At 39.5% G+C, this 144,179-nt stretch overlaps 3 protein-coding genes and 1 pseudogene across 4 annotated transcripts; 2 read left to right on the top strand and 2 right to left on the bottom strand.

Annotated features, from left to right (window-relative positions):
- Positions 1-41,468, top strand: part of LOC124877575 — a 43,894-nt pseudogene extending 2,426 nt beyond the window's left edge.
- A 20,541-nt stretch (positions 41,469-62,009) lies between these two features.
- On the bottom strand, positions 62,010-83,989 carry lrrc75ba (leucine rich repeat containing 75Ba). The gene is made up of 4 exons (XM_047380885.1): positions 83,369-83,989; positions 74,937-75,065; positions 72,847-72,959; positions 62,010-65,160 (listed from the first exon to the last, which is right to left on the bottom strand). The coding sequence occupies exons 1-4, from the start codon at positions 83,648-83,650 to the stop codon at positions 64,566-64,568; spliced, it is 1,119 nt and encodes a 372-aa protein (XP_047236841.1). The 5' UTR covers positions 83,651-83,989; the 3' UTR covers positions 62,010-64,565.
- ggt1a (gamma-glutamyltransferase 1a) lies at positions 62,015-113,476 on the top strand. 2 transcript variants are annotated; one of them, XM_047380884.1, is made up of 13 exons: positions 62,015-64,331; positions 101,731-101,907; positions 101,981-102,111; positions 102,204-102,293; positions 102,570-102,762; positions 105,999-106,159; positions 106,972-107,121; positions 108,838-108,974; positions 109,149-109,336; positions 109,434-109,561; positions 110,870-110,982; positions 111,108-111,182; positions 112,541-113,476. In XM_047380884.1, the coding sequence occupies exons 2-13, from the start codon at positions 101,735-101,737 to the stop codon at positions 112,685-112,687; spliced, it is 1,686 nt and encodes a 561-aa protein (XP_047236840.1). In that variant the 5' UTR covers positions 62,015-64,331; positions 101,731-101,734; the 3' UTR covers positions 112,688-113,476. The 2 variants fall into 2 exon arrangements, with proteins under 2 accessions (XP_047236840.1, XP_047236839.1); XM_047380883.1 differs by having other exon boundaries at positions 111,069-111,182.
- A 928-nt stretch (positions 113,477-114,404) lies between these two features.
- Positions 114,405-127,949, bottom strand: anapc5 (anaphase promoting complex subunit 5). Its single transcript, XM_047380882.1, has 17 exons — positions 127,471-127,949; positions 127,302-127,381; positions 123,425-123,534; positions 123,109-123,352; positions 122,865-122,931; positions 122,653-122,754; positions 121,581-121,771; positions 121,415-121,496; positions 121,249-121,341; positions 119,653-119,834; positions 118,840-118,975; positions 118,591-118,665; positions 118,358-118,479; positions 118,162-118,269; positions 117,840-117,987; positions 115,725-115,887; positions 114,405-115,627 (listed from the first exon to the last, which is right to left on the bottom strand). Exons 1-17 carry the CDS (start codon positions 127,666-127,668, stop codon positions 115,407-115,409), a joined length of 2,322 nt encoding a protein of 773 aa, XP_047236838.1. The 5' UTR covers positions 127,669-127,949; the 3' UTR covers positions 114,405-115,406.
- Positions 127,950-144,179: the final 16,230 nt, after the last annotated feature.

The raw sequence follows: 144,179 nt of genomic DNA, 5'->3' as shown, positions 1-144,179 counted from the left end.
CACTCAGACCCACAAGTGTTTAGCTTCAGGTGCTAACAGATTCACAATATTCTACATTGAGCTGGATTCTCTTGGCACAAGAATGAGTGTTCTGTTGGTGGCAGCGTCGTTGGTGTGAGCCTTTATTTCTGGGTGACAAGGAGTTGGATGGTGAGTTAAATGGCTGGGGTGGAGGTGAAGAGCGGGGTTGAACCGGGTTGGAGGTTTTCGATGGGGCGTGACGTTGCGGGCCGGTGCCAGGTAGAGGGATTGCCAACCTTGAGCCCCAGAATGGCTATCCTCCATTGTTTGTCCTTATCACAGCAGACTACAGTTATCCATCTTATCAGTTGTGGACTATCCTGTTGTCTGCTGTCCATGGCACAGGCCTCTGTTGTCTGAGTTGCAGAATAGAAGATATTAAATGCTCAACACGATGATGCATGCAAAATGTGGTGTGTATCCGATGATGTATAAGGGAAATAAAGCAATTAAAGTTTCCTAGGGGGCGCCGTTGATCCAAATTCCAATGTAATCCAATTGAGCTGTTTGGGAGTGGACAAATATCATCCATATTCAGTTTGGAGTAAATTGGACTATGCGTGTATAATTTAGAGGCAAACATAAGGCCACGGCATGGGCATCAGAAGCATGGGGGATGTGGTTGTTAAAACACCCACACATTTCCTTGTGAGATGGTTGAACACCCTCAGTTTTCCCACAGCACTTTGTTTTTTTCCTTCGTATTGCGCTCGCTGTACTTGCCCCCCTCCATCCCATTCCTCTCCCCTCCCTCTCCTGTTGAAAACTGACACCAGCTGCTAATTGGCTGCTGATTAGCTCTCCTGCACTAAGTTCCGCCTTGTGTTTTTCTTACGTTCAGTTCTTGCTGAGAATACTACTGAGCCCGGGAGGGGACATGGGGGAATTCTTTTTCAATACTTTTGCGTTCGCTCACAAAAGTTGTTAATCACCTTGAGAAAGCTGTGCATTTTGGAACAGCAGCCCATATGACAAACTGCTCACAAAACAAACAGCACTGATATGGCATTGGTATGGTTTATTTGTCATATGCAGGTTAACATCCAGTCAAAAATGCGATTAAATGCTTAGGATAAGAAGAACCGCTCCAATCAATATAAAAAAAAAGCACTAAAGGCGTGTGAAAAAAAGTACACATCATGCAGCAGCAATAAGCAAATAAAGTGTCACAAATGTGGTTTTGTGCAATATTATTGTCCAGAGTTCAGCAGTTTGACAGCTTGTGGATAATGACTGTCTTTAAGTCTGATTGAAGATCCTTTTATTACATTTTTTAAATAAAATTTCAAAATAAAATTCAATAAATCTCAAAAACTGGTGTAGTGTTTGTTCCATTTTTGCAGTTATCTGTTTTGGAAACTATCCCACAAAGTATTGCGAGATAACCCAAAGACTATTGTGTGAGAACGCAAAAAGTATTACGTGGGAACGCAAAAGTATTGCGAGCGAATGCAAAAGTATTGCGTGGGGACACAAAAGAAAAAAAAACATCCCCCATGTCGCGGGCTCCGTAGAATACACCGGTATGTAACAACACAGAAGTAGCTAATTGTAGCTATTATTCATCTGGAAGTGTTAGCATATGTTTGCCAGAAAAAGCAGTTCTGTCTATCATGTCTGTCAGATTCATGACACTGTCAAGCTTTTAACTGTCTTTTTGTCACTTAGTATTATTAAGATGCAGAAAAGAAAAAGGCAAGAGAAGATTGAAAACTTTCTTAAGATAATTCCATTAAGTGACATTACTGTAAAAAGCTAAAAGCCTATTTAAATGAAAACAATAAATATATTGTTTTGGATTAAGCTTTGTTTGTGCAAACTGAGCCATAAAGTATTTAAACCATTTTGAGCCAAATCTTTACCACTACACCCTTGTGGTTTAGGACAGGCAGTTGCAGGAGACAACAGTTTCAGACAGAGCACATGAAGGTTCAGAGGTCAGTAATTCAATAAATGTAGAATTAAACTATACCCAGTTTTAGTTACAGTTTGTGAAATAGGTCAGTTAAAGCAGTGTGTGCAATGCTTATTTTGATTCTAGATCTAATGTAACGTTAATAAGCATTTTGGATTATTTTTATACACCACTGGGCCACGGTGTCAGACATTGCCACGCCCCCACGCCCACACCCCCCCAGCAAACCTCTCAGTATTGGAGACCAAATAAAATAGTTAAAATATTAGTACTTTTCCAGTCATACCGGCCACTTAAATCGATGTACACTAGATACGCATTCATACACCAATATGTAGGCCAGTGCACATTAACACATGGCAGGACGAAACTGAAACTGAACCCTGAAACTTTTGAATAGCAAGAGGATTACTTCCCCAACCGTGCCAAAGTCACCTCCTTTACTCCGTCTTGTAGTTCCTGAACTCTCAAATGTCCTCCAGGTTAGAATAAACTATTGAGTGTTAGAGTTTGCCCATTTTAGAATGGCCTATGTGTAGGGGTACTTTTATGGGATACCCTCACCAAACAGGAAATCCCAATTTGCATCTTAGGCTAAACCATGGCAACCATGGCCAAACCATGGGATACTTGGTTGTAGTAGTGCACAGTGCACACATGTGAAGGCTGGGACTGTGGACCTGGAATTCTTTCTCTCTAGTTATTAAAACATTTTTTCCATAAGATGGTAGTCTTTTTACCAGTAGTTGCTTTAGCATGGGTCATGTACAATTTTATATTGGAAATTGACCAGCTGCTCCACCCACCTTGTAATATTTAAAATTGTTCACTTACTTAACAATTTTACTTAACAACTTTATTGTTTTGTTAGGGCTCTGCTCGGATATGCTACAACATTTTTAAGCAACATAATTAGAATGAACTTTGTTGGTCAAGTTTGTGTGCAAAAACAAGACATTTGACTTCAGTCTCCTTCGGTCACATCAAATATCAACATCAATCCAAACACAACCATAATGTGTAAATGATATAAATGCGACCAAGGAGCAGTGGTAGACGACTGAAAAAGTGGAAGATGATGCTTTAACCGGAATCAGGTCGCGGGGGCAGCAGACTCATTAGAGACTGTGATGGAAATTCTTTTATTAAGTGTTCCAAAGTGTGTGACCTTTGGTTTACCTCACTCCAGTGAACATCTGTGTTAGGGAGTAAGCTGTAAAAGCCATTATCAGAAGTTTAATGGTTAAGGACATTTGTTATGGTGATGCCTCGGGGAGAGTAGATGGTTGTTCCTAGGTAACCTTCTCACCTCTGAACCCGAGAAGGATCTGGGGTCATAAAACACAGACTCTTTTAAGTTGAGATAACACTGTCATGTTCTGGTATAAATACTGTGTGTAAATGTTGATCGGGGCTCTGTTTCATTGACTAACCTCAGTGTCAGGGTCTTCAAACACTGAATGCCTTTGAATAAAACTTATAAAGACAAAGTCCGGATTTTCTCTTGTTATGAGTCAACTTCTACCCACTTTGATAAGAAAATTCCACAACAATTTTGGTGTCACGAACAGGATCTAACGTGAGAGTTGTTCTTAGTCCACTTACATTTTACGGAGGGGAGTTCTGGTGCCCGCCTGCGGCTTCTGGCCGATTGGATCCGAACTATTTGTCTTCAAATATATCTGGGTGAGAAGTTGCTCTGTATGATATAATGTACAGGTCCTTCTCAAAATATTAGCATATTGTGATAAAGTTCATTATTTTCCATAATGTAATGATGTAAATTTAACATTCATATATTTTAGATTCATTGCACACTAACTGAAATATTTCAGGTCTTTTATTGTCTTAATACGGATGATTTTGGCATACAGCTCATGAAAACCCAAAATTCCTATCTCACAAAATTAGCATATTTCATCCGACCAATAAAAGAAAAGTGTTTTTAATACAAAAAACGTCAACCTTCACATAATCATGTACAGTTATGCACTCAATACTTGGTTGGGAATCCTTTTGCAGAAATGACTGCTTCAATGCGGCGTGGCATGGAGGCAATCAGCCTGTGGCACTGCTGATGTCTTATGGAGGCCCAGGATGCTTCGATAGCGGCCTTTAGCTCATCCAGAGTGTTGGGTCTTGAGTCTCTCAATGTTCTCTTCACAATATCCCACAGATTCTCTATGGGGTTCAGGTGAGGAGAGTTGGCAGGCCAATTGAGCACAGTGATACCATGGTCAGTAAACCATTTACCAGTGGTATTGGCACTGTGAGCAGGTGCCAGGTCGTGCTGAAAAATGAAATCTTCATCTCCATAAAGCTTTTCAGCAGATGGAAGCATGAAGTGCTCCAAAATCTCCTGATAGCTAGCTGCATTGACCCTGCCCTTGATAAAACACAGTGGACCAACACCAGCAGCTGACAAGGCACCCCAGACCATCACTGACTGTGGGTACTTGACACTGGACGTCTGGCATTTTGGCATTTCCTTCTCCCCAGTCTTCCTCCAGACTCTGGCACCTTGATTTCCGAATGACATGCAGAATTTGCTTTCATCCGAAAAAGTACTTTAGACCACTGAGCAACAGTCCAGTGCTGCTTCTCTGTAGCCCAGGTCAGGCGCTTCTGCCGCTGTTTCTGGTTCAAAAGTGGCTTGACCTGGGGAATGCGGCACCTGTAGCCCATTTCCTGCACACGCCTGTGCACGGTGGCTCTGGATGTTTCTACTCCAGACTCAGTCCACTGCTGCCACAGGTCCCCCAAGGTCTGGAATTGGCCCTTCTCCACAATCTTCCTCAGGGTCCGGTCACCTCTTCTCGTTGTGCAGCGTTTTCTGCCACACTTTTTCCTTCCCACAGACTTCCCACTGAGGTGCCTTGATACAGCACTCTGGGAACAGCCTATTCGGTCAGAAATTTCTTTCTGTGTCTTACCCTCTTGCTTGAGGGTGTCAATAGTGGCCTTCTGGACAGCAGTCAGGTCGGCAGTCTTACCCATGATTGGGGTTTTGAGTGATGAACCAGGCTGGGAGTTTTAAAGGCCTCAGGAATCTTTTGCAGGTGTTTAGAGTTAACTCTTTGATTCAGATGATTAGGTTCATAGCTCGTTTAGAGACCCTTTTAATGATATGCTAATTTTGTGAGATAGGAATTTTGGGTTTTCATGAGCTGTATGCCAAAATCATCCGTATTAAGACAATAAAAGACCTGAAATATTTCAGTTAGTGTGCAATGAATCTAAAATATATGAATGTTAAATTTTCATCATGACATTATGGAAAATAATGAACTTTATCACAATATGCTAATATTTTGAGAAGGACCTGTATATTATTATTTTTATTACACATTAACCATCATCTCCTAACTAATTAATTAGGTTCCAGAGTTGCGAGAGGGAGGACATCAGCTGAGGGCCCGGTCACCCTGCAAAAGGAATCGCAGGGAGGTTCTCATTGGTAACAATGGGATAAAGCAAAACACAGGGTTTTGCGGGTGGTTTTTAGCAATTTTCTACACCTCATAAAGGAGAAATGCCAGAGGGCAGACGTGCCGCTGAACAGGTAAAAAAAATTGGTTCCAGAACCTTGAGGCATCAGGGGTGTCTCCTTCTTCATACTCTGATTTATAAAATAATGAAAGGAAAAAGTGTTGATGATTGTGTTAAATGTGCTTTAATTTGGAAGATAAGTTTGGTTTTTCACAGCGTGGAAGTTTGAGTGTAAATAAGTTAAATAGTTTAAATAGTTTCAAGTAAAACGGTTGATGGAAAAATAAAAAAATAAAACATAAGAAAAAGATTAAAAAGCACAGTGTGCATCAATTAAGGGGTTAAAGAGTTAAAACTTTCCTGAAGGAAGTTTCGTTTGTCTTAAATATTGCGATCAGTCGGAAAAGAAGGTAAAAGTGAAAAGGGACATTATAGATGCGAAAAGAAAGTTGTTTTAGAAAGGAGTATAATGCATGTTGTGGAAGGAAGTGACAGGCAGGGGGACAACTGACTGACTGACTGATAATATTTCTTTGTGCAAAATCTGAACCTATACTAAACTTTTCTTCTGCCTCTCTCACACACATATATGGGATTTGAGTTCAACATCTGCGTTTTTGAGTCTGGATTTTAGAAACCTGCCCTTCTCCATGGCTACTCCGCCAGAGACGCTTCTCCAGCATGGCCTGAAAGAGAGAGATCTGCCTTCCTGCATGTTGAAAATCGCAGTATGACTTTCTACAAGAAAAAAAAACGAAACTCAGAAGAAGTCTGGACCCACTGAGATGGACAACGATCCATGCTGTTTGCAAGAGCCAGAAGAGTGATACACTGAATTTATATTGAAAGCATCTTATGCGGGCAGAAGAGAAACCGGAGCAAAGTTTCTTCTTTCTCCCTCCTGGAGCAGTTAAAGTGGACAAAGAATGATTCAATGTCTCACCAACAGACCGGGGAAGGGCCTGGTTGTTTTTTGGACTGATAGAGGACTGTGTGCCATGACAGTCTGACTCTGGAGCGATTAAGAAACCGATGGGGGTAACGTACAAACACACACACATTTGCATAAATCTTTTCCTATTTTCTGCAATGAAGAACGCTTATTAACCGCTGCTCATGTGACACGCTTGCTTGACGTTGACAGATATAGCGGATTAAAATATTATTTTAGGGTTAGAAAAGTATCTTTAAAAGGGTGATAACTTAGCTCATTTGATACTTTCCGGTTAATTCTTTTAGAGAAACAAGTTCTCTTTTGTCGTGGAATATTCAGGGTCAATTATTCTAGTTATTAAAAGTTATGAAAATGCAGAGGAAGTTACAACATCTCCAAAACTCAGCAGTAAGCATGTGTTTCTATGTTATTCTCAGGACAGATCTCATGAAGGAGTATTTTTAAAACCCAGCACCTGCGTAAAACCTGATGGGTTTCTCCTTCAGGTATTATTTTCTGTTGTCAGAGTTTGTATCCCATAAATCTAATGGGTAGAGATGTCATTAAAACAGGCTTAGTTCTACTGCAGATGGTCTTCATACAGTTTCTGACACAGTACTTACAGTTTGGTGCAGTTTTTGTCCGCAAGTGCTAACTGACGCTTATGGAAGGTACAAATTCATTGTTTTTCACAGCAGCTGCTGGGAAGAGGTTATATTAGGTTTTTTCTTCCCTCTTCTGATTCATGCAGCGTGTTGATTTACACTGTACCTTATATCAGGTCCTGACCAAAATTATGACAGGCTTGGTTCTGCAGTTTCCTTTTTTCTCCCTTTGGAGAAGGAAAGGACACCTAATCAGTTCTGTGCTGCACAGAAATATTAAAACACTTGTTGTTTTCTAAGATATCACCAGCTAAAAACTTTTAAAACGTTTGAGAGTAATTGGTTTTGTTAAACACATTTCCCTTGGTAAAACAAACCTTTAAAATGAGAATGAAAAATGGGGTTATTTAGAAAGAATCTCATTGGACAGTGGTACCACACACAAAAATTAAACTAATCTCATGTTTCCTAAAAGACTCTGCATGAAAAGGCCTTCATAACCGTGGAGTTATTTTCCACCACAGTACCAAGTTTTTTAAGCATGCTTTTCCTTTTTAAAACAGATCTGTGGTTTTGTTTTGTTTTTGGCTTTTTAACATAATGTTTGTCTGAAGCTTATTAGGGTTAGGAGCAAATATGATCTGAGGTAAATTAGGAGCTGTGAACTAATAATTTTAAATCTGATTATTGTCCAAGCAGAAATAATATATTTAGCCAATCCTTCAATCTCTGCAGAAAGTTAACACCATTGTTCAATGCAGTAGTACTCAACTTGTGGTTCCTGGACTCCTGAAGCCCGTAAGCCATAGATTTTGGGTCCATAAAATTATAATATTTAATTAAAGGTAGACCGATTACCTATTAAAACAGATCTAAGCCAATGATGAGTTCCAGTCATTTGGTGGCTTTGAAATGCAATAATACTCAAAATGTCTACTCTGGGGAACACAGATTGGGGTTGAAGAGTTTAGTTTTGGAACCAAGGTTAGGATTTTTATAACAGAATCAAGACAAGTAAAATCCTTCATTTTAGGAAAAGAAAAGAAATAAAGGCTCTCTTAACAGTAAGAGGATGGTCGGCTCAAACTCCAGTCTCTTTGTTTGATTTCTTAGGGTTTAAAGATTAAAGGAATACATATGAGTACAAAGGTACACAAGGTGATTTCAGATTACTAAGAGATAAAATATTGGAATATTTATCAGCATTTGAATTGTAAAAGAGGGGTTCTAGTAATACGTTTTCCCCAACTCTCAAAATTTAAATAGCCCAAATTAAAGAAAATTATGTTTGTTCTCATTTTCTTTAATTTGGACTGGTCGGTCTACGTTCCTACCCTCACCTATGGCCATGAACTTTGGGTCATGACCGAAAGAACGAGATCACGGATACAAGCGGCTGAAATGAGCTTCCTCCGTAGGGTGGCCGGGCACTCCCTTAGAGATAGGGTGAGGAGCTCGGCCATCCGGGAGGGGCTCGGAGTAGAGCCGCTGGTCCTCCACATCAAGAGGAGCCAGTTGAGGTGGCTCAGGCATCTATACCGGATGCCCCCTGGACGCCTTCCTCGGGAGGCGTTCCAGGCACGTCCCACCGGGAGGAGGCCCAGGGGACGGCCCAGGACACGCTGGAGGGACTATGTCTCTCGGCTGGCCTGGGAATGCCTTGGGCTCCCCCTGGAGGAACTGGAGGAGGTGTCTGGAGAGAGGGACGTCTGGGTGTCTCTGCTGAGTCTGCTGCCCCCGCGACCCGGTCCTGGATAAGCGGAAGACGACGAACGAACGAACGATGTTTGTTCTTTTTGAAACACTATGTGGGAAAAAGTCCAGTTTGGAGACAAGCTTCTTATCTTAATTTTTGATTAAGTCAAACACTGCAGTTTTTGTTTAGTTTGGGTATAACATGAGAATGTCAACGCCGACTTTTCTAATTTCCCCTCGGGGATCAATAAAGTATCTTTGAATTTGAATTGAATTGAATTAAAATACTTCTAATTTCCCCTCGGGGATCAATAAAGTATCTTTGAATTTGAATTGAATTAAAATACTTCTTTGCATTTAACCTGAAATTCTGCAATACAGCTGTGATCAAATTGAGCCAAACAAAGAGAACTATAACAATAACTCTCAGGATTGTAGTTATTATTATAGAGTTACAGTACAAAGAATTAGCAAAAGGTTTCAGCATCAGTAAATTTGGATTCATTTAAGAGAAAACTGTTGCTGTGCTTCTAAATACTTTGAGATTTTTTGGACTATGTGCACTCATTTTTAAAAAAAAGGATCCTGAAGATTGTCATAACAACATTGATCAATTATAGCATTAAAAGATATGGTTGAGAAAACATATTCTGAAAAGAGATTGTTAAAAATTTCTTTGAATTCTTGAAGCTTCAAATTTGGCAATTTGTCTGTCTTTGATGTTTTGTCTATGTTTTGTTGGACTGAATGTTTGATTATATGTTGCATGAAACAATAATCCATGTTTAGAATAATGTTTCTAAATCCCAGATTGATTAAAACTTTGAGTTTTCAGGAGAGTTAAGAAGCAGCTTGTTTCTGAGGTAGGTGCATGTTAATAGCTTTGCAGTTTAAGGTTCACTAATATGGGATGGGATGAAGAAACTGTGGGTCCGCCCATAGGCTGCCAATCAAAGGTTAGTTCTGCCTGACTCCGCCCACCTACCAGGTTGGTTCATGCTTTTGTTGTCATGGTGACGCTCAGCACCTCCCTTCCTGAGTTTTAACACTGTTTAAGAGACAATAGAATCAAAATGCTTGTAGTGATTGTTGCCTTAAAAACATATTTTTTTTTTGTATAATAATTAAGGATGTAGCATGACTTTTAGATTTATGTGTTTTATTATTAAAAGGTTAATGAAATAGTTTAAACTAGTTTGAAGAATTAGTTTTGCATGCAGAATCATTGGTGATTTATTAGATTGAAAGTTTTCCCTGGTGCCATTAAGCTAGCTGACAATTCAAGATATGCCAAAAGTAAGGAATATATTTTTGATAAAGAATTTGAGTCATGACTTTATACTTGGTGGGAATTATTTATTAGATTAAATTTGTAGGGTTTATGCATCTGAATTACATTAGATGTCCATTAATCTAATACTCATCTTTGTACAAGACAAATCAGGATGATATGTGACTAATTTCTAAGTGAGACATTGATGAACTGAATAACTAAAGTTTGTGTTTTGTTGTTAATGGAACTGAATTGCAGTTAAAAACATCTAGATTTTTTTTTTATGTTGCTTTCGTTAAATTCATAGTGACACATAGTTATGTCAGAATTCATTTCTTTGGTTCTATGTAATGTGATCTTGGTTACTAGAACATTTTTGTACAAACTTTTTGCTGAATTGTCGCATGGGTTGGACCCTGCGCCAGAAGAGGGGAATGTCAGAATAAAGCAACATGGGGTTCCAAAAGTTTTTGCACTCATGGGAAAAAGGGTAGCTCATACCTCCAGTGAGGACTTAGTGACAATGCGAGAGAAACGTTGTACTTTGTTTATATAAATGGTGCATAGCTCCCTAAGACCACATTCTGAAAACCTCTCTGAAATTATGGTGTTGATTCTTTTGTGAAATTTTACATCTCCACAGATTAGACCATTTTTGAAATTCTTTTTGGGTATTCTGAAACTATGAAATATTGACCTGTAATCAGACCTTCCACAAACATCATGTCAGCCTTTTGATATTCAGAATATTTAGCTGATGGTCACTGCTAGTATATCAGGTGAAGTCAGAACATTAATTCTTTTGATTTTGTTGGATGTTTTGATGAAGTTCATGTAGTTAAGCACTTAGGTTTGAGAATGGGACTTTGAATTGAAAATTATCCAAGTATTGTGAAGGCTCTACCTATTGTTCTCACTTATATGAGATTGAGACAAAGGACACAGGCAAATCTCAGTCCTTTTGAAGTGCTGTGTGGCAGGTCTCCTAATTTGGACATGGGGATATTGCCAAGATAATTTTGTTCCAAATCTTAGTGTGAAGATAGGATGTTGTTTTACAGTCAAAACCTGTCCACTGTGTTTTCTCAAGTTTCACAGATGGTGAAGGCTGCATTGCCAGAAACAGCCACTTCCACCCTCCAGTCCTTTATTCCTGGCAACTGGATTCTGCTCAGAGAACTTTGGAGAAAACACAAGAAGTCCAGGGCTGGAATGGCCCATATCAGATCCTACTAGACACCCAGGAAAGCTGCAGGAAAGCTCTAGCTCCTCCAGCTTCATCTGGCTTCCAGGACAAGTCATCTTCCAACTGGATCATCCACGGCTTACGGTGTGAGGACAGCGGACCACCACAAGACAAAGAACTGTAAGCTGATCACTGGCGAGTGATTGAAGAGGTGGTTGAAGAACACTGTTCTTACAAGGGCACAATAATCCCTGGGGCAGTGCAACGTTATTTCAGAATCTACTTAAGGCCATCGCATTGCCTGAAAGTTAGAAATCATAAGGTCATTTGCCTCACTGCACACACACCACAGTGAGATATTCTTTCTTCCCACTTTGACAGCGAGACTGACTCTGAAGAGGATATCTCGGATGCTTTTATCTAACTTTTATGTTTATTGCTTGATATTTATCATTATGGTATTATTACAAATTTGAATGTGTTCGTTTCCACTGTTGTTTAGTTGGACTATGGAAGCCTAACTTCCAGCAGGTTAGAGTTCCTGTTTCTAAATATATTTCTAGAGGAGCTTCCTACGACCGCCCACCTGTACCAGACTGGTAACAGGGCAGCTTGAAGCCACTCAGGAGAGGCAGCAGAACTTTAGTTTTTTTTGTTTTTTAAGTTGTGTTTATAATTTGTTTTCTTTGGAAAAAACTGTTTGCTTTCAGTACCAGAAGAAAGGACATTCCACTTCAAGGTCACGATGCAGCTATATGGAAGATGGTCTGTTCTGATGCTAATGATTGGTATTGCAAGTATTGTTATAACTCTTGTGTTCATTTTGGGAAAGGTACAGCAAAGACAATGTGTGGTTAATCTGACTAATAATACTCATCAGCGGATTCGAAGAGAGATTCATCACTTTTCTGACTACTATGATCATACTGATAATGTTTGGTGGCAACTGATGCATCAAAACTGTGAGGAATTATAGTGTAAGGGAAAGCAGAAATGTTAGTAGATTTTCTAGTGAGACTAATTTAACGTGTGCGTCTACAGGAACTCTAGAATTCAGGGTAATAGAAATCCGATTAAAGATCCAGATATTTGTATTACACAGGAGGTAAGTAGACCTTATTTCCTTGGGAAGACAGTAGGTTGCGAAGCTATTATATCTGTTTTATGTGCTTTAATCAACAGACATAAATTTGTGTCATGTCCTATCAGAACTGATCCTTATACTATTTCAGGATCTTTGGCTCCTGATCCCTTTGTGTTAACTTTTAATCTTACTGCTTTATCTGAGGAAGGTTTCACTGTTCTAACTACGGAGCAGCAGGCTATAAGAACTATGAGTTTGCAAAATAGAATGGCTTTGGATTATCTGTTAGCTGAGAGGGGTGATGGTTTTGAAGAATTGTCCTTTAGTTGTGATTATCTTGTAATCAGAAGAAGGGAGTGTGATGGAAATTCTTTTATTAAGTGTTCCAAAGTGTGTGACCTTTGGTTTACCTCACTCCAGTGAACATCTGTGTTAGGGAGTAAGCTGTAAAAGCCACTATCAGAAGTTTAATAGTTAAGGACATTTGTTACGGTGATGCCTCGGGGAGAGTAGATGGTTGTTCCTAGGTAACCTTCTCACCTCTGAACCCGAGAAGGGTCTGGGGTCGTAAAACACAGACTCTTTTAAGTTGAGATAACACTGTCATGTTCTGGTATAAATACTGTGTGTAAATGTTGATCGGGGCTTGTTTTCACTGACTAACCTCAGTGTCAGGGTCTTCAAACGCTGAATGCCTTTGAATAAAACTTATAAAGACAAAGTCCGGATTTTCTCTTGTTATGAATCAACTTCTACCCACTTTGATAAGAAAATTCCACAACAAGACACCTAGGCTTCCCTCTCCCCAGACACGTCCTCCAGAGAGGCGGGCCCAAGGCGTTCACAGGCCAGCCAAGAGACAGTCCCACCAGCATGTCCTGGGTCGTCCGCTGGGTCCCTGTACTCCTGGAGCACCCCCACAGGGCATCATGAGGGACACAGTTGAATGCCCTTTCCAGGTCGACCAATGTTGACCGGTTGGGCAAACTCCCATGAACCCTCGAGTACCCTGTAGATGGTGTTGAAGAGGCATGTCAACCATGACAGTCCGACAACATCCAGAGACTTAAGGTACTCAGAGCAGATGTCATTCACCCCCAAGGCCCTGTCACCGTGGAGCTTTTTAACCACCTCGGTGACTTTAGCCTGGGTGATGAAAGAGTCCAACCCAGAGTCCCCAGTCTCTGCTTCCACCATGGAATGCATGACAGCAGGACTGAGGAGATCCTCAATGTACTCCATTCACCGGCGGATAATGTCACCAGTCAAGGTCAGCAGCTACCCACCCCCACTGTAAACAGTGGGCACACCTGTGAAGCGAAAACCATTTCAGGTGACTACCTCTTGAAGCTCACCAACAGAATGCCAAGAGTGTGCATAGCAGTAATCAAAGCAAAAGGTGGCTACTTTGAAGAACCTAGAATATAAGACATATTTTCAGTTGTTTCACACTTTTTTTGTTCAGTATATAATTCCACATGTGTTAATTCATAGTTTTGATGCCTTCAGGGTGAAGCTACAATATTCATAGTCATGAAAATAAAGACAACTCTTTGAATGAGAAGGTGTGTCCAAACTTTTGGTCTGTACTGTATATATATCATATTTATATGGGTGTGGGTTCGACAGAGATGCTAGCTGTCCTTGCCCTGACCTTAGACCTGTACAAGGTATGGATGGAGGTAAGGTCAGGCCTGATGATCCTCTCTGTAGATCTAATTGTTTGTTACAATTTGGACCTTTCCTGTTTTGTTGATGAGCCAAACCATACAGAGATGGATGAGCATAAAACAGACTAAATGATGGCAGTGTAGAAGATGATCAGCAGGTCATGTGGAAGGTTATACTTCCTGAGTTGCCGCAGGAGGTACAGTCTATGTTGGGCGGTTTTCCAAACATTGTCTGTGTGTGAGGACCACCTCAGGTCACATTAAAGAGTGGTTTCTAGGTATCTGCAGCATCCAACATGCATGACACCTTCACACTCTTGTGATAAAACTGCGCCAATTTGTGCATCAATGGCTTTAATATCTACAATAAATGTCCTAGGTCAAGATAAGCTAAGACAGGAGCAGAGAAAGGCTTAACCTTGGCACATCAAACTCTTATGTATGTGACACACTGCTCCGAGCAGCCGGTCACGAGTACGGGCAGCGTCACTGCCATTCTAGCCTCACACTGAGAGGTGTATTCCTCTTCTTCGTCCCTAGTCTGGGTTAATGGCCATTACCACGATCTTCTTTTCTTTGACAATTATGCTGAGGGCTCCAGCATACATTCTACATGTTGGGTAAATGAGCTTGTGACATTGCCAGAGAGTATAATTTACTGCGGGTTGGAACCACTGTATCATAATGTTTAATATCTGTTTTCGGGGCTTCACTGGATCATTGTAAAACAACAGAGACAATTTTTTCCCATTAACTGTAATACCCTGGCCTAATAATCAAGGACTGCCACAAACTTTGACAAAAAGTCAAAGCCATGGAGAATATCACCAGAGGGATATCAGCAACAAAAACAATCTGTCACCAAATCAAGGGAGTCAAATTGGATTATGTTTTATTACCAACAGCATCTCATTATAGTAAAAGTTAGACCACAAAAAATGTTTGTTCACAAATATACAAACACAGCAAAAAAAAGTGAGTTTCCTGAAAATTATGGGCCTATATTTCTTTAAATTTTGATGATCATGGCTTACAAATGAAAATCACAAGATTCAGGTCCTGGTTGCATTAATTGCGTGTGCAAATAAAACATTGCATGTGCAGTAAGTGGGTGTGTCACGTGCGATTTTCAAAGATTGCACGCGCAATAACAGGTCTGGATAACAGGTGCAAAGGAGGTGCAGACTGTCCTATTTAAATGAGGAAACTGCGTGTACTGCTGGCTGACTGCTACTGTCCCCAGTGGAACAAGAGCAAAATTGCACAGGCTCAGTTTGAATAGTTCTGCAGGCAGATGCTTTTGTTTGGGGTTCGGACGGACCCAGTGAGACTACATTCTGCTTCCCGCAAAATATTTTGCATACATATACATATTAGTATATGTAAAAATACATTTTTTTTTCCAATGTTCTTACTGAATTATTTTGGTTTATTTTGCATATATTCTAATGATATAAAACGTGTTTGATTGTTTCAATTGTTATTTGGTGACGCAAAATAATTTTTTACCTTATTAACCCTCCACTGGCATATTTTCACATTCAAACAATGTAATCAAACTGATCCAGCTCCGATTGCTATTCAATGACACTGTCAGTAATGCAATGTGTTTTGTTTAGTGACAAGGTTAAAGCATACACTTTCTTTTACGCCACATTAAATAGTCTGCCTTAAAATTATGATTTTTCACCTGCTAAGAAGTGATTTTTGCATCCAGTTTGCAAATGGATAGAATCTGCCTTATAATGACGTTATTTATTTCCTATTAGTTATATTATCACCGCACAGTGGGTCCTTTGCATGATGTGCATTTACAGTTAACAGGCTATGCGCACTTGATCAGTTATGTGTACACTTTGCCATGATTAGGTTTGTGCGCGATCAGCACAAACCTAATCACTAACTTACAAACAGCGATGGTGTTCTGGAATAATCCAGACAGAAGAAAAAAGTGTTGCAAGGAGTTTTATCATTGGAGATATGTCATTGCTTTTGTTTGTGATTGGCTCCAAATCAGACCTACGCAATCCTAAATAGAATTCTCTATTCTCATCTATTTTTACAATTTTTATTTTTGACAACTCAAATCTGTTGACACATGTACAGAGGATTCTCTCTCCATCATCTGTCATTCTATCTACACCTTCTTCTGGCCAAAGTGACAGCAGACTTTTTTGCATCCCAGTTAGTACCTGCATTTCCTATGTGCTAATTCTAGACGCAAAAACAGCATCGCAATCCGTTTTAGGTTTCATAAATAGCATTGTGCGTGGTAAGGGATTGCATTTGCATAATCTCCTCCCATAAATTTGCACGTTTGGGTTATCATCATATGTTTTGCATATTCATGAAGGCAGACACGCTAAAACGTTTGCACCTGCTGTTCCACTGATTCTACACACACAATCCGATTAGCACCTCATTTGTAGATCAGGTTTGCGTGTGGTTTTGTACACGCTGTTGTGGATTTTCTAATCAAAGTGGGAGAGCAGGTAACTCATTAACAAGAGAAAGACCGGACTTTGTCTTTATAAGTTTATTCAAGGCATACAGCGTTTGAAGACCCTGTTACTGAGCGAGTCAGAGAAGCAGAGCCCCGAACAGAATTTACAAACAGTATTTATACCAGTATGTGGGTGTTATCTCAACTTAAAAGAGTCTTGAAATATGGCCCCCAGACCCTCCCCAGGTCAGATGTAACAAAGTTATTTATGAGGGCACCCATCTACCATCCCTTGAGATATAACACTTCAGGGTGTGTTAACCATAAAACTCTCCTGATAATGAATTTAGAGCCCATCTCCTCTAAATAACAAAACACAGAGGTCATAGGTGACAGAGGTAAAAAGAAGGTGAGAGCATTAAAATAATTTTTCACAACAACGCACACTTTTTTAAGATCAGGCCCTTAGTGTCTCAGAAAATTTGAATAATTCATAAGATAAATGAAAAAGGGTATTTGAAACAGAAACGCCAGGCTAGTGAGAAGTACGTTCATTTCTATGAACTCAGTATGTTCATTTTGATGCCTTTTTGTGCATGAATGTCTGCATCAAGATGGCAATTGTACTTTGTGACTTTTGATGCGCTGACTCCAGCCTCAGTCCACTCCTTGTGAAGCTCCCAGAAATTCTTGAATGGATTTTGCTTCACATTCCACTCAAGGCTGCAGTTTTCCCTGTTGCTGGTTCATCTTTTTCTATCACACTTTTTCCCTCCACTCAACTTTCTATGAAATGTTTCACAATATTCAAATTTTTTGGTTGATTTTTGTGTTTTCATTACAAGAAATAAAGGCTTGAAATATTACACTCTATGTTTTATATATTATCTGTTTAATATGTGAGTCTCACTTTCTGAAATTTGTACAAAAAATATATTTTTCATAATATTTACTTTTTCTCATTAAACCAAAACCTTACCCAGGAGCCAAATTGGCTTACATGCCTCTATGCTCTTGAGGAATTCAATGTTATGCAGTAAATGTTGCTCAAAAGTAGAGCTTATCTGCCTTTTTTTTGTCTGCACTTACTGGCAGTGACGCATTGAAACCTGCAATGATACATGTTCAATGACTGCAAAGGTATTCACACCCCTCGAACTATTCCACGTTTTTCATGTGACAACCAGAAACCTGTAATGTATTTTGTTGTGATTTTATGCGATAGACATACACAAAGCAGTGCAAAATTGGGAAGTGAAAGGAAAACAATTCAACATTTTCACAATGTTTTTGCAAAATATCACCCAGTGTAAACAATTACCTGATGTAATCAGCTAATTATAGTGTATGAAGTATAATCTAATCTGGGCATAATTATACCTGTTTTGTAAAGGTCTTATAAGTTTGTTATAAAACGTTAGTGAACTAACAGTACCATGAGGCTCAAGGAACACAGCAAACACCACACCGAGCCGGTCTGCCAGTCCCTCCACCAAAGCGAAGCCACACTCCCAATTGCTGCACACGTTTGTGCCAAACAGACTGAACTTTAGCTATTTTTCAAAGACCAAATGGCAAGCTTTTAAGACCAAAAAAAAAAAAATGATTCAACAAAGAATTTACCTAGGAGGGCTGAATACAAAATTTTCAGATTCAGATTTCAGTTTATTAGAAAAAATGTAGCATGTAATGTAATTTAAAAAAAAACATTATCATTTTCTAACCACTGTCCACTTATGACCTACTCTATTTGCTCTTATATATAATATAAGAATATAATGAAATACAATGATGTTTGTGATTTTATCATGTCAAAAATGATTAGTTTTCTCCTAATAACACCAAACTACAGTAGAAAAATTCAAACACTGTCTTCATTCATCTGTGCAGGTAGCAAATGGATTGGTGTTCCAGGGGAAATTCGAGGCTATGAAACGGCACATAAAATGTATGGAAAACTGCCATGGGCTGCTCTCTTCCAGCCGACTATTAAGTTCTCAGAAATAGTCAAAAAGCAGTAGCATTGTGTTATGGAAGACAATATGACTCCCAATATAGCTGAAAGATATGAAGAACAACGTTTTACACATCTTTTCTTTTCTTCTCAGGAAAGCATTTTCAGATAAGAATGGAAATATTCTTAAGATGGGAGACATTATCAAATTTGAGAAACTGGCCGACACTTTGGAGCTGATTGCAAACAACGGAGCAGGCGCCTTTTACACTGGAAATAAATCAATTGGAGATCAGAATCAGACAATTTTTTGGTTGACCAATCCCTGACTGATAACCGGAATATATACTCTTTTCAGACTATGAAAAAAAATATATATATGTATACTGTTGGAATAATTGAATATAGATTTATCTTATATTTTCTCCTATTCTTTAACTTGACTATTTTATCTTATAATCATTCAAGATGTGTGTGAGTAAAGGATGTGTGAGTTTTGTCTGCAGGCAAAGATCATAAATAGGACCTGAACTAGCAGAGAAGGAAGCAGTCCAGTTGAGAAGGTCATAAAGATGAAGGCTGATTACACTCAACAAAAGACACAACTGACCCTACAAGTTGGAGGAGACTGTGGGAAATGTGTTGTAAATGTATAAAACTGTTTATGACCTGTTTACAATGCAGTTGTTGTTTTCCACCATCCTTTAGAGAACAATGTTTTTGTAAACTAGGAACCCTCGAAAGACAATAAAAAGAGGAGGCGGACAGATGCTGTTCAGAGCGGTGCGAGATCTGTAACTGAGCATATCTTGACTGTTTCTCCTCGCAAATCGAGTAAAAGGAACTAATACTTTGTCTCTCTTTTCTTTTCGTGTTGTTATAAGTATTGTTAGGTTGGTTAAACCTGACATTAATTTGGTCCTTCGAGAGCCGGATTCCAACTATGCCTGATGGTTCCAGCGGGTCGGTAGACTCCAGGAAAAGACTGTGCGCACGGCTGTTTTCATCAGGAAGACACACAGACCCTTTCCGGGACTGGATTTTGGCCCGCCCGCTGGAGTCTGACGGCTGACGGAACTCTGAGAGAGAGAGAAGAGGCCAAAGTGGTGAGTTGAATCTGGATTTAAAACAAAAGTGTGACGAATGACTGGGGGTCATTGCGTAAAGGAAACAAACCCTGTAAACCTAGGCACTAACAGGTAACAGCAGTGCGCCGGAGTCCTGCTTAAAGTATTAGTAAAAAATACTGAAAATTCCGAGGTTATAGGGGACGACAGAGTCCTCTTAAGTATTAAGAAAGTAATACTAAAATTCCGTGTTTCCAGAACGGCCGAATCTGCGTTTAATTATTTTAAACAACAACAAAAAAATACTAAGTAAAATCTGCGTTTAAGTATTTTAAACAACAAAAAAATACTAATTAAAATCCGCGTTTAAATGTGTGTATGTGAGAAATAAATGGAGGATTTAAACCACTAGGTTTTACCTCATACCAAAAACAGTGGGATTGTAAGTGACTAACTTTTGTGGAAGCAAAGGCAAGAATTCTCCACTCGAAAGAGTTGAAGTGAGAATTACCACAAACGGAAATGTTTCTGTCACCCTACTGAGGAGAATAATCCAGCATTTAGAATACCCTAGGTATTGAGATACTGGACTAACATTAAAATAAAAAAAACATGGGAAAAGGGGCTAGTAAAAATAAATTGAAAAACGAACTACAATGCAAAGATTGGAAGTTCATAGAAGCACAAGATCCGAGTAAATTAAAATATTTAGATAAATGGATAACCACATATCATTATGATGGTCATTTAAACTCTAAAAAATTAGTCAATCTACAGGATGCAATAATTTAAAAAACAAAGCATGACCCAAGAAAAATGGAAAAAGAAGGTTATGAGGATGTAGATTATTGGTTAAAAGTAGCTAAAAGGAGAGAGGAAGGAGTAAAGAAGCGTAAGGAGGAAGAGAAAAAAAAGGGAGAAGAAAATTGTAGGAAACAATTATTGTTTCATAGAGCAGAAAAAGTAATGAAGGATAAAAAACAAAAAAAGATAGTCAACACCTTTTTCTAGCAAGAAGAGCAGATTTATTATCAAAGCAACAGAGGAAGAGAAAAATTTAGAGGCAGATGACAAAACCGCAGGTGTCAGAGAGGAGGAGTGAGCAGAGGAAATTACAGACAATGCACCACAGGGTGTTGGTGTTGTGGGAAAGGAGGACATCTGGCAAGAGACTGTCCTGATAAGAGAAAATAATGATTTAGCATGACTAGGACAGAAAACAAGTGAAATTGTTCCTAGTACCTCAGATACCAATGAAAACAAAAAATCAAAAACACAGGGGCAGGATATTCTCTTAAGTTTCCAGGACCTTCTCTCCCTAGATAGTATTAAATAAAGTAACCCCTATAAAAGTCATGATAACTTATGTTTATACAGATAGGAAGAGTACCTCAGTTGCTGAAGTAGTGTTAGAGGAAGACACTAGGAAGCTCTGCAACATGTGGTCACCTCCACACATATCTTTATTCAAGGATAAAGAACTCAAGTGGCATGATATGGGAAGAATAGTGCAGAGGGAAAAAGATGCCACAGACTGGTTTGTAACAATAATGAATACAGAACCTAGTGCATCCACAGGATTAATTAGAAAATTATTATTCTGGACAGTGACAGTGCAGGAAGGGATACATTTGCATACAAAACAACAATGAGAACTATTCCTTACTGAACAGGAGGAACAGTTTTTGAATGAAGTCCCTGATAAATTATGGTCAACAGACCCTACTGATGTGGGTTTAGTAAAGGAGCATTACCTGTTCAAATTAGAGCAAAAACAGAATACAGGCCCAGTGTAAAACAATACCCTTTGAAATAGGATGCTCGTGAAGGAATAAAACCAGTAATAAAGGGTTTAATAACTGCAAGGGACACAAAGTTAGTAAAAAAAAGAAACTTCAATTGTGTAAAAATGAGGTTAAATACTTAGGTCATAATTTTAGCGCAGGGGGACGCACAATTGTAGAAGAAAGAAAGACTGCAATATTACAAGTTCTAAACCAGTAACAAAAAAGCAAATAATGTCCTTCCTTAGACTAACTAATTATTGTAGAAACTAGGTTCCAAATTATGCAGAAATAGTAGCTCCATTAAACAAATTAATGTATGAGGAAGAGCTGAAAATGACGTCTAAATTGAAATGGAGTGTAGAAGCTGAAGAAGCATTTACCAACATAAAACAAGTTCTAGTTTCCAGTACTGCTTTAGCATTACCAGATTATAGTAAACCGTTTGTTCAGATGGTACATTGCAAGGGACATTTTATGACTTCAGTTCTGGTTCAACAACATGGAGATAAAATGAAAATAATAGCCTATTTCTTTTCAAAACTAGATAGTGTTACGTGTGCGCAACTATATTGTGTGAGAGCTGTAATTGCAGCCTAAAATGACAGTTGCAGTGCTGCAATAGTGTTGTTTCCATGCAGTTTCAGCATTAATACTGCAGAATTAGGAAAAAAAAGAAGAAAAGAAAATTAGAAGTGATTTGCAGGATCACGAAATAGTTTATGTGAATGATTTCTCTAAAAAGATGAGAGGAAGAAGACACAAACAGGATATGCATTGGTGACAATGGATATAGTGTTAGAAAAGATGCAACAACAAAGCTCACTACAGGAGATAGAAATGTGGAAAAAACATGGAGCTGAATTAAAAGATGAAAACTATATTTGACCAGATAATAAACCTGTCCTACCAAAGAACCTATAAATGGAAGCAATATTTGAGCCATCGTGTTTCATAATGTCTCAACAGGGGGGAATAGTAGGACAGATATATTAATATTATATAACATATTGATTAAATTCTAAAAATTCTTATTAAAAAAATTTTGTAAAACATGTTGGCATGTGTAAAACATTATCTACAAGGGAATTTAAGACAACGAAGGGGACAATTTGCAAAACTAAGATACCCTTTTCAAACAATTCATATGGATTTTATTGAGTTAAACCACAGTGAAGGAAAAAAGTTCTGTTTAGTCATTATAGATGCATTTTTTAAATGGATAGAACTATTTCCAACTAAACATTACAAGCACCTCAGGGTTAACATCCTATGAAATGTTATTTGGAAGACCATACAGATTACCACAGTTCAAAAATTAGTGGGAGTTAGATAAATAAGCTAACCTAGTTGATTATATAAGGAGTATCAGGAACAAATAATAACTGGTTATTGATGGTAGAGAAAGAGATTGTGTTGTGTGTTTGGGTTCAAGGCTTTTATTATAAATAATTCCAGCTGTGATACCACAACTATGTGTGATGGAAGTAATGAATCAAACTAATCCTAATGAAATGTGTTAGCACAAGGATTCTGTTTTTTTCCTGTAATTAGAGCAGATAAGGATAAATCAGTTTTCCATAAGCGAGTCACCACTGGACACTATACATGTATAAATATGACAGAGAGAGGTAATAAATTGGGAAATCTCATTGCAGTATGGTGTATTACAATTGTAAAATTAAATACGTGTTTTAAACTAGTCTCTAGAGGAGACATTTGGTGGTGGTTGTTTGATTGATCACCTTCAAAAGTAACAGGACTCTGTGCTTGATTACTTTATGGTTATATCCTATGTTAGTAGATGAAGTAACAGATGGACTATTTAGTGTTAAATCCACATGATTGGTGTGATAGGAAGTAGGTGAGAAGCAGCTTGGCAGACTGAGGGAGACTCTACATACATAGATGCTATAGATGAAGATAAATTAACTGATCAAGTAGCTGCAAGATTTGAATCAAGTATCTGTTGGTGATGTACGTTGAACAAAAACGTAGACAGGATCAACTATATTCATTACAATGTACAAAAACGAGGAAATTGGACAAAGCGGGTTTGAACTGTCCATGACCAATTGGCTTCAACTTCCCTGATAGCATTCCAGAATAGAATTGCTTTGGACATGTTGTTAGCTGAAAAAGGAGACGTTTGTGCTATTTTTGGAGAAAAATGTTGCACATTCACACCTAACAACACTGCTGCTGGCTGATGGCAGCCTAACAAAAGCCATAGAAGGTTTGAGATCTCTAAATGGCAAAATGAAAGAGCATTATGGAGTAGACGCCTCGATGTGGGACTCCTGGCTGGATATGTTTGGGAAGTATAAAATTTTAGTATCATGAGTAATAATTTCCTTTGCAGTGTTTGCTGAAATTTTGACATTGTGTGGATATTGTTGAATGCCCTGCTTTTGTACTCTGTTAACCGTCTCATCACCACAGCTATTTCTCCTATGGAAAACAGAGTTACACAACTCTATCCGTTATTTAAACATCAGGATGATGAAGATGATGAGGATGGGACTGACCACTTTTCTGGCCTGTATCCAGATCCATTTCTATATGATTCTGTGATTTAAATGTCAGTAAGTACCTCTGAGTATAATTGTCTTTGTACTCGTGAAAATAATCTTACAGTAAAAAAAAAAAAAAAAGAAATCTGACAGAAGTGGCTGTTAAGTGATATGAGAATATGAGCACATATAAGATATACAGGGGGGAAATGTTGGAATAATTGAATATAGATTTATCTTATATTTTCTCCTATTCTTTAACTTGACTATTTTATCTTATAATCATTCAAGATGTGTGTGAGTAAAGGATGTATGAGTTTTGTCTGCAGGCAAAGATCATAAATAGGAGCTGAACTAGCAGAGAAGGAAGCAGTCCAGTTGAGGAGGTCATAAAAATGAAGGCTGATTACACTCAACAAAAGGCACAACTGACCCTACAAGTTGGAGGAGACTGTGGGAAATGTGTTGTAAATGTATAACGCTGTTTATGACTTGTTTACGATGCAGTTGTTGTTTTCCCCCATCCTTTAGAGAACAATGTTTTTGTAAACTAGGGACCCCCGAAAGACAATAAAAAGAGGAGGCGGACAGATGCTGTTCAGAGCGGTGCGAGATCTGTAACTGAGCATATCTTGACCGTTTCTCCTCGCAAAGCAAGTAAAAGGAACTAATACTTTGTCTCTCTTTTCTTTTTGTGTAGTTATAAGTATTGTTAGGTTGGTTAAACCTGACATATACCCTCTCAGGGGTGTTGTTAAGGTCGGACCAGAGTGCAGAGAGACGCTAAGCAACCAGACTTTAGTAGGGATTATGGTTTAATTAAGAATGACGATAACTTACAAAAGACGGGAACTAGCATGTAACACAGGAATAAGATGGAGTAAAATTGACTGGAAAGCAGATACTTTGCAGGCCGTGGCGACAGGGAACAAAGGGAGTAGGTGAGTATAAATACAGGGCAAGTGAATGATGAAACAATGGGCAAGAGAGAGGCAGGTAATCAGAGTGAATGATTGCAGGAGCGCTGGCCAGATGAAGGGAACTGAGGGAATTAGGTTACTATGGATACTGACGGGGCTGGAAGCTGGGAACACAGACATGGGAAAAAACTAAACTAGACACGAACCTATAACTGAAATAATTCTGCAAGTAATAAATCAAGAACAAGGAAGCTAGGAAGGATAACAAATCGAACCAAAAATAGAAACAAACTCAAGGGGGAACTAATTCTAGAGGCCATGGGGAAAACTAGGCTCAGGGGGAAAAACAGACCTAAGGAAAACTATAAATACCATAAACATAAAACAGATAAGAAATACTAACTGGGCGAAACCGGGACACAAGAAACTAGCCGAAACCTAAACAAAATAACATACCCAACACTGGAGGATAACAATAAACAAAATATAACTGACTGCAGACATTAGTGAGATCAGAGGAACTAACCAAAAACTATACTAAAATAACTAACCTGGGAAAATGACTAAACGAGGGAGATTGAGCTACTAACTAAGGGAAACAAAGATAACTACTAAACAGAAGCACAAGAAAAAAGATCTACCTAGAAAAAGTAAATAAATACAAAACAAAGTCCAAAATGGCAGATCCTGACAATACCCTTGTCAATAATCAATGAAAATACCTTTATCAGAATTACAACAAAAATAATGTTCTTATAACTGCTGACCAGCTTTTTGCAGGTTTCCATTGAATTTTAAGAATTTATCAAAAATATTAGCTTCATCTAAACCTTCAACTTGTATGTTAGACCCAATCCCAAACCAATTATATAAGGAAGAGTTCCCTTTGATTACCAGCCCCATTTTAGAGATGCTTAATCCATCCTTAGTAATATGTACAACAGGCTTTTAAGGTAGCTGTAATTAAACCTTCCCTTGATCAAGATAACTTAATAAATTATAAACCTATATCCAATCTTCCATTTTTATCTAAACTTCTTGAGAAAATACTTGCTAATCAAGTGTGTGAGCATTTACGCAGCAAAGATCTGTTTGAAGAAATTCAGTCAGGTTTCAGTGCTCATCATAGGTTATTCTTATGGTCTCTGATAATGGACTTGTGTCTGTACTGGTTCTGTTAGATCTCAGTGCTGTATTTGATAGTCAATCGCAATATTCTCTAGGAAAGGCTGGAACCTGCTGTACTATATATATATGCTTCTAATAGGTAAAATTACCAGGCAGCATGGGAAACATTTTCACTGTTATGCTGAAGATACTCAGCTTTATTTGTCCATTAATCCTGATTAGCCCAACCAGTTAGATAGACTACAAGCATGACTTGAACACATAAAAACCTGGATGGCTTTAAATTTTCTGCTTCTAAATTCAGACAAGACAGAAGTTGTTGTCTTTGGACCAGAATCTTTGAAAAAGAAACTGGTTAGTCAATCACTTAACCTGGATGGCATTAAATTGACCTCCGGTAATAAAGTAAAAAACCTTGGTGTTATTTTTGACCAGGACATGTCATAAAAATCCCATATTAAACAAGTTTCTAGGATTTCCTTCTTTCACCTCCAGAATATTGCCAAAATTAGAAATATCCTGTCCAGGAGTGACGCTGAAAAACTAGTCCATACATTTGTTACTTCAAGGCTGAAGTATTGTAATTCTTTACTATCAGGATGTCCACAAAATACAGTTAAAAGCCTTCAGCTGATCCAAAATGCTGCACCAAGAGTTCTGATGAAAATTAAAATGAGATATCCTATTTCTCCTGTTTTAGCTTCCCTTCAACAGAGCAATACAATATAAACAGCAGAGCCTTGTGGTACATTAAAACAAAGGGACTGGATAAGGGGGGAGATCTGTACTTACAAGTAGCTACCAAAAACAACACTATCAACAAAAAAAGAAAGAAAATGATTATAGTTCTCATTTGAGGCTATGGGAGCAGCAGGTGTAGCAGAACTGACTTTAATATGTTATTGTTACTTTTGCTCTGAAACAATGTTAGAAAAATATGTTTCCTTCACTGAGTTACTGAAGGAGACTAAAAACATCCTTTTAAGTAGGATCGCAGGAACATTTTAAACAGCTCATATCATCTCAGTTATGAGTTACATTGTCCTCTAACAAACCATTATCTTTATAAACGTTAGATGTCAAATGCTTGCACTTTCTTATTTAGAGGTGATGTTAAATGCTGTTCATTCACGTTTGAATATTCTTTCTGTTTTATTTTGGCTTTTTTATTCTATAAATAATGAATGCATTATATCTAAATCAAGTTTATGAAAACTGGGTATAAATCCCTTTAGAATTGACTCCATACTTACAAATTTTCATATGCATGATTTTTTTATTTATTTGTGTGTTTCCCTTTGTTTTTCACAGAATGCAAAGCGCATAATAGAAGATAGCTTTGCTAGCAACATTCGGACTCTGATCAGAAGCAACAGGACGCACAATTCCCAGTATTACAACCTCACATCGTATATGGACAGCTTGGGTACCACACACGTGTCTGTGCTGGGCAAAGATGGATCAGCCATCGACGTTACCAGCACCATCAACCACATGTTAGTATCTGATGAGATATGATTTAACAGGGTTACATATAGGTAGTTTTCACAGTGGGGGCCACTGATAATCTTGGTGTGGGGGGTGAAGAGTGTAATGGAAATTGTTTTAATTAAGTGTTCCAAAGTGTATGACCTTTAGGTTACCTCACTCCTCAGAACATCTGTGTTAGAGGAGGAAGCTGTAAAGCCATTATCAGAAGTTTAATGGTTAAAACCCATGCTTTAGGGTAATGCCTCAGGAAGAGCAGGAGGGTCTAGGGCCATAAAACACTGACACTTTGAAGTTGAGATAACACTGTCATGTTTGGTATAAATACTGTGTGTAAATATTGATCGGGGCTCTGCTTCACTGACTAACCTCAGTGACAGGGTCTTCAAACGCTGAATGCCTTTGAATAAAACTTATAAAGACAAAGTCCGGATTTTCTCTTGTTGTGAGTCAACGTCTCTCACACTTTGATAAGAAAATTCCACTACAATTTTAGCGTCACGAACAGGATCTAACGTGCCAGAGGAAACCACAGGATGGGCCAGCCTGGAGACTAAGTTGTCCTCAGTCCACCTCCATTTTACGGAGGGAGTCCTCATGCCCGCCTGTGGCTTCTGGCCGATTGGATCCAAACTATTTGTCTACAAATATATCTGGGTGAGAAGTTGCTCTGTATGATATAATGTCTATTATTTTTTATTACACATTAACCATCATCTCCTAACTAATTAATTAGGTTCCGGAGTTGCGAGTAGGAGGACATCAGCTGAGGGCCAGGTCACCCTGTTAGGAAAACAGGGAGGTTCTTATTGGTAACAATAAGATAAAGCAAAACAAAGGGTTTTGCTGGTGTTTTTTTGCAATTTTCTACACCTCATAAAGTAGAAAAGCCAGATGGCAGACGTGCCGCTGAACGGGTAAAAAGGAAAGAAAAAAATGGTTCTGGAACCTTGAGGCATCAGGGGTGCCTCCTTCTCCAGACTGTGATTTATAAAATAATGAAAGGAAAAAGTGGGGATGATTGTGTTAAATGTGCTTTAATTTGGAAGATAAGTTTGGTTTTTCACAGCGTGGAAGTTTGAATGTAAATAAGTTAAATAGCTAAAAATAGTTTAAATAGTTTAAAGTAAAACAGTTGATGGATGGAGATGAGAAAAATTAAAAAGAAAATATAAGAAAAAGATTAAAAAGCACAGTGTGCATCAATTAAGGGGTTAAAGAGTTAAAACTTTCCTGAAGGAAGTTTCATTTGTCTTAAATATTGCGATCAGTCGGAAAAGAAGGTAAAAGTGAAAAGGGACATTAGAGATGCAAAAAGAAAGTTGTTTTAGAAAGGAGTATAGTGCATGTTTTGGAATGAAGTGACAGGCAGGTGGATAACTGACTGACTGACTGATAATATTTCTTTGTGCAAAATCTGAACCTATACTAAACTTTTTCTTCTGCCTCTCTCACACACACATACACACATATATGGGATTTGAGTGCAACATTTGCGTTTTTGAGTCTGGACTTTAGAAACCTGCCCTTCCCTACTCCATCAGAGACGCTTCTTCAGCATGGCCTGAAATAGAGAGGGTCTGCCTGCCTGCTGCAAATGACAGTGTGAGTTTCCAACAGAATGAAACTCAGAAGAAGTCTGGCCCCAAACCCACTGAGATGGACAACGATCCATGCTGTTTGCCAGAGCCAGAAGAGTGATGCACTGGATTTATATTGAAAGCACATCTTATGCGGGCAGAAGAGAGCAAAGTTCTTTCTCCCTCCTGGAGAAGTTAAAGTGGACAATGAAGGATTGAATGTCTCACCAACACACCTGGGAAGGGCCTGGGTTGTTTTTTTGGACTGATAGAGGACTGAGTGCCTGACAGTCTGACTCTGGAGCGATTTAGAAACTGATGGGGGTAACGTACAAACACACACATTTGCATAAATGTTTTCCTATTTTCTGCAACGAAGAACGCTTATTAACCGCTGCTCATGTGACGCTTGCTTGACGTTGACAGATATAGCGGGTTAAAATATTATTTTAGGGTTAGAAAAGTATCTTTAAAAGGGTGATAACTTAGCTTATTTGATACTTTACAGTTAATTCTTTTAGAGAAACAAGTTCTCTTTTCTCGTGGAATATTCAGGGTCAATTATTCTAGTTATTAAAAGTTATTAAAAAGCAGAGGAAGTTACAACATCTCCAAAACTCAGCAGTAACCATGTGTTTTCTATGTCATTCTCAGGACAGATCTCATGAAGGAGCATTTTCAAAACCCAGCGCATGCGTAACACTCGATGGGCTTCTCCTTCAGGTATTATTTTCTGTTGTCAGAGTTTGTATCCCATAAATCTAATGGGTAGAGACCTCATTAAAACAGGCTTAGTTTTACTGCAGATGGTCTTCATACAGTCTCTGACACAGTACTTACAGTGGGGTGCAGTTTTTGTCCGCAACTGCTAACTGACGCTTATGGAAGGTACAAATTCATTGTTTTTCACAGCAGCTGCTGGGAAGAGGTTATATTAGTTTTTTTTTTTCCTCTTCTGATTCATGCAGCGTGTTGATTTACACTGTACCTTATATCAGGTCCTGACAAAAACTATGAAAGGCTTGGTTCTGCAGTTTCTTTTTTCTCCCTTTAGAGAAGGAAAGAGAAACCTAATCAGTTCTGTGCTGCACAGAAATATTAAAACACTTGTTTTCTAAGATATCACCAGCTAAAACGTTTAAAACTTTTGAGAGTAATTAGCTTTGCTAAACACATTTTCCTTGGTAAAACAAACCTTTAAAATGAGAATGAAAAACAAATTGGGTTATTTTTGAAGGTAAGAACGAATCTGATTGGACAGTGGTACCACACAAAAAATGTAACTGTTTCCTAAAAGACTCTGCATAGAAAGGCCTACAGAACCGTGGAGTTATTTTCCACCACAGTACCAAATTTTTTAAGCATGCTTTTTCTTTATTTTAAAACAGATCTGTGTTTTTGTTTTGTTTTTGGCTTTTTAGCATAATGTTTGTCTGAAGCTTCTTATGAAATGGGTTAGGAGCAAATATGTTCTGAGGTAAATTGGGGCCTGTGAACTAGTAATTTTTAAATCTGATTATTGTCCAAGCAGAAATAATACACTAATAGGTCTGGGGATATTTAGCCAATCCTTCAATCTCTGCAGAAAGCTAGAATCATTGTTCAATGCAGTAGTATTCAACCTGTGGTTCCTGGACTCCTGGAGCCCGTGAGCCATAGATTTTGGGTCCATAAAATTATAATACTTAATTAAAGGTAAACCGATTACCTATTAAAACAGATCTAAGCCAATGATAGGTTCCAGTCATGTGGTGGCTTTGAAATGCAATAATACTCAAAATTTCTACTCTGGGGAACACAGATTGGGGTTGAAGAGTTTTGTTTTGGAACCAAGGTTAGGATTTTTTTTTAATGGAATACAGATAAGTAAAATCCTTTATTTTAGGGGAAAAAAAAAGACAAAAGAAATAAAGGTCCTCTCAACACTAAAGAGGATGGTCAGCTCAAACTCCAGTCTCCTTGTTTGATTTCTTAGGGTTTAAAGATTAAAAGAATACATGGGTGTACAAAGGTACACAAGGTAATTTCAGATTACTTAGAGATAAAATATTGGAACATTTATCAGCATTTGGATTGTAAAAGAAGGAGTTCTAGTAATACGTTTCTCCCCAACTCTCTAAATTTAAATAGCCAAATTAAGGAAAATTATGTGTGTCTTCCTTTTGAAACACTATGTGGGAAAAAGTCCAGTTTGGAGTCAAGCTTCTTATCTTAATTTCTGATTAAGTCAAACTCTGCAGTTTTTGTTTTGTTTGGGTATACCATAAAAATGTCAACGCCGGCTTAAAATACTTCTTTGCATTTAACCTGAGCAGAGAAATTCTGGAATACAGCTGCGATCAAATTGAGCCAAACAAAAAGAGAATTATAACAATAACTCTCAGGATTGTAGTTATTATTATTACAGAGTTACAGTACAAAGAATTGGCAAAAGGTTTCAGCATCAGTAAATTTGGATTCATGTTAATGAAAACTGTTGCTGTGCTTCTAAATAGTTTGAGATCTCATCGGACTATGTGCACTCATCTTAAAAAGGATCCTGACGATTGTCATAACAAAATTGATCAATTATAGCATTAAAAGATATGGCTGAGAAAACATATTTTGAAAAGAGATTGTTAAAAATGTCTTTTAATTCTTGAAGCTTCAAATTTGGTAATTTGTCTGTCTTTGATGTTTTGTCTTTATTTTGTTGGAATGAATGTTTGTTTATATGTTGCATGACACAATAATCCATGTTTAGAATAATGTTTCCAAATCCCAGATTGATTAAAACTTTGAGTTTTCAGGAGAGTTAAGAAGCAGCTTGTTTCTGAGGTAGGTGCATGTTAACAGTTTTGCAGTTTAAGGTACAGTAAGATGGGTTGGAATGAAGAAACTGTGGGTCCGCCCATAGGCTGCCCATCAGAGGTTAGTTCTGCCTGACTCCGCCCACCTACTAGGTTGGTTCATGTCTTTGCTTTCATGGTACCGCTCAGCACCTCCCTTCCTGAGTTTTAACACTGTTTAAGAGACAATAGAATCAAAATGCTTGTAGTGATTGTTGCCTTAATAACATGTTTTTTTTGGATGTAGCATGACTTTTAGATTTATGTGTTTTACTATTAAAAGGTTAATGAAATAGTTTAAACTAGTTTGAAGAATTTGTTTTGCATGCAGAATCATTGGTGATTTAATAGATTGAAAGTTTTCCCTGGTGCCATTAAGCTAGCTGACAGTTCAAGATATGCCAAAAGTAAGGAATATATTTTTGATACAGAATCTGAGTCATGACTTTATACTTGGTGGGAATTATTTATTAGATTAAATTTGTAGGGTTTATGCATCTGAATTACATTAGATGTCCATTAATCTAATACTCATCTTCATACAAAACAAATCAGGATGATATGTGACTAATTTCTTTTTTAAAGATATTTTTTCGGCACTAGTGGCCTTTATTTTTCCATTTTTGACAGTAGGTAGACAGGAAAGAGGGGTAGAGAAATGGGGAGACATTTGGTAAATGTCGCCGGGTCCGGGACTCGAACCTGGGACAGCCGCCATTCAAGGACTGTAGCCTCGGTATATGGTCGCGTGCTTACTAGACCATTTTTGTACAAACGTTTTGCTGGATTGTCGCATGGGTTGGACCCTGCGCCAGAAGAGGGGAATGTCAGAATAAAGTAACATGGGGTTCCAAACGTTTTAGCACTCATGGGAAAAAGGGTAGCTCATACCTCCAGTGAGAACTTAGTGACAATGCGAGAGAGACGTTGTACTTTGTTTATATAAATGGTGTATAGCTCCCTGAGACCACATTCTGAAAACTTGTCTGACAGTATGGTGTTGATTCTTTTGTGAAACTTTACATCTCCACAGATTAGACCATTTTTGAAATTCTCTTTGGGTATTCTGAAACTATGGAAATATTGACCTGTAATCAGACCTTCCACAAACATCATGTCAGCCTTTTGATATTCAGAATATTTAGCTGATGGTCACTGCTAGTATACCAGGTGAAGTCAGAAGATCAATACTTTTGATTTTGTTGGATGTTTTGATGAAGTTCATGTAGTTAAGCACTTAGGCTTGAGAATGGGACTTTGAATTGAAAATTAGCCAAGCGTTGTGAAGGCTCTGTTCTCACTTATATGAGATTGAGACAAAGGACACAGGCAAATCTCAGTCCTTTTGAAGTGCTGTGTGGCAGGTCTCCTAATTTGGACACGGGGATATTGCCAAGATAATGTTTTCCACATCTTTGTGTGAAGATAGGATGTTGTTTTACTTTCAAAACCTGTCCACTGTGTTTTCTCAAGTTTCACAGACGGTGACGGCTGCATTACCAGAAACAACCACTTCCACCCTCCAGTCCTTTTTTCCTGGCGACTGGATTCTGGTCAGAGAATCTAGGAGAAAACACTGGAAGTCCAGGCGCTGGAATGGCCCATATCAGATCCTACTAGTCACCCAGGACAGCTGCAGGAAAGTTCCAGCTCCTCCAGCTTCATCTGGCTTCCAGGACACAAGTCATCTTCCAACTGGATCATCCACGGCCTGAAAGGTGTGAGGACAGCGGACCACCACAAGACAAGGAACTGTAAGCTGATCACTGGCGAGTGATTGAAGAGGTGGTTGAAGAACACTGTTCTTACAAGGGCACAATAATCTCTTGAGCAGTGAAACGTTATTTCAGAATCTACTTAGGGCCATTGCATTGCCTGAAAGTTAGAAATCATAAGGTCATTTGCCTCACTGCACACACACCACATTGAGAGACACATAGAAAACATACAGGGAAGACCTCTACACATTTGCACATAACCTTCCTCTGGATGATGGACTGGCGACGTCTGCAACAGAGAGACAGTCAAACATGCGCCATGATGCTTATTCTCCTTAATTTCTTAACATTTGGTGGCTACTAGGCGCTCCTTTGCCTGGACAGCGAGAGTCAGCCAAATTTTTTCTCCCACTTTGAGAGCGAAACTGACTCTGAGGAGAAAATCTTGGATGCTTTTATCTAACTTTCATGTTTATTGCTTGATATCTATCATTATGGTATTATTACAAATTTGAATGTGTTCATTTCCACTGTTGTTTAGTTGGACAATGGAAGCCTAACTTCCAGCAGGTTAGAGTTCCAGTTTCTAAACATATTTGTAGAGGAGCTTCCTACGACCGCCCACCTGTACCAGACTGGTAACAGGGCAGCTTGAAGCGCAGAAGCCACTCAGGAGAGGCAGCAGGATTTTTTAGTTTTGTTTATGATTTGTTTTCTTTTAAAAAAAACTGTTTTCTTGCAGTACCAGAAGAAAGGACATTCCACTTCAAGGTCACGATGCAGCTATATGGAAGATGTTCTGATGATAATGGTTGATATTGCAAGTATTTTATTACTCTTGTGTTCATTTGGGGAAAGGTACAGCAAAGATAATTTGTGGCTAATCTGAGTAATTATGCCAATAATACTCCTCAGCTGATTTGAAGAGAGATTCATCACTTTTCTGACTACCGTGATCATGCTGATAATGTCTGGTGGCAACTGATGCATCAAACAGTGAGGAAGATAAGAAAAGACAGTTGCTATGTTTGTTGTTTGATTCCACGTGCTATTAATGATCAACCATTTTTATTACCTGTTCCTAATGATACTACTTTCTTTCCAGATAGTCGACATAACCAGCTGGTGGAGGTTGTTTTTCCTTGGGTGAGGAATTATATTGTAAGGCAAAGCAGAAATGTTAGTAGATTTTCTAGTGAGACTAATTTAATATATGCTACTACAGGAATTCTTTATAGATTTTGGGGTAAGAGGAATCAATTGGATATCCAGATATAGGTTCAGATATTTGTATTGCACAGGAGGAAAACACACCTATCAGAACTACTGCTTATACTATTTCAGGATCTTTGGTCCCAGATCCCTTTGTGTTAACTCTTAATCTTAAAGCCTTACTGAATGTAAGTCAATTTTATGGCCAGGCAGGTAAATTAACCAGGGTTCTTGTTACTTTTCCTAGTACAGATGGGTACTCGTGTCCTAAGAACATGGTTTAGATGTGTGGAAATAGATTATATCTGTATCTGCCTGCTAATTGGTCTGGAGTATGTTATCTAGCTCACTTACTACCTACAGTCACAACTTATAATTCAATCAGCCCATTATTAGAGAGGAAGGTTTCACTGTTCTGACCAAGGAGCAGCAAGCTCTTAGAACGATGAGTTTGCAAAATAGAATGGCTTTGGATTATCTGTTAGCTGAGAGGGGTGATGGTTTTGAAGAATTTTCCTTTAGTTGTGATTATCTTGTAATCAGAAGAAAGGAGTTGTAATGGAAATTCTTTTAATTAAGTGTTCCAAAGTGTATGACCTTGAGGTTACCTCACTCCTCAGAACATCTGTGTTAGAGGAGGAAGCTGTAAAAGCCATTATCAGAAGTTTAATGGTTAAAACCCATGTTTTAGGGTGATGCCTCAGGAAGAGCAGGAGGGTCTAGGGCCATAAAACAGACTCTTTGAAGTTGAGATAACACTGTCATGTTTGGTATAAATACTGTGTGTAAATGTTGATCGGGGCTCTGCTTCACTGACTAACCTCAGTGACAGGGTCTTCAAACGCTGAATGCCTTTGACTAAAACTTATAAAGACAAAGTCCGGATTTTCTCTTGTTGTGAGTCAACTTCTCTCACATTTGATAAGAAAATTCCACTACAAGAGTTAGAGAAACACCTTCTGATGTAGGCCTGCAGTTGATTTTACTCATTGATAATAAAATAGGCTTCCTTATCACATCAGCTACATAAGGGAGTGCAAGTGTGCTGCTTAAAAGTAATAATTATTCCAGCCAGTAAAGCTTTTTAAAATTAGCCACAATTTATTTGTTGAGTAAAAATTATTTAAATAACAAATGTAACCATATGATTAGTTTTGAGGTTACCATAATATGACTAGCTTATCACAATTTCTTTGCACTGTATGTGGCATATGGTTTATGTTATATATGTGCCGCACAGTAAAAAAAAAACATAAAAATGTAAACATAGTGATGCACCAGGAAATAGGCTGATTGGCTGATTTTTAGTATGGTATTAATCAGTTAAACTCAATTAAAATTCTATCTTTATCGGCACTATACTAAGCACTACTAGTTATGCTGACAGCAATATTCAACAAGTTGTCAATTAAAGAAGATTTAAACAGCTGTTTCCAGTATCAGTAAAATGTTTAAACTGAAGTCGGAGAAATTACAGTGATGTAAGAAGCTATCAATTAATACTTTATTACAAGCGAGATCTTTAGCAGATAACAGGAAGGCTCAATGCAGCACAGCAAAGTTACTCTGTATTGAGCTCCCAACCTCTGTCTGTCGTGGAATATGCTGGATTTGGAAATGTTAGCAGGCTTGAAAAAATCTCAAAAGTTTTGGTTTAGGTTTTTTTAAAGTAAGGTTCTGTGAAGTTATGATCAGCAATAATTCCCTTACCTGTGGTAATAAATAAATCCTCAGAGTTGTGGAAGATAACAGCTAGTTGGAGTTACACCACCTGTTTTAGCTAACTTAAGCTATTTGAAACAACTGAAACTGAAAAGGTTCATAACAGCGAGATAGAACTCTGTTAGTTGATATTAACATTCTGCAATTTAATAACAGACCATTAGGTTTGGAGTTGTTCTGTCCAGCCGAACAATGTCCACGTTTCTATGTGGAGTTACGTTGGTTGAGCCTGCTGACTGCATGGATCCGCCAGATCAGCTACAACTCGTCGGTATGGTCAGCTTCTCCTAACACAGAGCAAACTTTTGGATTTTGTGTCACGTGTAGCAGCAAAGTAGTTGGTATGTTCTGCTGCTTTGCAGATCTCATACTTGTTTAAAATGCTATCCGGGTGGAGTCAGGATCAGCAGATCCACCCAGTCAGATGAGGACAGCTGATACATTGTATGCCTGACTAGCTTATTAGTCCTCCACCACTTCAATGATGCATTTACTTTTTCAACAAGCTGATGGTCATATGAAATCCTTCTATTGCAGGTAAGTGAATTATTATGGATTATAACTTCACAGAACCTCATTGCAAAAATCCAAACTAACTCTTTAAGGCAAAAATCTACGTTCTATGGGCAAAACAGGGAGACTGCCGTTTTTGTAAAGCTACCCACAGTAATGGCAAATATAAGATGCTAAAGAGATTCAAACATCTTCTGGACAGGTTTGGTTCCATGGTCTACTCTTCAAGCACTGGAATCATCCTCAACAACCAGCTGTCGGGCTTTTGTGGAAGGGCCGATAACATCTTTTCCGGTAATCAACAGAACGCCTTTTCATTTTTACTATATTTAAATTCTTTGGCAACAATTGTTAGTCCTGAAATTAAAGGTTTTCAACATTTTGTTAAATTCTGTCCATGATTACCTATTTGTCCTTATTACTGCAATGATATGAATGGACCTGAAAGAATTGTGAAAAAGAGTCATTTTAACTTATTTAATGGTAAATGGCCCGCACTTGTATCGCCTTTATCAAGCCCAAGGACTCCAAAGAGCTTTACACTATATTCTGCCATCCACCCATTCATTCAGACATTAACACACTGACAATGGTAGCCTACAATGTAGCCACAGCTGTCCTGGGGGAGACTGACAGAAGCGAGGCTGCCATATAATCGGTGCCACCAGGCCCTCAGACCAGCATCAGCAGGCATGGCGGGTGAAGTGTCTTGCCTGAGGACGACTGAGACAGACGGATTCCTTCAGCATCAGATGACAAACTCACAGAGCTTCTGTAGCTTAGCTTTTCTTCTGTTTGTTCCTAATTAAACATAAAAACTCAGCCAAAAGAAAAGAACCAAACTTAAATTTACATACATGCTTAAAGGCAGTTGAAGCCCCACACAAAGAGATGCCATATATGGAAAGTGTGTGCCTGTAGAAAAAGACTGCACTTAAAATTAAAGCCATTTGTGGGGGAATGCCAAATATGGTACTGCTTATGTGCTGTCCGGAAGTCTACAAAAGAGGCTGTTTAAAGATCAACAGGGATTCTTCAACATTAGGCTTAATATTCCTCTAAATTGATGCACAGATCTGTAAGTTTTAATATTGGCCTGGTTGGCATTCTCACATTGGCAGTTTGAAGGCAACCAACCCATCATACCCACAAGCCTACATATGCTTTCAGAACTGTTATGCTGAAGTGAACCTTTGTGTTTGTAACCTGAAATACAGTTTTCACAATGAGTATATTCAGTATTCTCAGTTTCGAAAAGTTTCATACAGTTTTTTAATATACCATGTTTCTTGAGTAATCAAGATACCCATGTAAAAAGAACAGATTAATCCAATTTTTTTAACAAAACATGAGTTTAACATCTGCACGACAGCTGAGAATGCAGTGCCTTGAAAAATCCTTCAAACATCTTGAAATGTTCCACATTTTGTCAAAGTACAACCACAATGTATTTTATAAAAATTTAATGAGAGAAACTAACACAAAGTTGGTAATAATTGTGAAATGGAATAAAAAGGATACACGTGCCATGTTGGTTTAAATGAGATGAAGCAGATAAAACTACTCACCCATCAAGTAGTTTGAAATGATTTATTGTGATAAGTTAATAATGAGCTTTCTTCATGGTCTGCAGGTGGATATCCCTGGAGGACTTGAGTGGAGAAGAGGGGGTTGTTCAAATGTTTGAGAAATGATAAAAAGGCAAAGATGTAATCAGATGATCTTTGTGTTACTAAGTTCTTTAGATCTTAACTCTAAGAGTGGGTGTCGAATTTCTGACTGAGTCTGAGGTTGTCACTTGTGAGCAGGGTTAAGCTGTGTGTCCTTTGTGGTATCCGAATTGCAGAGGGTGAACAGGCAGGTGAATGTTTCTCAGAAGGAAGGCAGTCTCTTGCTGACTTTATGCAAGGATGCGAGCTGCAGAGCAGTGAGGACTTTGAGAGACTCCAGGGAGAGGAGGACATAATAGGTAGCTGACATGGAAGACTTGATGGGGACCGGAGGAGGAACAACTTTGCTCGGGCGCTCAGGAATCCTGGGATCAAGGAGGAGAGAGATGAATTAATTGCCACTTTTATAAGCCACTTCCTGATGAGTGTCAACAGCTGTGGTTAGTTAGGCTTATCAGCCTTCCCTGCAGCAGAGACAACATACCAACTGTAGCCAGCCCAGCAGAAATGAACCCCCCCTCATCAACAGGAAGCCGCAAGATCTAGAGGAGAGAGATGGCACAGAGCTGCACGCAGACACATACACACGCACAGGATCTTCTACACTCAGCTCAGCAGACATAACAATATGGCTTTTTAACAGTTTTCAATTGCAAATTAAAGAAATAAAGCATGCATATGTATTTGTAATTAAGGGTTTCAAAGCCATTGCTTTGAACCCCTTAATTACAGCACATCAATCTGTAAAACATGGTGGTAGCAGCATGCTTCCCTTTTCTTTAACAGGTAGAGAGAAGGAAGATGGGTGGAACTAAATGCAGGAAATTTCCAGAAGAAAAACCATTTGAAGGCTGCAAAATATTTAAGACTGTCCCAGAGGTTCACTTTCCATTTAGATGACAGGCAGCCAGAGCTACAGTGGGATTGTTTATGTCAAAACGATAAGGTCCAGAAAACTGATATTGTCATGCTCTCCCATTTGGAGTGTATCTTTTGTTTACCTATTTCGTTTATAGGTGTTTTTGTTGTTTACTTCTGTTCGTTTTTACCTTGTAGTTTCTTGTGTTCTTTTATTTATCTGTGTTCCCCGAGTTTTTGTCATTTTCTAATGTTTCTTAAGTTTCTGTCCTCATGTTTGTTATTCTCCCTCAGCAGCCCAGTCTCGTTAGTGTAATCAGTCACCTTCCCTCAGTTCCCCTGCAACCCGGTTCCACACCCGTTTCATGTTCCATCTGATTACCTGTCACCCATTTTCAATGGTTCACACTCCTCTTCCCTCAGTATATATATTTGGTTATTTTCATTGTTCCTCTCTTGGTCCTCCTGTTTACTTCCATGCCGATCCCTGTTCCATGTCATTGTTTTGCACCTATGGAAACTCGTGCAAGTTGATCTACCATGTTATTAAAGCCTAAAGATTCTTATATCAGCAATGCTGCTGCCAAGTGTTTTTCTACACTCCGGTTCCGTTCAACCACACATTATGACAGATACATAAAGATGCTCTCCATCCAACCTTGTGGCGCTTAAGCTATGTGCACAGCCAGTATAGACAAACCCAACAGACCTGCAACTGTAATTGTAGTTTAAGGTATTGACTCAGGGTGGCTGAAAACAAATGCTCCTACCAATTTTCAGATTTTTGTTTGCAAGAAATGTGAAAACCGTGCATTTCACAACTATGTGCTATTACATATCACATAAAATTCTAAAGGGGTACAGTTAACTTTGTGGCAAAATGTGAAAGCTTGGTATGAATAACTTTTGCAATGAATGTATACTGCAAAGTTTTGCTTTCAATGGCCCAGTGTCAGAGATCTGAAAAAGGAAAGAAAACAGAAAAAGGTCTGGAAACACATTTAGGAAATAAAACTTTGTTCAAAAACAGTCAAAATTTTAATTTGCATAAATATGCCCCTTCTTAAAAAGAAAGTTGATGAAACAAAAGATGAGACACATCAAGATTAACTCCATGTCTTTCTTAGTCTGACTCACATTTATTGACAGGTGCTCCATTGAAAGTTTTCTCATCATTTCTCTCTTATTCTCCTGACAGTGATCAGTGTGAATTGTGGTTGTCTGTGCTGTCAGTCATGGCCTTTGTTGTGTTTGCAGGGGAGCAGCCCCCCTCCTCCATGGCCCACGCTGTGCTGAAGTCTCAGTCAAATATGCTGGTGATTGGAACGAGTGGTGGGAGCATGATCACGACAGGGCTGGCCTCTGTACGTGGCCATGGCAATCGCACTAAGTGCACTTAGGATTAACTGCTTCACTCTGATGCTCCTCACTGTTGTCATAGCTAGCTCTGTCTTCATGATCACCATGACTATAATCAGGACAATCCCGTCAGTATGTTCTCTTTCTCTTGCAGACCCTCATCAACCACCTTTGGTTTGGAAAGAGCCTTAAAGAGGCAATCAAGACTCCCGTTCTCTTTGTTGACTCCGAAAACGCAGTGAAGTTTGAACCCAAGTTTGACAATGTAATGAATTTGACACTGTTTTCAGTGATCAGTTAACACACTACACACTTTAACCTCATCCCATTTTTTCTTCTTTCTCCTCAGGGTGTAATTAAGGCTCTTGAAGCGATGGGTCACAATCAGAAACCTGCAGACAGATTCTACAATGTGGTTAACGCTGTGGAGAAAAAGGAGGGCCGCATCTGGGCTGCGTCTGATCACAGGAAACTGGGAGAGGCAGCTGGTTATTGACACCACAAGTCAGTAATGCTAAGTTGCAGATGATGTCCTAAAAATGGTCAAGATCTTCCTGCAGCAGAAGGTGTTTGTTGTTCTTGAACATCACAGAACAAGACAGAAAAACAGGTTTAATTTGCAAAGCCTTTGCAGTGACATGTCTTCCTATGACTGGAAGGAGCTGACAAAGACTGGTGTTACCACTTTCTGGTCAGTTTGCACATGTTTTTATAGGAGCAAGTTTTGAATATTTTTGCCCTTTTTGTTTAGATCTGGATAATGCAGTGATTATGCACATAGGAACTTCTTAAGAGAATTCATGTTTTTACATGTGTTGGAAAAATGTATATAAATGATCATTGTTTAGTTTAAACTAGGTTTATGTTTTAAGTTCTACTCTAGTTAAAGATGATTCCTGTGATTGTTTTTTAGTGTGTAAAAGGGAGTGGAGAGTTAAGGAATACGGTCTGGAGTGGATCACCCTCTGGACATGACATGCTCATACCATATATAGGAATGACTACTTTTTATGTTGAAATCTCTGTAAGAATTGTCTCAACCAATTTGCGCTTTTTACTTGTAAGAATGTGAGTTGTAAATAAAAGGCTGGTGCAAGGACTTCTTCCTTTGTGAGAAGGAAGTCGCTGTTTGGTAGAGGACTGTCTCTCCCTTGCAAGTCAAACTTACTTGGTTCACCTTGTGTCTTATTTTGCACTGATCTGTAATTATCAGCTTTTTAACTCTAACATTTATTTGGTCCTTCGAGCCGGAGCGCTAGAAATCTGCCACCCGGGGCCCAGCAGTGCGTGTGGGGTTCCAGTCTGTGCAGCCTCCAGAACATCTGGAGAACAAAAATCCTGCACAGTGAATTCTGTGTTGGTAACCGCGGAATCGACCAAGGAGCCCCGGGAGGGTGGATCAACGCGTTTCGACAGACAGTATGAATGAACGCACCGGTAAGACGGAACCAACTAAGTATATTAAAAATTTAAATAAATAGGAGTTTTGAGTTTAGAGGTACTCGTAATTTCCCTTAAGGAAATTCAAAGGCAACCAACTCCATAGAAAAAGAAAAAGAAGTAGGAGGTTTTGAGTTTAGAGTACTCGTAATTTCCCCTAAGGAGATTCAAAAGCAACCAACTCCATGGAAAAATTCTGAGTTTAAGAAGAAAAGCGCGTAAAAGACAGAAAACCTAGTCTAGGTGATTTAGGCCTATAAGTGATTGTGTGTTGGTGCATGTGTGTGTGTGTCTGCAGAATCTTACGGCACTCTCAGTGAGACAACCCAAAACCTTGCTGGTGTTAACATAAAGTTGTTGACAGCTGAGAGGTGTCGTAAGGAATTCTGATTTGGATATTAAGTGCTATCAAATCTCAGTGTAAAACCCCTGCACTCTCCAAGAGAAGAACTCAAAGCGGAAAACCGGATCAAACCTAGCTGTTTGATCTAGAAGCTTGTTTTTCAGGAGATGTTGGGGGCCCGTCTGAGGAATTCTGTTGATCTGATGGTACAAGATATGTATAATAAATGCACCTCAGTTATACATATATATATATATATATATATATATATATATATATATATATATATATATATATATAAATGAATATATATATATATAAATGAATAAATAAATAGAAATGAGCAGAGTCTGAATAATAATAAACTAGAGTAAATAGGATAAAAGCATATATAATAAAGAAAAGACAATCAAATAAATAGTGCTAATATAAATTAATAGAAGTAGAACTCAGTTCTTAAAAATAGTTTTTAATAGATAAAATTTTTTTTTAATAAAATAAAAAAAACAACTCTTAAAATGGGGAACTGCGTCCAGAAGCAGCCTCCGCAGAAGGAGTTTATACACTCAAAAGATCCAGATCCAGTAAAAAAAAAAATATTGCTAAATGGTAGGATGATTATGATTTTAAAGGACATCTTACAGTTCCTGCTTGTACCCATTTGGTACAGAGATTACAACAGAAAGACAAACTTAGGAACAGGAAAAAATCCAGTCAAACTTAAAAAAAAAAAAAAAAAAAATTTTGGCTTGCTGAAGCTCATAAAAGAAAGGCAGGGAACAATAAAAAGTGCAAGGAGATTTATTTAGCAGTTGCCAGAGAAGAAGATAATGACACTGGTGTAGTAAGGGGGAGGGGCAGGCAGCCACAGCCTGCTGCTGCAGCTGCGATAGTGCCTGAACCCTCAGTGCCAGTGGGACAAATAACTGAAGAGGCACCACCATATTCACCATCAGTTTTTCCGACTTCACAAACTATGAGAGAGGGATCCCCAAATTTAATAACCAGCTCCCCGGTAGCAAAAATACTAGGCGGAGAAAACAGGCACTTAAACTGGATGGCCTCAATGTCACTGCTGATGACACTCCCTATAAACAGCAGTTAAAAAATGCCCTCCAAGCAAATGCTTTATCTGAGATTCGAAACTGGGTCACAGAACATAATATTGATCTACCCACCTGCTCGGTTACTAGTTGGCAGAACTGGGCAATGCATGCTGAAAAGGTGGTCAGTGGAAAGAAAAAAACAACCCTCTACTGATACCTTCTATGCTGAAGATGACATTGTATGCAGGACCAGTAAGTAGGGGGAGGGGTAGAATGAGAGGAGTTTTCAGAGGAAATGGAGTCCTTAGGGGGCGTGGACAGAGGCAAGTGAGAGGGAGAGATGATGGAAGAGATTATAGACATTGCAGCAGTATACATGGATAATCTGAGATCCTCTCTATATGCAACAGTATATATCAGTCTACATGAAATATTAATAACTTCACCTACTGCAATGTTTAATGATCCGATTGAATATGTGACACAACTGACTAATTTAATAATGAGGTTTTTCAACATGTGATGATCATCCAGGAGGAATGCAGTGTTCTAGGAAAGGCAGTTAATTTATTAACAATACATTTTTCTTCAACAGGTGGAAGCTGGAGAAATAACATCACACTGTGTGGAAGTTTTGTTGACTAATCATTGGTTGGATCCATGAGACATTATGTGCATAGACTAAATAACCAAAAATGACCCAAGACCAAATGACCAAGGTTCTGACTGACTTATGAACCTCACTGACCTGACAATGATAACATGACACTTCTCCAGACTGGACGGACCCAAAAGACAACACCTTCAAGGTGGACCCCACAAACACCACCTTATTGATCCTTGGTGGATAAAAAAGAATTGAAGCATTCAAAACAGACCTAGTTGAAACAAAAGGGGTTATGAGAAAACAATGTGCATTTTAAAAAGTATAAAAAGAAAATTATATGGGAATTTTTGTAAATGAAATTGCTCTGATAGAGAAGTAACTAAGTACATTTATTTGTACAGCACATTGCACACAGGGCAATTCAAAGTGCTTTACATTATAAAAATACAAAATCCTAAAAACCATCAAGTGGATGTTCATGACAGCCATGGGGGGAAAAGTTGTCAGTGTGTGAATGTGTGTGAATGTGAAAGATTGATTTCATTAAAGAGCATCTTTGAGGGACTTTTAAAAGTGCTAATAAAAGTCTGATGTTCTTATGATCATTTGCCAAACTTTTATCTCAATAAGGTTTCCAGAATTTTTTTTTCCAAAATCATATAAAGATAGTAAAGGTTCTACCTGAATTAAAATACTGATAAACATAAGAAAGTTCATAGACATGTCGAAATTCTTTTACAAACAGAATAATTAAACTTTTATGTGGCCAACATCTGTCCATTTTGTCTGTCTGTTTTTGTGAAATGTTTGTTTTATATCATGTAAAAATTAGGGTTTTCAATTCAATTCAATTCAAAGATACTTTATTGATCCCCGAGGGGAAATTAGAATTCCAGTACAACCCATCCAAACATACATCATGACACAAGACAAGGGGGGAATGGCTCACCGAGGCTTTGCTGCCCACTCACAGGCGCTGCCCTTGCTAGATGAGAAAAGAGGCCACATTAGGTAAGTAGAGGGAAAAAAATCATATTTCACACTTTATCCTTAGCAGGATACAGTTTGAGATTGCAAAAAACCTCAGCACAAAGAAGCAACAAGTTTACAAAACAACATCATGCCGGGAACGTTGAAGGTGGTGTGAGATATGTTTATCTTGAGCATGTGTGTGTGTGCAAGTGAGTGTGTGCAAGTAAGTCCATGAAGCACTGTCCCAGAGGCCATTGTCCTTGATGGTACGTTGGAATGTTCATCAATGTTCTGAGCAAGTCCACAGATGTCCTCAGGGAAGGGAGGGGGCAGAGGGAGCAGAGCGTCATGTTTACATAATTTCCAGGAGAAGTTGAAGATAGCCAGACATCAAGGTCATGCAGGGGAGCCAGATTCAGAAAAACACTAATTATTTGGGTTAGGCTGACTCTTAATTTTCCGTCAGCCTTGAGAGTCTCGCTGGTGCTTCTCAAAGGCGAATCCAAACAGCCAAATTCCTGGTCTTTCGCCAGATCCGAGCAAACAACTTTCTCCAAGATTTATCCCATTTTACCCCTGAGTCCAGGAACTGCAACCTGCCTGCGATCCTGTGTAAGGATCACATCCAGTCTGCGATTCAGCTCACGTAACATCTCAGTCTGAGTTCTGTAACACCCTGAAGATCCCATCATACATGCCAGGCAGCCTCACAATTGCCAGAACAGCTGCTGACATTCTCCGAATTTCTCGATATGCCAGGTAACCGCTGACTCCAAAAAAGCAGAAATCCTGATATCAAAAATCCAATTATATACACATCTTCCACATCCTCGACTGACATTATCGACAAACACACAATCCTCCACTTCTGCCAGGAGTCCATTGTGTATCCAGAGAAAAACGTCCCGTCCGGACAAGTTGGGCTCTCCTTCACCCTGTCTTCTCATCGAGAAAAATTGATCAATTGCATTGAGAGACCAGCTGACCAAATCCATAACTAAGAATTTGGAAGATATGGGTATGTGTGCATGAAAGCCTATAACTGCAAGTATTATCCTCAATAGTACCATAATATTAAGTCAATTTTTATGGTGAAACAAAAGGATTTCAACAGGTGTTTGGACTTTTTCCAGTCAGGTTCAGAATTATCAAATTAGATTTAAAATTTAACACAAGATTAAATGCTCCTTAACAAAATTACTGGATAGAATTACTTTTCCCGAAATTGAGAAAACTTGACACTGTACAGCTGTGTTTATAAAACTGAGTAAGACAAACTAAGATTATAAGACTGTTGGTATTATGAATCTGAGAATATTATTGAATATTGAATATTCATATTTTAATATTTGATCAAATAATATTTCGGTCTGTTAAGGGTTGTCCTGTGAATACGAGCATAAACTCTGCACATATATGGAAAGAATTCACACAATTTCTTAAAATACAAGAATTTATTAACAAAAGTAAGTTAACTCAAAGTCAAACATATTTCAATCTACAAACTCTTCACTATGCTAAAATAATCCAATTAAACTAATTTTACACAAGATTAAATGCTCCTTAACAAAATTACTGGATAGAATTACTATTCCCGAAATTGAGAAAACTTGACACTGTACAGCTGTGTTTATAAAACTGAGTAAGACAAACTAAGATTATAAGACTGTTGGTATTATGAATCTGAGAATATGATCTAATATTTAATATTCATATTTTAATATTTGATCAAATAATATTTCGGTCTGTTAAGGGTTGTCCTGTGAATACGAGCATAAACTCTGCACATATATGGAAAGAATTCACACAATTTCTTAAAATACAAGAATTTATTAACAAAAGTAAGTTAACTCAAAGTCAAACATATTTCAATCTACAAACTCTTCACTATGCTAAAATAATCCAATTAAACTACCAGGCAGAAATAAAGAATAAGGAAGACTAATGGGCTATGTACAATATAAACAAGTTGATCAAAGATGATTCTTCCCTCACTCGTGAACAAGACCCCGAGATACTTAATCTACTCCACTTGAGGCAGGATCTCCCCTCCAACCTGAAGAGGACAATCCACCCTTTTCTGGTCGAGAACCATGGCCTCGGACTTGGAGGAGCTGATCTTCATCCCAGCCGCTTCACACTTGGCTGCAAACCGCCCCAGTGCATGCTGTAGGTCTTGGCTAGAGGGGGCCAGCAGGACCACGTCATCTGCAAAAAGAAGAGACGAAATAATAATACCATGATAATAATACTGCTTGTAAACCTTAATAATTTCTCAAGTTCAGAACCATAAGAAAGAAAAAGATTAAAACAGAATATAGGGTGTTGGACATTATTTATCATCTTCATACCTTAGTTGATAGATTTTACAGCGTTGATTCTGGACTGCAACGGCTTGCCATGTCTTTTAGGAACACCGTGACCTCAGTTAAAACGCCCCTGCATATCATCTCAAACTCCTCCTTTGTGATGACATTTTTGGAGTGGCTCCACTCTTTACCACCAACCTTACAGTTCGATGTTGCACTGTGAAAAGGTGTTTGTCTTTTAACTGGCGGCTTGTCTTTTGGCTGACGCCAGATACCACCCCCCTGGTTCTGTTGCATCACTTGGGGAGTTACTTTGCGCTTCTTCTGTTCTCTGTTTGAATGTTTAACACTAACTTGCCTTTTCCTGCTCTTTCTGAATGGACACGTGTTTTCCACACAAGCTGAGCATATCTACAACTCTCCTGCATGGAGAGATTCTCCATTATGCAATGCATGGTCACTTCATACTGCACGCTAACGTGGAGGTTGTGAAGAAACAAAGACTTAAAAGTGTGGTCTTCTTCAAGACCTGGAGCATAACATCCCTGAAAATAAGCTGTCTTTAAATGGTGGAAATATTCTCTGGGAGGTTTATACTGTTTTGGCAAAACTGTCAAAGCATTAATAGTAGCATCTGCTTAATCTCTGTAAACATAGTACTCTTCTCTAAGAGCCTGGCAGAGAGCTGGATAGCTGTCACTAATTTCTGGAGGAAGAGTTTTTATGAACACATGAACACTCTTGGCTGTTGTTTTCCAAATAAGTCTCAGCTTCTCATGATCCGAAGGAAAACGTAAGTCAAGAAGACAATGTTCAACCTCAGGCAGGTAAGCCTCAATATTTGACTCCTGGCAACTTGGATCAAAAACGTCTATGTCCTTAGCAAGGGATTCAAGCTGTTTGAAACGGACACCATGCTCCCAACGTGGACCACGCCCATCTGAGAAGTCACGCTGGTTAGGTTCATGAAATGGTGGAAGAAAACAAGTTTTCTCATGATTTAAATGAGAGCTTTCTAATGAATGGACTCGTGCAAGTGGTGGTGGGTCAGGTTGGATTGAGTCACCTGAGAACCATGTGCGTCTCTCCTGGCCCCTAGGAGTTGACACATAGTCAGAAAGGAGAGGGGTGGCGATCAGGCTGGAAGGCTGCTCCTTCCACCCAATTGGACCACTTGTGCACGCCGAGTCCGGCACTTGGTCATCTTGGTGGTTGTTTACTACAATGGGATTTGGCAGGACACCACTGGAGACCATCTGACTTCCAACACTTTGTTAAGGTCTGTGGAAGTAAGTTGAACACTTTGACTAAACTTAGGAAGGGGAGATACTGACCTAGGTGCTGAGTGCCTGCTGTCTGAGTCTGCCACCTGCTGTGGCTCCTGTGAGTGAAAATGCAAATCCGGTACCTGAAAGGTAGGGGTCTGTTCCTGCTTTTGGGATGAAGCTTTCTTGAGCTCATCTGCCTTCAGATCCACTAACTTTGCTTCAGCTGTCTTGGTCCTCTCCTCAGCTTTTGAGAGCTCAAGCTTTGCAGCATTCTCTCTTTGAAGAGTCATCTGAAGGTCAGTCTGTAACTTTCATTAGATAGAAAAACTTTTTATCCAATTTGAATAAATAACTGAATCTGACTGCACTGTTCAATTGTTAGGATTATTTGGAATGTATGTACCTGACTTTGTGAAGCGCCTTGAGACGACATGTGTTGTGAATTGGCACTATATAAATAAACTGAATTGAATTGAATTGAATTGAAGTATCGTTTAGCTTCCAGTTGTGATTTCTGCTGATACAACAAGGTAAGCTGACAAAGAACATCTGAAATCATAACACCTCTAGCCGGACACTTAATGAAGTTTACCAACTCTTGAATCTTCTCATTACATGTGGCCAGGTCAAACTGATTTAAAGTATCTCGCTCATCTGGAGACAAATGGATGAGATCAGCAACAACAACTTTCTGCATCTCCACGTCTGCTGAATTCATAATGGAGGTTGATTCCATCATTCTGGCAGACACAAAACAACAACAAAGTTATGAGAAATTGCTAAAAGCAACAACATCTAACAAATGTATGTCCAGCTATATAAGTATATTTGACTATACATATATTGGAAACATTTGTATGATTGTAAAATGGGCACAGACGTTGATCATTCAACCTGTGACTTATGACAACACTATGCTCTCAGTGTTACAATGCTACTCCTTTCTTTAGGGATATTTGTGATTTTAGCATTAATTTTGTTTTACTTTCTTTTGGAGAACTAGTGATTAGACACTATTCTTAACCCTTAAGGGAATTTTGTTTAAAAATGCAAAGGAAAAAGAAAATTGTTACATCTCCTAAGGGTAATAATTGCAATTTGGCTTTTGGTTCACCCGCCTTTATGGCAGGGTGGATTAGATTAAATTTGGGATTTAATCTGGCAATAAATCCCTTTCTTTCAAAATATAAAACATACTATAAAGTTCCTGAATGGATACATGCATCAAAATTAGGTCAGATACTAAAATTAATTGCAAAGTTAATTCAGTTTCAGATTGTGGTTTTACACAAAACACAGCCTCTGGATACAGATGTACAGCAACTGTCTGGACAGTGAGGTTAACTGAAGTTAAACCAAGTCTCAAGTTATTGCTTACACAGAAGAAACCAGACGTGAGTCTGAACATCTAAAATTTTGCCTATGTAGCAGAGTTGATTGTTACTAGCACGGAGATATTGGAGTTATAAATTTTGACAAAAGTCTAAAATTGTGAACTCCGTAATGTCACGAGTTATAATGTCCTTTTAAATATAATCAGTGACATCTGATGTTGGAACTCTGATGTTTTGAGTCCTATTGTGACCAGTGACAGCTGGTTTTAAGCTCTTCACTTGGTACATCAATAATGTGCAGTTGTGGTTTATTCATTCGCATTTATGTACAGTGCAAGGTGTTCATGATAATGCCCACCCAGGGATGCCAATGTTGGGGTTATGAATCTGAGAATATTAATATTTTAATATTTTATCAAATAATATTTCGGTCTGTTAAGGGTTGTCCTGTGAATACCAGCCCAGTAAGGCGATGATATTAGGACAAATAGAAAGGTGTGAGACAAGCTCTGACATCATTGAACAGCATAAACTCTGCACAGACATGGAATGAATTCACACAATTTCTTAAACTACAAGAATTTATTAACAAAAATAAGTCAACTCAAGGTCAAACATATTTCAATCAACAAACGCTTTACTATGTTAAAACAATCCAACTAAACTACTGTAGAGGCGTGTTTGAATAGATTAAAAGTGTTATTATTGTGTTTACCATTAAAAGATGAATTCTGTGAATTCTTTCTTCTGTGCATAAGGAAACAGGCCTGTCTGGAAACAGATTACATTAGGGAAAAGTTATTGGCGAGAGGTAAAGACTAATGAGTTTGTTATTGCAGGAGTTCTTGTGATATTCTGACTCTGCCAGGACAGTGTGACATGGAATAATAAGAGCTTGCATTATGTTTCAGTTGGGAATGTTTTGATATCCCTAAAGTCCTGCCAGGTCAATTTGACCTGAGAGTTTGCATCCTGATAAAGTCATGAGAGTGTTGTTATAAAATGTCACGTACGCCAATCTGATGTTTTCCAGATGTTTGGCTAAATGTGTATTCCCGGAAAAATAGAGAAAGCAATGTTGTGGATGCCAGATGTATTACGTAAATGAATATGATGTATTTCAATCGGTCAAGAGAATCCAAATACACACCAATGCTTTGTATCTGTATAAAAACTGCCCTGTAAAGACTAAAGGCAGGGTGACTTCTGGAATTTTTGATGAAGATGATTCTGTGTGCTTTTTGAAGAGTAAAGTACCCTCTCGTGAAGGTGTTTTAAGGGAGAATATTTCTGAGTACTGTTTTAATTATTTTGGTTCAGAGATCCGACCGCTCGCTCTCAAACTACCACGCAGAATTAAATAATAGGGAAGACTAATGGACTATGTACAATATAAACAAGTTGATTAAAGATGTTTGAAAATCATGACCAAGAGAGTGATGCAACATTACCATGCAATGTTATTTATGTTCGAGAACCAAGGATTATCTTGAAGAATCTGGAAATGAAGTTAAGTTAGTCTTGGAACCAACTTAGGCAATAATCAGCAAACGTTTAGACAACCCTTCACAATGCAAGATCAGATAAAAAATTATTTAATAAAATAATGTTTTAAAGAATGATCTGCTGAAGAAAACCAATCTTCTGGATGACAATTTCTCAACGGTATCTAATTAGCTGCCTTTATTTATTAAAATAATATTTAAAGAAATATTATTAAGGCAATGGTAAAACATTTAAGGACGTATTTTGGAAAAGAGCCAAATCTTTCTGGCGAAATGGGGCTTAATGGTGTTTACTTAGTTATCAAATTTAGTAAAATGATGTTAGGACACATTATTTACTAGATTGAAAACTAAACTTTTCTGGGTAAATATTTGGCAGCAAGCACTGTCCTTACCTGTTAGCAGTTGAAGCTAACAAAGAAGCTGATAGCTTAGCACCAGAATCAAACACACCTTTAAAATACCAGGGTTAATAAAAGGGTTAAAATGCATAAATGCGGACGGTGCGTTATGATCAATATTCTGTTTAAATCACCATTCAAGTAAAGTTTGTCTTGACTTTAAAAACACACAAAGAACACAAAACTGAACATGTGTGCTGCAGATATTCTGCTAGCACCAAGATGGCTGAGTTCAACACAAACAAAACCAAACTTCATAAAATGAAAAACGTTTAGATCATATTCTAGAATTGCATATTCTAGAATTGCATATTCTAGAATTGCGCCGCTCAAGGTGGCAGCAGGTTGGAGTAGCTCTGTTACTTTTGATTCTGATTTATTCTTTTTTGGGAACTATTCCTCTTGTGGTTGATACAGTTGATTTTTTTTGGACGACTGTCCTCACCGGTGTCGGATGCTGTGCAGCTTGGAGGATATTTCTTAATACTTTCTATTTTTGGACATTTGTTATGATGCATTGCCATGGCAACGGGGTTGTTTCTTACAACCGGGAGCAGCTGATTAATATCTCAAAAGCTCAAATAATACTTCAACTACAACCCCAAATCCCTGATGAGTTGAAAAGGAGACGCCGTGGATGCAGAGCAGGAGCTAAGAGAAGAGAGAGAAGGAGAAAGTTCAAACCATTTCTTCTGTCGATTATGATGGGCAATGTGAGATCGTTGGGAAACAAGTTGGATGAACTCCAAGCCCTACAAAGGACCCAGCCAGAGTACCGGGCATGCAATATTATGTGTTTTACTGAGACATGGCTGCAGGATCATATCCCCGACTCCAGCGTCTCTCTGCCGGGCTTTTTAACCATACGAGCAGACAGAGATTTAAAGAGGAACGGCAAATGTAAAGGAGATGGACTGGCAGCACTTGTGAACAACAGATGGTGTAATCCAGGACATGTAACTGTGAAGTGTCATCTCTGCAGTCCAGATATTGAACTGTTGGCAGTAAGTTTTCGTCCATATTATTTACCCAGAGAGTTCACCAGTGTTATTTTGGCAACAGATTACGTTCCACCTTCCACTGTTGCCGACACTGCATGTGATGCCATGACAAAACCCAGACACAAAACCCCAATGCTTTTGTGGCAATTTCTGGTGATTTTAACCATGCTTCACTCTCTGCTACACTTCCAACATTTCAACAGTTTGTCAGCTGCTCTACCAGAGAAAAGAAAACATTGGATTTGTTTTATGCAAATGTCAAGGACTCATACATCTCTACAGCAAGACCTCCTCTAGGCAAATCAGATCACAATCTTGTTTTTCTCTGCTCGAAATATAAGCCCCTTGTTCAGAGGCAACATGTAATAAAGAGGACTGTGAGAAAATGGTCACAGGAAGCTGAAGAAGCTCTGCAAGGTTGCTTTGAGGCTACAGACTGGGACGCACTGTGCCAGCCACATGGAGAGGACATCAATGCCATGACTGAGTGTATAACCGACTATATAAACTTCTGTGTGGATAACATCATCCCCACCAGAACCGTGAGATGCTTCCCCAGTAACAAACCTTGGATCACCAGTGACCTGAAGGACCTGCTTAGCAAGAAAAAAAGAGCCTTCAGAGAGGGAGACAGAATTATTGAGGAGTATTCAGAAGCAACTTAAAGTCAAGATAAGAGACAGCAAGGATGTGTACAAGAAGAAGCTGGAGAGCAAGCTCCAGCAAAACAATATCAGAGATGTGTGGACAGGGATGAAGAAGATCACAGGCTTCAAGCAGAAGGATGATCAGACCGATGGAGGTCTGGACAGAGCCAATGAACTGAACACATTCTTCAATAGGTTCAGTTCAGAAACAAGCTTCACATCCTCCTCTCCTGCTCACAGCCAAACAGACATTCCACCTTCCTTTGAACCACAGGATCCACAGCTGTCCAGTAACACCTCACATTTTTTATCTTCCACCTCAGCCCTAGACCCTTCTGCTTCTACATGTTTGCCTTCAACCATATCAGAAGATGCTGATGCTACCTTTGCTTCCCCCTTCCACCTGTGTGTCTCAAGAAGTCAAGTGAAGATGCAACTGGAGACACTGAATCGGAATAAGGCTGCAGGTCCTGATCATGTCAGCCCTAGAGTCCTGAAGGCCTGAGCAGCTCTGTGGGATTCTGCAGCACCTCTTCAACCTTTGCCTGGCCCAGAAGAAGGTTCCGGTGTTGTGGAAGACCTCCTGTCTTGTTCCGGTACTGGAACTGATGGGTGAGAAAACTCACCCATCAGTCCTCAATGACTATAGACCTGTTGCCCTGACATCTCACATCATGAAGGTCGTAGAGAGACTCCTGTTGGCCCACCTGAGCAAGCAAACAGTAAACCATCAGGACCCCCTTCAGTTTGCTTATCGCTGTGGAGTTGGAGTTGAAGATGCCATCATACACCTGCTTCAACAAACCCACTGTCATCTGGACAAAGCCAGCAGCACTGTGAGGGTCATGTTCTCTGATTTCTCCAGTGCATTTAATACAATTCAACCTGATTTGTTTTGTCAGAAACTCCAGAAAACTCAGGTGGAGGCCTCAACAATCTCCTGGATCAAAGACTACCTGACAAACAGACCACAGTTTGTGAGACTGAAGGGTTGTGAGTCTAACCAGGTAGTCAGCAGCACAGGAGCACCACAGGGGACTGTACTCTCACCATTCCTTTTCACTCTATACACCTCAGACTTCTAGTACCAGACAGACTCCTGTCATTTGCAGAAATACTCTGATGATTCTCAGTCATGGGGTGGATCACAGATGGACAAGAAGCTGAGTACAGGAAGGTGGTGGACCGCTATGTGGCATGGTGTGGAAACAATCATCTCATTTTGAGCGTGACTAAAACAAAGGAGATGATTGTAGATTTTAAGAGAAACAGGAATAAGTCAAACACTATTCCCATCATGGGAGAAGAAGTGGAGGTGGTGGAGGAGTATAAATACCTCGGTGTTCACCTGGACAACAGACTAGAGTGGAGATGCAACTGTGAAGCCATCTACAAGAAGGTACAAAGCAGACTGTACTTCTTGAGGAAGCTTAGGTCCTTTGGTGTTTGCAGCAAGATGCTGCATATCTTCTATAAGTCTGTTGTGGAGAGTGTGATCTCTTCTGCCATCATCTGCTGGGGAAGCAGCATCAGAGCCAGGGACTTAAAAAAGCTCAACAAGCTGATAAAAAAGGCTGGCTCTATTCTGGGGACTCCTCTGGAACCTCTGGAGATCATTGTGGAAAGACGGATTCTTCATAAAAGGAAGAACATTATGGAGAACCCTGAGCATCCTCTTCATGAGACTGTCCTACAACAACAGAGTGTCTTCAGTCACAGGCTTCTTCAGATCTGCTGTAAGACAGAGCGCTACAGGAGATCCTTCCTGCCCACAGCCATCAGCATCTACAACGGTTCTTTGAGGAAACCCTCATAATGAGCTACAACAACATTTAATTTCCCTTTGGGATTAATAAAGTATTTCTGAACTGAATTGAATTGAATTGAATCATTTCAATCTAAATCCTTCTATATCTCAGCTCTGCCCAAACCTAACCTCGTATGAACTGTGCTGAGTAAAAGCTGTCCGGGTGACAATAAAATTTGAAGAGAGCTCTGTGAACATAGGGTTATCTTCCAGCTAGCCACTGGAGCAGTGGCTGGAAGACGGCTCATTCTGTCCACTGACCACTCTGCACGTTAACTGCCATAATGCGGCTACTCGTTTGTCCTCCTCTCAGGCAAGGAAAACCGCTTCACTCGGCTTGTAGAGACAGCGTCTCGGCAGGGACTTCTCTGGGACACCGTTTGCTTCTGCAGGCCTCAGAGATAAAGTCAAGCCAGGCGTGTACCTTAATTCCCGTTTTTATGAATGAATACAGGGTACACAAACAGTTATTCACTCATACTTAACTTGTACATATGATCACGTGATCTTATGACACTCTTGGATCCAGTTGAAGAGTGTATGTCTTTTTGCCAGCAAAGAGACATCAGCGCGCTTTGTCTCCCCTATCCGGTCCCTCTGGAAGGCCGTGTGGAAGAGGGCGGATGTAACAACAGCTGTGCTTTTATTTGGGCAGTGGCGTCACAGGAATCCGCAGTTATCCTGTTTCCTCGCTGTGCCGGAAGAAGGTTAATGCACTTTATTTTGAAAATTGCAGAAGAGTCCGTATCGGAGTTTAAGAAATCCATGGCTGTGGTCCCAACAAAGACATAACATGCTCTTCATTTTTCAATTTTAGTAAGCCTTCTAAACTGATGGGGAGTGAGTTTTCAGAACTAATGAAACCTAAAGTAAACCAAGCATTATTAAAATAATAGCAACTAATAGAAATAGTGACCTCACTTTTAAATATAATGAGGACTTACTGCATTTAAAAAAAAAATAGATTAGAATAGATGCATCTAAATAAAGCTAAATTAGAATAGATTACTCAGAGCTGTTATAATCTTGCTGATGAATAAGAAATTTGTTATTGGAACCAGATGATTAAAAAGAGAGCAACGTTATCATGGCCAAAGAGAAACATTTGCAGGAAAGATCAAATTAAATATTACTTAACCTTGTCTATTGTGACACCATACAGGTTTTATTAATATCTTGGACAGCACATATTATGTATGGAAAGAAATATAAATAAAGGTATAATTGGTAGCACAATGGAAAAATGCAGAGTTATTACTGAAATTATTAGATGCTGTGCTGTTACCAGCTAAATTAGTTGAGTGTATATGTGAAGGGATTACTAGATGCCCTGAAGGAAAGCTTATATTACTTAAATTAATGTTTCAATGAATTGTGAGCCATGTGCAGAGCCATGTCTCAACAGGAGGGTGGCAGTTTACTACATATGGATTTAATAATTAATATTTACTAAAATAAAAATAAAAAATTTGCATCTTGTTTGATATGTCTGAAACATTACCCCCAAGAAAATCATTCCTTGCAAAGGACCAGATGCTATAACAATGGCAAAAAGGACTACCTACATTTGGAATTCCAAGAAGGATTTATAGTGATAATGGAATATACAAATTTTTGTTAACAAAGTCATACAAGAACTTGGTAAATGTTTCAAGATTGACCTGAAAATATAATGTAGCTATCATCCACAAAGTGCAGGGCTGGTAGAAAGAACAAATGGGACAGTCAAAAGGAATTGGGTTGAATATCCACATATATATAGTAAAACTTAATATGAGGATAACCCCAACAGCTCAGGGTGGATTAACACCTTTTGAAATAATACATGGCAGACCTTATTATATCCCTGATCTACAAAAAAGACCTAAAAAATCCACAACAAGAGGCAACGTTAGCAGATTACATGATGATGGCATTACAGTTTAGAGACATACAAAATATTAATAATCTGCCAAATGATGTTTCTGAAGCCCTACGGGTTCCTGGTGACGTGAAAGAAGGTGACTGAGTGCTGATTAAGACCATTAAGAAGAAAGCGTGGTCTGATCCAAAGTGGGAGGGTCCATTCCAAGTGTTATTGACAACTCCTACTGCTGTGAAAATCCAAGAAGGGGCTACTTATAAACACACACTATAAAGAGGTGAGCCTTTCAGTCTTTCCACTCAAGCTGTAAATGATAAAGCCTGACTACAAAAGGGTTGTCGCGATCTAGTGGAGGCTTCGTTTCAATGTCAGTGAAGAAACCAACGATCTTTCCTAGCCTTTAGGGGTGAGAGAGAGACTGACAGGTAAATCTAAAGGAAAGATGTTGTTGAAACATTTAATTTAGTTTTTCATTGTGTTAATAATATGCCAAACATTTCCACAATTTCATAATCTCCGGAAATTAAAGAGGTGGATAAATGAAGATTTTCATGGAATGTTTATACAAGATATAAATTACTTGTTTGAGACTAACAGCTGGTACCAATATGAAAAATTGTAACCAAGTCCAGAAACATTTCTGGTTGTTATGTATGCACTGAACTTCCTATCTCTTCCAACCAGCCCAGGTTGACATCCAGACCAGTAATAGCGCCAAGAGATGAGTGTTTATATGAAATAGTGTTTCTGGTACCAGTACCGGTTTCCGCGTGGTAATGGGTAATGTAACATTTTAAACTGTGATGTTACAAAGTTTAAACAGTTTAATGTTACAACCACTGTGTCCAATTATGTGGAGCTTCTTGCAGGTTCCTATTTTTCTCATTGTGTTGTGGGCACCGGTTCCATCCCAGTGGGGACTATTCCAATGCGCATGTGTAACACGACTTACTATTATTCTTTACACCAAGCTGGACCAGGGGGAAAGGTCCATGATCTAAAGGGCATTTATGCAATAGAGGGATTTCACTGGATGTGTGGAACTGCCATTTATTTGCAGTTGCCTCTAAGTTGGAGTGATATATGTGCACCTGTTTATGTCACTGATCACACTTATGTCATTTCAGTTCAACCTTCCCTAAAGAGGGAACTCATCTGTGTGAAGCCACATGAGGAATTCGAGCATAGATCAACAGGAAATAAGATTTTGCTAAGTTTAGGAAAGAACATGCTTAGATTATCAACTGGGACTGTTTTTTAATGCAACCACAAAAGCTCTTACAGAACTGTTCACAGAAGTCACAGGTCTTCGAACCGTGGTGTTGCAGAACAGGATGGTTTTGGACCTGCTGACAGCCTCGGTTGGGGGGGGGGTTGCGCTCTCCTGAACGAGACCTGCTGCACCTACATCTCTGATAAAACCAACAGCGAAGATGGACACACAGTGAGCGATGCTATATGCCAATTAAATTCAATTAAAAGGGGTATGCAGCAGGCCTGGCGGGGGAAGCTTTTTTTTGTGACTTACTTCTGGACCGTGGTAGCAACTGCTTATGAAAGTCATGACCCTTGTCATCGCTGTGTTATTGTTGTTTGCCTTTTTTACTCTGTGTGTTATTCCCTGTATCAGAGCAATGATATTAAGGATGGTTGGAGGAAATGTTGATACAATGTTGTCCCAGGATTACCAACTTCTGGACGAGGACCAGGACTATGATAACATCTTGGAGGAGAAATCACTAAACTTAACAATAGTTCATTGTTTAATGAGGTGTATACATAAAGCTTCTGGAAGTGTATACATGAATGTGTTATTAAACTAATCAATAATAAACAGAATCAGAATCAGAATCAGCTTTATTGCCAAGTTTGTGCATTCAACAAGGAATTTGACTCCGGTACACTTTGCTCTTTTGTTCTGTTTTTGCATTACAGAATATACAAATTTACAATTTACAATGTACAATATACACATATCTAACAAAAAAGGTGAATTTGAAACATCTGTATGCTGTTGTTTTGTACTATATTGAATGTTCATCAGAGAAACAGCCTGGGGGAAGAAACTGTCTCTGTGGCGGCTGGTTTTAGCGAACAGTGCTCTGTAACGGCGGCCTGAAAGTAAAGCTCTGAACAGTTTATGTGCAGGGTGTGTGGGGTCTGCAGAGATTTTAGCAGCTCTTTTCCTGACCCTAGACCTGTACAAGTCCTGGATGGAGGGAAGGTCAGCCCTGATTATTCTCTCTGCAGTCCTGATTATTCGTTGCAGTCTGGACCTGTACTGTTTTGTGGATGAGCCAAACCACACTGAGATGGATGAAGACAGGACAGACTGAATGATGGCAATGTAGAAGATGACCAACAGTTCCTGTGGAAGGTTGAACTTCTTTAGTTGCCTCAGAAAGTACAGTCTCTGCTGGGCCTTCTTTCGAACAGTGTCTATGTGTGAAGACCATCTCAGGTCCTCAGAGATGGTGGTTACTAAGAACCTGAAGTGGTCCACGGCCGATACAGTGTTGTTGAGGATGGTGAGGGGGTGTATGGGGGTGGTGTTCTCCGAAAGTCCACCGCCATTTCCACAGTCTTGAGTGGGTTCAGTTCAAGGTAGTTCTGACCGCACCCGTGTACCAGCCGATCCACCTGCTGTCTGTATGCAGACTCATCACCGTCCTGGATCAGTCCAATGACAGTGGTGTCGTCTGCAAACTTAAGGAGTTTCACGGACGAGTCTGATGAGGTGCAGTCATTTGTGTACAGAGAGAAGAGGAGTGGGGATAGAACACACCCCTGGGGGGCACCAGTACTTATTGATCTGGATCGGGAGAAGATATTCCCCAGTCTCACCTGCTGCTGTCAGTCCGTCAGGAAGCTGTTGATCCACTGACAGGTGGAAGCTGGGACATTGAGCTGGGTGAGCTACTGGTGGAGGATGTCTGGTATGATGGTGTTGAAGGCCGAGCTGAAGTCTACAAACAGGATCCTGGCGTAAGTCCCTGGGTGGTCGAGGTGTTGCAGGATGAAGTGTAGACCTAAGTTAACAGCATCATCTGCCGACCTGTTTGCTCGGTAAGCAAACTGCAGGGGGTCCAGCAGGGGGCCTGTGATGTCTTTCAGGTGCTTCAACACCAGCCGCTCAAAGGACTTCATGATCACAGACGTCAGGGCTACAGGCCTGTAGTCATTTAATCCTACGATGGTGGGTTTCTTGGGCACCGGGTTGATGGTGGATCGTTTGAGGCAGGAGGGGACCTTACTTACTTGGTTCACCTTGTGTCTTATTTTGCACTGATCTGTAATTATCAGCTTTTTAACTCTAACAACATGTAAACAGGGTTCATGAATACATGACAGGTCAATTATGTTGAAATACCTTATTTTAAATGTTGTTTGCAATTCCTTCTTTTAGTTGTACTCTACATTTTATTGAATTTCCTATATTTGTTGCAATAAAAGATTGTTTTTGTAATTTTATTATGAAATATTGCTTTCTTGCAAGTATTATGTACATGTAATTGACTGAAAAGAATGTGCCAAGGCTAAAAACTATCTGCAGCAGATGAAGTGTAAGTCATGTTTCTATGAAACAGGCAAACCAATCCTCGAAAAAAAGTCAGGTTTTCAGCTAATAGCTGTAGAGAAGTGAAAATGTGGATAACTGTATTATTCCCAAAGCTTACACACGATGCATGGGTATCATCGGTGTGTATTGAAAATCATATTAGTACACCAAATCACACACACAGACACACGCTGAGCTTCACACATTGCCAGAGGCCTATTGGCAAGGAGTTTGCATGTTTTCCCTGTGCATGCCTGGGTTCTCTCTGGGTACTATAGTTTCATCCAACAGTCCAAAAAAATGCATATTGGTTGGATTGGTCTCCCTACACTGGCCATAGGTGTGTTTGTGAGTACATGGTTGTTGATCCTGTTTGTTTCTGCATAGGGTTTGTCCCTCAAACATTGAGTATGCAAGTTTAGAAAAACAATGGATAAACACTGTATGTTTTGTTAAAAAAGAAGCTTTAGACTGTAACCTCTGCTAGAGAGCATTAAGTATAGTCAAAGCTTTGTTGTAAAACAAGACTTGCAGTACATGATGGAAGCTGGTCATTATGACATTTAAACACTATGTAAGACAAGGGGTCTTAGATTATAATCTGAATTTGAGCAACATGAGAACGTTCAATGCAGTTTGGACATCCATTGATAAACAGACACGTTTCCTGTGTGAATCTGTGACACTATCTGTGTCAGCTTAAAGGTCTACTCCACACTCTGGTAACAGTAGCATTAAGGAAATTGATATTTTATTGGGAACACAGAAACAAACCAATCATGCAAAGGTCAAATAATACAAACCTGGTGATTTCTTGGGATGGCCCGCATTCCCTTGTCACACTATATATGGATTTCAGGGAGGTTGTGACAGTCACACTGTGCCCTGACCTTATAGGAGCTACCTGTTGCAAATGCCACATTACCATGTCTGGCAACATGAACAAAAGGTTGCCGTGAGAGGATCACGGACAGGGCCTCATGGAGCGATCACTGTGCACTTCCCCAGCAAACGGCTGCAGCTCAGGCGTTTCCCTGATAGCATGCAAACTTGCGCTACTGGATCACAAATATGCACAGCTTTCAAGCTACTAGTCCCAAACAGCATGGCCCACATCTAGCTCCTTTTACTGCCCTAAATACAGTCTAAATTGCATAAATTAATCAGCTGCTTGCTTCTATGACCAGCTGCATGTTCTCACTGTGACCCAGCTGGTAAAACAGCTCTGTAAATTGTTTTTACAAAACCAGGAAAAACAACAAGACACTAGTCGCTTCTCAGTTTGGACAGGTTTTTTTATTGGCAGTCATTTAGCGGCATAAGACATTTAAACACGGACCACAACAAGGAAAACATTGAGACACTGACACATGAATATAAGCTGCAGTGCCTAGCGAAAATATTCATATACCTTGAACCTTTTTGCATAATGTTACAGCCACAAATTCTATTGCATCTTTTTGGGATTTTAGATGACAGACCATAGTAAAGCAGCCCATAACTTGTAAGTGTAAGGAAAATTATCTATGGTTTTCAGTTTTTATGACAACTGAAAATCTGAAAAGTGTGATATGCATTTGTAGTTAGCTGCCAGTTCTCTACAAGCCATGTGGGGAACACAGCAAACACGTTGAAGGTGATCCATACAGGTGAGACAAAAAGTGGCCTAACCCATGTAACACAGAGTTTATGGTGGAAATCTAACACTAAACATCACCCTGAACACATCGTTCTCACGTAACATGGTAGTGGCAGTATCATGATGTGGGATTGGTTTTCTTCAGAAGGGAAAGGAAGGCTGGTCATATTTGAAGGGAGAGTGTATTTAGCTACAGGGCAATCATGCAAGAAAAGCTGTTAGAGGCTGAAAAACAGACTTCAGAGTGGTGCAGAGATTCTACTTCCAGCAGCCACCCTAAATACATAGCCAGAGCAACAATGGAATGGTTCATATCTAAGCATTTTCATGTAGTAAAATGGCTTGGTAGAAGTCCAGACTTAAATCCATGTCAGAATCTGTGAGGAAAGTTGAAAATTTATGTTCACAGACACTCTCCTTCCAATGGACAAATGTCCCAGTCTTTAGATAAACAAAGCTGGTAGAGACACATACATAAACTCGAGCACATCCCACCTTTCACATTTTATTTGTAGAATCATTGAGAATCATGTTCTTGCCAAGTTTCTGATGGTCTGACACACAAGTAAGCAAAATAAAATAACGTTTGTGGGTGTAAAGGGACAAAAAGGTCAAGGGATATTCACACTTTTACAAGGCGCTGTATAAACCAAGAGGAAACAAGTTTAGTCTGGGAGGATTTAAATATCCTCTGCTTTGGAAAAAAGTTACTGAGCAACTTTCTGTTTTATTGCGTAATCCCATAACACATGTTCCTTTCTGTCATCTGTTCAGTCCAACAGCAGTACTTCTTTGGGCTCAGTTTAATTGTTCCTAGTCATTAAATACAATTGCTAAATCAGACAAGAGACAAAACAACATAAAACAACGGCATTTAGACAGTTTACTGACACAAATACACAAACAACCTTTATTGAACATTTATTATATATCTGGTGAGCTTGTGTTTTTTAACGATCTCTCTAACAACTGTGATGGAAATTCTTGCATTAAGTGTTCCAAAGTGTATGACCTTTAGGTTATCTCTCTTCTTTGAACATCTGTGTTGTAAGCTAACAACCATCAGCATGTAGCTGAATATGGGATACTTTCAGCTTCTGCTTTGCAAATATCCCGGTATGAACAATGTGCACAGAGTATGTGCTATGGAGAAAGTGTAACTATAAAATAATAGAGCCTTAAAGTGCGTTGCAGCGCTCTGGTCAGCTTAAGGGATCATGTTATGCTACTGCAGAAAGACTGGAATTGATAGATAACAGTCAAGAAGGTGCCTCACAACACAGGGCCACTGATATACAGCAACAGTAAGTGGTAAGGACGTGACTTGTGGAGACACACGGCAGTAGGAAGAGCCGTTTGGCCCCTGCTCTGACGCCATTAGGCTTTAAGAGTCATAAATGTTTTGAAATACTGTGGCTATGACCCTAAAGAGCTCAGTGATATCAGCTTTTTGGTAATTACAAAAACTACCAGACACCCCTTCAACATCTGTTTTGGTGTGTGTTCCCATTTCCATCTGAACATGGGCTTTCACAAGTGGACGCTGGGGGGGGGGGATGCAAAAAGTTGACCGAGCAGTTTTGCCAGTGTCACGTGACGGCTCACTGGTTGTATAGGTTGTTGAACTTGTGTCATAGCTTTTGTTAAGAGATTAACAGAGAACACAGAATGTGGAGTTAGGCCCTGCCTGACAGAGAGAGTCTCGGTCGTGGTAGAGAACCCACCCACGGGGGCCGACAGTTTCCAAACTTCACTCAGGGTGCCCACCTGCACCGGAATGCTGCTCCTTCATCCAACTAACTGATTCAAGTCTCCTGGGGATTGGCTCCCAACAGAAAGGGAGATGTAGCGATAAGCGTGGATAAAGGGTAGAAAGAGAGAGAGAACTGGTTCCTGGACTCTTCCAGCCACCCTCCAATGAAACCGCACCTTTGTCCCAAGAGCACCATCCACCAACACAGTAAGTCTGCCGTCCAGGCTGTCATTTTTTTTCTCCATCTTGTGTGGGTTATTTCAGATTTGCTTAGTAGCTGTGTTGTGGCATTAGTTCACAATGTGGGCACTGGTCTCCCTTATCGCCGTTAAAGGGTGACTAGTCTCTCAGTGTGAGGGCAAGAGGGTGAAGGAAGTATCAGAGTGCTGTGGGACATCATTTCAGCCACAGCTGAAAGCTCTTCTGACAGGAAATGGTCCATCACCTCTCACAGTAGTGAAGGGTATAATGTTTAGAGAGCTGTTTATCCCCCAAACCCCATGGCTCCAACTCAAATCTATCCCCCATATCTTCCTCATCCTCCTCTATTTCCTCCTCCTCCTCGTAGTGGCTGGGCTCCTCGATGGAGGTCTCCAGGTGGTACGAGTAGGGCTGACCCTCTGTGTACTCATAGATGGTCGGCAGGCTGCTCTTCAGGCTGCAGCGCCGGCGCAGCGCCACCAGCAGTGGCTGAGGCATGGTAAAAATGTCCACATTGTTGCCCAGGTCGATCCAAGCCAGGCTGGTGAACGTCTTGGGGTCTTTGAGCATTTCAGTGAGATCTTTGATGATGGACAAGGTGAGGCGGTTACCGTTGAGAGCTAGGGCGCTGAGTTTGGGCAGCGAGGCGAGAAGAGGCAGCAGCAGCCTCAGGTTGTCGTCGGTGAGCTCGGTGAAGCTGATGTCAACAGCTACCACACTGTCTCTGTTGTTCTGGAGGTAAAAGGCCACTTGTCGGACATCACGAGTGGACAGGGGGATTCCAGACAGGTCCACACTGTCGCTGGACAGCTTTCTCTGTAGAGTTGTTTTGAGACTGTAGAGAGAAGTAGAAAAAATAACCCTTAAAGTCTTAGAATATAGTAATGCAATTAAAATTTTTGTTCAAAAAAAGTATTTGATATTTAAGATGGAGATATTGGTTCTTAATTAAATCTGGTAAAAACTAAAACAAAGTTCTAATGACTTAGACAAAGATTTACTTTCAAAATGTTTAAAAAATGTGCTAAGTACTACGTTTTTGGGAAATGTCTTTGTATTTTAAAGATAACTTCTGTACATGCTCGAAAAATGATTGACTAACACTTCAGATCATATGTAAAGAATTGCATTAGTGGATTAAAGATGGTACATACAGCAACAAATACAATTATTGGCACACCTGGTAGAGATGTGTACAAAAGGCTTTAATAACTTATAGAGCAAGGGACTGTGTGGAAAACAGTATACTCTGTAAGCCTGTTATACATTTAACCAGTTGGATGGAGTCTTAATGTGGTAGGTGCCCAGAAGTGGCACAAGTGATGTTAATGGCAACTGTGAGCATTGGAAGCATCATAATAACAGAAGGGAAATGTGGAATTATCTAAACTAATATCATTATCGCACTATTCTACAATATAATCACAATGGCATGATTTTCCACTATCTTACATTCCCAGTTATGGAGACTTTGTGATTCTAAAATACCCCTCGTTTCATCTGTAACAGTTACAATTGGACAATATTGATGGATGGATGGATGGGTGGATGGCTGGATAAATGGATGGATGGATGGATGAATGTGTGGATGGGTGGATGGATGGGTGGATGGCTGGATAAATGGATGGATGGATGGATGGATGTGTGGATGGATGTGTGGATGGATGGATGGATGGATGGAAGATGGGTGGATGGATGGGTGGGTGGATGGATGGATGGATGGCTGGATAAATGGATGGATGTGTGGATGGATGGATGTGTGGATGGATGGATGGATGGATGGATAGATGGATGGGTGGATGGATGGGTGGATGGATGTGTGGATGGGTGGGTGGGTGGGTGGATGGATGTGTGGATGGGTGGATGGATGGATGGGTGGGTGGATGGATGGATGGATGGATGGATGGATGGATGGGTGGATGGATGGGTGGATGGATGGATATGTGGATGGATGGATGGAAGGGTGGATGGATGGATGGATGGATGGATGGGTGGATGGATGGATGGCTGGATGAATGGATGTGTGGGTTGATGAATGAATGGATGGGTGGGTGTTTGGGTGGATAAATGGATGGAACATGTGGCAGGAAATACAATTATTTTTCTTTTCCCATGCATAGTCAGACCTGGGAAATGCTAGAAAACTCCATATATTTCAGCCTGGGTAGGAACTCTGGCTAAGGACAGAGCTTTATCTATTTTGTGAGAAGTATGTTTGGACGGTCTGCTGTCAATCCGGGTTGCTGCAGACTCAGAATGTTCTTCAAACCCCTTCCAACAGAAGAGTAATACAAGGGTTATTGATTTACATTGCAGATAAAATGATATACATTATTTATAACTCCACCCCGCTTGGCTCTTTGTTCTCAGTCTGTTCCATTTGCCGGAGCCCGTCTCCACCCACCAAGGAGGATGCGGTGTACTGAACTTGAGCCCTTCCTAAAGTAGGCTGTAATTCTGGTGTGTTGTCAGTGTGAATTAAAGCCTCCTCCACTGCCTGGTGACTTATCGTGTCATCCTCAGCAGTACCTGTCACTTCTGATGCTTTGAGGTGTTTTTTTGGTCACGTTGAAAATAGTCATACACTCAGCAGCATTTTCCCTGTCGCATCAGTAAGAGCAGATAGGTTTACAAAGATGGAGGAAAAAAAAGGAAAAAACTTAGAAAACCTGCCTATAAAGTCCAGTTAAAAAGAAGTCTAACTGGGCGTCCATGGTGAGATATTTGTTAGGTTGGCTGTATCTTTTACAGTGTCTTGATTTGGCCCTTGTAGCTTTTCATGTGACAGAGGTGTAAAAACCCTAACAGCCGTGGAAAAAGGTTTCTCCTTAGGTGTTAATGGCTTGGCACAAACTTCAGACAGACTTGTCTTTTTGCACCCAGGAAGAAAAGAAATGATTGTCTGAGATGATCTGTCCAGAAACCCCCATCATCAGTCTGTCAGATGCATCTGAGACCAGAAAATGGGTGACACTATTGGCTGGTTACCGGTATCTGTCATGTGTTGTATAAATTTCGTCATGTTATGTGATTTCGTTTTTGGTTTGTTTATGTTTATATACAATGAAACTGTGGCATTTTTACTCAAGGTTATCAGATCAGAAACCGGCCCATTCTTAGCTGACTCTAAAACCAGGGAGGATTGGTTGTTTTTGTTCTATTTTTAAAGCCTGGAGAACTTTGAGTGCAAGGCTGAGTCTGAGCAAGAAAGCAGCTAAGAAGAAGGCAGTAAAATCGCTGTGGTTTAGTGTTGTTTAACATCACAGTCTAGTAACAGATGTCTGTAAAAACAGTCAATAAAATTTACATTTTGAAAGTTTTTGTATGAGAACACAGTGTGAGCCTCTAGTGGATGATCAGTCTATAAATCAGGAGGTTCAAAATAATGCAGCTGAGCTCAATTCAAACTGCTGCAGTGAATCATTGAAATGTTGGAATTGTTTCTTGAAGCTACTGGTTTAAGTATAAGTTCATACTGAAACAGGTTCTATAAGATCCAATTTTCCAAGTGTTCCTTTATTCCCCTCAGCTGAACTCTGGATGAATAATCAGGGCTAACCCAGTACTTTAAGTGGGCCGTTATGCACTGTTACGCAGTACCGGCCATTTTAAGTTTCACCCCTTATTGTACAGTTACTTTTTTACGGCACACGGCACTTACCGGAAGCCCTTTTTTGACCTCTTCACAGTTTACAGCTTGTAGCCTATTTTTTGCCACACTATGTTTGCTGTTCATTCAAGTGGATGTAGGTGTGTGTCTGTTTCGGTTCGGAGAGGAGAGGAGATGAGAGGAGAGGAGAAGCGGAGGAAAACAGATCATGTTGACCTGGCTTCAAAAGGGCTCAAAGAGGACACAAACTGGAGCAGAGATGGACGACAGCTGTAGCACTCTCGAACAGTCCTCTGGCTCTACACATGAAAAAGGAAGGCTGACTCGGCAAGCTAGCGTTAGCGCGTGCGCATTCATCGGGGAACTTGATGCTGCACAAATGTTGCTGTTGATTCTGCCGCCAAAAGTGAAGTCAACAAAAACGTAAGACAAGATGACCAGTGGCCAGAGTACAATAGAAATATTGAGCTTTAGATTAATAGATAGATCTAAAAAAATATTAACCATGTTTCTGTTCTATATATGACATTAAGGGGAGTACTGACACTTATTTTTTTCCACTTAAAGCACTGGGCTTACCTGCACTCCATCCACGACATATACAGGTCTAGGGTTAGGAAAAGGGCAGTTAACATCTCTGCAGACCCACACATCCTCGACACAAATTCTTTAGACTTTAACAGCAGAGTTGTCACCCACTTTTTAAGTTTATTTACTGAATTAATACTTAAGATGTGTATGCTGTGAACTTGTGAAACCCAAGTGAAATTCACTGCTTGTGCACACAATCTTGGCAAATAAAGCTGATGAAGCAGATTCTGGATTTGCATTATTTGCACCATTTTGTCGTTGCTCCATTGCAAGTCTTTACTAAAGTTTTGAGGTAGGCATCATTCCTTTACACCTTTCAAACGGCCAGACGTTCCTGTACTCCTGTCAGGTGGTCTCAAGCAGCAGATTATTTCAATGTTTTTTTTTCTATATCGGATGATTCCTTTTAAAATCTCTTTTACGGATCAGTCCTTTAAGAGTACATTTTTGTGGAACTTTCTGTGATATGTAGCGTGCCTTTCAAAAAATTTGTGTTTTTTAATAAGATGTAATGTATCTAAATCACTTCTTTGTGGGGGAGGGGTCCTGCATGTTTTAGTTGTCTCTGCTTCCACACAAGTTATTAAAAATGTCTCCTAGCTCCTTAGCATGTCGTCTGACACGAGCATGTGAAAGTCCCGTTTATTTGAACCAGGTGTGCTCAAACAGGGAAAATCTAAAGCTTGCAGAACATCTGCCAAGAGGGACCAGGACTGCACAGCTTCGGCCTAGGCAGGGATTTAAAAGTCTGTCTCTGATATTTTCTCAAGAAAATCTGATTCCTGAAGCAGAGAAATAACAGTGGAAGCTTATGATTTTAGCAAAGCATCATTTGTTTCATTTCTCTCATGTATCAAGTTCATTCTGCATGACTTCAGCACACTCTTACCTGCTCTACCTTCTGTTCTTTCTTTCAGTATCACTTTTTAGTTTATGTCCTGCTGTTTCTGTTCATAATAGGACACACAAGGTTGGGTTTGTGAAATGTGATGCTTGCAGGAATATCTCTAAGTCAGAGTCAGATTTTCTTAATGTACAACATGAAGTTGAAGCCATCAGTAAATTGCGAGTGGGAATGGAAGGTCAAAGTAATGCTAACAGTCTATTTTTTGCTGGTCGACCCCCAGCAATTGTGGAGCTTTTGGGGGAGTGGTGGCCTAGTGGTTAGAGAGCAGGGCATTTGTGTCCTGGAGAGGCCACAAGTACCCTGGTTCAAATCCCACAGCCTGCCACTCTGGGTCCCTGAGCAAGACCCCTAGCCCCTAAATGCTCCCCAGGCACTGCAGAATGGCAGCCCACTGCTCCCTATTGGATGGGCTAATATAAAACTATAGTTTTAGATTGAGCTCTAGTTCATATGTTTTTTATAAATGTATGCTTTGGATAGATCTCTTTTTAACTTTTATGAGTTGCCTCTTATTCTCCTGTCTTTTCAATTGTCTGTGTAATACCTTGTCTGATTGTGTGATGGTTGTTACTAGTACTCGCTGAAAATGAATTGCCCTTCAGGGACCTAATACAGTAAAGTCTAAGTCATTAATTAAACTTGGCTAAATACAGCAAGGGGATTTCAAAGAATGGAGCTAGTGGTTCATTCTTCAGCAGCCCCTTTCCATTTTGGGGTTCACAATGGGTCCATATTGGGACAATTACTGTTTGTTCTGTACATGTTATCACTGGAAGCATAACATACCTTTTCATTGTGATGCCGATGACATTCAGGCTAGCAAAACTAAGCATCGGTAAGGCACTGACACCCTCATGAAACTGTCTAACTGAAATTAAAATCTGGATGAGGTTAAAGTTTCTAAACCTTAATGACAAGAAGACTGTGGTTGTCTGGTTTAAAAATTCTAAACCCTCCCTATCCAAAATATTTGTTAAACCGAACCATTACTTTCAACAAGGCAAACGTGCAGGACCCTTTTTATGTTTCAGACATACACTGATTTACAGATCCCTTTTCTACAAAACACAGACTACATTGTTTATTCTGTTAACATATTGTCTGCTAAGTACTTTATTGAGCAGATAAAAATTATATTTACAGACAGACAGACAGACAGACAGACAGACACAAGTATCCCTGCTCCTTTGTCTTAGTCTGGCACATAAAATTCCCCAAAATACATTGAAGATTTTTATTGCAATGTGACAAAATGTGAAAAAGGTTCAGAGGGGATAAATACCTCTAAGGCATTTTCAAAAATACTTTCTTTCTGCATAAAGATGATTTAACAAATAAGGAGGTGATATAGTGTTAATATCATGGTAGACCTGTCCTCTAAGCACCCAGATGTGTACGTATATGTACCAAATAAATAACTATTTATTAAATCACAAAGGAAAGCAGGTCAAATCTTTATTTTTGGCGGAGAATCTTTAAATCACTTCAACATCGTGCTGTGAAAAGCTGCAGGCAAATTGCCATAAGCAGTCCCAGCCCTGTGAAGTTTCTCTCTGTACGCTGAGGAAAGACAAGCAGCTCAGTCCTTTGTGATGCTGGTGGATGGTTCATCCTGTCATTATCCAGCATTAGCTCCAAATACACCAAATTAACATAAGGATCTCAATAATCCTGTTAATCTGTGTAATTAGTTTATTTAAGAAGGAGTTCAGATTTTTATTTTTTCGATTAATCAAATAGCGTGAGAATAAGATTCATTAGAGCCACGACCCGGAACTGAAGCCAAGTTGCTCTAATTCATTCCTTCTGAGAATAAAGATGGCAGCACTTTTCTCATCTTTTTGTACTTCTTGAACATTTTGAACATTTTGTTACATTACAACCACAACCGTTTATGTTTAACAGGACTTTCAGTGAGTCACCAACACAGAGTAGCGCATAGTTGTGTTTTTACAAATTAAATCAGAAAATTGTGGTGTGCACTCATATTCAGCTCCCCTGAATCAACAGTTTGGAGAACCCAAGTTTGACAGAGCCATTCTCATACATGGATCTAATCTAAACCTCTTCATTGTAGTTCTATCTGTATGTTTAGGATCATGGTCCTCCTGGAAGGTGAAGCTCCGCACCATTCTCAACTCTTTTGCAGCCTTTTTATTCCACAATTGTCCTCAAATTAGCACCATCCATTTCCCATCAACTCTGACTGGCTTTTTAGTCCCTGTCAAGAAAAGCATCCCCACAGCATGATGCTGCCTTCACCATGCTTCACAGTGGCAATAGTGTGTTCAAGTTGATGTGCAATGTTAGTTTCAGGCCAGACATTATGTTTTACATGTAGACCACTGAGTTTAGTTTTGGTGTCATCTGACCAGAGTTCTTTAAGACTGGTAAACTTTAAAAAGGACTTCTTATGCCTTTTTTTTCCCCAACTAATGGCTTTCTAAGGAGTATTAGAGCAAAGTGGGCTGAATACTGATGGATACTGCTTTTTTTAGATTTATATTTGTAAAATAAAATGTCAAACTATCTATATTTGGTCTACTTCAGAGTTTATAATCACATAACATACAATGAACTTTGTGATTATAATGTGAAAAACGGGTATGAAGACTTGCAAGGGACTGAATACATAATTTCTTCCAGTTTTCCCTGTAATAATAAATAGAGATGCAATACACTTACTCAGAGAGGAGTTAGGGAAACAGTGAGCTGTAGGCTGGCACTGTCTCATGTCTGTAGCTCTGACAGATGTTTGCTGTCCAATGCAGCAGCAGGTAAAGCTGTCAGACCTCCAGCCCAGCATCTCATCTGTTAGTATTCTGTTTTAGGGAGGATTTCGGTGTTAACAATTCATGTTGCTGCTGCTGTGTCTGTGAGTGTCAGCCCATCCCTTTGGAGATTTATGAAGCTACCAACATGACTAAGTGAAAAACAGCTGTCAGCTAAATAATAGTTGCCATCTAATGTATGTACAGTCTCAAAGACGCCGTGGATGTCGGATTAATCTTTGATCCTGTTGATGCTCAACTAACTCATAATGAACCTATCTGATATCACAAAGCTCACATTGTCTCCTTTTTTACAATATGAATGCCTAGTTTTAGTGTCTAAACAGCAATTTAAAAGAACTGTTAAAGTTTTTTGTTCATGAACTGGTTTGTGGAGGGATTAGGAACCTTATTTTTGAAAAGCTAATTTTGCATTCACTTGCTGATGCAGTTTGGTGTTAAATGAAAATAAAAAATTTGAAATAACTCAGATTAGAGTGAACAGAAGGACAGATTTGAAGAGATATCAGTCACAGCTGTGGACACCATGACCCTCCTGTCAAGCTGACCCACTGCTGAACGCTGCTCTCTGCTGTGCAGAGCTGCAGATTAGTTACAGACTGTCTGGACACAAGGGCTTACCAGGCCTGGGATTTCCGCCTGGACATGCTCTGCCTCAGCCACTTTGAGTGCGGGGTCAGATGGTAGATCAGCTGTCTACAAATCTTATCAGAAGACTTTATTGGGTTCGCATCCTGTAAAAGGAGAAAGCAGAATAAAAAAGGAGAATATGAAGGAAAGGCTTTCAGTGAGAGGAAAAACAATCTTAGCAGTCTAATCCATAAAGCTATCAATGCAAAACATCCCCTCATTTCCAAAAACTTGTCATCATGCATTGCCTTTCACATGAGGAAACAAGAAGGGAAAAAGATCCAGTGTTATCCTTGATGCCTTGAGCGAGTGCAGAACAAAACCCAATTTAACAGCCTCAATGGATCAAGAAAATCTAATCACATGCAGGGCGCATAAGGGGAGAAAAACACAGGAAGCACACAGAGGAAGAGAAATTAAACACAGCTATGGGTACAAGCTGGGGAATTTAGGTTAATATCAGTGATGGAAATACTTGTGGCCTCATTTATAAGTACACCTGGTAAAACAAAGACATTTCAAAAACAATTAATCTTTTATTGGAGTAGCATAATCTCACGCTGAAAACTTTTGAAAAATACTACATTTACTATCAGGGCAGTTATTTAGTCAGGAAAATAAAATCCCATGTCAAGAAATAATAGTTTTTAACAAAATCATTGACCCATTAATCGGTACATTTAAAATAAACCTAACATAAACATATTTTATTCATATTTTACTTTTTAAGGTTGATCAGAGTTTCTAGGAAATTTGAATAAATAATACATGACTTTCTGTCACTGTTGGAGAAGTGCAGCACGGCACGACATATTGGGGTCACCGAGTCTCCATAACAACCATTAGACACTATCTATATGCCAACTGGTTGTTTGGGAGGGATGTTAGAAATCAGCCTTTCCTGTACTACTATCATAATTGTAAACATGATGTATTTTTGCTGAACGCTAACCCTTGAACCAAGATCTTTTGGTCCGATGAGACAGCGAGCTTTCAGCAACAAACACTCTAGGTGGGTTGGTATGAGACAAAGGATGGTTAATTGGAAATTCAGGCTCATGGTATGCAGGTATGGTGAAGGAACTATGATGTTGTGGGCCTGTTTCTCTTTTAAAGGCTCTGGAAACCTGCGTACATTGCATTGAAATAGCTTTTTCTCACACAACCACATCTAATTTTAATTCATGAGTGTTTTTAATTTTTGGTGAATTTATTAAATTCATGTATTGTTTTGTGCTGTTGTATGATACTGGATGTGAGTCGAGACAGTTACTGTTTAAGGAAGGACTTTTTCTTCTTTAAGACCCGTTTGTTCAATTGTTCCCATTAGGAACAATTGATTTATTGGCATTATTCTCCTTTTTTAATACCAGGACATCGTGAATACAAATGTGGTGGACTCTACCTGTGAATAATGATCCAAAACATATGGCATAACCAGTACAGAAATGGTTAAGCAGACACAAAAACAACCTTCATCAATGGCCATCTCAGACCCCAGACCTGAATGTTAGAGAAAACCTGTGAGGTGACCTGAAGGGAGCAGAGCGTGAGAGAGGACCTAGGATGATCTAGAGAGAGACTGTTCAAAGATCGGGTCAAAGATCCCTCTCTCTGTATGCTCCAACCTTGTGAAATATTACACGAGAAGACTAAGTGCTGCCCTGCTGTTAAAATGGGGCTTGTATAAATATAGCCAACAGGGATATTTTTCATCACTGAATAAATGTACTCAAATTAAATGTTGTATTTTCAAAATTATTAACTGTGAGATTCATTTTATTCCTTTGGTGTGATGCTTTCAACTTTGCCTATGTTAACGGATCACTCTATTTTTGGGTATGAAAAATGCATCAAAGAGAGTAATCCTTGGTTCACAGTGAGCAGCTGCTTCTGTTTCCAGAACCTTGAAAGAAATGTAAAATCTGTCTGCAGAAAAAACATCTTCACATCATATTGTTCTTTAACTTAAGAACAGATGATTTGTTTTTCTTTGGAGAAAAGATTAATTTGCAAAATGATTTAATGATTAGTTTTTGTGAATATTTTGCCAGTGTGACAGCACACAGGGACTTACGGACCTTCTTAGGACACTGCATCTCTCGAGCCAAGCTGAGCAGCAGTTCGTGTGAGATTGGGTCCACTAGGTTGAGGAAAGCGGCATTTTTGTACAAGATGTCATTCAGTGAAGTGCCCTCCAAACCCAGGTCCTATCAAAGGAGACAAGAAAAGAAAAATGAGAAACACAACAACAAAAATGTGACCGGACAAAAACAGGTCATGACTAATACCCCTACACTTGGCCTGAGTACATGAGCAGGGAAATAGGAGCCTTCTGTGTCGGGGCATTGTGACTCCAAATGGAGAGATAAAAAGAGTGTTTTCCTTTAAATATTCATTAAAAGAGACATGAGTTTTTCATCTACAGTGGACAGTGAAATCTGGGGCAGCAAGTCACTGGGAATGTTTCCCAAATACAGTGGTGCTCATAAGTTAACATTCACAGTAATCTGGAGTTTCAAATTATGAATTTTAATGATTCTTTTTCCAGGATGGATTTTTAAAAATCCCCAATGAAATTAATGCACATTTTCTTCACACAATTTCAAAATTCTACACCCTAGCTCAAATGTATAGATACACTCCCATTAATATTTGGATAAATGTCTCTTAGCAAGCTGCAGAGGAGCCTCAAAATGGTACTTTAAAACAGATGGTTTCTGGGCATCAACCTGGCTTTAAAGTATATTTCCTAAGTTTCTAATTGGGTTGAGATTTGGGGCCATTCCAGAATCTTAATGTTAGCCCGGTGTAATTATTCATAAGGCAGTTTTGATTTGTGTTTGTGATCCTTGCCCTCTTAGAACGTAACAGTTCTGTCCTAGTTTTAACCACTGACCGTAACTATTAGCCCAGATGACAGCAAATTCATTAGGATGCTCAAAAACAGCCCAAGAACCACAAAGACTCAAGCCTGTTATAAACTGGAAGATACAGAAACATCAGTGTCACTGTTTAACATCAGCAGGGACTTACAAAAAAGAGAACACCTGCAAAACATGGTGGTGGTAATATCATGCTGCCAGGTGTACTGCTGCATTGTACAAAATGGCTGGAATACTGAAGGTAGTGGAATATCTCCAAATTCTTCAACTTCAACTCAAGTCTAGATGATTAAAAAGTTTGCACAATTGGGTTTTCCAACAGGATAATAACCACAAACACACATCTAAACTGGTTTTGGAAGGGATACTGTTTCGTCTCCCGGAATGGTCCCAAGCTCAATCTTGAAATTAATGGAGCACGCTTAAAAGCTAGGTCTGAGGATCATGTGGCTACCAATTTAAATTACTTTGACCATTTCAGATAAAAAGAGCAATCAGATATTTAGCCAGAATTATACCAGAAGCTAGCCGATGGTTGTGTGTGTGTGTGGATAAGGTGCAAATGCAAAGGGACATCTATTCAAAAATTAATGGGGTGTGTATATGTGTTTATATGAGCTTGTATGCATAATTATGACCCTGTGAATTAGAGAAAATCCACAATAAATTCACCATGTTCACCCAAGTCGTTGTTGTTTGAAATCAATGAAATTGTATTTTGTATAATCATTCCCCTTGTGAAAAAAGAAGAGTTTAAAAAAATAATAAAAAACTAAATTAAAATAAAATAATTAAAAGACATGGATGTTTTCACAAATGAGATACTTTTTTCTGATTTCTTGCTCTCCACAATGTTTATCATCCAAAACGTCAGCAAACAATCTCCAAAATGCAGAAGCACATTATAATGTCCATACATACAATCTATTATTGCCTTGGTTTATTCCAAGCTTCTAAAACATTCTAAAAAGTTCCTTAGAACTGTCAGACGTACTTTTTATTGCAGCAGCAGTGCAGCTGTGTGCGCTGAACTGTACAATTAGCACCCATCAACATGTCCAAGCTGCAGGGTCCTAATGAAGCAAATGACAAGCACCTGTGCAGCTCATACAATTTTAATGAGAGAAGAAAGCCTTTGAGACATTCCATATAGTGAGCACACACCTACGCAAACACACATGCACAAAAGCATCTGCATGGATTTTCTGCCCAACACATTCAGCGTGGATTATACCAGACAGTCGGAGTGGGCGGCTGGCTCCCCCTTCTTAAAAAGGGCAACAGTAAACATAGACTGAATCCAAAGCGAAGAAGAAGCTGCTGCCTGTCTGAGAGGAAAGGTATAAAAATATCTCCCCGTCTATCCGTGTTTTGGATACAATCAGTTGTCATCTGCAAAGCAGCATCTGCAAGCAGGACTCAGATTTTTGTTCCTTTCTAAAGCCGAGCTCAGTGTGACAGCACACACCTGTGAGAGCATAATCTTTCAGAAACCTACTGTTGTGCAGTGCTAAACAGGATAGTGTAAAGCTTAATGAAAAATAAATAAAGAACACATCCTGAAAACGAGCCTGCATGTGTGTCCCATATGTTGCATTAGGCCAGCCAGTTTCTCTTCTTCCCATCCTATGATTATACACAGGATCAGGTGGCAAAAACACAGACCCACACAAATGAGATCCCCAAAGACCAAAGACGCTGCTAGATCTGGATGCACCTACTTACATTTTAATGCAACATGTTACACCAGGTGAGAAAAACCTTTAAAACGAAATCTCTAATTTAAGATCTGTTAGGGTTTAATCAGTGTCACTGGATGCTGCTTATTCTATGTCACAAGTAAAATACTTGGAATATGCAGCTGCTTCAGGAATTAACATCAAATGTAAGGAAAATATTTCAAAACAGCAGAGTTATGTTTAGATAAGATGCATTTTATTGGTTTGCATACAGTGTGTGGTTGTAAAAGAGAAAAGGATACATTTTTTCTTTCAAAATAAAATCAGAATATGCATTTCCCTTTTTTATCTGAGATTCCTAAATAAAATCTGTTGAAGCCAAGCTCCACAAAGGCCTCAGAGGTTAGTCGGAGACCATTAGTGAACAAACAGAATCATGAAAACCAAGGAGCACAGCAGATCAGGTCAGGGATGAAGTTGTTTAAGGCAGTATTAAGCTCTAAAACAATATCCCAAGCTTTGGAGATCTCACAGAGCTCTGCTCAATCCATCATCAGAAAATAGAGAGAGAAAAAGAGAAAGGCTTGCTGCAAACTAAAAGCCAGGCAATATAGACTTTTAATTTCATTATGATATTGTGTGCCATTTATTATGATAAAACAGATGACAAGAATTATTTAAAAATGGATCCTTCTGGAAATACACCATCAGCCATGAGTTTGGACAGACCTTCTAATTTAATGTTTTTATTTTTATTACTACCTCTGGGAATTTATTACTACCTCTTGGATTAATCTAAGAAAAGGGGGGTGGGTACATAATTCTATTTAGTTTTGCCTCATAGTTTTTATGTCTTCAGTATGGATCTACATTGATGGAAGTAATAACAATAAAGAAATGCCATTGAATGAGAAGGTGTGTCCAAAGTTCTGACTGGTAGCGTATATCTGCCCCTGCCCACAGTGGGGGTTGCAAAAACTATAAGTTCAGTTGAATTCTTATCACTTTAAATCACAATAATAATAATAATATGAAAACATAATTGCCCATCCCTACTTCATAACTTGCCAAGACATGGTCATCCACCTGAATTGACTGGCCAGACAGGAGAGCATTTAACAGAGAAGCAGATGCCCATGGTAACTTTGGAGGAGCTGCAGTGATCCATGTGGTGCTGGCTGCATCATGCTGTGGGGATATTTTTTTGACAGCCAAAACAGGGAAACTGATTATGGGAAGATGGAAGTTTATAATTGTTACTTTATAAAATAAGGGGGAGTACTTTTGCAAGGCACCATGAAAGAAATAACAAACTGGAACTTACAGAACAAATAACAGCACTCAGTGTTTTTTTTTTTATTTCTGTGACCTTCTTCCTTGAAGTAAGAGTAAATATAACCTTTAAAGAAGAATTAGTTTTTCGTTAGAGGTAAACAGAGATGCAGGGCTTAAATTGTTGCAGCGGAGAGAGATAGCCATTAAATGTGGGGAAGTGATAAAGAGAGCATGTAGCTGTAATGGGAGCATTAGAACAGCCTGAGGAGAGATAAGAGTCTGCCTATAGAAGAGCAAACGAAGGTATGTCAACACACAGCACATTTAACCGCGGTGAGTCACAAGTAACAGTGTGTCACAGGTACCCTGCTCTGAGAGTGGCCTACTTTCCATACAAACAAATGCTCCAGGGGGAAACAGAGTGAGGGGCGAAACCACACGCAAAGAGGGGGTAAGCTGAGTTTGGGTCAAAGGTTAGAGGGACCAGGCACAGGAGTCCATCCCCAGGGATGGCCTATATGTATTAGGCACAGGACCGTAAGAGATCATCATGGTATTTGTGCAAACATTTGAAATAGAAATAGAAAATATGCTCTAATAGCTTTTATTTACAACTGAAAGAAACTCGAATATATTCCCACTGCTGATCAGCTTATTGATCATTACACTTTAAGATAGTGTACCCTGCCTTCTTGGCATCCCTGTCGGGGGTGCTGGATAGTGCCCCTCCCGGGGACTCCATTATTCTGCTGGGGGACTTCAACGCCCACGTGGGGAACGACAGTGACACCTGGAGAGGCGTGATTGGGAGGAATGGCCTCCCCGATCTGAATCCGAGTGGTGTTTTGTTATTGGACTTCTGTGCTAGTCACGGATTGTCCATAACGAACACCATGTTCAAACATAAGGGTGTCCATCAGTGCACTTGGCACCAGGACACCCTAGGCAGGAGGTCGATGATCGACTTTGTTGTCGTATCATCAGACCTTCGGCTGCATGTTTTGGACACTCGGGTGAAGAGAGGGGCTGAGCTGTCCACTGATCATCACCTGGTGGTGAGTTGGATCCGCTGGAGGAGGAGAAAGCCAGACAGACTTGGCAGGCCCAAACGCATAGTGAGGGTCTGCTGGGAACGCCTGGTGGAGCCCTCGGCCAGGGATGTATTCAACTCCCACCTCCGGGAGAGCTTCGACCAGATCCCGGGGGATGTTGGAGACATAGAGTCCGAGTGGACCATGTTCTCTGCATCTATTGTCGATGCTGCTGCCCATAGCTGCGGCCGTAAGGTCTGCGGTGCCTGTCGTGGCGGCAATCCCAGAACCCGGTGGTGGACACCGGCAGTAAGGGATGCTGTTAAGCTGAAGAAGGAGTCCTATCGGCTGTGGTTGGCTTGTGGGACTCCTGAGGCGGATGACGGGTACCGTGAGGCCAAGCGTGCTGCGGCCCGGGCTGTGGCAGAGGCAAAAACGCGGGCCTGGGAAGAGTTCGGTGAGGCCATGGAGAAGGACTACCGGTTGGCCTCGAAGCGATTCTGGCAAACCGTCCGGCGCCTCAGGAGGGGGAAGCAGTGCTTTGGCAACACTGTTTATAGTGGGGGCAGGAGACTGCTGACCTCGACTGAGGACATTATCGGGCGGTGGAAGGAGTACTTCGAGGATCTCCTCAATCCTGCCATCACGCATTCCGTGGTGGAAACAGAGGCTGGGGACTCGGGGTTGGACTCTTTCATCACCCAGGCTGAAGTCACCAAGGTGGTTAAAAAGCTCCGCGGTGGCAAGGCTTCGGGGGTGGATGAGATCCGCCCTGAGTACCTCAAGTGTCTGGATGTTGTAGGGCTGTCATGGTTGACACGCCTCTTCAACATTGCGTGGCGGTCGGGGACAGTGCCTCTGGACTGGCAGACTGGGGTGGTGGTCCCCCTTTATAAGAAGGGGGACCGGAGGGTGTGTTCCAACTACAGGGGGATCACACTCCTCAGCCTCCCTGGTAAGGCCTACGCCAGGGTATTGGAGAGGAGAGTCCAACCGATAGTCGAACCTCGGCTTCAGGAGGAACAGTGTGGTTTTCGTCCCAGCCGTGGAACACTGGACCAGCTCTATACCCTCTACAGGGTGCTCGAGGGTTCATGGGAGTTTGCCCAACCGGTTCACATGTGTTTTGTGGACCTGGAGAAGGCATTCGACTGTGTCCCTCGTGATGCCCTGTGAGGGGTGCTCCAGGAGTATGGAATCGGGGGCCCTTTATTAGGGGCCATCCGGTCCCTGTACGAGCGGAGCAGGAGTTTGGTCCGCATTGCCGGCACTAAGTCGGACCTGTTTCCAGTGCATGTTGGACACCCGGCAGGGCTGCCCTTTGTCGCCGGTCCTGTTCATAACTTTTATGGACAGGATTTCTAGACGCAGCCAAGGACCGGAGGGGGTCTGGTTTGGGGACCAGTGGTTTTCGTCTCTTCTTTTTGCGGATGACGTGGTCCTGCTGGCCCCCTCTAGCCAAGACCTACAGCATGCGCTGTGGCGGTTCGCAGCCGAGTGTGAAGCGGCTGGGATGAGGATCAGCTCCTCCAAGTCCGAGGCCATGGTACTCCGGAAAATCATGACCGGAAAAGGGTGGCTTGTCCTCTTCAGGTTGGAGGGGAGTTCCTGCCTCAAGTGGAGGAGTTTAAGTATCTCGGGGTCTTGTTCACGAGTGAGGGAAGAATGGAGCGGGAGATCGACAGACGGATCGGTGCGGCTTCCACAGTAATGGGGGCGCTGTGCCGGTCCATTGTGGTGAAGAGAAAGCTGAGCCGAAAAGCAAAGCTCTCAATTTACTGGTCGGTCTACGTTCCTACCCTCACCTATGGCCATGAACTTTGGGTCATGACCGAAAGAACGAGATCACGGATACAAGCGGCTGAAATGAGCTTCCTCCGTAGGGTGGCCGGGCACTCCCTTAGAGATAGGGTGAGGAGCTCGGCCATCCGGGAGGAGCTCGGAGTAGAGCCGCTGCTCCTCCACATCGAGAGGAGCCAGTTGAGGTGGCTCGGGCATCTATACCGGATGCCTCCTGGACGCCTTCCTCGGGAGGTGTTCCAGGCACGTCCCACCGGGAGGAGGCCCAGGACACGCTGGAGGGACTATGTCTCTCGGCTGGCCTGGGAACGCCTTGGGCTCCCCCTGGAGGAGCTGGAGGAGGTGTCTGGAGAGAGGGACGTCTGGGCGTCTCTGCTGAGTCTGCTGCCCCCGCGACCCGGTCCTGGATAAGCGGAAGACGACGAACGAACTTTAAGATAGATATATACATACCCATTCATTAAATTAGACTATTGTTGAAAAGTTTATTTATTCCAGTAACTTAGCTCACTAAATGAAACGGATAATATAGATTAACTGCACACAGCCCAATGTTTTCAAACTTTTATTTTTGTTAATTATGAGGATTTTCTGCTTACGGCTAATGAAATACGACATTTAAGATTAGAATACTACCTAAGACCAATAAAAAAAACTTTTTTATTACAGAAACGTGGGCTTCTTGAAAGATATGTTTTATAGCTGCTTAAAGGTTATTTTCAAAAAATACTCTTAATCTGACAAACAATCGTCATTGAAGCACATATTCTAATTTATTGAATATGACTGTACAAAAAACACCTGCTAAACTTGGTAATATTATAACCTTGCTTGAAGTGCAGAATATCCTACATTTTTGGTAGGATATTCTCAGATATTCTGCTGTTTATGGAGTAACAGTGGAAGTATATGACGCTGGCTATTTGGCTAGCTGTTTCTTCGGGTGACCAGCCTGCAGTCTACTGCCTTACCAACATGCCTCTTGAGGTTTGATAACTTAAGTTTAAACACAGTATTACCGAAGTCAGACAGGTAGGTGGTTCTCATTGAATTTCCACATCATGACTGTCAATGTTTTTTGTAATTGAAAATGTTTCCAAACTGCCGAATAGGTCTTTCATCCAGCTGACCAGCTGAGCACATCGACAGTTTGTGGAGGGGGAGCTCTATGTGCCATTCAGCCTGAGAAAACTCTGGTGAAATGTAGCAACATCATTTCAGCCATCTGGCCCGCAGCTCACATCAACAGGTGGTTGAATGACAAAGATGCCTTATTCTATGTTCCATATAATCAGAGAAAACTCTGGTCACTCTGGCATCCCTCTGATGTCTCTTTAAAAGGGTTTTAGACCATAGGAATGGTACAACGGAGCATTTTATGGGTATTTAAACTTTTTAAGATATTGGTGTATCTTGACACTGGTAAATGGTATGTGCATGATATACATTTTTATAATCATTTAGGAAAGGAGAGAACAATCTCTGGTGAGTTGCCAAACAAACATATTAATTGATTAATGAACCTGTCATTTTTTGGTCTTTCAAAGCATGTCAGATTTGAATGTCCATTATCCATTCCTACCCCTAGTATGACAGCAGCATAATGATAATATTCCTGAAAACCTGCCACCCCAGATAAGTGGCCCACATCTGGCGACCCCTTTAAAAGGTTTCTGGAGGCGCCCCTGGCATGCACACAAGTAAACAACAATCCGCATCCCCACAAAGGGCTCATCATCCGTTACTCTGTAATTGGAAAATGATTTATGATGGAATAGGCATCATAGCAGACTAAGACTTGCCCTTTGACCTTCTCGTCCCCTGTGTACGACTCTCTCCTTACCTTCCTCAGTAATTTGAGCACATCGGTCGCCTGCTCGATCCTGCGCTCCCTGAGCAGTTTCTGGATCTCATTGATCCACGCCACCCGCCTCATGTAGGGGCTGTGGTTGGCCCTGCGCAGCATCCCGGGCAGCTTGTCTGATTTCAGCATCAGAGCAAACAGAAAGTCCCCGCCGCCCCGGCCGCTCCTGTCGCCCTCTCCGGCGCTGTCCTGCAGCCTGCGTCGCTTTTTGGAGAAATTCTCGTTGTCCAGGCTGCTCTGTCTGCTCAGTCTGGAACCCATGGCGAGCGGAGGTCGTTGTGCGGGCGCGTTTTGGGATGCAGCTGCGACACTGTTACCAGAAGGACAAACACATGACCAGCCCCGGTTCCGACTCTCCTCGTTGGACGTGGTAAACAGTGCCGAGCTATCTAGAGCTGCGTTGATGAGCTTGGCTGTTAGTAGACTGATTATCCGGTGAAGAGCTTCACAAAATAAATGAATCCAAACACTGGTTCACGCATCCGGCCCAGTTTTGTTTTCTTGGCTACGTGCGGTACGTGTGATGCCTCGGATGATGAGGAGCTCTGGCTGCTGCTGTTTAGGTTTGTGTAACGTGGACCCGTCTGACCAATCACAACGTGTGCTGCCTGCTGAGCATCTCTGCTCCCAAGCTTTAAATCCCCCCAGTACTGCTCAACAGCAAAAAAAAACAAAAAACAAAAAACTAACAAAGCTGTCAGTATTCAAGTCATTAAGCCAAGAAAAAACAAGCAGCAGCGGGCAAAGGTTTCACTTTACTTTGTGTATGTTCAGATCCTGGATGAAGTTTTATATCCGACCCAGGGGCCCTTCCACAAAGTTTTTTGAGGGGTAGGACACCAATGATCTTGAGGTGGCATAGCAAAACCAGAAGCCTGAGCAGAATTTCAGGAGATTCTGGATGCTATCCTGACAAATTGAAAGCAGAATGTAGAAAAAAGAAGATAAAACGGCATGCAATGAAGGATCCAAAGGTAAAAACAAAACAAAACAAACAAACAAACAAAAAAAAAAAAACAATAACAACAGCAACAGCAAACAACTAACTGAATAAATAAGAAAAATTCCCAAAAAATATTTTATGGTGCCTTTCAATTGGTGAGAATAGGCATGCATCAGTTTTGGTCTTTAGAATATTACAACTCTGGCACATGCCTTTGTTATAACTGGTGTATGAAAAAGCAAGAATTTTGTTTTGAAAAATATAAGCCCTTTTTTAACCTACTTTTGCATGAATCTAACCAGTAAAATATGCTTGCTTTTACTTTTAAGGGTATTTGTAAGCTTTAAGTTAAAAGCCCCATTTAAATTATTTGTTGATTGCTTGTTTTGGCCCATTAGGAATTTGACTATTGTAATGATCCAATTCCTATATAGTTGGCTAATACTTCTAAGTTTATTTGAAAAAACAAACAAAAAATACAAGGACACAACCACAACAACAAAATCTTGGTTTAAACCAATTAGGATTTTGGATTCTTCTTTAGCGATGAAATCTTTAAAACAGGATGACCCTTATTTTAAAAGAAAACCTGTAAACATTTCTGTGAAAGCCCAGTTTCAACATTCAACTTTTAAGGACACACATAGTATATGCGGTAGTTCCTGTTTTTTTCTGGCCGCAGGTTTAAGAGATATAATGCAGCTGCTCATTTTCTTTCAAAGGCTGAATAAATGGGCAGTTTAAAAACCATGGGTGGCATCAGATGCTCGGCTGTGAGCAACAGCATGTTCATTCATGAAAAATTTTACATCTCTACTTAGGACATATGATTTTAAAAATACCTCTACAAGTCAGACTTTATTTCTCACTCCTTAGTTAAAATGTGGTGACCTTGCTGCTCTCTGGAGGTATTTGACAGAAAATTGTAATTCCTATAATTCCTACAACAATGGCAAATTATTGGCAGACACATTATATAAAAATAACGAAGTTTTCCTATAAAAGTACTGAAAATGATGTGTGTAGGTTACATGCTTTAGATTAAATGCCATAAGGAATCTGAAACTTCCTTTGTAATAAATAAATAACAAAAAAAAACAAGACTTTTATTTTGCACATGATCCATGAGCTTTATTTTGAAAGGCTAAACAAATCACATTTTAATACTTAGTTTAAGTTCATTAGTAAAGTACAACAGAGTAGAGCAAAAAGTAAACCAATAAAAAGAATGAGGCCTTTATTTTGAAGAGTATGTGTGAGATATATTTGGCTGGACAAAAACGATCCCTCTTAGATAGCTTTGTTATCTCAGAACTGTTTAGACAACAATAAAAAAAACATAAAATATTGAAGGTATTATTTTCAAGAGTTTCTGTAAACCTTATTTTGAAAGTAATTGTTTAGTTCCATTAGGTAGTCAAAACCTATGATCCAACATATCCAACTGAGTATCTTGATTTGTAGGTTTGGTTGACATAGTGATTCCAGCCTTTTCTTGAAAGCAGACGTGGGAGGGAGGACCCAGTAAGTCAGTTTCTCTTCTAGAGACAAGTCAAATGACAGAAAATCCAAAGGTCTGAACAAGTGGCTGCTGTTAGCCATAGTCAGGCTGTTGGACAGGAAAATTTAGAGTGTGGTGCTTATTCATTGTACACTGTGATTTATATATTCCTACTTTGATTTTTGTAAACAAATATGCAATAAATATACATTTCTAATCCCAGGTGAAATAACATTAGTCTATGGGTGGAATTTAATTAACTCTGCACTCTGGAGGATTGGACAGTTTGCCATGCTATGCTATGCTCTCTATTAATTTCTGTTGGACACTAATAAGTAAATACAGGTCCTTCTCAAAATATTAGCATATTGTGATAAAGTTCATTATTTTCCATAATGTCATGATGAAAATTTAACATTCATATATTTTAGATTCATTGCACACTAACTGAAATATTTCAGGTCTTTCATTGTCTTAATACGGATGATTTTGGCATACAGCTCATGAAAACCCAAAATTCCTATCTCACAAAATTAGCATATCATTAAAAGGGTCTCTAAACGAGCTATGAACCTAATCATCTGAATCAACGAGTTAACTCTAAACACCTGCAAAAGATTCCTGAGGCCTTTAAAACTCCCAGCCTGGTTCATCACTCAAAACCCCAATCATGGAGGCAGTCTTACGACTACCGACCCGACTGCTGTCCAGAAGGCCACTATTGACACCCTCAAGCAAGAGGGTAAGACACAGAAAGAAATTTCTGAACGAATAGGCTGTTCCCAGAGTGCTGTATCAAGGCACCTCAGTGGGAAGTCTGTGGGAAGGAAAAAGTGTGGCAGAAAACGCTGCACAACGAGAAGAGGTGACCGGACCCTGAGGAAGATTGTGGAGAAGGGCCGATTCCAGACCTTGGGGGACCTGCGGAAGCAGTGGACTGAGTCTGGAGTAGAAACATCCAGAGCCACCGTGCACAGGCGTATGCAGGAAATGGGCTACAGGTGCCGCATTCCCCAGGTCAAGCCACTTTTGAACCAGAAACAGCGGCAGAAGCGCCTGACCTGGGCTACAGAGAAGCAGCACTGGACTGTTGCTCAGTGGTCCAAAGTACTTTTTTGGATGAAAGCAAATTCTGCATGTCATTCGGAAATCAAGGTGCCAGAGTCTGGAGGAAGACTGCGGAGAAGGAAATGCCAAAATGCCAGAAGTCCAGTGTCAAGTACCCACAGTCAGGGATGGTCTGGGGTGCCGTGTCAGCTGCTGGTGTTGGTCCACTGTGTTTTATCAAGGGCAGGGTCAATGCAGCTAGCTATCAGGAGATTTTGGAGCACTTCATGCTTCCATCTGCTGAAAAGCTTTATGGAGATGAAGATTTCATTTTTCAGCACGACCTGGCACCTGCTCACAGTGCCAAAACCACTGGTAAATGGTTTACTGACCACGGTATCGCTGTGCTCAATTGGCCTGCCAACTCTCCTGACCTGAACCCCATAGAGAATCTGTGGGATATTGTGAAGAGAACGTTGAGAGACTCAAGACCCAACACTCTGGATGAGCTAAAGGCCGCTATCGAAGCATCCTGGGCCTCCATAAGACCTCAGCAGTGCCACAGGCTGATTGCCTCCATGCCACGCTGCATTGAAGCAGTCATTTCTGCAAAAGGATTCCCGACCAAGTATTGAGTGCATAACTGTACATGATTATTTGAAAGTTGACGTTTTTTGTATTAAAAACACTTTTCTTTTATTGGTCGGATGAAATATGCTAATTTTGTGAGATAGGAATTTTGGGTTTTCATGAGCTGTATGCCACAATCATCCGTATTAAGACAATAAAAGACCTGAAATATTTCAGTTAGTGTGCAATGAATCTAAAATATATGAATGTTAAATTTTCATCATTACATTATAGAAAATAATGAACTTTATCACAATATGCTAATTTTTTGAGAAGGACCTGTACATTACAACTTGTTCCCTCTGAGCATCCCCTTGATGGTGTCAGTGATTCATCCTTCAAAAGAACTTAAAGTGTGTCTTTATTTCCAGCTATTGAAACAAGATATGCGCTTTCCCACTGGCCATTAGGTAAACATGAATTTCTCTTTCGGACAATTTAGCTGTCAGTTGGCCTTCGTACAAGCTGTCAAATCCTATTTGCTTCTGTCAGGACTCATTCTTTAAGGAATGTTTGTGGCCCAGGTTTTTGCAGTCACTCTCTGTCATATGGATCAGTATCTGTTTCCATGGACCCACAGAGGGCAAATAAGGGGCCCAAGGTGGCTTCTAACTACAAAGTAGACAGCTTTCACTAACTTCCCCCACCTTTCCAGACAGATTCTATTTGTAGCTCCAATCCTTGTGGCCTAAACGACTTTGATCCTGGTTTGACCTTCTTCTATGATTCAAACTTACAATTATTTAGTGCTGGATACCACACAATCTGCTTTCAAAAACCTATTTCTTCTGACTGCCCACTGTTGTGGAATTGTCTTATCAAAGTTGGTAGAAGTTGACTCATAACAAGAGAAAATCCGGACTTTGTCTTTATAAGTTTTATTCAAAGGCATTCAGCGTTTGAATGACTCTGTCACTGAGGTTAGTCAGTGAAACAGAGCCCCGATCAACAGTTACACACAGTATTTATACCAAACATGACAGTGTTATCTCAACTTCAAAGAGTCTGTGTTTTATGACCCCAGACCCTTCTCGGGTTCAGAGGTGACAAAGTTATCTAGGAACCCATCTGTCCTTCCCAACACATCATCCTAACAAATGGGTATTAACCATTAAACTTCTGAAAATGGCTTTTACAGCTTCCTCCCCTAACACAGATGCTCAGAGGAGTGAGGTAACCCAAAGGTCATACACTTTGGAACGCTTACTGCAAGAATTTCCATTACAACTCCTTTCTTCTGATTACAAGATAATCACAACTAAAGGAACATTCTGCAAAACCAACACCCCTCTCAGCTAACAGATAATCCAAAGCCATTCTATTTGCAAACTCATCGTTCCAAGAGCCCGCTGTTCCGTAGTCAGAACAGCCAAACATTATCAGCATGATCATAGTAGTCAGGAAAGTGATGAATCTCTCTTCGAATCCGCTGATGAGTATTATTAGCATAATTCCTCAGATTAGCCTTACATTATCTTTGCTGTACCTTTTCCCAAATGAACACAAGAGTTATAAAAAGACTTGCAATACCAATCATTAGCATCAGAACAGACCATCTTCCATATAGCTGCATCGTGACCTTGAAGTGGAATGTCCTTTCTTCTGGTACTGAAAGCAAACAGTTTTTTCCAAAGAAAACAAATTATAAACACAACTTAAAAAACAAAAAAACAAAAAAAATCCTGCTGCCTCTCCTGAGTGGCTCAAAGCTGCCCTGTTACCAGTCTGGTACAGGTGGGCGGTCGTAGGAAGCTCCTCTAGAAATATATTTAGAAACAGGAACTCTAACCTGCTGGAAGTTAGGCTTCCACAGTCCAACTAAACAACGGTGGAAACGAACACATTTAAATTTGTAATAATACCATAATGATAGATATCAAGCAATAAACATGAAAGTTAGATAAAAGCATCTGAGATTTCCTCCTCAGAGTCAGCTTCGCTGTCAAAGTGGGAGAAAAGAATTTGGCTGACCCTCGCTGTCCAGGCAAAGGAGCGCCTAGTAGCCACCAAATGTTAAGAAATTAAGGAGAATAAGCATCAAGGCGCATGTTTGACCGTCTCTCTGTTGCAGACGTTGCCAGTCCATCATCCAGAGAAAGGTTATGTGCAATGTGTAGAGGTCTTCCCTGTATGTTTTCTATGTGTCTCTCAATGTGGTGTGTGTGCAGTGAGGCAAATGACCTTATGATTTCTAACTTTCAGGCAATGCAATGGCCTTAAGTAGATTCTGAAATAACGTTTCACTGCTCAAGGGATTATTGTGCCCTTGTAAGAACAGTGTTTTTCAACCACCTCGTCAATCACTCGCCAGTGATCAGCTTACAGTTCTTTGTCTTGTGGTGGTCCACTGTCCTCACACCTTTCAGGCTGTGGATGATCCAGTTGGAAGATGACTTGTGTCCTGGAAGCCAGATGAAGCTGGAGGAGCTGGAACTTTCCTGCAGCTTTCCTGGGTGACTAGTAGGATCTGATATGGGCCATTCCAGCGCCTGGACTTCCAGTGTTTTCTCCTAGATTCTCTGACCAGAATCCAGTCACCAGCAATAAAGGACTGGAGGGTGGAAGTGGCTGTTTCTGATAATGCAGCCTTCACCGTCTGTGAAACTTGAGAAAACACAGTGGACAGGTTTTGACAGTAAAACAACACCCTATCTTCACACAAAGATGTGGAAGAAAATGATCTTGGCAATATCCCCATGTCCAAATTAGGAGACCTGCCACACAGCACTTCAAAAGGACTGCGATTTGCCTGTGTCCTTTGTCTCAATCTCATATAAGTGAGAACAAAGCCTTCACAACACTTGGCTAATTTTCAATTCAAAGTCCCATTCTCAAGCCTAAGTGCTTAACTACATGAACTTCATCAAAACATCCAACCAAATCAAAAGAATTGATCTTCTGACTTCACCTGGTATACTAGCAGTGACCACCAGCTAAATATTCTGAATATCAAAAATGTGACATATGATGTTTGAGGAAGGCCTGATTACAGATCATTATTTCATAGTGTTGCAAATATGAATCTGAGAATATTATTTAATATTTAATATTAATATTTTAATATTTTATCAAATAATATTTCGGTCTGTTAAGGATTGTCCTGTGAATACCAGCCCAATAAGGCGATGGTATTAGGACAGAATAGAAAGGTGTGAGACGAGCTCTGGCATTATTGAACAGCATAAACTCTGCACATATATGGAATGAATTCACACAATTTCTTAAAATACAAGAATTTATTAACAAAAGTAAGTCAACTCAAAGTCAAACATATTTCAATCAACAAACTCTTTACTATGCTAAAACAATTCAACTAAACTACCAAGCAGAATTAAAGAATAACGAAGACTAATGGACTATGTACAATATAAACAGGTTGATTAAAGATGATTGAAAATCATGACCAAAAAGAGTGATGCAACATTACCATGCAATGTTTATGTTTGAGAACCAAGGATTATCTTGAAGGATCTGGAAGTGAAGTTGTTAGTCTTGGAACTAACTTAGGAAATAATCAGCAAACGTTTAGACAACCATTCACAATGCAAGATCAGACAAAATATTATTTTAATAAAATAATGTTTTAAATAATGATCTGCTGAATAAAACCAACCTCCTGGATGACTAATTCTCAACAGTGTCTAATTAACTGCCTTTATTTATTAAAATAATATTTGAAGAAATATTATTGAGTATTTTGGAAAAGAGCCAAATCTTTCTGGAGAAATGGGGCTTTATGGTGTTTACTTAGGTATCAAATCTAGTAAATGATGTTCAGGGACGATTATTCACTAGCTTGAAAACCAACAACCTTTCTGTTGACTAGCCTTAATGCTAGCACACACGTATTCTTACCGGCTGGCCGTTGGGCTAACAACGAAGCTAATAGCTTAGCACCAGAATCAACACATACCTTTAAAATACCAGGTTAATCAAAGGGTTAAAATGCATAAGCGCGGACGGCGCGTTATGAGCAATGTTCTGGTTAAAACCACCCTTTAAAAAAAGTTTATCTTAGCTTTAAAGCATACAAAGAACACGGAACCGGCGCGTGCCGTAGCTAGCCCACTAGCACTAAAGGTAGCCAGGTTCCACAAAACAAAACTTCATAAAATGAAAACGTTTAGATCATTTCCATCCTAAACCTAAAATCTGTTAATCTGCCCAAACCTAACCTCAGAGCGTAGCGAGGATATGTTGTCTAAGGGCAATGAAGTTCGATGAAACGTCCACAGTCAAACAAGCGGTTGGCTTTCAGCTAACGTCTGCGTTCGCTCTGTGAAAAATAGCGTTAGCTCCGGAAAGCTGGCGGCTCGGCTGGGGATCTCTGCGACACAGTTTTGCTTCTGTGGGGCCTCGGAGAGAAAATGTAAGCAACTCTTACACCTTAATTTCCCCGTTCATGAATGAAAATACCGGATACACAGAGAGTATTTCATTCTACTTAACTTTGCATATGATCGATGATCGTATGGCTTTGGATCCAGTTGAATTTATGTCTTTTTGCCAGCAAAAGACATCAGCGTGCTTTCCTCTCCTATCCGGTCCCTATGGAAGGCCACGTGGAAGAGGAAGACTTGTGGAAAGGTGGGGGCTTATATGCGGCAGTGTCCTTGCGGGAAGTCCGCAGTTACCCCCTTTGCTGGCTGTGCTTTTATTTGGGTAATGGCGCCACAGGAAGTCCGCAGTTACCCCCATTCCTGGCTGTGCTGGAAGAAGGTTAATGCACTTTATTTTGAAAAGTTCCAGGAAAGTATGTACCGGAGTTTTAGTGTTGAAACCCATGGCTGTGGTCCCAACAATAGTTTCAGAATACCCAAAGAGAATTTCAAAAATGGTCTAATCTGTGGAGATGTAAAATTTCACAAAAGAATCAACACCATATCTTTCAGACAGGTTTTCAGAATGTGGTCTTAGGGAGCTATGCACCATTTATATAAACACAGTACAATGTCTCTCTCGCATTGTCACTAAGTCCTCACTGGAGGTATGAGCTACCCTTTTTCCCATGAGTGCTAAAACCTTTGGAACCCCATGTTACTATATTCTGACATTCCCCTCTCCTGGCGCAGGGTCCAACCCATGCGACAATCCAGCGAATGTTTGTACAAAAATGTTCTAGTAACCAAGATCACATTACATAGAATCAAAGAAATGAATTCTGACATAACTATGTGTCACTATGAATTTAACGAAAGCAACATAAAGAAAATCCAGATATTTGGGGCCTGCCATAGCAATGCATAGGACAGCAGTGCATTGAGAAGCAATGCACTGCCTCCCATGCAATGCATGGCAGGCACCTATTACTATTCACCTGGTCAAAACCTATCTCCGTTAATGCGGCCCGAACCGCAGCGCACACCCCCACGATATATACATCAAAACGTCCGGCTCGGTCCCGGGAGGTGTGCTATTACTTTTATTGGTGTTTCGAGTTACCGTGGCGACGTAATTAACGAAAAACCACCCCCCCAAAATCCCCATAGGAATGAATAGAGTCAGGGGTGGAGGAATCCTCAAAATTCACTGTTTTTGAGGCTCTGCTGTATCGCCATACTTTTGCCTAGAAACACAGTTTGACTTTCAGTTTGTAGAAAAATCCGCCGGCTTTTTGGAAGTGAAAACGGTTTGTTGATAACTGCTGCGGTTTCTCTAAAATTACACTCCAAGCGACACAAAGTTTGCAAGAAAATCGCACTCTGCAGATGGCAGTTTAACTAGAGTGTACAAAGGGGATTTTTTCTGGATTTTTAACTGGCACTCACGGCCACAGATTTCGCTCTAAAGTCACAATTTACGGTCAGTTTGTAGGGCCGGGCCTCTGCTTTCACACAATAACTTCAACATTGTTCTAGGTCTCATAGTTTTCTGTCAAAACCCCCTCGATCGCCAAGAGTCAGCAGATTTCTGTAGGCCTTCTCCCATGTATTTTCAATGACAGTTTGACCAGTAATCCATGAGTGACACCATGTCTTTCCATCCTATTTTATACTGTAAATGACATAGAGCTATGAAAATCTCCATGATTGGGGACGAGGGATGGCTTTCGCCCACAGTTTAACAATTATTCAAATACCATGTACGGTTTCCGAGATATTAGACTTTGTTCGGGAGCATGTTCAGGCGTTTTTGTCTTTTTTGCCATTTTCCCTCTCTTTTCACCCAGTGTTGTGTCTTTATTATTATATTTTCACTAATAAAGGATGAATATTAATGTTCCCCTGTCCGTTCTGATAAAAACGGTCCAAGAATGACATCGATCGCCCCTACGGTTTCCGAGTTATGGCCAGTCGTTCGGGAGCATGCGCCTCCATGTTATAAAGCCAGGCCAGGGGCAGACAGAGTGAGGTGCTGCGTGAGTGAGAAACAGCAGGTGTCAAGTTACACTGACGCTCTTTGCTGATTGGCTGATTCATTCCTCACTGTTCTATTTATAGCTCTGTGTATCTCCTACTGTATATGTCTGGATGTGATTCTGTCTTTCTTTCTGCCTCTCTGTGTCTCACACACAGACACACACACACCCACACACACACCGACACACACATGCATGGATTACTATCTTTCTGAGGACTTTGCATTGACTTTCATTGATTTTCATTCATTTCTATGGCTTAAACCTGACCCGACCCCTAAGCATTTGACCATCTTCATAGGAGACACGTACATGGCGGCCATGTTGTGTGGGGAACTTAAACAGCATGTACTGCTGTTCCAACAGCTAGACAACAGTGATTAACCCTAAAGGGCAATTTCTTTCATCAACCCTCCATGCTTACTAATGATTATTTAAAGCTTATAATAACATGCACAATGGTTTTAGAATAGCAAGCATGTTCTATATAATTAATGGAACTAACCCAGACCTGAAAGGACAACTATACTGGACTTTCAAAATAAGACAAAAATGCTCTGCAAAATAAAAGCCTTTAAACAATAGATGATTGCAGGAGTGGGCTTCACACTACTGTTGGAGCTCCCCCAGTGATGGGAATAGGACCATGTTGGCCTTTTAAAATAAAGCCTACTGAAACTTTCAAAATAAAAGCCTCAACCCCCCATAGTTACTATGGATTTTGTGAGCTCACAAGAGCATAGAAAATGATTTTTAAATAGCAAGCAAGTTCTATTTAACCAATGCAACTAACCCAGACCTGAAAGTACAGCCATGCTGGACTTTCAAAATAAGACAAAACATGCTCTACAAAATAAAAGCCTTTGCATTTTAAACAATAGATCATTTCAGGACTGAGCTTCACACTAATGTTGGAGCTCACCCAGTGTTGCCCATTTAAAATAAGGCTTACTGAAAATTTCAAAATAAAAGCCTCAGTCTTCCATAGTCACTAGTAATATTTTAAGCTGATAATATCATAGACAATGAAATAAATAAAAAAATAGCAAGCTCTGGTTGGAGCAAAACGCACCAAGAGGCAGGCCCCGTCTAAATTTCTTCCAAAATTTTCTAGTTTTAACTGCAATTCAGTTCCATTAACAACAAAAAGCAAACTTCAGTTGTGCAGTTCATCAATGTCTCACTTAGAAATTAGTCACATATCATCCTGATTTGTCTTGTATGAAAATGAGTATTAAATTGATGGACATCTAATGTAATTTAGATGCATAACCCTACAAATTGAATCTAATAAATAATTCCCACCAAGTATAAAGTCATGACTCAAATTCTGTATCAAAAATGTATTCCTTACTTTTGGCATATCTTGAACTGTCAGCTAGCTTAATGGCCCCAGGGAAAACTTTCAATCTAATAAATCACCAATGATTCTGCATGCAAAACAAATTCTTCAAACTAGTTTAAACTATTTCATTAACCTTTTAATAGTAAAACAAATAAATCTAAATGTCATGCTACATCCTTAATTATTATACAAAAAAACATGTTTTTAAGGCAACAATCACTACAAGCATTTTGATTCTATTGTCTCTTAAACAGTGTTAAAACTCAGGAAGGGAGGTGCTGAGCGTTACCATGAAAACAAAGGCATGAACCAACCTGGTAGGTGGGCGGAGACAGGCAGAACCAACCTCTGATTGACAGCCTATGGGCGGACCCACAGTTTCTTCATTCCAACCCATCTTAGTGAACCTTAAACTGCAAAACTGTTAACATGCACCTACCTCAGAAACAAGCTGCTTCTTAACTCTCCTGAAAACTCAAAGTTTTAATCAATCTGGGATTTGGAAACATTATTCTAAACATGGATTATTGTTTCATGCAACATATAAACAAACATTCATTCCAACAAAACAAAGACAAAACATCAAAGACAGACAAATGGCCAAATTTAAAGCTTCAAGAATTAAAAGACATTTTTAACAATCTCTTTGCAAAATATGTTTTCTCAGCCATATCTTTTAATGCTATAATTGATCAATTTTGTCATGACAATCGTCAGGATCCTTTTTAAGATGAGTGCACATAGTCCAAAATGATTTAAAACTATTTAGAAGCACAGCAACAGTGTTCATTAACATGGCTCAATTTGATTGCAGCTGCATTCAAGAATTTCAGGTTAAATGCAAAGAAGTATTTTAAGTCGGCGTTGACATTTTTATGCAGTGTTAAATTTAACCAGAAATGAAGCTAAGAAGCTTGACTCCAAACTGGACTTTGTTCCAACATAGTGTTTCAAAAGGAAAACAAACATTTTCTTTAATTTGTGCTGTTTAAATTTTGAGAGTTGGGGAGAACTTATTACTAGAACCTCTCTTTTACAATCCAAATGCTAATAAATGTTCCCATATTTTATGATTTAGTAATCTGAAATTACCTTTATAAAAATCCTAACCTTGGTTCCAAAACAAAACTCTTAAACCCCAATCTGTGTTTCCCAAAGTAGACATTTTGAGCATTATTGCATTTAAAGCCACCAAATGACTGGAACCCATCATTGGCTTAGATCTGTTTTAATAGGTAATCGGTTTACCTTTAATTAAGTATTACAATTTTATGGACCCAAAATCTATGGCTCACGGGCTTCAGGAGTCCAGGAACCACAGGTTAAGTACTACTGCATTGAACAATGATGCTAGCTTTCTGCAGAGATTGAAGAGAGGATTGGCTAAATATTCCCAGACCTGTTGGTGTATTATTTCTGCTTGGACAATAATCAGATTTTAAAATCACTAGTTCACAGCCCCTAATTTACCTCAGATCATATTTGCTCCTAACCCAGCTCATAAGAAGCTTCCGACAAACATTATACTAAAAAGCCAAAAACAAAACAAAAACACAGGTCTGTTTTAAAATAAAGAAAAAGCATGCTTAAAAACTTGGTACTGTGGTGGAAAATAACTCCACGGTTCTGGAGGCCTTTTCATGCAGAGTCTTTTAGGGAACATGAGATTAGTTTAATTTTGTGTGGTACCACTGTCCAATCAGAATCTTTCTTACCTTCAAAAATAACCCAATTTTTCCCATTCTCATTTTAAAGGTTTGTTTTACCAAGGAAAATGTGTTTAACAAAACCAATTACTTTCAAAAGTTTTAAAACTTTTAGCTGGTGATATCTTAGAAAACAATAAGTGTTTTAATATTCCTATGCAACACAGAACTGATTAGGTGTCCTTTCCTTCTCCAAAGGGAGAAAAAAGAAACTGCAGAACCAAGCCTTTCATAGTTTTTTGACAGGACTTGATATAAGGTACAGTGTAAATCAACACGCTGCATGAATCAGAAGAGGGAAGAAAAAACCTAATATAACCTCTTCCCAGCAGCTGCTGTGAAAAAACAATGAATTTGTACCTTCCATAAGCGTCAGTTAGCACTTGCAGACAAAAACTGCATCCCACTGTAAGTACTGTGTCAGAGACTGTATGTAGACCATCTGCAGTAAAACTAAGCTGTTTTCATGAGGTCTCTACCCATTAGATTTATGGGATACAAACTCTGACAACAGAAAATAATACCTGAAGGAGAAGCCCATCAGGTGTTACGCATGCGCTGGGTTTTAAAAATGCTCCTTCATGAGATCTGTCCTGAGAATGACATAGAAAACACATGGTTACTGCTGAGTTTTGGAGATGTTGTAACTTCCTCTGCTTTTTAATAACTTTTAATAACTAGAATAATTGACCCTGAATATTCCACGAGAAAAGAGAACTTGTTTCTCTAAAAGAATTAACTGTAAAGTATCAAATAAGCTAAGTTATCACCCTTTTAAAGATACTTTTCTAACCCTAAAATAATATTTTAACCCGCTATATCTGTCAACGTCAAGCAAGCGTCACATGAGCAGCGGTTAATAAGCGTTCTTCGTTGCAGAAAATAGGAAAAGATTTATGCAAATGTGTGTGTTTGTACGTTACCCCCATCAGTTTCTTAATCGCTCCAGAGTCAGACTGTCACACAGTCCTCTATTAGTCCAAAAAACAACCCAGGCCCTTCCCAGGTGTGTTGGTGGGACATTCACTCCTTTGTCCACTTTAACTTCTCCAGGAGGGAGAAAGAAGAAACTTTGCTCCGGCCTGTTTCTCTTCTGCCCGCATAAGATGTGCTTTCAATATAAATCCGTTGCATTCACTCCTCTGGCTCTGGCAAACAGCATGGATCGTTGTCCATCTCAGTGGGTTTGGGGCCTGACTTCTTCTGAGTTTCGTTTTGGTGGAAACTCACACTGTGATTTGCAACAAGCAGGCAGGCAGGCAGGAAGGCAGATCCTCTCTTTTTCTGGCCATGCTGAAGAAGCGTCTCTGATGGAGTAGGGAAGGGCAGGTTTCTAAAGTCCAGACTCAAAAATGCAGATGTTGCACTCAAATCCCATATATGTGTGTGTGTGTGTGTGTGTGAGAGAGAGGCAGAAGAAAAAGTTTAGTATAGGTTCAGATTTTGCACAAAGAAATATTATCAGTCAGTCAGTCAGTTGTCCACCTGCCTGTCACTTCCTTTCATAACATGCACTATACTCCTTTCTAAAACAACTTTCTTTTCGAATCTCTAATGTCTCTTTTCACTTTTACCTTCTTTTCCGACTGATGGCAATATTTAAGACAAACGAAACTTCCTGCAGGAAAGTTTTAACTCTTTAACTCCTTAATTGATGCACTCTGTGCTTTTTAATCTTTTTCTTATTCTTTATTTTATTTTTCCATCTCCATCCATCAACTGTTTTACTTTAAACTATTTAAACAATTGTTTTTAACTATTTAACTTATTTACACTCAAACTTCCACACTGTGAAAAACCAAACTTATCTTCTAAATTAAAGCACATTTAACACAATCATCCCCACTTTTTCCTTTAATTATTTTATAAATCACAGAATCTGGAGAAGGAGGCACCCCTGATGCCTCAAGGTTCCGGAACCATTTTTTATTACCCGTTCAGCGGCACGTCTGCCTTTTCTCCTTTATGAGGTGTAGAAAATTGCTAAAAACCACCCGCAAAACCCTGTATTTTGCTTTATCTTATTGTTACCAATAAGAACCTCCCTGTTATTCCTTAACAGGGTGACCGGGCCCTCAGCTGATGTCCTCCCCCTCGCAACTCCGGAACCTAATTAATTAGTTAGGAGATGATGGTTAATGTGTAATAAAAAAAAATAATATACATTATATCATACAGAGCAACTTCTCACCCAGATATATTTGTAGACAAATAGTTCGGATCCAATCGGCCAGAAGCCGCAGGGGGGCATCAGGACTCCCCTCCATCATATGGAGGTGGACTGAGGACAATGTCTCAGGCTGGCCAGGCGTCCTTGTCCCCCTCCTGCGGTTTCCTCTGGCACGTTAGATCCTGTTCGTGACGCTACAATTGTTGTGGAATTTTCTTATCAAAGTGGATAGAAGTTTACTCATAACAAGAGAAAATCCAGACTTTGTCTTTATAAGTTTTATTCAAAGGCATTCAGCGTTTGAATGACTCTGTCACCAAGCAAGTCAGTTAAGCAGAGCCACGAACACCATTTACAAACAGTATTTATACTAAACATGACAGTGTTATCTCAACATCAAAGAGTCTGTGTTTTATGGCCCAGACCCTCCTTGAGTTCAGAGGTGACAAAGTTATCTAGGAACAGACCTAATTGCCCTTCCTGACATCACCCTAAAAAACGGGTCTTAACCATTAAACTTCTGATAATGGCTTTTTCAGCTTCCTCCTCTAACACAGATGTTCTGAGGAGTGAGGTAACCTAAAGGTCATACACTTTGGAACACTTAAAAAAAGGAATTTCCATCACAGTGGGCAAACACTTTTTTACAGCACTATATTTGTATATATTTTGTCATCATCTGTACATCATGAAGTGGTAATGCCATTTGAAAAGCCAATTGCTCATCATTACTTGAAAAGAAATAGCTCAGATAACTTATGGCTGCAGCATGGCTCATAAAGTCAGCCCCTGTCATTAACAGAACAGCAGCTGACCATGAAAACATGTGACATCACCTCCTCCTCTGTTGTGGTCATACCCCAGCTGTTCGTGTTGCTACGGCCCATGATTAAATGTGCTGCTGCACATACAGGAATAGAAGAGCAACCCACTTTGTTGTGCAAAAACAACAATGGCAAATCATGACGAGAGGAGAGAGTTCACCCCTCCCAGCAACGTAAAAAGAAAAACTACAGTATAAGCTTCTAGATCAGGGAAAAAAACATGACTAAACCTATAGATATTTAATAATCCGGTGACAGTCACGTGCATGGTTACTTAAGAAACACAACTGTGAGCTGTAACAAACATCAGTATTATTGTCCTCTTCTGCAATAAGCTGTGACTGCTGAATAAATATCCCTGCTGTGGGAATCTTTGAACCAGGGAGATGCAGAACAAGATAGCAGTGATTAGATTTAGACACAATCTGCAGCAGGTCCAGAGAACCACAGGCACTGCTTACAGGGCTGATTAATGCAGGTCAACAAAAGGGCTGTGCACTGGACAAGACACTGTGAAGGACTCAGTGTCTTATAAAAGTATTCACATCCCATGTTTATAATTGGGGATGATGTGCTCAAGGTGATTAGCAGTGTTTTGCACTTTTTTTACATTTAGGGTGAAACATTTAGTTTTGGTCTTCCCTGACCAGAGCATCTTCTTCCATATGTTTGCTGTGTCCATTACATGGGTTTTGGCAACCTGCAAGCAGGTTCTCTTGTAGCAGTGGCATTTCTATGCCAATTTTTCATATAGGTTAAATTTGAGGAGTGTGTGACTAATAGTAGTCCTGCTAACAGACTTTCTGTTCTGCTGTGCTGTGTAACTCTGCAGCTCCTCCAAAGTTGCAGTTGGGCCTCTTGGCTGCTTCTTGTGATTAATGCTATCCTTGCCCTGACTGTCAGTTTAGGGTGATGGCCATGTCTTGGTAGGTTTGTGGTTGTACCAGAGTCTTTGTGGGAGTATCAGAGTGAAGGATAGATAAATTCATATATATGCCACATTTTTCTGATAAAAAAATAAATCTTTATAGTGTTGATCTATCACATATAATCCCTATAAAACACACTAAAGTAAGTTGTTATAATATCACAATATATAAGAGAGATCAGGGGGAACGAATATGTCTGACAGGCACTGTATTAGCTGGTGAGCTTGGACCTGAAAATCACCAATCACAAAGTCAGGACAGCTTGGGTCTGTAAATAGATCACTCTCACCTTCACTTTGGCAACGTATGACAGATTAATATCAGAGCGAAATGCAAGGTTATAGAGTTGTGGGGGGACAAACCCAAGAGTTTTACCCCAAATAAATGAGAGGGAGGCCTCCATTACTTGGTTAAAATTTAACTACCTCAGATTTTTACCAGCAGTTTACCTTTTAGTTATGGTCTTATCTTCATTTAAAGGGTCACAAGAAGACAGATGGAAGTTATAATGATTGTCATCCTTCAATAACTCACTATCCCTCATCTTCTCCCTTAAAACTCCCAGTCTGAGTGCAGCACATGCCTAATAAGCACTGTATAACAGTGAGCTCAGTAACTCCTGAAAACCAACAATGACACAGCTCAGTGACTTACGTTAGTCTTCTAAAACACCTTACCATTACAGCTGAGGCTCACTAAGGCATTGGTCTACTCTCGTTCTTTCTCTTCTGTTTGATGTTTTTTATCAGCCTGTGAAAACAGCACATCAAAGGTGAGAAAAGTTTTAAAAAAAAACGTTTGAGGTAAAAACAGGTGTGTGGGGGAAATCTTAACTATGACTGGCCTAATCCACCTCAGCTGCAGGTCTCTGATTATTTTCTCAAACAGGAAAATGGTTGGGAAGTCCCTGATTGCTGGTCTGGTGGTCCTTCTGGTGGCTGCGGTAAGCCTGTTTTTGGGGGTCTTCATGGGATTAGGGAGGAAAAACATGCCTCCCCCTTCAGACCACTTCTACTCAAAGGCTGCCGTGGCTGCTGATGCTGGAAGGTGCTCAGAAGTGGGGAGGTAAGAGTGAACACTGAACGAATTGTTCTGCGTGTGTGCTTCTTGTCTGGTAAGTGCATTCTTGTGTTTCCAGGGACATTTTGAAGAGAAATGGCTCAGCTGTAGATGCTTCCATTGCTGCCCTGCTATGTGTCGGCCTTTTGAATGCTCACAGCATGGGCATCGGAGGAGGGCTCTACTTTATAATATATAATGCTTCCACTGGTGAGTGTGTATCATAGACCAGAAGATCACAACACAGCAACTGAAGGAATAAAAGCAAGCACTTTTCTGTCACTCCTGACTCTGCTGAACAGGGAAGGTGGAAACAATAGATGCAAGGGAGACAGCGCCAATGAACGCCACTGAAGACATGTTTGGCAACAACACTAAGCTTTCTCGTACAGGTACTGACTAACTCTGTGCTCGCAGAGTATTTTCCAGCAATGGATTACATTTTTGCTTTATTCTATCCTCATTAATCTCTTACAGCTAGGGAGGGATGTAGGGTGGACATATTCTAGTCTTAAAGCTGTCCATCTAGCTTCTGAAGAATATTCAAATAAAATAACACCAAGAAGACAATACATATAGATGTACAACAATGCCTTAAAGTTTCTCTTTGTGCTTTTATTTTAATCAGCAATGTTTGAATAAGGACACGACTTGTTTCTGCATGACAGGTGGATTATCCATAGCAATCCCAGGGGAGATCCGAGGTTACGAGATGGCACACAAACGGCATGGCAGGCTTCCCTGGAAGGAGCTGTTTGAGCCCAGCATCACTCTGGCTCGTGACGGTTTTCCAATCGGAAAGGCTCTGGCTCATGCTATCTTCAAGAGCAAAGAGTCCATTCAAGGAGATGCCAACATGTGGTGAGGGGGAAACAGAAAAGTTTACTTTGACAATGTCTTAATGAAATAAGTAAGGTTGTTATTGAAACTATTGTCTAAATCTGCGGTATTTCTTTAACCCGAATGCTGGGTTCCGGCTGTTAGGGCAGGAGTTGGGTAGCTTTAAGCAAACATTAGGTCAGAACTTGTGACCCAGTCTGTAGGGTTAGAGAAGAGAGTAGGAGACTCATCATTCTTTATTGACTGTCATTTTGAACTGTACAAAAAACTGGGTAAGACCTCCCTAAACCTCCTCAAAAACAAATGATTAGATAGTAAAATGATGCTTCATAATAACATTGACAGTGGATTGGTTGTGTTAATAAATTTAGTTCAAACTAGAGAGTGAATTTAATAAATTAACGTCAGCCTTTTAGCCGCTAAGTGGTCAGTGCAAGCTTGTGCTAAATGATCACACTTTTGGTCGTGAAGTCAGTGTTGGAGCTATTTATTCCTTATTTCTTTACGTTTTGTTAATATTTGTTTCATATTTCTGGGTTATTTAAAAGGATTATTTTGTAGGCTAATAATTATTTACATTTGTTTGTTTTGTTTCTGTTGTTTGGTTTTATAGGTTAGCCAGGAAGAAATGTGGGGCCATTTCTATAAGTAAAGGTACTGGTATAGGACCAGCATGCACTGAGGTGGGCCCATGTTTTCTTACTAGAGCAGGAGAAGCATCAGGAAACAATAGAAAATGGATCCTTGTGTATTGCTTGACAAACTGGATAAATAAACCATAAAAAGCAACTTTAAGTTTTGGACATTGGACTTGTTTTTGCAAGTGTATAAAACACGCCCATAGTGCAGCAGTGGGTTGTTGATCTTTGAATGTTAGATGTTTGGTTTGACAAAACACCACTATAGTCAATGCAGGCAATGAGTTAAACAGTGCTACATTCTGTACATGGATGTTCATATCCAAACTCAAGTGTTTTTTAAATCAAAGTATTAGACGTTATGAAGTTGGTGAGTTGAGCTGCACAGTAACAGAGTAGTTAGTGCTGTTGCCTTGCAGCAATAAGATCCTTGTTACCAACGCAGGTGAGCCTTTATGTGTACAGTTTGCATGTTCAGTATGCCTAGTGTGTTATCACTAGTTCTAGTGGAGCATTTTGGACCTCTCTATGGACATTTCAGCTTATTCCCACAGTCCAAAAACATGCGTGCTAGGTTCCTTCACAAGAAGTTCACCCAGCTCACAGTGCTGGCCTCCACCTGCCAGTGGATCACCAGCTTCCTGACTGATCAGCAACAGCAGGTGAGGTTGGGGAGGACTTTTTCCCGTAAAAGAACAATCAGTACCAGTGTCTCCTAGGGATGTATTCTTTCCCCACTACCTTTCTTGATGTACAAAGATTACTGCACCTCAGCAGACCATCTGTGAAGCTCCTGATGTTCGCAGATGACACCACTGTTATTGGTCCGATTCCAGGACAATTACAAGTCTGCACATAGACAGGAGGTGGATTGGCTGGTCCTCTGGTGCAGTCAGAACCACCTGGAGCTTTACCAAAACTTAATCAATAGTGTGAAGAAGACAGTGGACTTCCGAAGAACACTCCCCACACTACCTCCCCGTACCACCCTCAACGACACTGTCAATGTTTTTCCGTTCCATTCGGGTGCTTTCAAACTTTAGTGTTTTGTTGAGTACCACTGCGTGTTTCCACCATTTTCGGAAACCAAGCATGAGTCATCAACAGTGGGTGTTACACAACGCGGGGGGAAAGTGTGGTAGCGAGACAGCGGAGCTTACCAAGCTGTACGCAATGTTCCTTCTAATGCAAAAAGAGAGCATCCATTAATTACAGTTAATATGGAAAAGGAGACAGCGACCCTGTGTAAGAAAAATGGTATGTAAAATGTCTTCATTTGTATATGTTAAGTATCCACGAGTGAAACGGAAACAAGTAGGTTTACAATGTTTGTTTAGTGTGTTTTTGCAAACACCCTAAGCGTTGAAACATTGTATAAGTTCGCACCCTGGAACCTCTCTCATTGGTGGAAACACGCATCATTTTAGTTTGAAATCACATTCAGGAACGGGCTCTAAAACCGCATTGGTGGAAAAAGGGTACTGTGGATCACTTCCGGTTCCTAGGAACCACCCTTTCTTGGGACCTTAGATGGTCCTCACACATAGACACTGTTTGAAAAAAGGCCCAGCAGATTCTATACTTCCTGTGGCTACTTAAAGAGAACAACCTTCCACAAGAGCTGCTGATCCTCTTCTACACTGCCATTATCTGGTCTGTCCCATGCCCATTCATCACTGTGTGGTTTGGCTCACAGGTCCAGACCACAACAAACAGGTCTGCAGAGAGAATCACTGGGGTTGTCCTTGCCTTCATTCAGGACTTGTACAGGTAAAGGGACAGGAAAAGGGCAGCTAATATCTCGGCAGACTCCACCCATCTTGGATAAAAACTGTTGACTTTAGACTTTTACCCTCAGGTAAAAGTCCACTACAGAGCGCTATTTGCAAAAACCAGCCGTCACAGAGACAGTTTCTTCCCCCAGGCACCTTACATCCAGGGTGGTCAGCTACTCTGCTGAGAAACAAAATAAGTACTACCACGACCTGCCTTTCTTTTTTTCTTGTCTTCAAATAATTAAAAGAGTGGTTGTACATAAACATATATGTGCATATGGTCATTTTAATCCTTTATTTTATTTCTTCTAAAGGTTCTACATATCTACAACTAATGTCGGTATGCTGTGAGCACTTGAAACCAAAGTCAAATTCCTTGTCTGTGCACTCCACTACTTTCTTGTCTAACCCAACAAATTGGCTCAAATGTTGTGACCTAATGTTTGTTTGCAATTACGCAACTTGTATCCCAACAACATAAACCCAGCATTTGAGATAAAGATATAACCCAGCAGTATTTCATGTTTTGCTTTTATAGTACGACTGTGAGCACCCAGTATAAATAACAGTGTTTCAGTGTTAGTTTTGAGTCATAATATTCTGTTCAATCATCTTAATTTATTATCTGTTCTTCATATTTTAACAAACAGATGCAGATTCAGTATCAGACTTTGCTTTGTTTCTTCGACTTTCGAACTGTTCTTCTATATACACAGGAGCTTTTATTCTACTGAGGCTTTGTGTACACAGAATTCCACATTTTTGAAGTCATATCTCTTCGTCTTTAGTTTTCTCTTTATTCAGACACTTATGACTTTTGTCTTTTGCTTTTGTCATTTTTCAGTGAGGTGTTTTGTGACTCTCAAAAGAGAATCCTAAAAGAAAATGATATTGTTAGATTCCCAAAGCTGGCTGACACATATCAGAAAATAGCAGAAGAGGGCCCTGATGTGTTTTATAACGGGACCATGGCACAGAGCATCGTCGAGGACATCCAGGCGGCAGGTGCTGTACTCAATTAAAAAATACAACCATTAATTTTTCGTGTACCGCACAAATTAAGTACAAAAAAGAAAATACTGTTTTAAATCACATGTTGCAGAAATACTCATGCTTTGTACAATCCTGTTTTACCATATGGGCAGCACTTCATTTTGTCCTATGAGATTTCACATAGGTCTGGGTTTCTTTCTTTTTCTTTGTTCTTTTTGGCTATATTCTAAACCATATTTCTTTAGAATATGGTTTGGAATACAGTGGAAGATGGTTGATTTTATATCTGGTGAACCATTCCTTTGTCGATTTGTTTATATGTTTTAGATCACTACCCAGTTACGACTCATTTTCAGTTTACTCGTAGAATCCACCCTTATTTTTTTAAAAACATCTTGATGTTTCATAACGTTCATGATGCCATACTCTTTAAGAAGGTTCTCGGGGCCTTTGGAAGAGAAACAGGCCTATAGCATCACAGATCTACAAGGTTTACTAATTACATGTTCCCAAAAACATTACTTGAATTACATTTAGTTTTAAGAGATTGTTTTGAGTAAAAATTGTGTTGGAAACAAATATGTCTTAACATGGGATTTTAATAACTGTACTCAAATAAAGGGTTGGATTTTCTGCATTATTCAGGGTAAGATTATGCTAATGCAATAAAAGATAATTTTATTTTACACCATCTAAGACATCTTTACCAGGAGTAGCAACAAATGTGTCCATGTCTGTCCACTAGGAAACAATTTGTACAATACATCCACGAAATATAGTAAATACCATGAAATCTTCACATTACTGCTTCATCTGTGTTCCAGGTGGCATAATCACTCTGGATGACTTGTTGGAGTACCAGCCTGTGCTGAACGAGAACCCTCTGAAGCTGAATGTTGGGGAATACACCATACACGTTCCAGACGCCCCCTCCAGCGGGCCTGTGCTGGCACTTATTCTCAATATAGTGGATGGTGAGCAGGCTGGCCGAGTGCTCGTGCAGCCATGTGGAAGAAAGGATGTCAGGTTTCCCTAGGTCATCCCGGGAATGTTTTCCCCACCTGCTGTGGAGGCAGAAAACATTTGTGCTTGCCAGATAAAAATGCACCCTCGTGGCTCCATCTGTTGTAGCAGAGAAGCTGTGTTTCAAACAACAAAAAGACAACATTGGAGCATTAATTTTACATAAGGGAAAAGTCTTATGTGTTTATATAGTACAGAAAGCTAGAACATACCTATAGATGCAAAACTGTTGCCAGTTATGAAACAATCTAAATAAAATGTGAATATTAAATCACAATCATGTAAAACCAAATTAGGACATCCCATTAAATATTCAGTCCTTTATTAAGGGATGTTACATGTTGATATCTGATCTAATTTTCTGTTTATCTTTCAAAATGAAAGTGAATTAATTGCACTAAAATAAAAACAAAAAATCAACCTATTTTTATTCATGTTACTCATAACTTAAAAATATGTTTTCTAGCTAAGGCAAAGGTTAGGACACCCTACCTCTTAACAACCAGTGTTACCCCCTTTGGATTAAATAATTTTAGTGAGACTCGTCTTGTAGCCATCTACCAGTCTCTGACATCACTGAGATGTTATAGGGGTTTCTTTCATGTTCAGCCTATTTTAAGTTGCCCCACAGCATCTCAATGAAATCAATATCTGAGCTTTGACTGGGGCCAGGACTTCTATTTCTTCATTTGAAGCCAGTCCTTGGTGGATTTACTGGTATGTTTTGGGTCGCTGTCATGTTGCAGGGTACCTCCCCAAACCATGAGACTTCCAGTGCCATCCTGGGGGTCCTAAGATGCTGGATTTGATTTATACCAGGACATGTTTTTGGACACCAGAACATGTCCTCTGTTCTGGTGTCCAAAAAATTATCTTTTAAACTCATCTCATGTTCTCTACTGCAAACTTCAGTATGACTTTTTTGTGTCTTCTTGGAGAGCAAAGATTTTCTCCTCACACACCTTCCATGTAACTTAAACATGTGCAGTTTTTTTCTGATTATACAGGCATGCACCTTTGCATGAACAGTATGAAAAGCATGTAGTTCCAGTGAGGATATCTTAGGATTTTTGGAGACTTCCTTTAGCATCTTGTGGTCTGCTTTGACAGTAAAGTTGCTTATATGTCCAGAATCCAAGGCTTTTTTGATCTCCCCATCGAGCTTCAAGTTTGCTTGATGTGGTACGACTGTTTTTAATTGTTAATAAATCTGAGGTGTCCTAATATATTCTTCACCAGAAATAGATTTTTTTTTTGTAATTGATTCAACTCAATTCAATTCAGTTCAGTTTTATTTATATAGCGCCAATTCACATCGTCTCATGGCATATTACAAAGTCAATTCAATCCAGTCATTCAGATTTCAGGTCAGGTACATACATTCTAATTAATCTTAACTATCAGATTCAGTTCATTATTTAAATTGGTTAAAAAGATTTTCTATCTAAGGAAACCCAGCAGATTGCATCGTATTACATTTTACGAAATGTTTTCTAAGATCTTTTGTCAGTTTGTATTATTTAATATTTTTTTTGGGATTGTTAAAATGGGTGAAATAATTATCCTTATGTCCAAATATATTAGAGAACCACTCGCAGATTTTCATAAGTTATTTTCATTTTGAAAGTTTTTCCTGACTGTATGTTTCTGCTGCGGATGTTTTGCAGGGTACAACTTTACAGACACAAGTGTCTCTACGGCCGAGAAAAAAACTCTAACTTACCATCGCATCGTAGAAGCGTTCCGTTTCGCTTATGCCAAGAGAAGCAGACTGGGCGACCCACGGTACCTTAACATTACTGATGTAAGCTCTCCCATTTCATGGTTTTTATTGAGAGGACTTTTTGGAGCATTTCCAGTTTCACTGGAACACATGGTCACCAGTGTTTGAGAACATCTCATCATCCCTTATAAACACTGCATGGTGTTCTCTATTTATTTTTTTCTCTACCACTGACTTGTTTTTCCACCATTTCAGCTGATCCATAACATGACCTCAGACTACTTTGCTGACGGCATAAGGAGTAAAATTACTGATGACACTACACACCCGGATAACTACTATGAGCCTGAGTATTTTGTTCCGGAAAACCACGGCACAGCTCACCTGTCTGTCATAGCGGAGGATGGAAGTGCCGTCGCTGCTACCAGTACCATAAATCTATAGTGAGAGCCCAACATTTTCAACCTGATGTTGATTAGAGACTTGATTTAGGTAAACAAAGAAATAAAAAGGCGTTTAACAGTTTTTTTTGACCCACAGCTTTGGGTCTAAAGTCATGTCTCGGTCCACTGGGATCATTTTCAATGATGAAATGGATGACTTCAGCTCTCCTTACATGGCCAATGGATTTGGAATTCCACCATCACCCAACAACTTCATACAGCCAGGTTTAAGCAGACTTAATGCTTACATTTTTTGTCACATTACAACAAACTTCAATTTTTCTTGGGACTGTGTGCGATATACCAACAGTGTAGTGCATGATTGTAAAATGGAAGAAAAAAATATAGGCTTAAACAGTTTATAATTTTTTTTAACAAATAAAAGTTAGAAAAATTTGGTTTGCATTTAAAAGCCCCCTTTACCCTGGTACCCCTAAATTATATCCAGTGAATCCGATTGTCTTCAAAAGTCACCTGATCAAAAGTGGAGTCCACATTCCTGAAATGTAATTTCATTATAAATACAGCTATTCTGTGAAGGCAACAGAGAGAACATTAGAGAAAAACAGATTCATGTAGACCTAGGAACAAAGCAGCAGCAATTAAAAGGATGAATAGATAAAACATATCTCAAAGAGCACTTTTCAATCTATCCTTCAAAAGACATCAGCATCCACCTTAACTCACAGGACAGGGAATGAGAGCATTAATCAGGGAAGCAGCCTTTGGATGAGCTGCAAAGATCCACAGCTCAGGTAGAAGAATCTGTAGACATGCCAACTATTAGTGCACACTTTTTTTGCCATAAACCCAAAGGGGACACAGTAAACATGTAGAAGAAGCTGCCCTGGTCAGATGAAGTCAATATATTGAATAATATGTGTGACAGCAAACTAACATTGCACATCGCCTTGAAAGCATCAACAATACACGGTAGTGCCTGCATCATTCCGTGGTCATCATTTTCGCAGCAAGGGCAAGAAACCTGGTCAGGTTACTTAAGATGGATGGAGCCAAATACAGGGTTAAACCTGTTAAAGGCTCTGAAAACTGGAGACTGGGCTGGAGGTTTGCCTTCCTGCAGGACAACGACCCTCAACAGACAGGCAGAGCTGCAATGATGCCACAATGTTTTTTATTTGTAAAACATGTTGAAAAGCATCCGTCCACTTTACAATGATGCTCTGCTTTGTGTTGGTCTATCAAAGGGGTGTCTGACTCCAGTCCTTAAAAAACACTGATGTCATAAATATTTTACATGTCTTCCAGCTCCAACACGGTAGATTCCATGGTTGAATTACTGTACCTTCTCAGTATGTCTTTAGGTTCTGCAGCTGCCCGGTAATGAACTATTTATTTGATTCAGGTGTCTTGAACCAGTGGGACATCTAAAACATGTAGGACACCATATCTGGAGTACTGGAGTAGGACGCCCCGACTTTTGGTTGTAATATGACAAAAAGAGAAAAATTTTGAGGGGTGTGAACATTTTTGCAAGGCTCTGTAGAACCACTTTCTATTTCTCTGTTGCAGGAAAACGCCCTCTGTCTTCCATGTGTCCCACAATCATCTTTGACAAAGACAACAGAGTCAAAATGGTTGTAGGAGCATCTGGGGGAACAAAAATCACCACAGCTACTGCCTTAGTAAGTATGAGTCAGCCACTCATGTCTCCTCTATATTTCCACTCGGCTTTGTGCGAACCTTATGTTACATATTGTGGTGGAAACAGGTTATCCTGAATTCCCTTTTCTTCAACTACGACCTAAAGAAAGCTGTAATGGAGCCACGGGTTCACAATCAGCTCAATCCTAACATGACGGTGGTGGAGCAAGGCTTTGAAAAGGTGAGTCAAGCATGGTAACAGCATACAAAACAACTTAAAAGAAAGAAAAGGTTAATAGTAATATTAAAAAGCCAAGATGAGACTATAAATAACCAAAAAACCTTCTAGCAGGTAAAACTTCTTAGCTGGTGCTAAAATGTTCTAAAAATGATGCAAAGTTTTACAACAAAGTTATGCAAAACCTTAAGAAAAAGGCAGAAACCTAAAATCAACTTTCTCCTAAAGTTAATTTAGTTCAATTCAGTGTATTTATATTGCACAATTCACAACAATTCACAACATCCTCTCAAAGCATTTCACAAGGCAAACAAGTCAAATGAAGCTAAATACAATCCAATTTAGTCCAAATTCAGTTTAAATCAATTCATTCCAGTGCAATCCAATGATATAGTCAATTTCAAATCCAACGAAATGCAGCCTAATTAAATCTTGTCAGTCACATTCAGTTGGTCATGTAGTGCCAGTTGGTAAAATCATGGAGTCATTACCTTTCCCAGGAACCTCTCAAACATGTGGCAACAGTAGAAAGGAAGATTGTTCCTTTAACAAGAGAAAACCTCCAGCAGAACCAGGCTCAGAAAGACGATCTGCTATAATTGGCCCATGAGTACTTTTGTTGGTCGAGAAAAACAAAAAGTGCACGTCAAGTTAATGGCAATAATAATAATGTCATCAGTGGCCCTGTCTACGAAGGAAACAAAGAGACAGAATCAACGGGTTATGAGTGTTCTGTGTAAGAAAAAGTAAGAAAGTACTAGAAACAACACAAAGAACACAAAGTCAATGGTAGAAATTGCTCTATTAAAAGTATCTTCCAGGAAAGAGACATGATTAAACATGGAATCACTGGACCAGGTGTCTCTTGCACTGAATGAAAAAACAAAGAAACAGATGAACAATGGTTATATGATTGGAAAACAGAAGGGAAATTCACAATCCTTCCTAGACCATGATAACAGAATGAGGAAATCATCAATGTCAAAATGACTAATTCAAAAAAAAAAAAAACTAATAAAAACAAAAAAGGTAAATAAATAAATAAAAAGACTACAATCAACTTCTGTCCATTATTCAGTATCCCTCCAGCAGGGTTGTTGGGACATTATCTAAAAGGGTTGTTCCTTTGATTGCTTATAATGGATTCATGTAAGCTGAATTTTGACAGATTTGTATGTATCAAAAATATTCACACACAGCACGGATAAATGCCCAAAAAACTGAAATACAATCAAAAGCAAAGTGTTTTAGTGGATTGTAAGTTTTATTGAATTCTTTAAAGACTACAGTAAGACATCAGTTTTTTTTTTTGAGGGGCTGCATTCTTTCATATTTGTGTGTGATATTGATCTGTTGTGCAGAGTGTTCGGGAGGGGCTGGAACAGAAGAACCATGTAACGCAAACACTGAGGACTCCAGACTCTGTGGTCCAGGCTGTGGTTTGGCAGGGAGAGCGTCTCTGCGCTGAGTCCGATCCCCGGAAAGGAGGCTATCCAGCTGGATACTGAGCCTCCCATCTGGTTCTCCTCTGGTCTCCTTCAGGGAAGTTTCCGCTGACACTGACAGAACCACAAAGGAAACTGCACCAAGGAATCAAGCTATGTTTACACTACAGGGGCACTGCCACCACGTCTCTTCTTCTACTGATGCATGGGGACTGACTCAATTTTATGACCCTCCTTTAAATCATTTTAGTGTTTCAAAGAAAAGTAAGAAGTTGTGCTTAATATAACTCTTGGATGCTCATCCAGAAGCAATTTCAAGAAGCCAAAGGTAGCAACTGGATCCGTTTTCAGTATGACATTCAGTCATTAATAATGCAGTATTTAAAATGAACTAAGAACACAGCATCTGACAAATAAATGTTCTCTGGTTTCAAGAACCCTCTCAGTAAGTTGTCCATGTGGTTTTGTAACCTCTTTTGTAATGAAACGCTACTGTAACCTCTGACACATTGTCTGAAAAAGACGGTCTCCTTTCATGTTGAATAGGAAAAAAGCTGCAGGGCTAGCAGGTATGATTAATCCAGAGCCAGGACATCTCAGGTTGTTTGCCTGTTTGAACAAAATTGCATCCTTCTGCTGTTAGTTAATCCCACTGGAAGCTCAAAATGTGGTTTTCTACTGCGACTCAACAGTGAAGCTAATATTTGTTGATGTTTAATATCGAGTAGAGGTTAAGTGAATGTATAGCATCTTCCAAAATAAGAAAACATGTGCAGATATATTTTTCTAAACATGCATTGTTCTTATGCTATGTTTTGTTGCCATGCTTGTTATTAAACATTTTGAAACAGAGATGTATCTCGCTACAGATAACTGTGTTGTTCTTGTCCTGGAAAATTAGGTATGATGAAGATAAAAATTATATAAAACCGAAGAAAAACAAAGAATGCAGGATATCATTTCCACCATGACGCATGGTGGTGGCAGCATCATGATGTGGGGATGCTGTCCTTCAGCAGGGACCAGGAAGCTGGAGACAGGGCTGGAAGTCCATCTCCATTAAGATAACAATACTAAACATACAAATATTAAAATCAAGAGTAGAAAAAGTATACTGGGCTCCTAGAACATACTCTTTCAGACTACATTTTTTAGATTTCCCCATCAGTGTTTTATGATATTGTAAAAATTTGCCTAATTGGGTTTTATCATCATTTTATTTTCACAAATCATGAAATAACAGTGCTTAAGCTGGCTTCCGATTTGTCGTTGTGGTAAAAGGTTATTTGAAGGTTTTTGGTCTCAGGAAGAACAGTAAAATGTATAATACTAAAAAATCTAAATCACAGTCCAAATATTGTGATCTGCAATATCTTAATTTCACAAAAATCCCCACAATAGGATTTGTTTTTCAAAAACAGTGGGCCCAGTTTAAAACCAGGAAACTAAAGGATCAAGAAACCAAAGCTGCAGTGCAATGGCCTCTTTTTGATTTGTGAAAAAGTGTTTGTTAGTAACTCAAAACCAAAATGACCAGTTAGTTGGAAAGAAAACCCAAGCTGTGGCAAACTAAAGTTAAAAGTCATCATCTAAATATGAATCACCATAAAACAAAAATCCTTTATTTTACCAGAACTTCCGATTTTTATCTTGATAATAGAATCAAATATCCATTTTCTATACTTGCTGTTTCCGTACAGGTTCGCTCCCCTGCGACCAGGAGCGACCCTGGGCGAGAGGCTAGCTACACCTAGAATCCAATATATTTCGGAAAACACACTTTTCCATACTTCATATTTTAATTTTTCTATAACTCTGACTTTTCAACACTGTGTAGGAACCTCTGTAACGATTTTACACCCAAGTAAGAAATTGTTGGTGGTTTCAACCCAAACTGCAGAAAAATAGTATCTCTGACTAAAAGCACAAACTATAATGTAATTTTCCCCTCGGGTGAGGGACACATACCCCTTTCTGCCCTGTGACAAGGCCTGCACACCTGAAGCACTGGTGTCATAAACAGGTTAAAACATGTAAATCCAGGCACTAAATGGCCACACGCCTGAAGCTACATTGTTATCCAAGGTTTCCACTGTGAAAGGAAGCTCTATCCTATATTTCTCTGGAATTTGCATAGTAAATGAGGCTTATTTTACAGCAAAATTATGCAAAATAACTCTTTATCCATAGACAGACAGGGAACCCAACATATTTTAATTTAAGACAAAGAATTAGAGGGCTGAGGAAGGACGTTAAAAATATCTGTAAAAGCCAAGATTAACACAGATCTGAGCTGTATTATCACATCATGGCGTCCCTTAGCTTCCAGCTTCATCAGTATTCTCGAGACAAACACATTCATCTTGTGGCCATCTGTGACATTACCCTCATTCATCAAAACACGGAGGGGAATTCAGCCTGGCCACCACTGTTCCTGATGAACTTTCAACACTTTTTTCCTCCGGGTACCAACCTGGCCCTCTTGCAGAGAGCTTAATAAACCACTCATGTTTTAGCTCAAACTTGTACCAGACCACAAATCCAAGGCAGAATGTACAGACTTGTGCTCATGTCTCTTTATTTATGACTCCTAGCACTTTTAGTTGAAACATAACTGCCATTTTGTTCTGTATGTTCCCTGAAAACCTCTTATTTAAATGTTTTGGTGCTGAGAAAAATCAGGACAAAGCTTCACTGCCACCTAGTGGTGTCTTCAGCAGCACGTTGTGTCCTGTGACGAAGTAATTTAGCCAGTCTGATGATATTGTGAGGAAAACGTCCGTCAGAGCTGCATAAAAACAGGGGGCGCTGGGGACTGCAGCTCCTGGTCCAGCAGCCTGAAGTTCATGGCACTTCTGTTGCTCTGTGACGTCTGACCCAAGGAGCGGTAGAGCTGTGCCTGGAGGTAGTGGACATCCCGGAGACGCTCCTTACATTTTAGCTTGGAGAAATAGGAAGCAGCCTCATTGAGACTGTCAACGGCCAAAGCTGCCAATTGCAGATCTGCCAGGACACAACAAGAAGCAGAGAGTGAGACGTAGGAACATCCAGGGGGCTTGATCCTTTCTGGTACAGAGCAGATTTAGGGGTTAAAGGTTACCTAGATGTCCTTGTCCTTTCAGCTTGAACCCAGCAACAGCCATGTGACAGCGAGCTGCGAGCAGCATGGCACGGCCTTTGTCGATGACGGCTCCGTGGGCCAGAATGGGCTCCATGGCTTCATGAAGAACATTCAGAGCCTGCTCAGGAACGCCCAGCATCAGCTAGAGAAGAATATAATTTCTCGATTATGGTCATGGGTTCAGACGAGTCATAAATTGCTTTAGTTTGTAAATGAATGTTAAAATAAATTAAGAGGTTGGAGTTATAAATACAACTTGGTTATCAAGTGACATAAATCGGAGAGAAGCTGCAGAGAAAACCGAAGCACGTTTTACTCCAATGTGGTCCCGGTGCCAACTCAACCAGATGAAGAGTCAGAACATTTTTGCATAAAAAAGTAACTATTGTATATTAAGGTCTGGTGGTAATAGTATCATTTATCATTATCAGGGGAAACATGATCAGAAAAATTCTGATTTAATGTGATGATGATGTTAGCAAACAACCCATTATGGTTGGGAGTGTTACTTTGTTTGGAAAAATTTTATCCACGGTGGGGGTTTATTAAAATATTATTAGTAAATGTGTTTACAGCCCCATTCAATAAATGAGAATATGCATTCGGATGAGGCTCGTTAATCAGATCAAAAAGTACCTTTTAAAAATAACCTTTAAACGGGTATTAAACAAACCTTTCCTTAGACCACATTTCTGTATTAAAATGTTTTAATTGAACTGATGTCATATTCTTATTTTAAATGTTCTATTTTCAATAGATATAAGCTGAAAATTATAATTAAAGGAAATAAAGGGTTAAAATAATCGGTCTGTGTGAAATTAATCTATATAATGTGTTTTACTTTGAGTTGAGTTGAAATGAATAAACTTTTCTATAATATTCTAATTTATTGAATGGGTCTATTCAATATAAATTCTGTACTAATTTAGCCTATTTGATCATGAGTAAGTTTGCTTTTTAGAGCTGTATTTATTTTTATGAAAAGGACCACATCCAGCGACATATTTTTAAACATTTTCTAAAGTCATTTATTACTTAGCAATAAATAACAAAATTGCATAAAGCCCATTTAGCCCAACCCTGGTTTATTTGGCATGAGCTAGAAAGATCAGCTTGGACAGCAACGACACGGTTGTTTATTTGCAGGCTAATCTCATTCATTTTAATTAGTTAAAGTTTATATTTAAATGTCATTATGGACCTGCTCCTTCAGCTTTTTGTGAAGTTGTTGCAGCAGCATCTCGTAAAACTGCTTAAAGTATTAATGTGGACTGGAATGGTCCGATTTTCAGCTGATCGGACCAAAACGGTCACTGAAAGGTTATGATAACAACTACTCTGTGTTTGTAGTGTGGATGCTGTCACTGAGTGAAGGAGACTCCGTTAGCTATTTGCAGCATCAGTGAGGTGTTTAAAAATGAAGACAGAGGAAGCACAAACGCTGTAAGAAGTCATTTAAAAGTGTTAATTAATGTTTCAAATATACCTCATATAAATAATTCATGACTATGAATAGTGTAGCTTCACACTGAAGGCATCAAAACTATGAATTAACACATGTGAAATTATATACTGAACAAAAAAGTGTGAAACAACTGAAAATATGTCTTATATTCTAGGTTCTTCAAAGTAGCCACCTTTTGCTTTGATTACTGCTCCACACACTCTTGGCATTCTGTTGATGTATTTTCAGTTGTTTCACACTTTTTTGTTCAGTATATAATTCCACATGTGTTAATTCATAGTTTTGATGCCTTTAGTGTGAAGCTACACTATTCATAGTCATGAAAATAAATAAAACTCTTTGAATGAGAAGGTGTGTCCAAACGTTTGGTCTGTACTGTATTTATTTAAGTCTAAAAATGCACATCCTCCATTTTCTCACCAGATTTATTCTGCATGATAATGAAGCTCAAATTACTCCAGCAAGTTCTGGAGATATTTGGGAACACTTAACTTACAAAATTAAAATCTTGTCCCTCAATTTTGATTTGGGCCGATACATGGCAGCTTTTATTTACCATCAACCACTACCACATTGCGGGGGAAGCTGTTGATGGATGGACACCAACAGGTCTACTTGTTGTGGCTGACCTGAGTGAAGGCCAGATGAAGGATGGTCTCTGAGGCCAGGGACTGTAGGTGGTGCTGTCTAGCCAAAGCCAAGGCCTGCAGGAGGAGAGGAAGAGCTGTGGAGAAGCCGGACGACTCCCAGTGAAGCTCAGCGGTGGACAGCATCACTCTAGATGGAACAGCAAGGACAAGGGACGCAGGCAATATTTAATACAGGCTCAGTCCTGCAAACGATGAAGTAAGCCATTTAAAAACTCATGGTGGGCTATGTTTGGTGCTTTCCTATGTTACAATGCAGATTATTACAACAAGAAGGTATCCAAAAACATCTTAAGAACGGAACCTGATGATTATCTCCGTGCATTTGGTCTTCTCACAGTGAACCTGCAGCTGCTGCAGGATGCTGTACGCCTCGGTGCTGCAGTTCAGCGCTTTCAGAACATGTGCTTTCCTGTCAATAAACAAACTTTAACTACTGCAGCACAAACAGCACGTGTGTGAAACAGGCACAGACCTGACTGTCTGCAGTTTGGCGTTACCTGTACAGTCCCTCAGTTTTGTTTAAGGCAGACATGGCCTTCACAAGCGGCTCAGCTAAATGGTACTTCCTGTCGTTCATGTGTCTCTCAAACTGGATTTTCAGATCACAAAGCATCCAGAGCTGACAATAGGATCAAACTGAAGTTATTAAACAGTTATTTGCACAAATCCCCACCTCTGGACTACTAGACCATGATCTAACATACTAATACCAAAGCTGAGAAAAAAATACCTTTGAATGTTGTGTGTGAGGAGGAAACTGTTGTTTCAGATGCTGAAAAATCTCTGAAGTTGCATTATACAGTCCCTGCATTGAAAATAAGATAGATATGAGATCCAATCCAGAGTTACACTCCACCCAGAAGCTGGAAAGCAAACCTGTTTAACATTTATCACCTATATTTACAATGAGAAGAAAGTACAGCTTCCCAAGTGAGTGTCAGAACAGAAAGCAGAGACACCAGATGTTTCAGCGTGTTACCTGTTCAGCGTGCAGCTCGGCCAGGTGGCAAAGAGCCACAGCAAAGGCCTCTGTGTTGTTCTGATGGACCCCAAAGTTAACTGGTTCCAGGCTGCTCATGTTGAGAAGAAGCTGGGCCTGCTGCAGAGCCATGGTGCTGCACGAAGAAAAGAAGGGAGGTCACATTAAAGACAAACATGGGCTTGTTCTGATGTTTTTAAAAATTTTAAATAAACATATCATTGGCATTAAAATCATGACATTAGGATATGAATTTGAGCCATCATTTTCGGGAGGCGGACTGACCTCACAATGAACAACTTTAATGACTTTTAATTTGGTTAAATGTCCCTCCACAAGTTGAAGAGAAATCACCCAGGTATTAACTTCATTCTGGGTGGATATTTGACTGCTCTCCTTACTACAGTCCAGTTAGATGGGCGTTGTAAGATCTCCCAGTTTATGATGGAGCCGAGCGTTGAAGTTCCTGAACATAGTAACCAGTTTCCTTTCATAAAAACCCACAAAAAATGTAGTTTAAGGAACAATTTGCTGAGCTACAATTCACAACGTGTTAGTAGAGGTTTCTGTAAATATTGCAGCCATTGTTTGATCCTCATTCTCCACTGGAAAAACAACCGTTCCAATAAAGAGGCCAAAAGTAAGTTCACATTTCTGCCCTTGACAAGTGTATGTAAACGTCTGACTGGAACCGTATTAATCTACGAATAAGATACTAATTTGTTTTAAACAGAATGCTGAACGCCTGTGCGCTGGTGAGCAGTGAGCAGAACCGCCAACTGTGTGTTAGCGTGGCACAGCGAAGAGTCTGACCTCTTTCCGTACATCCTCCATATGGATGTCGTCTGAGCCAGGCTGATCTCGATCAGCTCCGACAGACTGTGCTTCCAGTGCAGGATCTCTGTGTCCTTCAGAGCGTCCATCAGCTTGTGCGCAGCCTTACCCTGCATCGCCCCCTGCTGGACCAGCGACTGAATGTCCAGAGATCCCAAGTACTGTAGTGGAGAGAACAGCCAGACATGTTGGAAACAGAAATACTGATTGGGTTCCTCACAATAAATCATTAACACAAACAAAGGAATAACTGCATACACTCACTGTATGTTTACAGAACAATCACTGATATGGAGCTGCACCTTTGCATTTCAAATATTAACAGTTGTCATAAGAGTGTCACAAGTATCTAAACCAGTATCCAAAGTATCTAAACCAGTATCTAAAGTATCTAAACCAGAAATGATTTGGATGTGAAATTCTTCAAATCTGACCAAAAGCATATGACAACACAACAGTGACAAGTATGAGAATCATATTATTTCTGAGTTGAACTGAGCATTATCAACATTTATTAAAATACTCTGGGCTGTGGGTTGAGGGAATTTTGTGTTAAGAGGTGTGGGAAAAGCGCAAGACCACCCATCACCTCCCATCACAGCTGCTGAGTGAAGTAAAGCCTCTTTCACACAAACAATTTGATCCGAACACAAATGAACACGTGGGCGTTATATCCAAAACAACAGGTTGGTTTTGTTATGGCGGACAAGGTCAGACACTTGGACGGGTCCGAACTGCATGTGTTGACATTGATAAACAGGTGGTGTGGAAAGGTTAATCTGGCTTAATCTGGAACATTTTTCTGGAGTTGCTCCCAACTGTGTAAGAAAATGTCAACTTATCTTGTGTTAACCTAAAATATTACACATGTATCTTTGGTTCTATAACTGCTATTTGAAAACACAGATTAATTTATTAAATGTATACGACCCTGCTGTAATACAATTCTGGTTATTTTTTTTTTCATTGTGGTCAAAACAAACTAATTGTTTTATGTTCTGTTTGTGAATTAACTTTAATTACTTTCCAGCCTCGAATTCCCACTGAAAACATGGAGAAATAAAAACATTTACCATTTCAATAAAGAATAAGAAGATAATTCAATTTGCATGGTTTAGTGTCACAAATGTAATGCTTGACATGGGCAAACATACACAGTTGATTCCTTAAAGGGAATAAATCAACCTAAAAACTCAAATGGTTGAAAACAGTTTTGTTGAAAATGATTCTAAACTATCTGCATCACTTAGTAATTAGTCTTTCAATACTCAGACTCAGAATATTATTATTTAAAGTTCTATGACCTTTTCTTATAACTTTCTTAGATCTAGACCGAGTCACAAACTTTTGTTGCACGTCACAAGTCCAGCCTGCCTAGGTTAGGGTACTATTCAGATGCAAAATTAGCCACTGAAGTTGGCAGTGTTCAATATCAGTGAGATGTCAGAGGCACCCCAGATGTGTTGTTTAAAAGGAAACTATATTTTCTACAACATGATGAGAAAAAAAATAACCTATGAAATAGCCAACGCTACACTAATGAGCACATTCTTAACAGAAAGGTGATGCACTCACCGGCAGGCAGAAATGAGCAGCCATTTTCACTGAATCCTGAGTCAACACCGTGCTTTCAGAGCCTTTCCTCTGTTCCAGCGTGTAGAGCCAGCTCTGACAGAGAAAACGTATATAACCTCCATGGCAACTTTACTGTGGAGTCATACCATAAAGCTGTTTGTTTTACCAGGCAGTGCTGCAAGCACACGTGGTCATTGGACTCCTGGGCAATGCGGATAGCTTCCTGTAGAGCCAGGTCAGCCTGCTGACTAAAAGGGGGGAAACATCTTTGCATGAATTACATTTCAATCTATCTGTACAAACTCAGACGGCCGCACTAATTTAGCACCCACTAGTGGCCAAAGCGACAGTGCAGGCTGGCCAGGTTCAGAGCAGCGTAGCGGAGACTTCGCCCGTAGCCCTCGTCTCCGTTGCTCTTTCCCTCATTGCCAGACAGGATGAGGCGGTCAAAGTAATGCAGGAGGCTGTGAGCAGAGAGGAAGATGTCCTGGACTCTCATGCTGTTCAGGTAGTTCAGGTAGTGCTGTTGATGGGAAGAGGAGCAAAGAGCTGCTGTAGGAGACACCGTCACTTAGTTTTACTAAAGAATAGCTAGGATTAACATTTCCATGGAATGATTACCTAGAGCAAAAATACATTTTATATAATTATAATTCTTCCACAAAAATGTATAACCCAATCTAACAATAATGTAGCCATGTTTAAAATTAAGCATAGATATTGCTATAGAGTGCTATAGCATTCGTCCTATGCCATGTACTCATGACAATGAAATATAAATCGGTTTATTTTAACTAAAGATATAAACAGGATCAAAATGCACTTCAGTTTCAAACTGTGAGATGAGATTTCAATTTAATGTCAGCTAAAACACTGGGAGGATGAAGAGGTTTGTTTTACCGCCAGGGACAGTTCCACAAGACTTAGAATTAACAGCCGCTACATTTAGCTGCAGGTTTTAAGTGAATGTCCTAACAGCGCAGAACATCATCGACTGCTATTCTGTGTTTTATAGAGTAACACTGGGAGTAGAACAAGGTCATCTTAGCTGCTTCATTCGTCTGGCTATTTGCTCCGGTAGGGAGCTTGCGGCTGGCAGGACTGCTAACTGCTTGTAGCTTGCCAAGTTTCTCTATTATCCTAAGTAGAGTGATGGATGGCGCTCCTTTAGTTTGCACGCCATAACTTTCCAAACAGCTGAAGTTGTTTTTCTTTTAAGCCAGGGAAAAAGGTGTAGCAGCATTAGTTTAGCCAGCTGACTGAGTGGCTTAATCTGAGAAAAACCTGGTGTCACATTAAACGGGCTTTGAACCACGTTATGATGGAACATGTTTTAAAACTTTGGAACCAGTAAGCACCCCATGCATACTTGAGAATGCTAGTAAAAGTTCTGATGGACCTCACCGCTTCAGCAAAGTCTGGGTTAAACTTCAGCATGTTGTTGAGCTCTTCCTGCAGCGCTGCAGGCTTCAGGGCTTTGTTCTCGTCGTTCTTCAGAAGATAAGCCTGCAGAGAAATGTCCCTAGAATCAGCGAGGGTGCTTTCATGATGCCGAAGCAGGTCTCTCCGAACAACATTGTAAATAATATTTTAATTTAGACTTTTTCCAGACTCACCTGTCTGGCAAGAAAGTATTCAGCTTGTTTTTGAGAGAGGGGACCCCGGCTTGGAGTACCGTCAGATCTTAAACACACAAACAACCTGACGTTAACAACTCTCAAAAATATCTAAGTGACGCCAGGAATTCATCATCGTTTATTTTTGGGAGGCAGGTGATCAATACAATTTAAAAAACAAGCCGGTTAAATTCCACATTAAAAATGAAATATGAGTCTGAGTGAATAAAAGAGCTTTGCTAACCGAATTTCAGACTCATGCAGTGGAGCGTCCAGCTCTTCTTTGTCCACTCTGTCCCCCACAGTATCCTCAATGCTGGTGAGGTCCATTTCCGAGTCATCCGCAGCCAGTGCGGGCAAACCCACCTGCCCATCAGTGGGCTTGGCGTAGTGACTGTGATAATAGTGCTGCAGGGACTTGTACAGTTTGTAAACCTGACTGAAAGACAGCTTGTTGTACGCCAGCAGCATGTGTCTCATAAAAAGACCTACAGAGCAGAGAGATTGTTGTGAAATGTAAACTAAACCTGAAGGACTGTTAGAGATCACGGTTTACTCACCCACAACGCTGGTTTTATGCGCCTCAGAATCAAAAGCAGAGAATGGAGTAGGGAGAGTGGAAAAGAAATACTCCATATCTTTCAGCTCTCCATCTGCCATCTCATGCAGCCTTTAAGGATTAGAGAAAACAACCTCAGCTACATCCTGCAAACCCCTTTCCCATTAAAGAACACTACAGACATCCCAGCTCAAAGTTCCACTTTTCTAGAATCATGTTTCCAGATTTCCCATCAGATTTTTATAATAAAAAAAAAAACGTTTCTTTTCAGTTTTTATCATATGCATGTTTGACAGATTATCATACAATTTAAATGAAAACACATTCACAAAGAGAACCCAAATATTTTTCCATACTTTTCTTGTGGGAAATGACCAAATCTAATTTCATACTTTTTATCTGATTAAATCAAGCAGCACTCCTGGCATAAGATGATTTCTTACATCCAACGTATTGCGAACTAAATCAGCTTTAAAATGTCTACAGAGGAACTCCTACAGACGTAGAAAGTTAAAGCCAGATAAACCAGAATATGTTTTATAGAAAGTAAAGAACCCAGCAGAGTTTATGTCTTCAGCTAATCAGAATTGATTGACTGAGAGCAGGAAGAAACCAGTCTGATTCCTCTGGGCAACCACCAGTTTGTGAGCACTCTTATGTTGCACTGACCCCTGCTGGACTGGGGAGCAGATGATGATCCTTTTTTTGTTATTGACTTAAAAAAACACAATAGCAACACTTTTTGGAAAAACAGATTAGTACTTTGGTAATAGTTAACTTTTGGAGTAGGTTGAGACATGTAGAAAACAATATGCTCACTGTCCAACTGAATGTGTTATTATTACATTTGCTACCATACATGGCCTGCACTGCACTTCCACAGCACATTATCAAGTCCGAGGACTCCAAAGAGCTTTACACTACAATCCTCCACCCATTTAAACACACATTCACACACCGACAGTGGTAGGATGCACTGTAGCAGCAGGCGAGACAGGTGAAGTGTCTTGCCCAAGGAGACAATGACAGAGACAGATAGAGTGGGGGTTTGAACCGGCAACCTACCGGTTACCACCTGAATAATACTCACATGGCTGCTTTGGTGCCTTATGTAAAGGTAGCATTAGTACAAAACTGTATACTGACATTTGCAGCCATCAGGTTAGGGCCTTTTCAACGGACGTTTGATGTTATTTAAGTAGGACGCTGCCGGCACTCATTCTGTGTGACTTACAACAGCGTGGCTGCAGCACGGTGCCAGCCTGAAGTTTAGATCTGTCTCTGGAGGCGGGAAGAGGACAATCAAATGCCACGTCACAGAATCTAATGTCCAATATTCCTTAAATATGGCAACTTTCCCCTGGGGCAACTACCATCCTCAGGTCCAAAACGATTAAAGAACCATGATGTAACAGTATGGTGAACATTTTCTGAGAATGCAGCTAATGTAAAAATCTTGCAATAAGGCTTGTCAAAGAAGCTAATTGGAAATCCTTTTTTTCTTATACCTGTTGAGAAATATTAAAAATTACTTACAATGATTATTTAAATAAATGTAAACCCAATAAATAAGTTACATATTTTTCAGCTGGCAAAATTTCAGGAGAAGATTTTTAGATTTTGGTTTTGATGTGAAATACCAGTCTACATAACTAATTTAAGTCTGTGGTGCATTCGCATCAAGTTGTACACTAGAGTATACTGGTCCTTCTCAAAATATTAGCATATTGTGATAAAGTTCATTATTTTCCATAATGTCAGGATGAAAATTTAACATTCATATATTTTAGATTCATTGCACACTAACTGAAATATTTCAGGTCTTTTATTGTCTTAATACAGATGATTTTGGCATACAGCTCATGAAAACCCAAAATTCCTATCTCACAAAATTAGCATATTTCATCCGACCAATAAAAGAAAAGTGTTTTTAATACAAAAAACATCAACCTTCAAATAATCATGTACAGTTATGCACTCAATACTTGGTCGGGAATCCTTTGGCAGAAATGACTGCTTCAATGCAGCGTGGCATGGAGGCAATCAGCCTGTGGCACTGCTGAGGTCTTATGGAGGCCCAGGATGCTTCGATAGCGGCCTTTAGCTCATCCAGAGTGTTGGGTCTTGAGTCTCTCAACGTTCTCTTCACAATATCCCACAGATTCTCTATGGGGTTCAGGTCAGGAGAGTTGGCAGGCCAATTGAGCACAGTGATACCATGGTCAGTAAACCATTTACCAGTGGTTTTGGCACTATGAGCAGGTGCCAGGTTGTGCTGAAAAATGAAATCTTCATCTCCATAAAGCTTTTCAGCAGATGGAAGCATGAAGTGCTCCAAAATCTCCTGATAGCTAGCTGCATTGACCCTGCCCTTGATAAAACACAGTGGACCAACACCAGCAGCTGACACGGCACCCCAGACCATCACTGACTGTGGGTACTTGACACTGGACGTCTGGCATTTTGGCATTTCCTTCTCCCCAGTCTTCCTCCAGACTCTGGCACCTTGATTTCCGAATGACATGCAGAATTTGCTTTCATCCAAAAAAAGTACTTTGGACCACTGAGCAACAGTCCAGTGCTGCTTCTCTGTAGCCCAGGTCAGGCGCTTCTGCCGCTGTTTCTGGTTCAAAAGTGGCTTGACCTGGGGAATGCGGCACCTGTAGCCCATTTCCTGCACACGCTTGTGCACGGTGGCTCTGGATGTTTCTACTCCAGACTCAGTCCACTGCTTCCGCAGGTCATCAAAGGTCTGGAATCGGCCCTTCTCCACAATCTTCCTCAGGGTCCGGTCACCTCTTCTCGTTGTGCAGCGTTTTCTGCCACACTTTTTCCTTCCCACAGACTTTCCACTGAGGTGCCTTGATACAGCACTCTGGGAACAGCCTATTCGTTCAGAAATTTCTTTCTGTGTCTTACCCTCTTGCTTGAGGGTGTCAATAGTGGCCTTCTGGACAGCAGTCAGGTCGGCAGTCTTACCCATGATTGGGGTTTTGAGTGATGAACCAGGCTGGGAGTTTTAAAGGCCTCAGGAATCTTTTGCAGGTGTTTAGAGTTAACTCGTTGATTCAGATGATTAGGTTCATAGCTCGTTTAGAGATCCTTTTAATGATATGCTAATTTTGTGAGATAGGAATTTTGGGTTTTCATGAGCTGTATGCCACAATCATCCGTATTAAGACAATAAAAGACCTGAAATATTTCAGTTAGTGTGCAATGAATCTAAAATATATAAATGTTAAATTTTCATCATGACATTATGGAAAATAATGAACTTTATCATAATATGCTAATATTTTGAGAAGGACCTGTATATTTGAAGATTTTATTCAACGTCTACAAAATACTAAATATTATCAATTATGGTTTTCAAGTGGTTTTGTGGCTGTATATCATTTTTAATAAATAATCAAATCTGACCTAAAACATTATACTTTAAAATACGACACCATAATAAGATTAATTTCCCAACACAGCTTAATTGACTCCTCTACTTTTCAATCTAAAATTTAGGATGACGCACAGTATAAGCAACTAATATGTATACCGACTAAAATACTAACATTAACGATATATATCTTTACAACTGAGTGTACATAACTGAGCCAGATTGCACACAGTGAACATTCATAAAGAAGCTGAGCCCTGGGTGCTGCTGTCCATGGTACCATAGCCCATCACTTTGAATTTGGTATAATTTGAAAAATAAAGATGCTGCTGTAGAATAGTCTCACATTTAAAACACAAGTTTCCTTATTTAATCAAGACTATTATTTACTGTAGAAATTGTATAGCATATTGAAAATTGACCAGTACAAAAGAGACTGGAGTTTTTGAGACAATAACAGAGTCGGGCAGAAAAATAAGAGGCAGCATACCTGAGTTTAACTGCATATGCAGTCTGAGGACAACACTCCTCCACAGTCTTCAGGAACTGACCAAGGGTCAGGTCAGGACCCTGGGAAACGACAGCAAAAACATAGTGAACAACACACGCAATACTACGGTAAAAGAAACATTGGAGTGAGTACGAATAATGAAATGAACCTGCTGGAGGGGAAGGATGAGCTTGTTCAGCCGCCTTCTCTCAGGCAGGGTGATCTTAGAGGAGGTCATCTCATACAGCAGCGCCAGCACGGAGATTTTGTACGGACTCACCCAGTCTTTAATGCCGAACACATTAGCATGAACCACCCCGTTAGTCATCATGGGATTAAAGTACAAACTTTCATGCACACTCGCCATCCTCAGTCGGTTTTAAACGGACTAAAAACTAAGCTAAAGACCGCTCGGCATCCAACAGGCAGCTAAGAGAGCAAGCTAACTACCTCACCGAGTCCCGTTAGCGTTAGTGGTCTAAAAAGAACATAAACAACTCTGCGTTCATTCTAGAAAACCTCTAACATAAACGCTTTCACTGGAAATGTGGCGATATTTTAACCTCGTAGCATAATATATGTTATCTTCCAAATATTGGCACAAGTTGGCAATTCTGCTTTCAAACCACCCTCCTTCTGTCGCCTGAAAGCGACGTCATAAGAACGACAGAGATACGTTAGTGCGTCCGCCATATTGTGAGTGGCAAACGGACTTTGGAAATCAAAATAAGTATGCTCAGATATAGGACTTTTATAATAAAATACTAAGGGTCGCGTTTAAAGAATTCACACAAATAGTTTTTGCTATATAATAATTTAGGCCAAGTTTTTTTTCTCTAGTAAATGTGATCATTGAGACAGAACTGAACAATGACTGCAAATCAGACAGATGTGAGTCAGTTTGTTCTACATGCTCTTTACCTGACCTTATTTTATTTCTGAGACTATCACAAAGTGCTTCATTAGATTTAGTTTTAGCAATAAAAACAAAACTGGTTTTAGTTCAGATAATTTGTTTTTTGAAAGGTAATTTAATGTACTACTACTGCTACTACTGCTACTACCAGTAATCATAATAACAATAATAAAATAAAAATCGTAATTACAAGTATAATATTCTACTTACCCACCTATACCTACCTACCTCATGCATCATGCACTACAAAGAGACACAATCCAACTAAACTTTTCTTGTTTTAGATTACTAAAATAATTGAACACAAAATACTGAAGCAGATAATTTTCAATTTTTTATACTGTCTTCAAGGTCAGCTGTTTACATGCATGTCCTTAGTATTTGGTAAAACTGCCTTTTAAACTGAATATTCTTCCACAACCTTCACACAATAGCAGAATCATAAGAACTGGTGTAATTGAGTCTTTATTGCTCATTCACAACTTTTCAGCTCTGCACACAACTGAGATCAGGGTTTTTTTTTTTTTTTTAACTCAAATCATGAGAATTAACCAATCAGACCTTACCAAGCCATGACATAATCATCCATAATCAACTATTTCAATGCAAAGTAATCTAAGTGTCTTTAACTTATGTATTAGAAGTAAAAAACAGAAATAGAAAAATCATGAAAAAATCAAAAAAAGAATTCCCTGCAGATAACCCAAAACGCCTTTCAAACAAACAGTGCAGTGTAAATCTTCATCTTCAGAGCTGTACATTTAACAAAAAAAAAAAAAACAACAACTATGAATTTCAAACAAAACAAATATTGATAGGATTATCTAGAGAGAGATATGAGCTATCTTAACTGAAATTGATGTGATGAGTTTCTCTGGAACAAAAGTGAAACTAGGTCAAATTAGACTTTCTGAAGGTGTATAAAAGTATGATGGCATTCTTTATCTTTAGGGTGGATCTGCCTTTTTGAAAAATATGTTCTCTGCACATAGAACATATATGTGGAATGCATTTGATATGACATGACAACATAATTCATTTGGAAGGAAACATACACTTAAAACCAGTCTCAATGCACTAAGACTGTTTTATATTTTATTGTGTTACATTTGATCAAGTTTTAAGATGTTTCTTTAAAAAAACTGTCTATATATTTGTAAAATCATCTATGACAGGCGTGTCTCGCCTGGGCAGATTTAAGGGAAACAAAAGAGTCCTGTTTATACCACAGTGTTGATGTTTTCTCATTTGACAGATGGCTTCAGCAGTCCTGGGAACACTGGAGCAGGCTATTGGCTCAATAACCATGCAGTAGGGTTCTGTGCCTGTTGCTTCACACATGTTCCAACAATATGTTGGTCCTCGAGTACCGCTGGACTTGTCGGTAATTAAAAAGGACTCATACTTTCATCAAGGCAAAAGAGCATTTTCATTGCTGTTGTCTTGGCTTTTAGAGAATAAATGTGAATTTTAGGGGCTAAGGACAATATAATTTAAGAGATGCATGTTTATCTTTGATTGTACATATGCTTTCACCAGTTACATTCTGTGCATTGCTTTTAGTCTTTCTTTGTTTCATATTGCAGTCATTTACATTTGCATACTGATTTGCTAATGCCTTTCATGATAAGTTTTACAAGGAGACGCCTTCTTCTTTTCCCCAAAATCCACCTCATGCAAAAAAAGTGTTGCTAAATTGACATTTGGGTTAGTTTGAAAAATTAAAGAAATGATGCAACTATTCCCAGAAGATGGCACTATTTGATTTTCATTCAGTGCTGACTGGTTCCTGTTCCCTCTCATCAGGAGGGAGTACCAGGAATTCTCTCATTCCTCTGTCACCTTCTTGTTGGTGTGAAGTCAGTAGACAGACAGTCAATAAGTCCCGTCTTAGCTGATATTTTTTAGAAAAGCTTCCATAAATTTGCTTTAAATGCCTCTGTCAAGACATGAGTCATCATGAGCTAACATTACCAGCTGAATGACTTAAGATTTGTTGGGATGTTTGATATTCGGTGGAAGCACAAACAAACTCGAGGCAATAGATAATGACATTTTTTTTTACCTTGAATTTCGCATAAATCTGTTCATGGTTCTGTTCATATACTTATTCTTACATGTCCATCAGTGCCAATTGAACACATTGATTGATGAAGGATTTTTGCTTTGCAGTCTGAAAATATGATTAGACACAATACAGTTTAATTTAAAAAGCACATATTATTATTGTAGAGGTTCATGATTTTATTTAGGGATTGGCTTGAATGCATTTATATGCTTTGTTCGTAAAACTGTATTTTTCCTGTACATTGCTGCATGTTATGTCAGAAAAACTCCATGTTTTTTGGAGCGCTGCCTTCTGATGAAGTGAACAACACTCTTCTCTCTGGCCACTGACATGAACAAGCAGCTGGAATATGCACCGAGGTTTAGATTTGCTACATTGCGTAGTGTATTCTTTTTGATGGTAGACAGCTTGAACCATTGAAACTATTATGGTTTTTTTTAATGTCTTGCAGAAGAAAAGCATCCCACAGCATGATACAGCCACCAACATGTTTCACTGTGGGGATGATGTGTTCTGAGGAATGCCGTCTAATGTGTATTGTTTGTTTTCTGCCACACATTGTGTTTTACATGTAGGAGAAAAGTTTAATTTGGTCTAATCTAACCAGAGCACCTTCTTACACCTGTTTGCCGTGTCTACATGGCTTGTTGCAATCCAATCCAGATTTGTGGAGTTCACAATGCTTCTTCCCATCTGTGCTGTGGATCTCTGCAGCTCCACCAAAGTTACCAAGCTGCTTTGCTGAATAATGCTCTCGTATCAGTTTAGTTATGTTGTGATGCTGTTTGTTCACTAATTTCCTCTAACAAACCTCTGAGGTCCTAGGAGAACCACTGCATTTATACTGAGATAAAATTAAGCACAGGTGGAGGCATGTTAGTTTACTTCTGAAGGCAAATAGTTGCACTGGATTTTATTTAGGGATATCAAAGTAAAGGGGACTTAATTCAAAAACATAACACACGTTTCAGTTTTTCTTTAGCAAAAAACTTGAATATCATGTTATTTTCCTTCCACTTCATAATTATGTGCTATATTGTGCTTGTTACAATCACAATAAATCACAACAAAGTACAGCAAAATGTTAAAATAGTTAAATCAAAACCCACTTCTTTTAAAGCAAAAGGATCGAATTGTACTGCAGAAGTTGTAAGCAGAAACCTTTTATTATTTTCATTGTAGCTCAAAACATTCAAATATCACATTTAAAAACAGTAGCCTATGCTCTCTTATTACTGTTACTCGTGTTTTTCTCTTTTCTGCAAGGTTTCTCTGTCACCAGTAAGTTTGCCCCTTATTGTAATCGAGTCCAAAACCTCACAGTGCAGTGACTTTATTCTATTCCTCTGTCGCACTAAGTCAATAAAAGCCCATGGAAAACTTTGTGTTGTCCCGAAACATGGCTGACAATGACATATTCAAGTTAAGTTTTTGGATCTGGTTATGCTTTCGTTTCATGTTTTTCTAGTTATGTTTCTATTAGTTTGTATTCTTGAATTCCTGTTTTGCTCCTGTCACGTTTGTTCTCTCCTGTCAATTAAGTTTATTCGGTTCACCTGCACCTAGTTAATCTGTCTTCTTGCTTCACCTGGTTCACACTTCATATATACACACCTGTCCTGTTTATTCCTCACGGAAACATTTCTCAGATCTTGCTCATGTCTTGTTTTTCGGGTCATGCCATGCCTGTCTTGCCAGCCCATTTATTGTTTTGTTCCTGCCTCTTCTGTGAGTGAGTTTTTGTTTTTTAGTCATGAAATCCTTTTTCACTTGCCATCATGCTGCCTGTTCGTCAGCATTCTGGGTTTTTTGCTCAAGTCCTAACAATTGCTCAAGTCCTAACAATTCTACAACAAAATTCTTTAAAGTTTTTTATTTTCAAGCCTATTCATTTCAAGGACTTTGCTTAACATATTCGTACAGGGATCTTGCTCAGTCTTTCTTTTGAAGCGGACTGTACATGGGGAGTTTTCCCCCACTATTGACTGTTTCTGACTCTTAAAGTCTGTGGAATATGGATTACCAAAGATAAACCTATTGCACCCGAGAAATGACAGACCTCTGTGTATGCTGACCCCGAGTCAGCCTCCTGCTGCTTACTTAGTGACTCTAAATGGATTAAGTTGTCAGCTGGACGGCTCATCCGAGATTTTTAATATCCAGGCTGAGGTATATCAAGGAACCGTCTGCCAAGTGGTATCAAAGGGATTTATTTTGGCTTTATTGCTACTTTCTCCCTCCACCTTTCTTATCAGCAGTAAGGTATGGTCATGCCCTCTGTGATTCCTTCAGGATGTTTCCACTGTACATCAATAAGACTCTAAGAGGAGAGAATAAAATCCCAAAACTCAGGAGGGAAGATAATGTGTTTTAATTTCAATTTATTAGTGCAGAAAGTAATAAGAAAAAATCAAAGCCATTGCTGCATTTACTACTTGCTAATCCAGTTTTCATGTTTTGAACGATTTCCATAAGGGAGACCACCTTCACCAAGACCCAGACCCATAATAAATCCTACAGTCTTACAGAAAGTGATGTAGATATGTACAAAAAATTTATGTTTATTTGTTTTTTCTCCAGCAGGTTTCATGAGGTTTGCCTGGGGAATGCTGTGTAATTAACAAACAGACAAACAAACTGTTGGATCACATATTCCCTTCCCTGCTCCCGTCTTGGCTGGGCCAAGAAGGCAAACACAAACACAAAAGAATCAAGAGGGTTTAATGGATTTTTCAAGAGAAACAAAACTGACCAGATTATTGCAAACCTTATGTGAGAGAACATATTACACCATAAATGACACACATCTCGATATTGGTAGTAACCATTCAGTCACTTTGCAGGGGTCACTTCTAGTCCTGGGGATATTGTTTACTTATTTTGTTCATGGAGCTGAAGAACTGGAGGCAGTATATCAGTGTGTATGTGTGTGTGTTTGTGTGTGTGGGGTGGGGGGGTCCGCAGAGAGAAACATGTCTGTATGTGCTTGGGCATTACTGTTCTCGAGCCAAATGTGTTTGGTTTGCTCAGCCTGTTTGCCTGTGCTTGTTTCTGTGTCTGTGTGGATGTTTGTCTGAGCGTTATGTACCAGTGAAATTTCTTCATTTCTTTTGAAAACATAACAACATAATTAAGCTTTCATTGCCCAGATATTTGTTTCTTCTTTACAGTTTCCTTGAAATTAAGAATAACAAGCCACACATTCCAAAAACAGCATTTTATCAAAGATTTTGACAGATTTTAAACCCACAAACCTTAAAGTATATAACTGGGATTTTATGTAAGACAAGGAACAAGAAAGCACATATCGTTTAGCCCAACCTAATTCACCCCTCTGGAAGATTTAGGGTTAAAGTTAATCTTTTAGCTTAACCAACATTTTTCTTCTGGTTGGAACTAATATTAACATTTTCGAGTGGCCCATCCAGAATCCTGACTTGAATATAAAACAGAATCTGTAGAGGGAGCTAAACATTAGGGTGATGGCAAGAAGGCCTCCCGACCTCAAAGACTTGGAGTTCATCACCAAAGATATATCATCATAATACCAGTGGAAACATGCAAAATACTGGTGAGCAGTTATAAGAAGGGTTGATGTCTGTAATACCAATAAACATTTTCCATTGATTATTGAAAAGGGTATAAACACTTTTTGACATGTCATTTTTGAATAAAATGTAAAATAATTCAAAGAAAATATATTTTTCAAAATTGATACTCCTGTTTTATTATCTTTTGAGAGATGGTTGTCTCATTTGCTATCAGAAACCAGCTTTATTGTTGAATGAAAATATTTTTAGATGTAAAGCTGAAAGGGGCTAGTGTAGATTCTCAGTCATCCATGACATGACAATCCTAAGTGCTAAAGTAGAAAGCAACTGGACAAGGAAAGAAGTCCAGTTGCCTTCTGCATATAGCCCTTAAAAGGCCCAAGTTGTAGAAATAATTTTGGACTCAAACAGTTTTTGTGTGTAAATACATACATACATATATATATACATACACATATACATATTTGTTTAAAATGTAACAAATAAAAAAAAAAAAAAATTGCACTAAGCCCTTCTAAGTTAATAGTTTGCAATCTCTTGTTACAATTATATCTTCAAATCTTCATCTCGAGACGGAATTTTTTGTCAATTCTTTGCATAATAGTTTAAGCTCAGTCAGATAGGATGGAGAGTGTTTCAAGTGTTGCCACAGATTCTGAATTGGGTGTGGACTTTGACTGGACATGTCTAACACATGGCTATGCTTTTATCTCAACCTGCATTGACAAGCAACTTCAAAAATATGTTTATGTAGAAGCTGTTATTTCTTTTCGACCAATCAGCAGCTGCTACTAACAATGCTGGAAACCCAACAGGAGAAGAAGGAAAAAATACTCTACTGCTTTAATTTTTAAAATTGATGCAACAAGATATATCAGTTTTAACTACATGTACTGCAGTCAACTGATCAAAAACAAAATTATTTCAATGGGGTTATGTCCAATTAATTTGTGAATATTTCCTGTCATGAAAAATCTCAAGGATACCTGTATCCAGCTCCCACGCAAAGATCTTCGCTCTTCTTGTCTCAAAGAACTCAGGGTAATTTATTTTATACATCACAAAGTCATTTATCACCTTTAAAAAGTGACAGGAACAAGCAGGCTACAGGATTCTCTGCTGAAGAGATTGGTCTGATTAGTTTCCATCTTGCCACTTTATATTGGGGCAAGAAAGCAGTAAGGCTGCTTGCTATGCAGTGCGCATCAGCCCTGGCATTAATGGAGCACACAGGACGGTTTTCAAAGTAACTGTTAAAGGTACAGTCTGTCAAAGTTTAACAAGCAGTGATATGTAGTTGTAAAATAGGGGCAACCATCTTAAATGCTGCTCACCCACTATCTAGGATTGCCAGATCTCCTGAGCATGAAGCATAATTTATCCATGATGGCTAAAGATGCTGACTGCTCTCCATGGACACCTTGCAGAACAAATAGGCCACCTGCTAATGGACAGGACCTACCCAGAGGGGTTGACCCAAGGCTAATCAGTCCTACTCAGGACAGACATTCAGAAGTCGACAGTTACATCCAACTAGTGTGCTGCTTGTACTGGGTGGAAGCTCATCTTCATTGCAGTTTTACACAACAGGATAGATGTTTTGTTTAATTTAAAAATGTGAGAAATTAATAACTGTCATGGAGAAAGATGCCCCGCAGTGAGTATTTGGGGGTTTACCTTCCCTGATCATCCTCCTGAGTGTGTTTGGTGGCTTAAAATATGTCCTTGTCCTGCTCTGTTTATCACACTTCAACAAATATAAACTTGTTAATTATCATCATGATATGGGGATAACGGAAAAACATAGGAAAACACGGGTAAGTAGCTATTTTCTTAAAAAAATAATGAAGACCAGTTGTGTCTTACTTTTTTGGCATGCTCTTTATCTTTCCTAGTTTGAAGGCTGGCTAGCAGAAACAGGCCTCTGTGTGACATCATATTCATACCCCAGGGGAAGCAGAATATATGGATCACTAATTAAAGGTTCCCAGACAAACTACAAATTAATAAATGTTCCTGTTACAGTTATTTTATTGGATTTGTTTGAGGTACCAATAAGTAAAGCAAATCTCTTTTAACATTGGTCATGATTTGTTTCTCCACTGTATAAATGCATCCAAATTAAAGGTTTGAATTTGTAGATGTTTTTAGGCTGTTTTAAGTGTCAGATCATTTAACTCTGGAGAGGACTGTTTGTATGGTCTATTAATAGCTTTAGTAAAACTTAGTAGTTTTATAAAATACGTAAGATTCTCTAAGGTTTGTTACGGATTTTATAAAATATTGTTCAAAGATATTTTGACTCTTTGTTATAAATGACCACGACTGTTTCCTCTTCATAGGAATGTATTTTTTTCAGGATAGTTGTTCTTTTTGTTTAAAATGCTGGTAAAAAAAAATGGCCCATAAATGTATATTTTTAGCTGAACACTGTTTCCATTGTCCTTATGTCAAGATGACTTACTGTCTCACCTGTCCAATTTCAGCTTGACCCATCAGATATCATCACTTGTGGTCCGACAACTGTGAAAGTGTCAAAGAGTAAATGATGTCGCGGAATGGGTGTTGCTGAAGCTATACATCAAGAATTCAACCACCTCACCTTGCGGCAAAAGCACATTACACATAAGAAAGAAGCAGCAGAAATGCTGAAATGAAGAAAGGCTTACAGTAAAAACAAAATGAATTACAGATGAGAGAAAATGTTATGAATAAAAAAAAGAAGAAAAAGGACCAATTGATATTCAATATTTAAATAGTTTGTTTAAATGTTTTGTTATACCAGTTTTGTACAGTTGCTCAGTGAAGGCTTTTTATGTAAATTGTACATCCACAACTTATTAGGAGCTGTTTATGGTTTTAAATGTCACCAGCAGTTGGTGTCTGCTGGTACAGCCTCTTATTCTGCTGCACCAGCATCCCAGGGACAGTCATTAAACCAGGGTGAGCGGATGGAAGTTAACTCCTTTTTCTGCTGATGAACTAATTGTACTCATACACTGTAATAACACCATTAAAACATAATACCTTCGGGGTCATTATTTCACATTTGATACAATCGCGTGTTGCTGGACAAACAGAGGAAAACAAGTGCTGTGGCTAGAGCGGCATTTAACGCTCATGATTAATGATTAATCCACTTGACCAAAAAGAAAAGCTCTCTCAGAAGAGCAAGTGATAGTAAAAGGATGTGCATTTTATTCCTTTGTTTACCAGAAATTGTGCTCAAATGGCGCACTAAATAATTAAATTAGGTTAGAAAATAACCTTGCCTCCAACATAATACCACCAGTTGTATGAGTAATGACCAACAATTTGAGCTTTAACATTTTAAACTTCACGAGATAAAGATAAAAAATAATTATAAAAAGTCTGAAAAATGAATTAGCATCAGTATCATCTTTTGGCAATACAACGGTCAATGGATACACTCAACATCCAACAAACACAAACACTGATCTAAAAAAGAGGTGCCATTTCACTTCTAACTGTACACAATAAATGCGTCATGAAGTCATATTTTCAAATTTATTGATTAAATTCATGCTCTTATGTAACCAACATTGGAAAAAGATAGTTCAGAAAGCAAAAGTGGCAATCTTAACTATGTACCGTATTTTCCGCACTATAAGGCGCACCGGATTATAAGGCGCACCTTCAATGAATGGCCTATTTTAGAACCTTTTTCATATATAGGGCGCACCGGATTATAAGGCGCATAGAATAGAAGCTACTGCAGTCAAACGTTTGACTGGGGTTGCGTTATGCATCCACTAGATGGAGCTGTGCTAAAGAGAATGTCAACAAAACAGTCAGATAAGTCAGTCAGTCAAACTTTATTAATACACTACAAACCAGCGTTCTGATAACTCCATTCACTCCCATGGTAAGGTCTCCTCTACATAGAATTCTATTGAATAGAGCCAACCGCACGTTAGGAATGCATTGGAGTCTATGAAGTTGAAGTTGAAATCAAACGTTAGTTGAAACGTGAAAGGGAACTTTTCCCTGATTCAGTTAACACGTAAAAGAAACAGTTTGATGCACTAAATCAAATGTTAGTACATTCACAATATAGTAGCGTTAACTGTTGAATTCTCTCGCTGCTGCTCTATTCCCATGTTCGACTGCGTAGCTGACAGCCTTGAGTTTGAACTCAGCATCGTAAGCGTGTCTCTTGAAAGGTGCAATTTTGGGGTTGTTATACACACACAAGTGGTGTTGGACTAGGAGTAAGCACAGTACAGGTGTTTACCGCTATTACTTCGGCGACAACCCTGACTACGGTAGCCGTAATGCTGCAAGCGGTGCGGCTTTGTAGTTTACCAGTCGTACTGAAACATTTTGACAGAGCGCCGTGTACAACCAGTATGGATCAACCAATTAACCAATTGATCCATATATAAGGCGCTCCGGATTACAAGGCGCACTGTCATTTTTTGAGAAAATTAATGGTTTTTAAGTGCGCCTTATAGTGCGGAAAATACGGTAGTTAGTTTTGCAGTCATTATCAATTAGAGTTTATCTTTGTCCTGATAAAAATCTGAATTGTTGTTATGATAACTTCTATCATTTTACACACACGCACACACACACACATACACACACACTCTTGTTTTACTATATGTAGTGAGGACCATGTGTTGACTCCCATTGACTTCCATTGATTTTCAGTAATTTTCAACCCTTTCTATGCCCTAACCCTGACAATAACCCTAAACAATAACTATTACCAGTGCATGCCTAACCCTAACCTTAACCTAAAGTCAATTCACACCTTAGTCCTAAACCTAACCGTTAGCAAAATAGGTCGTGAGGACCAGCAAAATGTCCTCACTTTGGAACAAATGGTCCTCAATTTGATGGTGAAATCGGGAAATTGGTTCTCACTGTAATGCCAAGACAGGAACACACACACACACACGCACACACACACACACACACACACACAGCACATGGGCTCAAAGCATATTGAACAATGGACAGCAATGAAAGAACTATATATATATATATATATATATATATATATATACAATTGAGTGTTGCGAATAGAAAGGTGACGTACACAGTTGTAAACATGACCCTGTCCCAGCTTTTTTGGTACCAGTTGCGAGCATCAAATTCAAAATGAAGAAATATTTGTTAAAACCAATACATTTTATTAGATTGAACATATCTGACAAATATCTTGTCTTTGTAGTGTATTCAATTGCATATTGGTTGAACAAGATTTGCAAGACATGGTATTCTGTTTTTATTTACGTTTCACACACATATACGCTACCGGTCAAACATTTTAGAATGCCTTTCTCATTTAATGGTTTTCTTTATGTTTATGACTATTTACATTGTATGCAGATTCTCACCGAAGGCATCAAAACAGTGAATGAACAGATATGCAATTATGTAGCAAACCAAAAATTGTAAATAATTTTAAATATATTATATTTTACAGTTCTTAAAGTAGCCGCCCTTTGCTGTGATGACTGAAATATTAACCTTTAGCCGTCTCTCAATGAACCTCTGGGAAGTTCTTTCAAGACTCTTTGGAAAACCATTTCAGGTGACCACCACATGAAGCTCATGGAGAGAATGCCAAGAGATGAAAGCAGTAATCAAAGTAAAGGGTGGCTATTTTGTAAAAAAACTAAAATAATAATACAATATACTAAATGACCAGGTCATTCCATCAGTGACCTTTCTCGCTAATGGCATGGGCATATTACAAGATGACAATAACAGGATTCAAATGAATGAAACAAATGCTTCTAGGAGCATGAGGCATCATTTTTACAGATGGATTGGCCCCCACAGAGTCCAATCCTCAATCCTATTGGCAATCTTTGGGATGTGCTGGAGAATAATTTGCACAGTGGTCTGACTCTCAAGTTGTCTCTACAAGATTTAGCAACTATGGATAAAAATAAATGTCATGACAAGGCAGAAGCTTGTTGAAAGAATGCCACAGCAAATGTGTGCTGTAAGCAAAGTTAAAGGTGGTCTAAGGAAACATTAGAGTTTATAATTCTACACAACAGGATGCTGCCACCATGTACTCCACAACTGAAACGGTGTTCTCAGGCTTGCCACCAACACTTGAACTTCAGCTTCATCAGACCAGAGGAAATGTAAAGATGTAGGTCTTTGTTTCTGAGTGGATTCTTAAACTGTATTCTGTTTTTTATGCTGCAACAGCTAGGCTACTGATATTTTTGTACTTGTAGCTCACAGCATAATTATATGCAAATTGTCAAAAGCACTGAACTGTACAAACAACATAAAGTTCAAGTGATGACAAGCCTTTCAACACAAGTAGATCCGTCTAAAAACAACATGGGGAAGACCTGGTTCAACTAGGCAGGCTATAACCGTGGGAAATAGACTGCAGCGAAAATGGCAAAAAACAAGTTTTTGATCATCAAAGATGCGCAGTTTAACCAAAACCACACTTTCTCTTAGGCTGAATCGGTCAAAACTCAATGTGTATATCCCCAAAAGTGTCACTGTGATTGTTGCCTTAAGAAAGCCTCTTAATTCAGTGTTTTTGCAGCTTTAGTTAAACAACAAAGTGCCTCAAAGCCTTTCCAGTTCCACGCAGCCTCTCTGTCCGCAGATGTCTTCAAGCAGTGAAACGTGTTGGACCAACTGAGCTTGAGCGTGAGGGCCAGGATCATCTTTTCCAGTTGCTTACCTGAAAATGGCTAACAAATCCAGAATTGAGAAACAGTATATCTTATGTAAACCTTTGAACATCGCATTATCAGCTAGTCTTTTTAAAATGCAAAAAATATATATTATTCTCAATAATTTATTTATCTGGTTGCATGGTGGAGAAGTTGGTAGCTCTGTCGCCTTGCTGCATGATTGTTAGGTTGACTGGTATTTCGAAACTGGCCGTATGCATGAATATGTGTGACCATGGCTTTTTACTCTGTGTATATGCTTACTGACCTCTAAAGGACTAACGTCCTGTCCGGAGTGTACCCTGCCTCTTATCCAATGGTCATTGGAGATCACCAACCCAAAAATTCCCACCCCACTCTGCACGAATCAGCAGATGTAGACAATGGAGGGATGGATGGATGCATTTTTTAGCCCCTTGATAGTATCTTCTGTGCCCCTAAACCAAAAACACCTCAAACCAATGAAGAAAACACTGATTCATGAATTAAAAAAGGATTGGCTGATCAAAATATCTATCAGAACTGATTTACTTTAAGACAAGAACTTTTGACTGGTTTGTTGGTTGTTAGAAATGACTTTAATGCACAGCGCACAGAAAACTTAACATCAAGCTCATTTCACATCGGTATATTATAAAGAAGCATTGCCTTGATTATTTTAATTTATCTTGAAACAATTAAGACATGGCATCATCATTATTATTATTATTATTATTATTAGTATTGTCAAGGTCCACTTAGTTTCCTAAAGCAATTTAAGGCAGAAAGTCAAGAAAGAAAATCTCTGGTCATGAGCTCGAATCAGTGGCGTGACAGATTCACTGACCACTGGTTTAGGTCTCTGTTGACATCATCCAATGTGACTGCTACTGCAACCAGTGTCTGATTTTTGTCCTTATTGCCAGCTATGAACACTTCCATGGATGTCTCCTTTACCTCTTCTCCCTTTTCTCAGAGTCCAACTGTAATAATAAGTACATCAACACCCGCCTCTTGCTGTCTATTTATTGATGGACTGATATTCTACTGCAGCAACAAATCGTGTAGTCTTGCTTCTTCCAAAAGTTGCCTTCATATGGACCTCACACAGTTCTGTATGATTTTCGAAATTGCACATAATTTTGAAGGCCCTGACAACTAACCACTGTTTTAACTGTTGTTAGTTAGAGAAAATTGTAACATGTAATTATGTAATCTAGATACAAAAACACATTTATGTGTTACAATTTATTATGAGGTACCAGGCCACTTTATAGGATTATATTGTATTTTGTTTTCATGGAGGTATGGAGCCATGTAGTACTTACTATTATTTTGTTATTCTCACTAATGTGTCATAGAGCCTAGTAGCTTTGGAAGAGACTGTATAATTTAGGCTGCATGTCTTTAAGATCTCTGATCTTATCGTCATCATCTCAACCTACTTGTCTTGAAATATAATCATATAATATTAGATGGCTAAAGACAGATATTAAGCCAGACAGATCATATCTGTCCAGTGGTCTCAAATACAGTTTGAATCTTTTCTCCTCATATCTGCTACAACATCTTATTTCCCTATTACACCAATAAATAATTTTTTAATTTGACAAACCTCACGGTGGAGGAGCTTCACTCTCAGACCGCAGTTTTTCTTGTGACTTGTGGAGTTTCTAATGTGTAGAAAAGGTATGAAGGACCTTACGTTGCCTTCAGATGGTCTAGTAGAACCTGCTCCCAGATAGGATTAGGGAGCTAGACATCTTCAAAAACTAAGCTTATTTTTTCCCATCTGAGAAAGCTTATAGTTTGAGACTGGCTTTTGTAACAGTGGACCACCTAAAAATTATTTTGCTATAGGGCTGGACTGCTGGGGAACCTCACATAAATAAACTCTCTTGCACTTTCATTGAATTTTTTATTTTCATTTTCTTCCTTTAAGCATACATCCCAGGCCATCTGCTTTGTGGTTGCCTGCTTCTCTTTCCTGTCTTAAACTCCCAATAGACAAGGCAGATGTTTGACCTTCACAAGTCTGGTTCTGTTGGAGGTCTCCTCCTCTCCCTCGTCACCTGTGGCCCTGCAAATGCTAAGAACTGAAGGAGTGGCAGAGATGTAAAGTAGCTGGCTAGTTTTCATATAGTCTACTTTCAACCAGTTAAATCACATAAATACAAAGATATAAAATGTTACTGTATTTAACTAAACTGGAGGGAACTAGAGTGAATTGGATTAGTTTAGGTGGTAATTTAATTGGACCCACTAGCGTGCATGCAGATTTCATTTACTTTGAAACCTCCCCCCAACCCCCCTCAAATTTAAATCTATATCATTAAACTGTAAATCTACAGTAAATTAGGTTTGGAATATGGTTTTATTTTCCAAATGGAGCATTTGTTCACAGATATGAAACACTGGTTGTAATCAAAGTCTAGATTTATACCCAAGACTGTTGCCTGCAGAAATAAAAAGCTGCAATAAAGGTTTCAGAATCCAAATGTTAAGCCACAGGGAATATTTGCTTCCCACAGTAATCAGAGTTACACTTGATCTGTTTAAACAGTATTTTGCTAGTTTATGTAGTTTTGCATAACTAAGTTTGCATGCAAATTACAGTTTTAAAGTGGAGGGAAAAAAAGTACCCATCATAATCAAATGCAATTTTGGTGCAATTTATTTAGAGGCCCTTATCAGTTAAATTATACCATTTTTATGTTTAGGAAATCCAGGTGCAGTCACAGAGGGGGGGTGGAAGTGAATCTGTTTCCTAATTCATTTATGTAAGCTTGGCCTCTCTCCAGTTGCAGCAGATGATTTCATTTGTCTGAACAGAGTGCTTGATATAATAGGATTACAATCTGGCAGTTGGAAAATCGTCTGTGGACCTCTGTGTGTCTGAAGGCTTGAGCAGGTCTATTAGCCCAGTATGGCATCCTTTTGTTTTTTATTCCTCAGCTTCATCTGACATTAAAGCACAAATTGTATCATTGATGTTGAGCCTGAAGAGGGAGTTTAGTATTTACTTTTATGGTCAGGGATGATTTTGGGAACATTTCTGGATTTTTGCAGCAGAAGTCAACATTTGGGTTTTGTGGCCATAAGAAACTAAATCCTAAATCTTTTGTATATTCCCTAATCAGATTCCTATACTGCCAAACTATTGCATATCAACCTTGTACAGGTCCTTCTCAAAATATTAGCATATTGTGATAAAGTTCATTATTTTCCATAATGTCATGATGAAAATTTAACATTCATATATTTTAGATTCATTGCACACTAACTGAAATATTTCAGGTCTTTTATTGTCTTAATACGGATGATTTTGGCATACAGCTCATGAAAACCCAAAATTCCTATCTCACAAAATTAGCATATTTCATCCGACCAATAAAAGAAAAGTGTTTTTAATACAAAAAACGTCAACCTTCAAATAATCATGTACAGTTATGCACTCAATACTTGGTCGGGAATCCTTTGGCAGAAATGACTGCTTCAATGCGGCGTGGCATGGAGGCAATCAGCCTGCGGCACTGCTGAGGTCTTATGGATGCCCAGGATGCTTCGATAGCGGCTTTTAGCTCATCCAGAGTGTTGGGTCTTGAGTTTCTCAACGTTCTCTTCACAATATCCCACAGATTCTCTATGGGGTTCAGGTCAGGAGAGTTGGCAGGCCAATTG

The sequence above is a fragment of the Girardinichthys multiradiatus genome, chromosome 12 (genome assembly GCF_021462225.1).
Source record: "Girardinichthys multiradiatus isolate DD_20200921_A chromosome 12, DD_fGirMul_XY1, whole genome shotgun sequence".
In the NCBI taxonomy this organism is placed as follows: Eukaryota; Metazoa; Chordata; class Actinopteri; order Cyprinodontiformes; family Goodeidae; genus Girardinichthys; species Girardinichthys multiradiatus.
Note: the sequence above shows the minus strand (reverse complement) of the source record. Positions and strands in the feature narration are given on the sequence as shown.

Bases quoted from the DNA above. Each gene is read 5' to 3' on its own strand.
- lrrc75ba (XM_047380885.1), bottom strand. From the start codon at position 83,650: ATGGGTTCCAGACTGAGCAGACAGAGCAGCCTGGACAACGAGAATTTC. The intron at 75,066-83,368 runs GTAAGGAGAGAG...CTCCTTTGATAG, and splicing joins TGCTCAAATTACTGAGGAAG to GACCTGGGTTTGGAGGGCAC. The intron at 65,161-72,846 runs GTAAGCCCTTGT...TTCTCTCTACAG, and splicing joins AGGCGGAAATCCCAGGCCTG to TCTCAAAACAACTCTACAGA.
- anapc5 (XM_047380882.1), bottom strand. From the start codon at position 127,668: ATGGCGAGTGTGCATGAAAGTTTGTACTTTAATCCCATGATGACTAAC. The intron at 122,932-123,108 runs GTTAGCAAAGCT...TGTGTGTTTAAG, and splicing joins CTGCATGAGTCTGAAATTCG to ATCTGACGGTACTCCAAGCC. The intron at 118,976-119,652 runs GTCAGACTCTTC...TTCTTCGTGCAG, and splicing joins TGGAGGATGTACGGAAAGAG to CACCATGGCTCTGCAGCAGG.
- ggt1a (XM_047380883.1), top strand. From the start codon at position 101,735: ATGGTTGGGAAGTCCCTGATTGCTGGTCTGGTGGTCCTTCTGGTGGCT. The intron at 101,908-101,980 runs GTAAGAGTGAAC...TTGTGTTTCCAG, and splicing joins AGGTGCTCAGAAGTGGGGAG to GGACATTTTGAAGAGAAATG. The intron at 110,983-111,068 runs GTAAGTATGAGT...TGGTGGAAACAG, and splicing joins TCACCACAGCTACTGCCTTA to GTTATCCTGAATTCCCTTTT.